Source organism: Nycticebus coucang, chromosome 9, assembly GCF_027406575.1.
Source record: "Nycticebus coucang isolate mNycCou1 chromosome 9, mNycCou1.pri, whole genome shotgun sequence".
Taxonomy (NCBI): Eukaryota; Metazoa; Chordata; class Mammalia; order Primates; family Lorisidae; genus Nycticebus; species Nycticebus coucang.
In genome coordinates this window covers 76,118,486-76,262,664 of record NC_069788.1, presented here as the reverse complement: position 1 = coordinate 76,262,664, position 144,179 = coordinate 76,118,486, and the positions used below count along the sequence as shown (strand labels likewise).

The 144,179-nt window shown below is 42.0% G+C and overlaps 1 long non-coding RNA gene and 1 pseudogene across 1 annotated transcript; both read left to right on the top strand.

Annotated features, from left to right (window-relative positions):
* Positions 1–42,535: 42,535 nt before the first annotated feature.
* Positions 42,536–103,701, top strand: LOC128594900 (uncharacterized). Its single transcript, XR_008382651.1, has 3 exons — positions 42,536–42,592; positions 101,965–102,104; positions 103,347–103,701. It is a non-coding gene; the product is annotated as an uncharacterized LOC128594900 (long non-coding RNA).
* LOC128594899 (homeobox protein NANOGP8-like) lies at positions 51,009–51,926 on the top strand (annotated as a pseudogene).
* Positions 103,702–144,179: the final 40,478 nt, after the last annotated feature.

Genomic DNA, 144,179 nt, shown 5'->3' with positions numbered 1-144,179 from the left:
TTTTTTTAAAAAAGTTATACACTTCATCATTTTTATAATTTTTCCAATATTTTTTAACAGAGTAAATATATCTGTTTAAATGTATACATGCATATACATTTTCAATGATTGAATTCATTAATTTAAAAACCAAAAAGTGCTTAAGTACCAAGAAGAAGTGCCATATACTTTGAAGAATCACTGGACTGGAATCAGATCTAGATTCCAGTCCTGGTTGGACCAAAGCTGTATGCCTCTGAGGATTCCTAGGACCTCCCTGGGCTCAGTCTCAATGTTCTCATAAATGAAGGTAGATTATTCAGACACCTGTTATCCTATCAACATTTTTCTTTTTTTGGCCGGGGCTGGGTTTGAACCTGCCACCTCAGGCATATGGGACCGGCGCCCTACTCCTTGAGCCACAGGCGCCGCCCTTCTATCAAAATTTTTCAATTCTTCATTTAGCAAGAATCAATAGCCAGATATGAAACTAGGCATAAGAGCATAAAAGTAAAATGCTAGGTGAAGAAGAGAAATAAAAAGGAGGAGAAGGGGGAGGAGGAAGAGCAGACAGGGTAGGAAGCGGTGGAGCAGGAGGAAAAATGCCTTAGTATGTTGTCAGTCTGTTGGGAAAGACTACATTAAATAATCTAAATATTTTCAATAATTGTTATATTACAGCAAAGTATATTGCTTAATAAGAGAGGAGAGGAGCGAGGTCTTTACACTTTCTGGAAGTTAGAGAATGTTTTACTGGGGGGGGGGACTCAATATTTGGATTGAAATGATGACCAGAGTTTGTCACAGGGACAAATGAGCAGTCAGGAGAAAGGCACATTGGCTTAAACAACTTTTGTTTCCAGTAGACAAAAATCCAGACGGCACTAAGGGAGGGTGCCAAATAGTGGTATTCCAAGTGGGAGGGACTGTGGGTGTCTGTGTGGGGATGCCACTGCCAGGGAGGACAGGTGGCCAGCAGGGTGAAGGATGGTGGGGATGACAAACCAGGTGGGGTCAGCCAGCCTCAGGTATCCCTGATAAAACAGGAAACCTCCTGATGACGGGAGAAAACAAGTAATTGGTAAAATTCCTGCTTAACAATTCTTCACAAGGGCACCTTCAAAAAAGGTAAAAAGCCCAGTTAATTAAGTTGACCTAATAGCTAGTCTGAGAAGAGCCTCTTCCTTGCTGGCTTTGCTAGCCTGAGTGGCCACCTTGTGCCTTTCCCCAGCCAGGTGCTGGGTACTGCTGCAGACACTTCAGGGAGGTTCACTACCTCGCTGGTCATTGCTTCTGTAAAGGTCTTCCAATCAGTGGCCCTGTAGTTAGAAATTGCCCATTGAAAATGATGGTGCAGCTCCTATAGATCAGAAGTGGCCTTCAGAAGCTAATCTTCCTTTAAGTGTGTTTTTAATTAGTGCAGACAGGAGCAATGTTCCCAAGCAGGGTCAGTTCAGCAGGTCCACTGTCTTTCACAAAGTGTGAACATCCAAGTTGAAGTCACATGCAGACAGGGAGCGCGCAGATATGAAAGCACAGGCTTGTTTAGGGACCACCCATGGCAAGACAGGAGGGAGGACTGTGTCACTTTTGCAGATTGAGGTGCTTTCTCCTTTCTCACAATGTATTGGAATATATTGTGAAAACTGTTGTGAAAAAATAAACGATGCTATTAGATATGTCATCTTGTATGAATCGTTGGACACTATTATAAGGTATACGAATTAACTCTTTCCCATTCTGATTTCTCCATTCTATATTTTGCTGATATGCTTACTTCCTCTTGGCTTCTCAAAATCCTGTAGGGACACTGGGAACAAATGGCTACCACTAGAAACAGCTGCCAAATCAGCACAAACCGCTTCCCATCTTGGGAACTCCCAGGACATCTGTCCACCTCCCACTCTGGGTTTTCTAAGGGGCTGTAGGTGGGAGGACTTCACCAGGGTTAAGTCTATTCCAAAATGGAGTGATAGTAGCTTTTCAAACCAAGGTAAAGAAAGAGTGATTTGGTTTTCTGGAATAATTAGTAATGTAGTTTAGCTAGTTAATGAGCTAGACAATTTTTTCTCTCCAAGTGGACTATCCTGTTTACATAAGTACTGCTTATTACAGTGTTGCAATTCCCTAGTGGCTGAGTCCTAAGGGAAGTATGGAGTTAGGCGCTGGTGGGGATACCCAGGCCATAGGTAAGAGGGACACAGTGATGGACAAATTCTCAGGATTTTATACTTTAAATTTTATACACAGAAAAATTCAATGAGTTTTGACTAATGCCTAGAATCACGTAACTACCACCTTAATCAAGATACAGAACACTTCTATTACACCAAAGTAACTTCCTTGTTTTATCATTTTGTAGTCGAACCAACTCTCGGTCATATTCTCTGACAAATGCTGATCTGTTTTTCATCTCTATAAAAATTTTGCCTTTTCTAGGATGTGCTATAAATGGAATTATAAAGCACGTAACTTGATTTGCTTGGCATTCGACATAGCATAATCATTCGAGATTCATTCATGTTGTGTATATGAATAGTTTATTCGCTTTTATTAATGAGAAATTATCACAGAGGACATCCCAATTTATTCATTCAACAGTTGAAGGAAATTCGAGTTGTTTCCAGTTTTCAGTGATTACGAATAAAGTTACTGTAGATATCTGTATACAGTTTTTAGTGCGAGCAGAGGTTTGTGTTTCTTTTGGGCAAATATTGGGAAACGAGGTTGCTGGTTAATATGGTGAATGTATATTTAATGGCCAAACGCTTTTCCAGAATGGTTGTACCATTCTTTATTTCCAGCAGCAACATATGAGAGTTCCAGTTAGTCCACTTCTTTGCCAACATTTGATGTTGTCATTTTTTTGTTAGCTATTCTAATAGTTGTGTACTGATACCTCATTGTGGTTTAATTTTGCATTTCTTTGATCACTAATTATTAATATTATGAGCATCTTTTCACATGCTTATTTGCTATTCTTATCTTCTTTGGTGAAGTGTTTGTACAAAACCTTTGACTATTTGGAAGAATTAACATCTCAGCGATACTGAGTGTTTATCTTCTTCTATTTTCTGGAAGAAATTGTGTAGAAGTAGTGTGATTTCTTCCTTACATGTAGGGTAGAATTTTCTATTGTAACTGTTGTTATGGTTGGAAGGGTTTTAACTATGAATTCAATTTCTTTAATAAAACATAGGATTATGCAGATTATTTATTTCTTCTTGAGTAAATTTTGGTATTTTATACCTTCAAGGAATTTGTTTATTTCGTCCAAGTTGTCAAATACGTGAGATTTGTTTGCAGTAGTCCCTTATTACCCCTTTCATAACTGTGGCAACTGTAATGATAACTCCACTTCTATTCCTGGTACCAGTAATTTGTGTCTTCTCTCTTTCTTTGTTAGTCTTTATTTATTATTTTTATTGATCTTTTCAAAGAACTAGCTTTTGATTTTATTGATTTTCTCTACTGGGTTTTTGTCTTACATTTCATTGATTTCTGCCCTTACCTTTTATATCCTTGCTTCTGCATGCTTTGGGTGTTACGCTTTTTAAGGAGAAAGCTTTGATTATTAATTTCAGGCCTTTCTATTTTTTCCTCTAATCCTATCTATGCATTTAAAGCTACAAATATCTCCCTAAGCATTGCTTTAATTGTATCCCACAAATTTTGATATGTTGTTTAGACCTAGGATTATTTAGGCATATGTCTTTTTAAATTATACTTTTTATTTTTAAGAATTATTTTAATTAATTATTTAATTTTTGAGACAAGAGTCTCTCTCTGTTGCCCTGGGTGGAGTGTTGCAGCATCATAGTTCACAGCAACCTCAAACTCTTGGACTCAAGAGATCCTCTTGCCTCAGCCTCCCAAGTAGCTGAGACTATAGGTGCCTGCCACAATGCCTAGATAGATTTTCTATTTTTAGTAGAGACAGGGTCTTGCTCTTGCTCAGGCTGGTCTTGAACTCCTGAGCTCAAGTAATCCACCTACCTTAGCCTCCCAAAGTGCTATGATTACAGGTGTGAGCCACCATGCCTGGCCATACACATTTTGTTTTAAGATAATTTTAGATTCTCATGCAATTGTAAGAAATAATACATGTGTACCCTTCACCCGTTTTTCCCAATGGTAACATCTTGCATAATTATGCTATGATATCAAAACCCAGAAGGTCAAAAAGAAAACATTCCAATTAGAAAAAGAGCAAAGAACTTGACTAGCCATTTCTTCAAAAGATATACAAATGGCCAAGTAGCACATAAAGAAATACTTGACATATAAGAGAAAGTCAAAATTGGAATGAGATACCAATTAGGATGGCTGGAATAAAAATGACAAACAATAAATGTTGTCAAAGATACAGAGAAACCAGAACCTTCCCACATTGTGGGTGGGGATGTAAAATGGTGCAGCTGCCTTGGAAAACAGGTTGATAGTTCTTGAAAGTGTTAAATATGGAGTTACCATATGACCCAGAAATTCTACTCCTCAGTATACACCCCAAAAGAATTGAAAACAGGTGTTCAAATAAAAACATATACACTAATGTTTTCTCAATAGTCAACACATAGAAACAACTCAAATGTCCATCAGCAGTTGTATGGATACACAATACGTGCTATATTCATTTAGTAGAATAAAACCATAAAAGGGAATGTTGTATAAATAAATCACATGACATGGATAAATTGCAAAAACAATGTGTAAGTGAAAGAAATTAGACACAAAAGGTCACATATTATATGACCCATTTATATGAAATATTCAGTTTGGGTACATCTATTTAGAGAGAAAGCAGATTGATGGTTTCCATGGTCAGCGGGGCAGGCAGGAATCAGAGTGACTTCTTAATGGGTATAGCATTTCCATTTATAGTAATAAAAATGTTCTGGAACTCGATTGAGGTGATGGTAAATGTACCTAATGTATATGTGAATTCACCTAATACCACTGAATCATACACTTTAGAATAGTTTCTTTTATGAGATGTGAATTACACCTCAAATCACCCTCCCCATCCTGGCAACTCATAATGCCAGTCTAATCATGAAGCAAACATCAGATAAATTCCAGTTTGCAGGAACATTCTGCAAACATTCTACAAAATACCCAATAAACTGGGTCATAAATAACAAGAAAGCATGAGAAACTGTCATAGCCAAGATGAAAAAATGTAATGTGATGTCCTGGATGGGATCCTGAAACAGGAGAAACAGAGAAAAATCAAGAAAAATTGAATAAGGGCGGCGCCTGTGGCTCAGTGAGTAGGGCGCCGGCCCCATATACCGAGGGTGGCAGGTTCAAACCCAGCCCCGGCCAAACTGCAACAACAAAAAAAAATAGCCGGGCGTTGTGGCAGGCCTGTAGTCCCAGCTGCTCGGGAGGCTGAGGCAAGAGAATCACGTAAGCCCAAGAGCTGGAGGTTGCTGTGAGCCGTGTGACGCCACGGCGCTCTACTGAGGGCAGTAAAGTGAGACTTTGTCTCTACAAAAAAAAAAAAAAAGAAAGAAAAATTGAATAAACTATGAACTTTAGTTAATAACAAAGTGCCAATATTGATTTATTAACTGTAACAAATATACCAGAATAATGGTAGAGATTAATAATAGGGAAAATATGTGTGTAATATAGAAGATCTCTGTTCTAAAAAATATAGGGAAAATATGTGTGTAATATAGAAGATCTCTGTTCTAAAAAATAAAGTCTATTGATGAATAAAAATTCTCTTTTTCGTTTTTGTTTTGGGGCCAAGGGGCAAACTGATTGGACTCAGACCTCGACTTCTGTCTTAGCTTATGTGGTGGTGGCTCACAGGTGTCAATTCAGAGTTCACTGCCCTTGCTCTGCTTTGTGGCTGCCACAGGCATGTGCCACTCAGTGGTTCATCTAGAAATTCTAGGGCTGTATTTTAGATTGTAGTTCAGTTTTCAAAACCTTTGCTAAATGCTTCTTTGGGTCTGTTCCATGCAACTCAGGAGGGAGCCCAGGACAGACTGGTCCATTCATGGAATTAGGGGACACCTGTCTCCTGTTCTCTCCACACCAGGATTTCCACCACACTGCATTTACCCAGGTCCCCTTTTTGTGGTTCCTGGGCCAGGGAGACAGATTTCTTCTTGGTGTTTAGGTATCTATGCTGCTTTGGTCCAATTGAAGCTGACCATGGGACAGAGACATAAAAGCAAAATGAGAAAAAAAGAAAGCTCTTAAAGAAGGATTCCTCCCACATTCTCAAGCTCTCGGGGATCCCGTCTCCGGGTTGTCTGGCTGCAAAGAGTTCCACGTGGAGTTTTTACTGTCTCCACCCTCTCTGTAATTCTGAGTCTTTGGCCCATCCTTGTTTTAAAACCAGGGAATACAAAAGGAACAAATGAGTAAATTCGGGACTGTATTCGTCCTTCTTCAAGTTTCAACTTCCTTCCCAAATCACTTGCTTGCATTTAGCTTTCAGAGTCCTCAGGCGGTTCTCCTATTCCATGGGTTTTAGCCAGATTATGATGAGTTTGCCCCATTTATGCTGACACCTGGCATTTAGGATTTTTTTCTCAAATCTGCCTTTCGCTCACTCACACTTTCCAACACACAGCAGCTTTCCTTCCACCTTCCTTTCTTGTTTTAGCTTCCAGTGTAATCAACCAACCCACCCATTAACTCCCAGGTCCTTGACTCGACTGGTTAGTTTCCTGGGTGTTGCTGGCTTTCTTCCTTCTGCTCTGGCAGTTCATCACAATGTTCCCCAATGACACACTCCTCTTGGTTTGTTTCCAGGACTACCCAGGCTGGTGAAAGGGCACAGAGATGCCTGCTAATGGGCATTCCTGGGCTCTGTGGGTGCTGCTATCTTCTGTCCCTGACCATGTCTAGCTGTACTTCACTGTTCTGAACCTTGGTTACCTTGGTTATGTCCCCGCTGTGCCTAGTTTGAGTCACACATAGAAGTCATCAAAGACAAGACAGGACAGGGTCAAAGCTAAGGGCACAGAGATAGAGGTGGTTCTAAAGTGGGCACAAGGCACGAGGCCAACAGCCAATTCTTGGCTTCCAAGGTGATGGAGAGCAGGGGCCTCACAGGGGCAGGCTCTCCCTGGCAGCTCCCTATTGTCTGTAGTCTTGCAGGGGGAGGACGGAAGGGTGACCTAAGCTCAGCTATCCTCGTAGTTTCATTTTAATCATCCCAGTTAAATGGAAAAATCCATGCTTTTGAATAAATATTTTATTTCCTAAAATAGTCAAAAGTTATCTGGAATGGAGCCATTTCTGGTCAATGAGATGAGTTACCAATTGATCACAAATGGGATGGCAATACGGAGGGACTTCGTAAATGATCTCAGAAGACAGTTCAAAGGAAGGTTCAAATATATTTTGAGAAATGGCAAAGCTGCCTCCCAAGGTAACTACTTTGGATGAGACAGCACTGATGCGGGTGGTTAAGGCCTTGCCCATTTTAGATTCCGATGTGTTAAACCAGGCCGTTAACTTCTAGGCACTTGATTTGCTTCTCAGTTTCCTGGACTTGGCCGGAATTTTCCTTCTGTTGTGCCATCTCTTCAAACTAATTACCCAGCATGTCAGGAATATCAGGAAAGGGGTTTGGCCGCAAGTAACCAAGCTCTGAAAAATCATGGTTTAAACCAATCGAGGTTTTATTTATTTATCTTTTACTTACCTGAACATCCCTAAGTGCAAGGGTTGTTAAAAAATGTTTTCCAGCTATGCCCCATTTTCCTTCATTCTAAATAAATTAGAAGTTTTATTTTTTGATTATTGTTTATAATTGTTTGAGATTGTTTTTGTTTGTTGTATAAGAAAAAAGGGTAGAAAGATAATTGGGTTGGCAGATTATTGAAATTTCTGTCATATCTGATAAACAAAATTGGATATAGGGGAAAGATTGAATTGTGCTTTGAGATTAGGGTTGTCATCAGAAAATAATGGAATACTGAAACATTTCTGCTGGTTTATTAATGTTCTTTCTTGGATCCTGGTTACCACTGGACATGGTGCCTACGCAAATTGGACCCAAGGTTTTTTTTGGCTATCAGTGAAATTTAGAAATGCAGCTCCATCAGCTCAGATCATTAAAGTTCACTCAAGTTTGGGCTTTTTGTAGAATTTGGACCACTATCTTCTTCAGGAGACTGCCAGTTATTCAGAATGGATTATTTATAACTATTTCTTTCTCTCTTAGATAATTGTTAGGGCTAAATCATCCATCCATCCATCCATCAATCCACCCATCCTTCCATCTGCTTGTCATCCACTGAATCCCTATTGTGAAGTAGTTTTAGTGTTGGGCACTGGGGACTCACAGGTGAGTAAGAAAAGCATATTCTGCTCTCTCCCCTCCTCTCTCTCTCTCTCTCTCTGTCTCTCCTCTCTCTCCCCGTCTCTCCCCCTACTCTTTCCTCTCCCTCTTTTCTCCTCTCTCTCTTTATTCTTTTCTCTCCTCCTTGGTGCTGCTCTGCAGCATCCCTCCCTCCCCAATAAAAACCTTTCGTACAAGCAAAAAAAAAAAAAAAAAAAAAAAAAAAGGAAAGAAAGAAAAGAAAAGCATGTTCTTTATTTCTGAGGACCTCATAGTCCATGACACAAGAAATTAACTTTGCCTGGTACACAGGGGATCAGTGGACAAGTGTATTTGTGTACAGGTGCCTTTTTCTATAAATCAACTCCGGGTAGATGATTTAGGCTGCATCTGCCCTTCCACTGTCTTCTACTCATTTATTCAGAGAGAGAGAGAGGAGCAGAACTAAGCCTTTATCAGATAAAACCTCTAAATCTTAGGACAGCCGCTGTGGCTCAAAGGAGTAGGGTGCTGGCCCCATATGCCAGAGGGGGTGGGTTCAAACCCGGACCCGGTCAAAAACTGCAAACAAACAAACAAACAAACAAAAAAAAAAACCTTCTAAATCTTAAAATCCAAGCCAAAACTGCTGCTTTCTCACTAAACTGAGAATGATTAGAGAGAAAGAAAACATGAAAAATTCTGTTTTGGTTCAGGCTTGGATTTTATTTTATTTTTTTCATATTTTCCTTCGTTCTTTCCCTAGTTTCTCTGTAGTTATTTTAGGAAGGAGAAATTTCTTTCCCTTTTCAGCTGTGGGCAGTGAAATTTACACCCAAATATCAGCATTGGATTGACAAAGCATCCCGCAGGGACATAATGAAGCTTGTTTAATGCCCGTGAGAGGTGAGAGAGCCCCTGGGAGAGGAGCAGACAGGGCCCCTGAGGCCTGCAGGCAGCTGCAGTAACTTCTGTTGATGTATGCTTTTCCTTTTTATTTTCTTATCTTTTATTTTTTTGAGATGAATTTGCATTTTTGCATTTCTCCCATCCCTTCCTTCTATTTATGAGCTAAAAAGCCACCTCTAGACCCACATGGGCAAAATTCTGTAGTAATCTGAGTGCGAAATAATGACAAAAAATGGTATTAAAATTGTGCTTATCTGCTATCAGGAAAAAACTCTGGTTTACTATTGCTTCTTTCTTTCTATGTTTTCTGTAACTCTAAGAGTGGCACTAATTGGGCTGGAAGAAAAAAAGTCTTCTAGGGGCTCATGAAGACCTAGACCAGAGTAAAGGGTGGAAGCTCTTTGCCTCTTAAACATCAGCAGAAGGATCATGGAGACAGTTTGGTGAGAATAATAATCAAAGCTGATGTGTTCAAGCACTTTGGTGAGGGACAGATGCTGTTTTAAGAGCTTTAAAAATATTTACTTTTCACAACAACTCTGCCAGGTAAGTGTCATTATTGTTCATGTTTTATAGGCAAGAACCATATTTCCCACCCAAAACCCTGAGGTACAGAGAGGGTGGGAAATATGCCTAAAGTCACACAGCTATGAGGGCAATGTGGTCCCAGAACCTACTCTGACTCACAATATTTTAAATAAGACAGTAAGAGGGAAAGGATAAATATTTCTATGTGTGAAACTCTGAAATCTCCAAGACACTTCATTTGGTACATTCATTCAACATGTATTTATTGAGCGCCTACAAAGTGCCAGGTACTGGGTGACTTATAATAATACAATGTATTGATAAGAAATTTGAGGCACAGCAAGGCCAATAGATCCGGAGACAGCTGCCATTGAAAAGAGAGTAAGAGATAGGGCATGCCACACCAGTGGGGTGGATGTGGGAGTCACGTAAGGAGGGACCAGGGTAGGTCAGGAGGCAGAAAGGGGGGCACGGGCAGGAGCCTCTGTAGTGGTTTCTGCAGGAAGGCAAGGCAAGGCAGGGCTTGCAGGTGACTGTCATCTAGTTGGAACAATTTTAGCAAGCTCTGGGGCACAGGGGCTGGGGCTGTCCCTAGCTGTCAGGTACCTAGTCCAGGGGTGATTAGGGCAGGTGGGGAGGGGCCCTGAAAAGGAGGGTCTGCTCAGGGTGTGTGGGCTGTATTGGTTGGTTTGTATTTGAAAAGCACACTTGTGAGCCAGTTGTTTCCTGTCTCTAGAAATTGGCTAACTCTGGGAGGGGAAGTCCCTGCGGGGTCAGCAAGGACCCAGAGCTTGAAATAAGGAAAGTAAAAGACACAGTTAATACATTGTACCAAATGTTTGGATACAGCAGTGAGCAAGGCAAGTAACAGGAGTGTGTGTGTGTGTGTGTGTGTGTGTGTGTGTGTGTGTGTGTGCACGCGCGCGGGGCAGAAGGACATTAAAGAAACACCACATGACTCAGTTAATTATAATCACAGCAAGTGATGTGGCATGAAGTACAGTGTGTTAGAAAAGCCTGTCCTAAGGGAATTACCTTAAATCTGAAGGATGGAGAATTCACAGTAACCTTGTGGGAAGGCAACATAGGAATTATCTACATCTTATAACTCTATTTTAAAAAGTATTTACTGAGGGGCGGTGCCTGTGGCTCAGTGAGCAGGGCGCCGGCCCCATATACCGAGGGCTGTGGGTTCAAATCCAGCCCCAGCCAAACTGCAACAAAAGAAATAGACGGGCGTTGTGGCAGGTACCTGTAGTCCCAGCTAATTGCCTAAACCCAGGAGTTGGAGGTTGCTGTGAACTGTGATGTCATAGCACTCTAAGAGCGTGATAAAATGAGACTCTGTCTCTAAAAAAAAAAAAAAAAGTATTTACTGAGTATCCATTAGGAAGGGGGAGGCCAGCTGACAATTTTCAGTTTTGGGATGACATGAGAAGTGTCCCTGCCTGTTTGAGCCTGGTGAGTGGAGGGCCTCAGAGACAGAGATAGGGGAGGTGCCCAGGACCCTGCCAGTGCAGTGGGGTGTGCAACAGGGCAGGTCCTGCTCGCGCAGGGACACCGAGGGGCCGGAGGCCAGGCAGGGGACCTCCCAGAGCTGCCCGGCTCTTGCCAGCTCTTATGGTTGGTGATGGTGGACAGAGGCCAGAGGACTCTAAGGACCACACATGAAGATCCTGGACAGCCAAGGGTCACAGGTCTGAAGCAAGACAGTGATATGACTGGGTTGGCATTTAGGGACAGCTAGCCACTCGCTTTTACTGTTTACCTGCTTTCCCGGGGTCCCCCCAGTCTTTGGCGGGAATAGCGAAAGGCACCATCAAAAATAGGAGCCCCTAAGGCGGCGCCTGTGGCTCAAGGAGTAGGGCCCCGGTCCCATATGCTGGAGGTGGCGGGTTCAAACCCAGCCCCGGCCAAAAAAAAAACCAAAAACAAAAAAAAAAAAATTGGAGCCCTTGGGGAAAACTGACTCCAACAAGTCCTGCATTGGCTTTCCAGATCCCCGCACTCTGGGTGAAGTGATAGGGCTCACTTCACTCCTGTGAAATCAGACAATCAGACTCGTGTCTTCAGAGAGAGAAAAGGAAAGAGAGGGAGGGGGCGTCTTCCCAGTTAGGTTGGTCTTGCATGTGCAGAGATCTGGGGGCCTGTTTGGGTGAAGGGTGAGCCGCGAGCCACCTCCTTCCCTCTGTCTCATGCCCCACGGATTTTAACCCTAAAGATTTCTCAAGACTGTCCAGAATGAAAGATTCTGAGGGATAACCCCCGTCCCCAAACAGCCTGAAGTGTGGCTGTGCGGAAGAAACCATCCTCTCTTCTCCTTGACTTCTGAGGGTCTCTGGTGACGGCTGGTCCTGGGCTCTGTACAGGGGACTGGGAGGAGCTGGGTCTTCAGGGACAACTCATGCCCTACCTCTGGGTAGAGAGAGGGAGGCTGCATCCTGAAATCCTTCTTAAAAATCAAAGACTTTTCTTCCTTCCAAAAACTTTTGATTTTTTTTTTTCTGGCTGTCTTGAGAGATGACCAAATCCAAAGCTGATTTTTTTTTCTTAAATTGAGACAAAATTTAAACATAATAAGTATCATAGGTATTAAATGTACAACATTTGATGAGTTTTGAGAAATGTATACCAAAGCAACCAGCCAAAATACGAAACATTTCCATGAATATTTGAAAGCCTTTGTACTCAGTAGGTATTGGTTAAAGTGTTCTGTAACTTTCAATCATGTAGTGCTGGGCAACAGTTTTATTCAAATCTGCTATTTCCTTGCTGATTTTCTTTCTAGTCATTTTATCAGTTACTGAGATATGTTGCAGTTCTGAGCTGTAATTATACATTTGTCTATTTTGCTCTTCAATTCTGTTTTTGCTTCATGCATTTTGAAGCTGTCTTATTTGCACGCACATTTACAACTATTGTCTTCCTGATTAATTGATCCTTTTATCATTATATAAAATGCTCCTTTTTATTTTTGTTAATGTTCCTCATCTTAAAGTATACTTTTTGATATTAACATTGCTATGTGCTTCCTGTTTGCGTGGTACATGTTTTCATATCCTTTTACTTTTAACTTCTGTGTCTTTATAATTAAAGCACATGGCGGGTGCTGTTTTATTCAGTCTGTACCTGTAATCTAGGATGCATTGTTTATCTGTGTAGTATATAATTATTACTATGGATGGGTTAAATCTACCATTTTGATTTTTAATTTCTGCTTGTCCCATCTGTGTTTTTTGTTTTTTTTTTTGAGACAGTCTCCCTTTTTTGCCCTTAGCAGAGTGCCATGGAGTCATAGCTCTCAGCAACCTCTTGGGCTCAAGTGATTCTCTTTTTTGTGTGTTTGTGGGACAGAGTTTCACTCTGTTGCTCTGGGTAGAATGCTGTGGCATCACAACTCATAGCAACCTTAAACTCCTGGGCTCAAGCAATTCTCTTCCCTCAGCCTCCTGAGTAGCTAGGAATACAGGCACCCACCACATCGCCCCACTGTTTTTTAGAGACAAAGTCTCACTCTCGCTCAGGATGGTCTCAAACCTGTGAGCTCAGGCAATCCAGGCTCAGGCAATCCACCCACCTCAGCCTCCCAGACATGTGGGATTATAGATGTGAGTCACCATGCCCAGCCCCCTCCCATCTGTGTTTTGTTAACTCAGATTTTCCTTGTCTGCTTCTTTTCGGTTAAATGAATGTTTTTTGTATTCTATTTTTTCTCTCCATTGATCTTTTACCTATAAATCTTCATATTATTTTTAGTTTTAATATAGGGAGTGCAAAGTACATACATTATTCCTTATAGTTACTTAATATTATGCCACTCCATGTAAAATGCAAAAACCTTTGGTTTCATTCCCTTTCCCATCCCCCCATCATTTGTGTGTCTATTACCCCAAACTTACTGACTTAAAAAATAACAATGCACACTTATATCCTCATAATTTCTGTAGATCAGGAGTTTGAAAGTGGTAGGGGTGTGATTCCACCTCGGGGGTTGCATTAAGTTGTTAGCTGAGGCTGAAGGATCAGAAGGATCAGATCACATGGCTGGTGAGTTTGGTGCTGGTTTTTGGTGGGAGGGCTCAGCTTCCTCACAGAGGAAATAAAGACTGTCTTTTGCATTTCCTTGAACGTTTATTTTTAATAGTCTCCATTTCCTCTTATAGGTACAAATTTCCATCTGATATTATCTTCCTTCAGCCTGGAGAGCCTCCTTTAGCATTTTTTTCCCCGTGTAAAGGTCTGCTTGTGATGAATTTTGTGAACTTTTGCTTATCATCCAATCTCAGTTTTGAAGGATAATTTCTCTGGGTATAGAATTATTTATATATACACACATTTTACTTTCATGCACACATTTTACTTTCCGCATTTTAAAGGTATATTTATATTGTCTCCTGATATCCATTATTTCACATGAGAAATTGTGTATCATTTGTGCAATTTGTATTGTTCTCCCAAATGTGCTGTCTTCCCTGCCTCCACCCCCCAACCCCCCACCCCCCCCCGGCCTGGCTGCCTTGAATACTTTATCTTTATCTTTGATTTTCAGCATTTTGCCTGTGATGTGCCTAGTTGTATTTTGTCTCTATTTCTTCCACCTGGTGTTCAATGTGCTTTCTGATTACATGTTGTTTTTTTTTTTTTTTTTTTTTGCAGTTTTTGGCCTGGGCTGGGCTTGAACCCACCACCTCTGGTATATGGGGCCAGCGCCCCACTCCTTTGAGCCACAGGCGCCACACTACATGTTGATGTTTTTAATAAAATTTGAGGAATATCACTTTTCAAATTTGTTCTATCAACATGGTATAATACACTGACTTTCTTTATGTTGAACTACCTTTGCAATCCTGGGATAAAGTTCATTTGATCATATGGTATAATCTTTTTAATATGCTGTTGGATTCAGTTTGTTAGTTTTTTGCTGAGGATTTTTACATGTGTATTCATAAGGAATATTGGTCCATGGCTTACTTTTCTTGTAGTGTCTTTATATGGCTTTGATGTCAAGGTAATTCATAGCATGAATTAGGAAGTATTTCCTTTTTTCTTGAAAGAATTTGAGAAGGCTTAATATTAATTCTTTCTTAAACATTTGGTAGAATTCACCAGTGAAACCATCTTTCCATGGGCTTTCTTTTTTGGCAGTTTTTGATTACTGACTCAGTTACTTTATCTTTTATAGATCTGTTCAGATTTTCTATTTCTTCTATGTCAGCTTTGGTAATTTGTGTTTATGGGACCGTGTTCATTTTATCTAGATTATCTAATTTTTGGCATACAATTATTCATTGTATTCTTTCATAATCCTTTATGTTATTGTAAGGTCATAGTAATGTCAATGAGTTTTAAAAATTTAGGTATTATAATTTTCAGTTCTAGAAATCCCATTCTGTTCTAAACTATGAAAATAGTTTCATTTCACTGGTAAAATACACTATCTGTTTACTAATTATGTTCATGTTTCCTTTTAAGTCTTTAACAATATCATTAATAGCTCTTTGAAATTCCTTGCAGGTGAATTTCAGCATCTAGATAAGCCCATAGTCTATTTATATTGAGTCTTTTTTTTCCCTTTATTGTGGCTTACTTTTTTGCATTTTTGCATATTTGGTAGTTTTAAAATTGTGTGATGGATGATTTATTTTCAAAGGTTGGATCATTTTCTCTTCTTTAATGTGTCATTAATGATGAACTTTGTTTTTGCAGGTAGTAAATTACTCATGAGTTTCTTGATCCTGTTATACTTGGTTCTATTCTTTGCTATGGCTTCTTTATTTCAGCTTTTTCCCCTTTTTTACTCTAGTGAGTTACCCTTGATCCTAAAGCGGTGGCTTTTTGGGATCTTAACTGAGTGTTCAGGTCTTCCCGTGAGACCTCTACACTCTGGCTGAGCTAGAACTTCACCATCTCCCAATTCTTTACAATCTCTGATCTTTTCTTTCATTTCTAAGCCCCACATAAGTCTCTTTTTTCTCAGTCTATGTGGAAACAACCTACCTATTCATCAATAGACGAATGGATACACAAAAGTGTGGTATATCCATACAATGGACTATAATTTTTTTTCAGTTTTTTTTGGCCAGGGCTGGGTTTGAACCCCCCACCTCTGGTATATGGGGCCATTACCCTACTCCTTGAGCCACAGGTACTCCCCACAATGGACTATTATTTAGCCAGAAAAGGAATGAAACATTGACACATGGATGAATCTCAAAAATGTTATTAAGTGAAATAAACTAGACATGAAATATATAAAATAGGCAAATTCATTGAAGTATAAATGGTTGCAAATTATTGGAGAAGAAGGGAGAATAGGTGCTAACTACTTCATGGGTATGGAGTTTTATTTTGGAGAAATGATTCAATCTGATAGGATAGCTTTACAATCTCTGCCCCCATATTTCACTGATAAGTTAGTATGAATTGTGGGTGTATATTAAGTAAATCACTGGAAAATGTGTCATTTTACATTCAATTGTTAGTCTGTTTCATTATTGATTTGTTAAATGGTGAGATTTAAAAAAGTTACTTGCGTTAGTCTAGCAATAATCCAGTAGTTGTGGAATGAAGAGTCTAATATTAAACTCACAAACTTGGGATACCAGAGAGAGCACCTGGAGTCTCTTTTGCAGGAGGATCAGTTAAGCTGACTGACAGCATGGTGAGGAACTTTGGAATGTGAGTTGACAACCAGGACACTGGATCCTTAAAGATGGAGATGGGGATGAGAGCAAGATGGCGGACGAGTAACAGCTTCCTTGCATCTGGGCACCATGAGTCTGGGGAGATAGGACTCCAGGCACCTCTGGCTTGTGGGATCTGCCTATCATCACCCCTGTGAGGATACAGAGAGTCAGCGAGAGACTTCTGGACCCCAAGAGGAGGACTAAAACAGTGGAAAACCGGCAAGTGGTCGTGTGTGTTCAATCGGTCTAAACCTGCCTGCAACTGTAAGTTCAGTAGCAGCGAGACTGCAAACCAGAAAGGCCTTACCTGTGAACTGTTTTGGTGTCTTTAGACTTGGCACTCAGTTGAACTGCCTTGAGGAGAGCCTGAGCGGGAATGTGGAGAACTTTGGCCACTGTCTAGGGCCCCAGTCTGAGCTGCTGAGCCAGACAAAGCTAATAGTGTTTGGCTGTGGGCCACAGGGAGCCATTGTGAGCTATCTGCCGCGGCAAGCTCCGCACTCAGGGTCGCAGAGCTAGAATCAGGTGGGAGCTGGTAACCCAGCGACCGAGTAGCCTAAGGGTGGGGTCTGAGCCGCTTTGCAGCCCAACCCTCAGGGGCAGAGTGAGACCGGTTTTGGCACACTGGGTAAGTGGATAGCCACTTCAGCAGTGATTCCAGCGACAAGCACTTTCCTGGGAAAGCTTCTGCTCAGCAAGTTTACAAGTTTAAAGTGCCTTTTAAGTGGGCTGAAGAGAGATTTAGGGTGTCTACCTGCTAAGGTTTGAGAAATCAGCAGCCTCCAGTCGTATCAGAACTGTGATTAACATCTCATACCCCAGAAGACCACGTGTTGCCCAGGCAATATTCAACAACATATACATACTGCTTTGTTTTTGGTTGTGTTTTGTTTTTTCTGTTTTTTTGTTTTTGTTTTTTTTTTTGGTTTGGTTGTTTTTTTGTTTATTTTGATGTTGTTGTTGTTTTGTTTTTTAATTTCAACGTTTTCCATACAGATCTTTTTTCTTTCTCAATTTTTCTAGTGTAATTATAATTTCCCATTGCTGCCTTTTTTAATAACTAGAGCTTCATTTTTGCTAGTGTTTCTACTGCTATTATTTGGTTTTTTCACACAATTTTATCCTGTAAAGTTTTCTGTTTGCTTGTTTTGGTTTTATTTATAGCATTTTTGTCTTTCCTCTCTAGTTGGTGGAGGTGGGGTTCTGTGTCTGATCAGGTTAGCAAAGAGCTGCTGATGTCAAGGGACCCACCCAACTGGGCACCTCCAGAAGGTGGTTTTTTTTAAAGGTGTGTCAAAGTACCCTACTGTACACCTATATTGCTCTGTCTCCCTCTTTCTGTGCCTCTCTTCTTTTTGTCAATACTCCTTTTACCCACCCCCTCTCCTTTCTCTATTTTTTTTTCTTTTCACTTGGTCCTCCTTTTTTTCATCCCTTTCTTGCTCTTCAACCTTCTCACCCTACTGTTCCTGTACCAAAAGGACTCATCTAACCCTTAGTCCACAGGCACGAGAACTGAAAGAGCAAGAGTAAGTGAAAGGAAAATTAGGGCAAGCAAACAGATAAAAGAAAGCACTCATGAGGAAGAATCAGCAGAAAACTCCAGGCAACATAAAGAACCAGTCCAGAACAACCCCGCCAAGGGACCATGAGGTAGCTACTGCGGAGGATTCCACCTATAAAGAAATGTTAGGAATGACAGAAAGGGAATTTAGAATACAGATGATGAAAACAATGAAGGAAATGATGGAAACAATGAAGGAAACTGCTAATAAAGTGGAAAATAACCAAAAGGAAATCCAAAAACAGAATCAAATCAGAGATGAACGACATGAAGAATATAAAAAGGATATAGCAGAGCTGAAAGAACTGAAACAGTCAATTAGGGAACTTAAAGATGCCATGGAAAGTATCACCAACAGGTTAGACCACACAGAAGAAAGAATTTCAGAGGTAGAAGACAAAGTTCTTGAGATAACTTAGATAGTAAAAGAGGCAGAAAAGAAGAGAGAGAAAGCAGAACGTTCACTGTCAGAATTATGGGACTTTATGAAGCATTCCAACATACGAGTTACAGGAATCCCAGAAGGGGAAGAAGAATGCCCCAGAGGAATGGAAGCCATATTAGAGAATATTATAAAAGAAAATTTCCCAAGTATCACCAAAGATTCTGACACACTGCTTTCAGAGGGCTATCGGACCCCAGGTCGCCTCAACTCTAACTGAGCTTCTCCAAGACACATTGTGATGAACCTGTCCAAAGTCAAGACAAAAGAAAAGATTCTACAAGCTGCCAGGAGTAAACGCCAGTTGCCCTACAGGGGCAAATCCATCAGAATGACCACAGACTTCTCTAATGAAACATTCCAAGCAAGAAGAAAATGGTCATCTACCTTTAATCTACTTAAACAGAACAATTTCCAGCCCAGAATTCTGTACCCTGCTAAGCTAAGCTTCAAAATTGACAGAGAAATGAAATCGTTTACAGATATAAAAACATTGAGGAAATTCGCCACAACAAGACCAGCTCTACAGGAAATACTTCAACCCGTTCTGTACACTGACCACCACAATGGATCAGCAGCAAAGTAAGAACTCAGAAATTAAAGGACAGAACCTAACCTCCACACTGATGCAAAAGATAAAACTAGGCAATGGACTCACAAAATAAGATGAATAAAATACTACCTCACTTATCAATTATCTCAATAAATGTTAATGGCTTGAATTCCCCACTGAAGAGACATAGATTGGCTGACTGGATTAAAAAACACAAGCCATCCATTTGCTGTCTGCAAGAAACACACCTGGCTTCAAAAGACAAATTAAAGCTCCGAGTCAAGGGTTGGAAGACAATTTTTCAGGCAAATGGCATTCAGAAGAAAAGAGGAGTTGCAATCTTATTTTCAGATTCATGTGGATTTAAAGCAACTAAAGTCAAAAAAGACAAAGATGGTCACTTTATATTGGTTAAGGGAAAAATACAACAAGAAGATGTTTCAATTCTAAATATTTATGCACCCAATTTAAATGCTCCCAGATTCTTGAAACAGACCTTACTCAGTCTGAGCAATATGATATCTGATAATACCATAATAACTGGGGATTGTAACACTCCTCTTACAGAGCTGGACAGATACTCTAAACAGAAATTAAGCAAAGATATAAGAGATTTAAATGAAACCCTGGAACAACTGTGCTTGATAGACGCATATAGAACACTCCATCCCAAAGATAAAGAATATACATTCTTCTCATCACCCCATGGAACATTCTCCAAAATTGATCATATCCTGGGACACAAAACAAATATCAACAGAATCAAAAGAATTGAAATTTTACCTTGTATCTTCTCAGACCATAAGGCACTAAAGGTGGAACTCAACTCTAACAAAAATGCTCGACCCCACACAAAGGCATGGAAATTAAACAATCTTCTGTTGAATCACAGATGGGTGCAGGAAGAAATAAAACAGGAAATCATTAACTTCCTTGAGCATAACACCAATGAAGACACAAGCTACCAAAACCTGTGGGATACTGCAAAAGCAGTTTTGAGAGGAAACTTCATTGCTTTAGATGCCTACATTGAAAAACAGAAAGAGAGCACATCAACAATCTCACAAACCATCTTATGGAATTGGAAAAAGAAGAACAATCCAAGCCTAAACTCAGTAGAAGAAAAGAAATATCCAAAATCAAATCAGAGATCAATGAAATTGAAAACAAAAGAATCATTCAGAAAAATAATGAAACAAGGAGTTGGTTTTTTGAAAAAAATAAATAAAATCGATAAACCATTGGCCAGACTAATCAGAAATAGAAAAGTAAAATCTCTAGTAACCTCAATCAGAAATGATAAAGGGGAAATAACATCTGATCCCACAGAGATACAAGAGATCATCTCTGAATACTACCAGAAACTCTATGACCAGAAATTTGACAATGTGAAAGAAATGGATCAATATTTGGAATCACACCCTCTCCCTAGACTGAGCCAGGAAGAAATAGAGCTCCTGAACAGACCAATTTCAAGCACTGAGATCAAAGAAACAATAAAAAATCTTCCAACCAAAAAATGCCCTGGACTAGATAGCTTCACACCAGAATTCTATCAAACCTTTAAGGAAGAGCTTATTCCTGTACTGCAGAAATTATTCCAAAAAATTGAGGAAGAAGGAATCCTCCCTGCCCCGGCCCGTGGGGAATTCAACGGGAACCTGGGAAACAAAAGGGTCAGTCGAATGAGGGGACAAGAGACACGAAAGAATGAGAGCAAGTCAAGAGTCTGATCAAGCTCCATCAAGTTTATTTTTCAGCTGGACTTATAAGCACACAAACAAGGAAGTAACTAAGGGCTATTCCTAACAGGGCAGGGAGGGGGCTAGTTTCTGGAAAATTACTAGGAGAAGGACCCTAAGGCAGGGGGTGCATTTTTGAAGAGATATGCAAGTGGAAAGTACCGTTGCTGTTATGGTTGAATTCCTGAGAGTAGTTTGCTCGTAAAACCGCAAATCAAGCAGGCTTAGCAAGGGGCATATTTGTGAGGTGTTTTGGCTCCCGGCACCTCCCCAACACATTCTATGAAGCAAACATCACCCTGATACCAAAACCAGGAAAAGACCCAAACAAAAAGGAGAATTTCAGACCAATCTCACTCATGAATATAGATGCAAAAATTCTCAGCAAAATCCTAGCCAATAGATTACAGCTTATCATCAAAAAAGTCATTCATCATGATCAAGTAGGCTTCATCCCAGGGATGCAAGGCTGGTTTAACATACGCAAGTCCATAAACGTTATCCACCATATTAAGGGAGGCAAAAATAAAGATCACATGATCCTCTCAATAGATGCAGAAAAAACATTTGATAAAATCCAGCATCCTTTTCTAATTAGAACACTGAAGAGTATAGGCATAGGTGGCACATTTCTAAAACTGATTGAAGCTATCTATGACAAACCCACAGCTAATATTTTACTGAATGGAGTAAAACTGAAAGCTTTTCCTCTTAGAACTGGAACCAGACAAGGTTGTCCTCTGTCACCTTTACTATTCAACATAGTGCTGGAAGTTCTAGCCAATACAATTAGTCAAGACAAGGAAATAAAGGGAATCCAAATGGGAGCAGAGGAGGTCAAACTCTCCCTCTTTGCTGATGACATGATCCTGTACTTGGAGAACCCCAAGGACTCAACCACAAGACTCCTAGAAGTCATCAAAAAATATAGTAATGTTTCGGGATATAAAATCAATGTCCACAAGTCAGTAGCCTTTGTATACACCAATAACAGTCAAGATGAGAAGCTAATTAAGGACACAACTCCCTTCACCATAGTTTCAAAGAAAATGAAATACCTAGGAATATACCTAACGAAGGAGGTGAAGGACCTCTATAAAGAAAATTATGAAATCCTCAGAAAGGAAATAGCAGAGGATATTAACAAATGGAAGAACACACCATGCTCATGGATGGGAAGAATCAACATTGTTAAAATGTCTATACTTCCCAAAGCAATCTACCTATTCAATGCCGTTCCTATCAAAATACCAACATCGTACTTTCAAGATTTGGAGAAAATGATTCTGCGTTTTGTATGGAACCGGCAACTACCTCCTTGGCCAACATTCGACAGGGCCCTGACGAGCCTTATAGTAATTTCATCAGCCGCCTTACCGATGCGGCTGAGAGGCTCGTCAGCCAACAAGAAAATGAAAGCGAGTTCATTAAGCATCTCACATTTGAAAATGCAAACCCTGCATGTCAAGCCGCCATACAGCCTCACCGCAGTGGCAAGACCATTTCTGATTATGTTAAACTTTGTGCAGGTATCAGCACCGCTCACTCCATGGGACTCGCTATTGGAGCCGCCCTTAAAGAATTCGCTCAGGGACACAACCCACAAACTTGTTTTAATTGTAAACAACCAGGACACTTTTCTAGAGACTGCATGGCCCCTAGGGCTGGACGACCCATACCCCCCTCTCTTTGTCCACGATGCAAGCGAGGCAAACACTGGGTGTCCGAATGCCATTCAAAAACAGATGCCCAAGGCAATCCCTTACCTCAGAAGCAGGGAAACTTCCTACGGGGCAAGCCCCTGGCCCCCAAACAGGCACAAACCCCTGGGGCTATCAGGTTTGTCCCCCAAAACCCGCCCCCTCAAGCCCAAGCCTCCTCTCCCTCTCCCGAGCAACTGCTGGCAGCGCAGGACTGGACCTCTGTTCCTCCACCAGTGCAATACTAACACCTGAAATGGGCATCCAGATCCTCCCTACTGGGGTTTATGGCCCCTTGCCCCCCAACACTTTTGAACTTCTTTTTGGCCGTGCCAGTACCACCCTGCAAGGCCTCACTATTCCCCCTGGCATCATTGATAACGATTACGCCGGAGAAATTAAAATACTTGCTTCCACCTCCCTTGGCCCTATCACCATTCACCCAGGCCAAAGAATAGCTCAGCTAATATTACTTCCCGTCTTACCCTCCAACCATCCTTATTCTCTAAAAACCCGGGGTACTCATAACCTCGGTTCCTCTGATGCCTATTGGGTCAGACAAATCACACAAGAAAAACCCCTCCTTAAGCTACAATTAAACGGCAAAACTTTTGAAGGATTACTTGACACTGGGGCAGACGCCACAGTAATTGCCAGTAAATACTGGCCCCCTTCCTGGCCCCTCACTACTTCCCTAACCCATCTCTGGGGTATTGGCCAAACCTCCAACCCCCAACAGAGTGCTGAAATCCTCAAATGGACAGACGAGGAAGGCAACACTGGTACTGTCCAACCTTATGTTGTGCCTGGCCTCCCAGTCAATCTCTGGGGCAGGGACATCCTTGCCCAACTAAGACTAATTATGTGCAGTCCAAACGAAACCATCACCCACCAAATGTTAAAACAAGGGTTTCACGCTGGTCAGGGATTAGGGAAATATTCCCAAGGAATAAAAGAGCCCATTCAAATAACCTCAAATCTTAACTGCGCTGGACTAGGCATAGAAAATTTACCCTGACGGCTATTGACCTTCCTGTACTCCATGCTGATAAGATTACTTGGAAATCCAATGAACCGGTGTAGGTCGATCAATGGTCGTTAACTACAGAAAAATTAACTGCAGCAGCAATGTTAGTATAGGAACAGCTTGCTGCCGGCCATATTGAACCTACTACTTCCCCTTGGAATACTCCTATTTTTGTCATAAAAAAGAAATCTGGCAAATGGAGACTACTGCAAGATTTAAGAGAAATAAATAAAACAATGCTTTCCATGGGGGCTTTACAACCAGGTCTGCCTACTCCCGTGGCAATCCCTGCTGGATTTTATAAGATTATAATTGACCTCAAAGATTGCTTCTTTACCATTCCCTTACATCCCGAAGACAAGGCATGCTTTGCATTTAGCTTACCAGTAACTAATTTCAAAGGACCCATGCCTCGCTTCCATTGGAAAGTTCTACCTCAAGGCATGGCTAACAGCCCAACACTGTACCAAAAGTTTATAGCCCAAATTATTGACCCTTTTCGAACATTATGGCCTACTATCTATATAATTCACTACATGGATGACATCCTTTTAGCAGGAGCAGATGCTTCCCAAGTACTCCTATGTAGTCAACAACTCTCACAGACATTAATAGACAGAGGGCTCCAAATTGCCCCAGATAAAATTCAATTAAAAGACCCCTATTTTTATTTAGGATTTGAGCTCCACCATCAGAAAATCACCACACAAAAACTCCAATTAAAAACCAGCCATTTAAAAACCTTTACATCCTTCGTATTAACCTGTATGGAAGTGGAAGACATTATTCTTAGTAAAGCATCACAAAAATGGAGAAGCATGAATCCTATGTACTCAATCTTGATATGAGGACAATTAATGACAATTAAGGTTATGGGGGGGGAAGCAGAAAGAGGGATGGAGGGAAGAGGGTGGGGCCTTAGTGTGTGTCACACTTTATGGGGGCAAGACATGATTGCAAGAGGGACTTTACCTAACAATTGCAATCAGTGTAACTGGCTTATTGTACCCTCAATGAATCCCCAACAATAAAAAAAAAAACCAAAAAACCTTGAATGATTTTCAAAAACTTTTAGGCGATATTAATTGGATTAGACCTTATCTCAAACTTACCACTGGAGACCTCAAGCCCCTCTTCGACATTCTTAAAGGTGATCCTAACCCCTCCTCCCCCCGCTCCTTAACCTCTGCAGCAATAACAGCCCTAAACACTGTCGAGGTGGCCATCCAGAACCAAGGGGTCACTTTTATCTCTTATGACAAACCCTTCTCATTCATTATCTGTGCCACACCTCATACCCCTACTGGAGTATTTTGGCAACATGGTCCTCTCTTATGGACCCACCTTCCTGCTTCCCCTTCCAAGATTCTCGTCCCTTATGCTACCTTAGTTGCCAACCTTGTCCGTTTAGGACGTGAACAAAGTCGTCAGTTCTTTGGCAAAGATCCTGACAGGTTAATATTACCCTATACAAAAGACCAGCTAAACTGGCTCTTACAAACCACAGATGAGTGGCCAATTACCTGTTTATCTTTTTCCGGTGCGATTGACAATCATTACCCTGCCGACAAATTACTCCAATTCAGCAAAATTCACCCTTTTATTTTTCCAAGAATAACTTCCTCTCAACCACTTCCTGAGGCATGCCTTGTATTTACTGACGGCTCCTCTAATGGTCTTGCTGCCTACACCATAGACGGACAAACCACCACTGTCCAATCTCCTTTTAAATCAGCACAACTTGTAGAACTTTATGCAGTAATTCAAGTTTTCTTAACCTTAACTAATCATCCTTTTAATCTATATACTGATAGCGCTTACATTGCTCATTCAGTTCCTCTCCTTGAGACAATTCCCTATATTAAACCCTCCACCAACGCCACCCCCCTTTTTATCCACCTCCAAAAATTAATCAACTTCAGAAATTACTCCTTCGCGCCCATTCTGATCTCCCCGGTCCTCTCGCCAAAGGAAACGCTTGTGCTGATGCGGCCACACGCCTCACCTTCCCTATTTCTGTAGACCGTATTGCAGAAGCCCAGCGATGCCATGCCCTACATCATTTAAACGCCCAAACCTTACGGCTGGCTTTTAAAATTACCCGGGAACAAGCACGACAAATTGTTAAACAATGCCCAGCCTGTGTCACCCTACTGAAACTGGACCCACACCTTTCCCCATTCACAAAAATTGATTCAAAATGTATAAAGGACTTAAATTTAAGGCATGAAACAATAAAAACTCTCAAAGAAAGCTTGATAACTAGGATCTATAGAGAACTCAAATTAATCCACATGAAAAAAGCCAACAATCCCATATATCAATGGGCAAGAGACATGAATAGAACCTTCTCTAAAGATGACAGACGAATGGCTAACAAACATATGAAAAAATGTTCATCATCTCTTTATATTAGAGAAATGCAAATCAAAACAACCCTGAGATATCATCTAACCCCAGTGAGAATGGCCCACATCACAAAATCTCAAAACTGCAGATGCTGGCGTGGATGTGGAGAGAAGGGAACACTTTTACACTGCTGGTGGGACTGCAAACTAGTACAACCTTTCTGGAAGGAAGTATGGAGAAACCTCAAAGCACTCAAGCTAGACCTCCCATTTGATCCTGCAATCCCATTACTGGGCATCTACCCAGAGGAAAAAAATCCTTTTATCATAAGGACACTTGTACTAGACTGTTTATTGCAGCTCAATTTACAATCGCCAAAATGTGGAAACAGCCTAAATGCCCACCAACCCAGGAATGGATTAACAAGCTGTGGTATATGTACACCATGGAATACTATTCAGCTATTAAAAAAAATGGAGACTTTACATCCTTTGTATTAACCTGGATGGACGTGGAAGACATTATTCTTAGTAAAGCATCACAAGAATGGAGAAGCATGAATCCTATGTACTCAATTTTGATATGAGGACAATTAATGACAATTATGGTTATGGGGGGGAGGAAAAGTAGAAAGAGGGAAGGAGGGAGGGGGGTGGGGCCTTGGTGTGTGTCATACTTTATGGGGGCAAGACATGATTGCAAGAGGGACTTTACCTAACAATTGCAATCAGTGTAACCTGGCTTATTGTACTCTCAATGAATCCTGAACAATAAAAAAAATAAATAAAAAAAAAAAAAGATCAGAACATTTCCATCTCCACAAGCCACTCCTGTGGTCTTTGACAGCCATACTCCCTTCCCTTACAGAATGACAAGACCCACACCCTAATCTGTCCTCTATTTCTACAACATTTTTGTCAACACAAAATTTTTACAATTAAAAAAAAAAAAAAGATGGAGATGAAAGTTGCTCCATTGATGTGGGGTATGTCTGGACAGTCACAACCTTCATCCCAAAGAAGGAAGGCTCTCAGTATTGATGTTTTCTGTTCTCATGGGTGTAGTATAACAGCAGGACGCCCCAGGTACTAGGGCTATGACATCAGATGACAGGCAGGGGCAGCAGTAGGGTCAACCATCTTGACAGAGACAGGGCTTCCATCAGCTGAGTGGTCAGGAAGCTCTTTCTGAGATATAACATGGGGAACAGGGGAGAGGCAAGGTGTTAGCATAAAGAAACAGTAAATGTCTAGGCTTGGAGAACTTTCGCCAGTTTCCTCAGAAGAGGGTATGGTACTCTGAAGAAGCACATGGTCCTTTTGGAAATTAGAAAAGAGAGCTATAACCCTGGAAGGCAGAAAGCCCTCCCCAGCCTGGATAAAGAGTCAGTTATGTTGGGGCATAAGCAATACCTCCAGGCATGCATAAGAGCTACATGGTGGCATATGGATTACAACACAGACCACAGTTGCACACAAAATCACCAGCTAGCTATGTTTTCTGTGTCACTGGAGAATTTTAGCCATTTAAATCCATTTTGGTCAACACACCAAACTTAATGGCTAAATCTCATGATTTAGTGTATTGACTAAGGGGTTTTTCCGCCTTACACCACTGGGACTTTAGATAAGTTCAAAGTCCAAATGTTCTTACTTACATGCTGGCTGTTGGTGCTGCCCACTAGCTGGGAGCTCAACTGAGATCTTAACTGAGTGTTCAGGTCTGGGACTATCAGTGGGGGGTTTGGTTCTCCTTCACATGAGCTTTTTCCATGTGGTTGCTTTGGCTTCTTCACAGCACAGTGACTGGGTTCCAAGAAAGAGGATTTCTCTTTTTTTTTTTTTTGTAGAGACAGAGTCTCACTACTTTATGGCCCTTGGTAGAGTGCCTTGGCATCAAACAGCTCACAGCAACCTCCAACTCCTGGGCTTAAGCGATCCTCCTGCCTCAGCCTCCCGAGTAGCTGGGACTACTGGCGTCCGCCACAACGCCCGGCTATTTTTTGGTTGCAGTTTGGCCGGGGCCGGGTTTGAACCCGCCACCCTCGGTATATGGGGCCGGCACCTTACCGACTGAGCCACAGGCGCCGCCCAAGAAAGAGGATTTCAAAATGCAGAGGTGGAAGTTGCGTATCTTTAAGTCTCAATCTTGGAAGGTACACGGTATCACGTCTATGGCAGTCTGTTGGTTAAAGGAAGCTGCTGAGCTGGTCTAGATGCAAGAGAAAGGGAAATAAACTCTACCTCTTTATGGGAGAGTGGTGAGGTCAGAGTACACGTAGCATTTGGAAGAGGGACATTGTAAGGCCACCTTTGGAAACAAAAGCTGGTGCAGGGCCTTTTGGGGTGGGGAATTCTGATTCTACTAGAGTAGGTGAAACTTAATACTGTGCAAGAAATCAAATTATGTATTCTTTGTAACACTATAACAGTATGGTACTACTTAGTATGCCATTCACAAAAGGGGCAATGTGAATCATGGAGAAATTATGTCAATTTTTAAGGTCACCCAGCTGATAAGTAGTGGGTCAGGATTCCTGCCCTTGTAAGTGCAGCTCTGGAGTCTGAATCTCCACTGCAATCAATACCATCAAGGCCCCTAATTCTTCATAGAGTCCCCCATAGCTATTAGTGGAGTAGAGAAGGTAGCACATGGAAATTTCAAAGCCCAACTCCTCTTGTGCTTTGGGAGAGTGGTAACTGCTTTATTTTTGTGATATCTAATTCCCATGGTGCTAAAATTTGCAGGCTTCTCCTGCTGCTTCTGATGTGAGCTGCTTTATCCTTATCATTTAAAAACACATTGATGCCGAATTCCACAGGCCCTCCATCTGTGACCTTTACCTGGTTGGCAGAGCTCAGGCATTTGCATTAGAAGATACTTTCCAGCCTTAAAGGGTATCTGCTAGAAACACACAGGGCATTTCAAGCCTGCAGGCCCTTAACCTTACTTGCTTCTGGAAAACTAAAGGCTTCTTTTTATGAGAATAAAGCAGGTGATTAATTGTTTTTTGCTTTAATGGTGAGCACAACCGTCTTAGCCCTATTCTGTAATCTGCAAGCTCCAGTGAATCTAGTATTATTTCTTAAATGAAATAAGTTAATAGGCTTAGCTACTGTCGCAGAGGTCCTCAAACTTTTTAAACAGGGGGCCAGTTCACTGTCCCTCAGATCATTGGAGGGCCGGACTATAGTTTAAAAAAAAAAAAAAACTATGAACAAATTCCTATGCACACTGCACATATCTTATTTTGAAGTAAAAAAACAAAACGGGAACAAATACAATCACACCGCCTCATGTGGCCCGCGGGCCGTAGTTTGAGGACCCCTGGGAGATTTGGGAGGTGTGTGTGTATGTGTGTGTGCGTGCACACCTGTGTACTTTACAAAACAAAACCCAAGTCTAGAAGTGAATACTCCCTTATCTATTAAAGAACAACAGTGGAAGCTTGTGTTTCTCTTTCTTTATTCCTTCAGTGGTATTTGTACAAGACCAAGGCACCTGGGACACAGTAAAGTATCCAAGACAGGGACAGGTTAGGTGTGGTTGTGGAGAGCAGAGTCTCTCATCTGCTTTTTTCTGTTGTTGTTTATTTTCCTAAGTCTAATATCAAAGTTCACACAATTTTTGTCATTTTTCTGTTTTGAGGTTCAGTTTCATTGAGTCTCTAATGTCCAAAGATTGGAGCATAGTAGGTGTTTACCAGATACTTGCCAAATAAATTAGCACTAAAGTTTGCTTTTTAATTGAAGAACTTTATCAAATGTAATATCGAGGGAGGCTTCGGTCCTGATTGCTAATGCCAGTAAGCTGTAAGCGCTTCTGTAGCTGGAAGCCTGGGCTCGGCTTTCCATGCAGCACAGGGCAGGTGGACAGGCAAAGTGGAGGAAAGGGTCAGTGCCTAGTGTGCATGGTGCAGAGAGCCTTATTTGTGGTCCCGGGACCTAATGCTGAACATACGGAATGACCCAACTGTGTGAAGGTCGTTTTCAAGGCTACCTCAACACGTTGGAATGTAACTGAGAATCCTGTCCAGAATGCCGAGGAGGCATAATGGAGACCACAGGTCCAAAAGCACCAAAGAATTCCACCCATGGGAGCGTCCCATAGGACCTCACACAGGGCCTGCTTAGCCTTATTTTAGTTATAAGTGTGGGTATTCCATTTCCCAGCCACGGCAGGTTAAAAGTAGCAGAGTAAGAGGGAGTGAGTAGGGGAGAGGCAGGCTGGACGAGGGCGTGCAGGGCTGTCACGACACACCTCGTTGGTGGACATTGCTCATGAGTCACAGCCACATCCTGCTGAACTGGGTGTGTCCTTCACACCCTTCCCAACTAGGAGCTGCAGGTGGCACATGAGAAACCTCTGGTCTCTGGTAAAAAGTACTCCTTGAAATAGTCAAGATGAAATTCTCGGATTGAAAATTGATGGCGCAGTTCAACTTGTACTTCTGGGGAGAGTTTTTTTGTTTTTTTTTAATTAAACATTAAAAAAATTACTTTGTTCAGAGGGTGAGTAGTTTTAGTGATTTAGGATAACATTTGTTCTTTTGTTTTTCTCTGGGTCACTCTTCTCTTGAATGAACATTTTTTCATTTTTCATTCAAGAAAAGAGTGCTGTAGCAATCCTGTGTCCTACCTCACTAACCCCACTGAGGGTAGACAGACAGATGTTGCTTCATTTTTGTGTTGAGTCTACTCACACAGCTATTTTTGAAATAGTTTTTGGATCGTTAGCTACAAGGTTTGAAATTCCTTACCAGCCACCCTACCCTTCTAGTAGGTTAGGCTGGTATGTGGCTCAGAATCTCAACCCTGGATCCCATAATTGTCCTTTCTGGCCTACGCAGCCTCATCCTGAACAAGTGCTTTAGCTTAAACCAGGCGTCCTCAAACTTTTTAAACAGGGGGCCAATTCATTGTCCCTCAGACCGTTGGATGGCCGGACTATAGTTTAAAAAAAAAAAACTATGAACAAATTCCTATGCACACTGCACATATCTTATTTTGAAGTAAAAAACAAAACGGGAACAAATACAATTCATACCGCTTCATGTGGCTCGCGGGCCGCAGTTTGAGGACACCTGGATTAAACTATCTAGTGGCCCATGATTCACCTCATTAGCACAAACTGTCAGGGCCCACCATAAATAACAAAGACATTCCTGTTGCTGGGGAAATTCCAAGGAAATAGATGCTCCTTTTTAGTAACTGAGGTCAAAGGCCATCAAAATGCAATGCACATGAGGGGCTACACCATATTCATTGCTATAGCTCAAAGTTTCTGAAATGCATGTATTGTTGTCACTGAAAATGGGGTATAGTTTATGGCTGATGTTGCCTTTACAGTAAGTAGTGGCATAGATGCCATTCTCTTAACTGTACATCAGAACTTGCAAAATGGGAATCAGACACCTGGAAAAAAACTGGAGACAACAGTGGAGCATCCTTTTAAGAAATAAAATATCACTGGTGGGGTGTGGTGGCTCACACCTGTAATCCTAGCACGTTGGGATGCCAAGGCAGGAGGATCCTTTGAATTCAGGAATTCCAGACCAACCTGAGTAAGAGTGAGAGCCTGTGTCTACTAAAAATAGAAAAAAAAAGCTAGGTGTGGTCGTGGGCATCTGTAGTCCTGCAACTCAGGCAGGAGGATCAATTGAGCCCAGTATTTTGAGGTTGCAGTGAGTTATGATGATGCCACTGCCCTCTCACCCGGGTCACAGAGCAAGATCCCGTCTCAAAAAAAGAAAAAAAAAGAAAGAAAAAGAAAAGAAGTTACAAAAGGGAAAACAATATAACCAAAGCTCTTGCTGGTACAGGAGAACTTACAATGTGGAGAACCATGAACAGCAACATGGCTGAGCCCCCAAATTATTCAGATCCAGTGGACTTTGATGGAAGGTGAAGAAATTTTAGGGGCACTTTGACTGACTTATTTCCCATGTGGCTTCCTTTTTATGTAAGCACAAATCTTTTTTTTTCCCTCCTGAGTGGTACATAATATAATCGTGCATCTTATGTTATAATTGACAGTGTGTTATAGTCAATGAAATAGGTAGTTTCAGAGCTGAGTTTTTTTTGCTGAGTATATCATAGCCATCTTTCCACATCAAAACACTTCATATTTGTCATAATAGGTACATGCATATTTTAGTGCATTGCTATGATTTATTTAACAGATCCCCTATTATAGGACATTTGTGCTTTTTTCATTTTCACTGTTGTAACGAAGGCTGAGGTACACATGGTTGTGCTGTGCATTTGGTACACTTGTCCAGTTGTTCCTTTAAGATAAATTCTGAGAAGTCTAATTAGTGAGTCCCATTGTGTCTGCATTGTAGAAACATGCTACCAGTTTTCTTTTAGAAAAATCACACCCTGGCAGTAGTGTGTGCTGGCTGCCCTCCTCAGGCCCACCTCGCTGTTTTCTGTCTTCATCAGCCTCCTTTCTCCTGCTGATACTAACCCACCTGTTCTACCCCAAGGAGCTTGTTTCAATTTGAATTTCTTTGATTACTAGGGAGGTTGGCTATTTTTAAAATACTCTATTGGCTAATTTGTATTTCTTCTTTTATAAATTTCTTTTTTGAGTCTGTCATACTTTCTTTACTGAGTTGTCTTTTTTATCATATGTCGTAAATATTTTCTCCAGTTTTTGGATCACCTTTTAATTTTGGCTTAACTACCTTTTAATTAACATGTTGTCATGTCACATTCAGACCAAAGACAAAACAGATCAGGTGACATCTCAGAGAGTGCTGCCAGATGGCCACCAGTGCCCCCTCGGGCGAGGCAGGCAGGCTGGGAGGGATGATCCCAAGGCAGTGGGGTGCTGGGCCCGGGTCTGAATTCCCAGGCAGCCTCAGCACCTTGCATGGGGGATCAGCAATCCCACCTTCTGAGTTAAGGAGAATGAGGTTCCCCTACTGCTGAGGACTCCGCAGCATGGCCTTGCTCCACCTGATCCAGGCTCACAGAAGTGGAGGTGCTTTGTACGCCTGAGGGCCTGTGAGACTGTGTAAATGGGGAAGCTCATCCTCAGTAAGGAAACAGGTGCTGACCGTGCCCACTGGGCCAGTCTTTCCCGGAGACCCTGATGAATGCTGAGTCAGATGAGCTGGCTTTCTTTTCACCCCTTTGTTCATAAACACAGTCCCTTCCCCTAAAAGGGAAGCTTTTCTGTCTGAATCTGAGCACATCTAAGCCTCCATAATGGGTATTGTATTAGGAGCAGTGAATAGGTAATAAGCCCTTTGACAAGACAGTTCTTTGTTGCTGAGAAATTGCTCTGGCTACCCATCCAAATCACTGGGGTGCACCTGGGAGGAGCCAGGAGAGGCCCAGGTGTGCTGGACCCAATCCCTGCCACTTCATTACTGAAGTCAGATGCTGGCCATTCCATTCACAGTCAGCACTCCAGAGGAAGCTCTGCTCTGTTTCTGAACATTGATGAGATTCTTGCATTTTGAGACCTCTATGTTCAATGAAACAAAGTCATGATATTTGTCAGGGGGGAAATAAGGAAAAGGAAGCGGATGTTTACTGTAGACCCAGATGTGTTCCAGATACTGCTCAGCACTTTCCAAGATGTAGCTTCAGTTGTGGTGAGAGGTGCATTCATCTGAGACCTGCATTTAGTTAACAAGAGACTATTATAAATATCACGTAGGACAGCATAGACAATTACAAAGGGTTTGTTTTCCTTCAGGCTTTATCCTTAGAAGGAGGGAGAAACTAAAGACACTAAAAACCAAGCTGCTTTCCCGATCATTCAAATCAAATCATACTCTTGCCTCATATATTTTTATACACACACATACTCAGCATCATGTGTCCCGTAACAATGGGAAATGTGCTGAGAGATTCACCACTAGGCAATGTCATGGTTGTGTGACCAGCACAGAGTGCGCTTCCATGAACCTGGATGGCACAGCGGACTGCACATCTAGGCTGTGTGAGATGGCTTCTTTCTCCTAGGCTACCCATCTGTACAGCATATTACCGTACCGAATACCATAGGCCGTTGTAACACAATGGCAAGTATCTGTGTCTCTAAACATATCTGGGCACAGAAAGTACAATGAAAATGTGGTACTATGATCTTGTGGGGCCACGATTGCCTATGTGGTCATCATCATTGACTGAGACATCATGGTATGTGGTTCTTAACTGCATTGCATAGCCTGAGGGTCATGTGGATATGTGACTTGTCATTGATCAAGTCAAATGTATTATATATGCATTTGTTATGTATTTATATTTATAACAGTGTCTTCTACTTATAATTTAGAAATGTAATATCTAGAATTTCTTATATATAGGATTTGATTCCACAAAACGCTAATGCTATCCTTCATTTTGCTAGATCTAGCATTTGGGGGTATTATGGTAGACCACAAATTTTTGAAAGGGTAGAAACGTTTAATTACAGCTCCTTTTAAATTTCATACAACAGCAAAGCAGGAGTGTCACTGGGACAGAAACAATCCCTACTCCCAGAGAGGTGGCACAAAGCTGCAGCAGCAGCTTGTGCTTTGCCCTGGCAGGCAGAAGGGCTTGGGCACTGAGACTAAGGCTGGTGCTGGGGTGGGAGAGGGCAGGATCCTGGACACCGCTGCTAGGGGTGGGAGGGGGGCATTTGAGAGCACAAGCTGTTTGCTAACTATTTCACACTTTTTATAAGCTTTATGAGAACATCTAGGGATACTAGGCCAATAGCAGCCCTGCTGGCAAAGCTCCTGACCGGGATGACTTCTGGGTTTTACAGTAGCACAAATGAGGTTCATTTAATAGATTCTATACAAGGTAAGCTCCTTGATGGGGATAATGGTAGACTTGTCAGCTATGGGTCTCTCTTTCTTTCTTTCTTTCTCTCTCTCTTCTGGCAATTGATACCTGCTGGTCCCTGATACTTGTTTGACTCTTTTTGTGTACATGTATTTTTCTCTAAATGTATGGTCAACTCTCTCGACTAGACCATACCCTTGTGTTAATTATCTATTAATGCACAACAAAATACTCCAAAACTTAGCAACTGAAGACAATAAGCATTTATTATTGCACATAACTCAAGAGGGTCAGGAATCTGAGAACAGAATAGCTGAGTGGGTGGCTTCAAGCATCCAAGGTGTCAGTCATGGTTGCAGGCATCTGAAGGCTCGGCTGGGGCTGGAGAATCTGCTTCCAAGCTCACTCACATCAGGAGACCTCAGTTCCTCAGTTCTTTCCTGTTCCTCACCCTGTGGGCTGATTCTACATGTCTTTTCATGGCCAATATCTGACACAGGTCTGGTTAGGTAGAAGGTTCCTAATGAGGTTTGATGAAAATAAAGATGTGCTGGGAACTCAATACAAAATCAAATTAAACAAAAAATATTCCTGAAGATGAGAACTTGTCAGAAATATAGATACATCAGAATATGGTTTCTTAATCACTGTATTATCCATTATAGTCTACAAAAATATAAATCTTGCTTTAAGAGCAAGTGGCGCTGAATTCCAGAGTTTATTAAAAATTTTTATGAGAAATGACTGGGAGTTATGTTTTTAAGGATAACTTTTGGTAAACTAGGTCTCATTGTTTAATGTTTAGAAACATACATAGTTGGAGTTTCTTCAACTTGATACTCCACAGAACATACTTAAAAAAAAAATCTAGGCAACATGAATTCATATTTAACAACAAATCTGCTTTCCTTTTGATAAGCTTGATACTATTAGGTTGAAATATCTTAAGAAAACTATAAAACCAAAAAGACAATTTGTCACCAGAATTTGGCTTACAAGTAAGATTTTGAGTCAGTCTCAATATATCATTAGTAAACCTTATGAAGAAAGAAAGATAAACAATAAGGAAACAGGTGCACTACTCACCATCTCTATCTCAACTCAGCACTGCTATGTAACAGAGAGTGTCAGAGCTGATCATTTCCACCACGTTACAAATGCCATCAAATCCACTCTTGACGGAGGGACTATGCAGTCTTTCATTCTTTGACAAATGTTATTGGCACTGAAGTGACTTTGCCTAATAGAGACTCTCACCTGTCAGTCCCCCATCAACACTCAGCAAACTGACTATAAACACCCGTTAGAATTGCAGTCTGGCTGTCCTTGTTGGGAAATGCCAGGTCTCATCCTTTGATTTAAGGTTTAAGGAACTTGTGGAAACGTCCAGAAGATGCTGCCCTGACAAGCTAGCATTCTTGCTTGACTGCTGAGTTCCTTCTGTGGTGGTTTTTGAGGGGTAAACCCATTCTTTAGGCTGAGTATAGATTGGAGAAGTCATTGCTGTCACCTGTCCAGACCACAGACCTTACCTGTAAGAGGAAGGGAAGTGGTTAAAGACAGCTAAAACAGCCTCCCAGAAAGGTCATCTCTTCCGCCTGAGAGCGTGTTCTGGGACTGTCTGAAGTTGGGTCTATGGCCATCTCGATTTCTGGACTGGTGGCTCCTGCAAAGTGAGGAGGAAAGAAAGAAATTCTGGATATTTCTGGTCCTTGTTATCTTCTGGCTGTTCTAAGAAGTTCCCTGATTCTATACAATAAACAGAGCTTCCCTGGAGCAAGTTGACATGACAGGAGAGGCAGGGAAGGTGGCGACCCAGGGTGTGGCTCAGGGAGCAGACAATGGAGTCACCACTTACTTAGCGGCTGTGCCCACTCACTCTACTCTGGGCCTCTGTGTCCTCAGCTGCAAAGAAGAAAAGCTGCAGCTATCTGCCTCATCAGGTTATTGAGAGAATTAAATGGGCGGGTACATTTTTAAAAACTTAGAGCAGGGCCTGGTAAATCACAAGAGCTCAACAAATGTTACTGTTATTCATCCACTTGGCTGAGTGCATTTTATTTGAACCTTACAATTCAGTTACTGGTCCAAGGTGACATGGTTAGTTCTGAAAGCTGAGAGATTTAAATCTAAGGCTGTCTGACTCCAGAAGCAAAACTCTTTTGGGGGGGGGGTTGGCCGGGGATGGGTTTGAACCCGCCACCTCCGGCATATGGGACTGGCGCCCTACTCCTTGAGCCACAAGCGCCACCCAGAAGCAAAACTCTTGATGGAAGTGACACCCTGCCTCTCATCCAGGAAATGTAGCAAGGGGAGTGTTCAGGGATGAATGGATGTGTGGAAGAAAGTGTGCATGTCTCACTGAGAGAGCAGATGGGCCTCATTTATTCCTTCCCCTCGCTTGCTCCTACATTCACTCAACACATACTAAGCACCTATTATGGGCCAGGTATTACACTGGACATTGGGAGTGATTCCGGCAGGAACACATTCCTGGCAGAATGGACTTTGACCTCGTGTAAGGAGTTACTCTCCTGAGGACTGGCTTTTAAGCTGAAATCTTAAGGAATAGGACTGAGCAGGAGGCAGGGGACACTAAGAGAGTAGAGGGGCTCAGGGCTTAGAGCTCCTGGGGCAGGAGGCATGTGGGTCACCTGAGCCACTAGGCCAGGCAAGGGAGTGAAGGAGATCGGAGTGGAGGGGAGGCTGGAGAGGAAGGTGATGGTGATGGGCAGATGGGGAGATAGGCTGGCCTGGAGCAGGTGAACAGGAAGGGAGGGTGGAGCCAGAATCAAGGCAGTGCGTAGGAGACACCTGTGAGAAATACCTTGGCGATGAGGGATTGGGGAAGGGAGTTAACATCAGTTAACATCATTGTTCTCTTGTTAAAGGGCACGAGAGCACATAAGAGCATGTGACGAGAACACGGACCTTATTGCAAGCAGTCTCCACACCTGCGGTGTATTACGTCCATAAATAACCTCAGGAGACGCTGTTGCGGCATCTAAACCTGACAGACTGCTGCTGAGATGCTCCCTCATACTAATATTGACTGTGACTTCTAAGTTGCTTCGGTCCCCGAGACCAGAATGAGACCTACCCTGAGTCAGCTGGGCCTGCAGCCGCATCGGGACAGTTTTGTGGGCTGGGGCTGGAGACCTAGCGTCCCAGCTCCGACCAGGCCCTGGATTGAGGCCAAAGACATGGCATCCCCAGGCCCCGACAAGTGGCACCCCAGATGGGACCTGATAGCAGTGCCTTTGAAGTCTTGTCAAGGACAAGGGGACAATGCTAAGGTTTTTATAGGCTCCTTCTGGCTGAAATGTGGAGAGCAGGTTGGAGAGACCTCCAAGTCTTCAGCTTTTTGCTCATCAAATCTTTGTCCTACAAAGCTTTCAGCTTAGAGAAAAAATTCTAGACATGTAGTGCTCAACTTTGGGGTTCCCAAGAATGCTCAAGAATGTGCCCACCCCTTGATTCCCATCATACTCTCTCTTCCCTCTCCCCGTGCTCCGGGAGGGAAGCCCTAGTTCCCCATCTGCCCTTGACACCTCACTCTTCCCTCCCCAGCTCTGCCCATTGCTGCTGCTCTTTCTGTAATGAAAATAATTGTGTAACACAGTCTTCTTGGTGAGTCTCCTCCATTGACATCAAATTAGTTATCCAAATTTGATTTGCTAGGGGGTTCATGTTTCATTTTAACATTTCTTGGATTAGAAGTATTTTAATAAATGATATTTAAAACACTAGCACAAAATAAAAATTATTCAATTCCTTAACAGTCTCTTATTTTCTCATAAAATGAAACAGGAAAGAGCCTTCCCTACGAGAAGCTCCCTGCTGGACCCCTTCTCATTGTCACCTGTAATTGTCTCCCTCACATGGGTTGCATCATGACAGATTTTGTTGTGGAGAAATGACTAAGGAGTGGTCACAAAGAAGGAGCCCAGAGGTACTTTTCAGCACCATCCTCATGCCCAGGTCTGAGAAAGTGTCAGCCAACCTGTGACATGGACAGTTACACCTCCCTCGTCCCCCTTGGCCTGCGGCGTGGACTGTCAGCTGGGTGGTTCTCATGTTATTCTGTCCTCTGGCTGAAGATAAACATCTGTTGGATTCAGACACTCTGTCATTAAATGCATTGTATTGAGAAATAAACGTGCCAATCAATGTGTTTCATTACTTAGTCTGAATATTAATGGCCTCTCTTGATGGTTATTATGGGCTCCCTTATCCCAGAAAGTGGTATCTGCTAAAAGTGACATTTCTGATTATCTGTCATCCCAGTTTGAGGGGTTCTGACAAAGGAGCTCTGGCAGGATGCTCCAAAGCATTCCCCACCTCCAGCCCACCCCAGGAGCCCATTCCCAACTGGAGAATGACCCTGCTTCAGGGAAGGACAGACTCGGTTTTAACTGTAATAGGTGAATAACCAAGGGCAAGAGGCCACCTTTTCCTGCCTTGACATGATTTGGTGAGTTTCCTGCCTTCCCTGGCTGGAGTCACCCAGCTGGCAGGTATTCTGTGGCCACCACGTAGCAGCAGATGCCCAAGGTCAACTGCAGCTGTGCTGGCAACCCTGCTCCATATCTATTATTTGCTCTCTTGGCCCATGGCTCTCACCTTGACCCTTCTCTGGTTTGCTGCATCTGGTGTCTATCCATGAGCTGCCTGTGTGTGAACCTCCCTGGGGACTTTGGCTTACCTTGGCTGGCCTCTGGTGCTTGTGCTAATTCTGGAAGAGGAAACATCTTGTTCTTGCTGGGAATAGATCCTTCTCCTCATCTCCCCCTCCACCCACACCCACATGCCTATCACTCTCCACCAAACGGGTGGAGCACCTTCTTAGGATATAAGGCTACTCGGAACTCAATTCTCCTTGTCCCAACAGCTTAGAGCAGGTGTCCTCAAACTTTCTAAACAGGGAGCCAATTCACTGTCCCTCAGACCATTGGAGGGCCGGACAATAGCTTAAAAAAAAAAACCAAAAAAAGTATGAACAAATTCCTATGCACACTGCACATATCGTATTTCGAAGTAAAAAAACAAAATGGGAACACATACAATCACACCGCCGCATGTGGCCTGCGGGCTGTAGTTTGAGGACCCCTGTCTGAAGTTCACTGCACAAATATTCGTGGAGCACCTTCTCTGTGGCAGATATGGTTCTGGGCACCAACCGTCAGTGAGCGGGACATGGACTCCCGTCTGCCTCAGCAGAGCCATGGGGAGAGAGACGATACCCAGCAGACTTTATAAGTAAGGACATTTTCCAGGTGACGAATGCTAGAGAAAAAGGACAAAGTAAAGCAGGAAGAGGGGGACTGGGAAGGCTGTGGTGTGTGAGTGTGTGTGTGAGAATATGTGGCCGTGTGTGTATGTACATAGATGAGTGGGCGAGTGTGTATGTATGTGGGTGTGTGAGAGTACATGCGTGTGCGGGTGAGTGTATGTGTGAGGGCATGGGTGCGTGTGAGTATGTGGAGGTGTGTCTAAGTACATGGGTGTGTGAGTGTGTGAATATGTGTATGTGTGTGAATATGTGTATGTGTGAGTACATGTGTATGTGGGTGAATATGTGTGTACATGGGAGTGTGTGTGTATGTGTGAGTACATTTGTGTATGGGTGGGTGTGTGGGTGAATGTGTGTGTGAAAGTATAAGTACGTGTGTGTGTGTGTGAATCCATGGTTGTATGTGGGTGAGTGTGTGTGTGAATTCTCACATGGATGAGTGTGTGTGTGTGTGTAAGTGCATGGGTGTGTGTGTGAATATGTGTATGTGTGTGAATACATGGGTGTGTGAGTACATGTGTATGTGGGTGAGTATGTGTGTACATGGGAGTGTGTGTGTGTATGTGTGAGTACATTTGTGTATGGGTGGGTGTGTGGGTGAATGTGTGTGCGAGAGCATAAGTACGTGTGTGTGTGTGTGTGAATCCATGGTTGTGTGTGGGTGTGAATTCGTTGGTGTGGGTGTGAATTCTTGCATGGATGAGTGTGTGTGTGTGTGTGTGTGAGTACATGGGTATGTGGGCAAGTGTGTGTGTGAATACATGGGTGTGTGGGTGAGTATGTGTGTGAGTACATGGGGAGGTGTGTATGAATATGTGGGTGTGTGGGTGAGAGTGTATGTGTATGTGTGGGTGTGTATGTGAGTACGTGGGTGTGTGTGTGTGAATATGTGAGTGTGTGGGTGAGAGTGTGTGTGTGAGAACATGGTATGTGGGTGTGAGTATGTGAGTGTGTGGGTGTGGGAGGAACTTTTAAATAGGGAACTTAGGATAGGCCTCCCTGGGAGAAGGACCTTGAGTGTGGCTGTGAGGAAGCAATGAGGTGCTAGAAGAAATCTCAGATGAAAAGGAGAAAGACTCCTCTGCAGAGATTTCTGGTTCTGATTTCCAAGCAATGAGTCTCTAGTAATGGTGTCTGAATGAAATGTCCATTGCTCGTGGAAACATCTAGAAATCCTCCTATTTTCTTGGTAAGCTTTGCTTAAACACATCAGCTGCTCACATTGAATGGGGTTTAGGTGCACGTCCGTTTATAGGTGACGTGAGCCTTGCTCAGGGCCTGATTTTGGATGCTGCCCAGGGTGGCTGTTGGGTCCCAGTGTTCCTGAGAGCTGAGCTGGCTCCCACACTTGCATTTGCTGGGTTTGCTTTAGTCTGGCTGGGGTCGACTCCCTGGTGGCCCCTTGTTGTCAGTGAGTGCAGGGCTGGGGGGCGAGGGCAGGAAGCAGAACCACTTCGGCTCCACTGTGGTCCAAGATGAATGGAGGAGGAATCAGATGAAGGAAGTAGGTGGGAAAACAAAAAAAGCTCCCACATCCTGATGGACAATATCCCTCCCCACCACATTCCCTGGGAATCTTAGATCTAGAGTTAGGCTTCGTGTGATCTGATCCTGTCCTAGAAAGGCAGGACACAACAGCCAGTGTTCGTTTTTTTGTGGGAGGAAGGCTTTGTGCATTTAATGTTGAAACACCTGCCAATCCTCTGGCCCTGGCTCCTGCTGGCTCCGGCTCCAGGTCAGGCTCTCTCCATCAGAATTAGCCCCCGGGCTGTCCCTCAGGACTCCATGGGGAGGTGGGTGTCCAGCCTTGGGTATGGAAGCAGGGTTTAGCCACTTAGGTTTCATCCATCCACAGCCTCTTTGCCAAATGGCTGGGGAGCACAGCAGGTTCCTCCTCTTGCCTTATTTACAACTGGTGGCACCACCCACAGACTCCAGTGGACACAGAGGGGAATGGTAACTGTATACATAGGGTTGCTAATGTATGTGTCTAGCCTCAGCTCCTGGTTTTCACAGGGCTGTTGTCAAGTTCCAATTACCACGGTCCTTACTGTCACCAAGGGTGGAGAAATGGATCCTCTAGTAGCTTCACTCCCTGCTGTGTCTTACTTGACAGATGTGCTTTAAAAAAATCCCTTTGGTGGCTGAAAACTCCCACAGAGCCAGTTAGTGCCCTACATACCATTAGAATAATCATCCTCAGAGGAATTGCACAGGGAATTCTTTAGAAACATCACAGTGGTGCATGAAACAGGAAGTGTACGTGGTTTACATCAAAGACACTCAAAATGCAGTTCAAGAGTAGTGGAATCCCTTTCTCTTTTGATATTCAATTCCAAGTTTAATTACTGCTCAGAGAGATATTCCTGAAAAGTTGTAAGTATATAGAATTTTCCTACCTCTATCTCTTTTGCTGCCTTGACTTACAACACAGAGTCAGTACCATTCTTTAATCCAGGCATAGGCGATGCTGCCTCTGCCTTACCTCTGGTGTCTGGGAACCTCTGTGTTGTCAGGCCTGGCTTCCGAGCCTGGTCTGAGACCAGGTGGGTGTCCTGATCCTCATCTGTCTCTTTTGAGATAGTCCCTAATGCACCATCTGCATGTGGTAAACAGGATGGCCTTGAACTCTGGGTCTTGGGCAAGGCCTTCCTGGAGAGTTTGCCTGGCTTCTTTTATTAAATCAGGTGGCCAGAACATGATGATACGCTGACACTGAATGACTCAAATTGTTTCTATAGGTAAGAACCCCACAAAAGAAATGGCTTTTCCTCCCCACTTTCCATAGCAGGTGTGCTTAGGGTAAAAGTTTCACTAATTCTGAAATTGTGATAATTTGGTCAAGAGATACTTTGACATTCATCTTACTAAGTGTAAAGTGATTTTTTAAAGCAAATGATATATAAACGTAATGGTAGAGGAAAACAGTTGCAGTAGTTAAAAGAAGAAAATTATTTTGAGAATCTTTGAAGTTCCTCTCTATAAAGATTGATACAAATTTTAACATGTTCTCATCAACTAATCAAAACATACGCTATAAAGACCGCTGTACTTTATTGTATAAACTTAAAAATACTAAACTTACCCCTTTAAAATAATCCCCTTGGACTCTAAGAACTTTGCATTGCCCTTCTCTAAAGATGTTTGTAAAATTGTTTCGTATTTTTAATGAACGTCTTTCTTCAATTCTGATGTATCTCCATGTCGTTACTGACTTTTTGAAAATTGCACATCTACCTATTTGTTTTCTTCCCTTCCCACTCTCCCCAACCTGTACTGAAAGGCAGCACTGGACTGGAGTCAGGATGTGTGAATTCTGCTTGGGACCCGGAGCTGGACTCTCTGCTTCCCTGTTCTTCCCTATGTCCTCATCTGTGTAATGAATGATGTTAGTCTGGGTCCATGGTTGTTGGAAATATTTTAATCATAGTATCCTTTCTCCAAACCAAACCTCATACACAAGGCCCAGTGCAGAGAGTAGGCAGAGGGAAGCTGCTGCTTTGTGGTTTTTGTTGTTTTGTTTTCAGTAGCCATAGGGGTTGAGGACTCAGGACAGTGTACCCTGGACATCTCCACAGAGAACCCCCATCACTGCATGGAATCTAGTTAAAAGACCACTGGGCTAAATGAGGTCCTTCCTCTCTTAATCCCTCTGATGGATTTGAAGCTGCTGATAGAGTGAATTTTATGATAAAGAATTCTCAGGGATGTAAGAAATTGTCTCATGAAGGGTTATTCTAAATTCAGCTTTTTATATTTGAGTTTCTTTAAAATAAAGTACACTTGTATAATTTTTGTTATAACATCTACTCTGCAATCATAAATTGATCATATTTACAGAGTGAAAAAAGGACATTAATACTTGTATTGAGAGTCTCCTTTGCTAAAGGAAACTGGCATATGAAAATCCCCAACTCAAGTGCTGGAGTGAGGACTCAGGGGCCAGAGGCTGCGGGACATCCCCTGCAGCCAGCCCCTTTACCATCAGGCCCTGAGGATGTGGGATGCCCACCTGGTCCCATGTACCCTTAGGAGGATAGGGATGGCAAAGGCCTCAGACCTCCAAGTCACTCCTGAGTGTGTGACAACAGCGTAGAGGTACCCGCAGTAGTAAGTTAACTCATCCAGATACTGAACAGTGAACGAAAGCATCTCAGCACAGTTGCTCTCTGGAAACGATGCCAGTGCTGGTTGTGTATAAATGAAGGCCTGGCTGGGGAAGGCACTGAAGGGCTCTTTGTATTACAAGATTATGGCATAATAGAGGAAAAAAGAGAAATAAAGTAGGCAATAAAAGGAAATTAGAGTCCCTCTCGCTTCCTCTCACAATCCTTTCAAGTATGTACAATTATTTTTTATACTACAAAAAAATGGAAATAAGCTCAGCAGTGTGCTTGGTGTGCAGTCAGAGGCAAGTAGATTTATATTTTTGTTTCATTAGATTAGAGAAAAGAGAGATGCCCATGGGCCACTTGCTCTCCCAGGGCCCTCCCAGCTCCCAGCTCTCCTCCTGTTCTCCTCCCATTCCTGCTCAGCAAGAGGTGAATCTGACAATTCAACCTGTGGCTCTACCAGCCTTACAACTCTCCAGCCCTCACTTCAGAAGGTCTCCCTGTCCTGAGACCAAGTGCGCCAAACTATTACAAGGACAGGTGATCTACTGGGGGTCAACTCTCCCAGCATCTCAGCCAAGATGTCAGCTTATCACTAGAAGAGCTCCTGTCCTCCCTGGGGGCAAGTTTTAAGGCCACCAGGTGCTTAGCTTGGCTTGTCTGAGCTTGCTTTAAAGGAACCAGTATGCAAAATTGTGACTACAGTGGCACACACAGGGTCTTCATGGCAGAGGCCTTGTTTTCTTTCCCATGCATTGTTACAGGTTCAAAATTCATTCAAAGATTGGGTGGGCTCTTAAAAGTCCTAAATATGTGTCTGAGTATTAAAAATTGAATAAAGGGGGCCCACTGGAGGCCACTCTCAGGGGAGAGTCCAGAGGGAAACTAGAAAGTTCCTCCACTACCCAACTGTAAGCAAACCACAACACAGAAGTTCTGGGGAGGAGAAATCGAGGCCCATGAATTTAACAGTAAGCCACTGGGAAAGGAGCAGGTGCTTCTCTCAAACCAGGGGAGACTCTGAGAAAGGCATGCCAGGCCTTACAAGCTTGCATAAGCAGGAAGCCTCGGGGTTAAAATGCTCCCAGGAATTAAAAGCCACATGGATCTGACACTTTCCTCCATCAGATGGACATAGCATCTACTTTTCCTGGCTCCACAGCCAGCGTGTGAGGTTAACAGTGTGAAGGGGCTTGCGCTCCCGCATCCGTATGACAGACAGAGGCTCCGCCCAGCCCAGCCAACTCCTGGGGTGGTTTATATGGTGGCTGTCCGCTGAGAGCTGGTGAGCTCAAGCCTTGATTTGTCCAAGCTGCACTCCTACCCATCCTCATTGCTTACAATGCTATGACATGGGTCCCCATCTCTTGCAGCCAGGGCTGTTCACACTGCCGCATCCTTGGCCTGCCTTTCCCCTCACTACAGGCCAGTTTGGGGTCCACAACTGGGCAAGTCATGCAGGTCTCAAGTTCCTTGTCTAGTACCCCTGAGTCCCCTGTGAAAGTCTCCTTCATAGCACCCAGGTCATTATAATGGGGGTAGCTTAAGGTGATTAGACTGAGTGACAACCCCCTTCTCTATCTGCTTCACAAGAACCACAATGGACATGTGTCCAGGTAGCAGTAGGCAGTTTGCAAAGAGGCTTCACGACCATCTGTTTCCATAATTCTTACAGCTGCTGGGGGGAAGACTGGTTTCCTGCCCGATGCATTCCTTACAGTTCACCTTTTGGTAATGTGCTAGCTTGTGCCATGGAGTAATGTTTTTAGTCTTTTCTTGACTGGACTGTAAATAAGATCCCCAAGGGCAGAAGCCTTATGAATTTTTGCTAATCATGATTGTTACGAGTCCTCAGTAATTCATGAGCCTCCCCCCAAAAGCGTCATTATTAAATGAGGAGAAGGCAGTTAACTCTTTTAGATGAATGCCTAGCTTTAAATCTCTTTCCTAGAATCCTAGCTCTAAATGATGCATCCATATATAATATCGTGTACAAAACATGTTTAATCATAAGAGTGGAAAAATAAATTAGAAGAGAGGTTTTATGCAGAATAATGAGAATTTGCAAATCCTTTAAAAATACAACATCTCTCTCTCTCTCTTTTTGGGTTTCCCGTTCCACACTAACAGTGTTTTTCATGCCAGATTTGCTCAGTCTTAAGTTTATTGTAATTATGTTGGTTGCAAGTTCTCCTGTGAGGATTTTCTTATATTTAAGTTTTAATCATTTTAAAAATTACAAAAATGATGGTGGTTGCCTACAGGGAGAGAATTGATTAGAAGGAGGCACAGGAAGCCTGACTGCAGTGTGGCTTCCCTGGGTGTAGATCAGGGGTAGGAACCTTTGAATGCTGGACGTCTGCATGGATTTAGCTATAATCAAATAAGGCCACATTCAAGAAACTTCAATTAGATTGACTTAAGAACATTATTTTGTAAAATTCTAACTACTATTTACTTAATGAAGTAAGAAAATGGAAACTTTGTTAATTTTAAAGGTAACTAACCTTTTAATGACTTCGTTGCATCTGCTTTTGGTTGGAAAGTATTTGAGTATTTGGTTGCAGCATGGAGGTCTGTCGTTTCAGTTGATCCTCTAAATGGGTATCAGTCATTTGTGACCTTAAGGGCATCTTGATTTGCATTAGGTAGGAAAATGTAGATTCCCAGCAATAAGTGGATGAAAAGCAAGAAAGCATTTTGTGGACATATTGCTGAGATGTGGGTATCCTGCTGCATTTTTCTTTATTTCCATTGGATCTTTCTTAGCATCAAACAATGAATTTAACATGTTGTCTACTGAGAGCTCAATCAATCCCATCTGTAGTTCTTTAGGTGCCTTGATTATATTAACTAGGTGGGGCTGAAATGCTAATTTGAGTGTGACATCATGATTCTCAAAGTTAATGAAGCTTTTATTGTATTCTCCAATTAATAGGTCTTAACAGCTGCGTATTCTTCAGATGATTCACATATATCATCCTTCTCATCAACGACCTTTGCTAACTGGAGAAAATGTTCATCCATAATTTCCTTTTGAAAAAGATGTGGTTTGAGAAAAGATAGCCTTCCCCCCCCCAAAAAAAAAATGCTTGGAGTTTTGGTCATATATCACATAGAGGCTTAGTTTTATCTTGCAAAGAAATATCCAAGTTGTTTTGGTTTAATGTGATATCACACAGAAATGCTGCATTCCTATAGAAAACTTTCAGTGATTCACATTGCTGATTCTGTTCTTAATAAAATGTTACTATTTGTTCTCACAGAGATAAAATGTTGGCTAATACCTGTTTCTGTGATAGCCAAAGCGTTTTAGAATGATACAGCAAATCCATACTGATTACCTCATCATTCCACTTTAGCATGTTACAAACTGAGGATGCTGTGTTACATTTGCATGAATATAGGTAACAATACTTATAACTTGCTGCAAAGTGACACTTCGAATAGCAGCTTTAGCACAGAGATTTTGCTGGTGTAGGATACAGTGAAAAGAGATAAGATCATCTGGATCTGTTAAAACTTTATGTGTGTAATAAACCCTTCATGTTTTCCTGTCATGGAAGGTACGTACATAGTTTGTACGTACCCTCAATTTATCATATTTAATACAACTTCATGACATTGATCTTAAAAGTTGTTGAAGATATGTATTCTCCATGTTATTTTCCTAAAGAGTGCCCAAAGTGAGAACTCTTTATAGCAAAGAAAATCTTCTTTTATGACCGAAATGAAATATAAAACCTGCACAGAGTAAATAGTATCAGTTGATTCATCTAAAGCAATTGAATATGTATACAGTTGACCCTCCATAGTTGACCACTCCCTACATTGACCACCTCCTTAAGTTGACCTAATTTTCGTAGACCAGACGTGTACCACATGTTCATATGTATCAGTGGAGTAGGCTTAGTTCCTTATGTTGACCACCAAGGATTCTTCAACCTTTCTTGAAGGATTGGTCAAGATTCTTGACGATTCAACAATCCTTGGGTGGTCAACATACAGAGACTGTATTGTATTTTACTTTTGAAGTATTACATGAAGTTGTTCTGTTAAGGTGAAGACTAATTCATGCTGCTGATTAGTTATGGTTCTCCTGGAAGAGGCAGCTGTTTCTGTAGTTTGAAACACAATCCAGGTCTAAGCATCCCACAACCTTGACAGTGTATTCCTTTACAATTTCTGCATTGCTGAAGGTCTTTTGTCCTGAGCACATAGGCTACTTTATAAGTTGCTTTGGTGGCATTATTTCCAGCTCTTACTGCTGCTTGAAAGAATTGTCTTTGCTTTTTCTTTTCATCTTTTAGTTTCTGCAATACAACCTTTCATGCCTCTCCCTCTAATTTAAAATATTTGTTGTCCATATGAGGGTTATAATGCCTTTGAGCATTAAATTTCTGTAATGTTGCTATTGCAACATCACAAAGCAAACAAAACATCTTACATTTAACAGAAACTAGATGATATAATACCTAATCTCGTTTAAAAATCTGTTTTTTTCCTTCAGTGTTCTCGTGGTCTTTTATAACATGATGGGCTACTAAGCAGATAGTTAAAAAATACTGTTGAGCTGTGCAAATATTCACAAAGTTCACTTCAAACAGAAATATAGTGTGCCATTGTCAAAAGCTGATAACAGACTGGCATATTCAACCCCTGTAAACTCTCACCAACCAGCCTCGTGTGGTAGTGACACCAGTCAGGTGGGGAAAGTTAGAACTAAAGCATAAGCATAGCAGCCATCAATTTAGCTTTTATGGCTTACTGATGTTCTAAGCGTATTGGTCAATCTGGGAAGTTTATTTCATTGAAACTTATTTTATTCTTTGTTCATTTTAAAAATAAAATAAATATAAAAAACAAACAAAATGTATTGATCAAATTAAAAGGATTTGTTCTGTAAAATTTGAATTCAGTCAAAAGCCTGCACAAAAGGACCCAGAAGGCTACATGTGGCCTCAAGGCTGCAGCTTCCCTGGCTCTAGTGTAGACAATTGTCAAAACTCACTGAATTGTGTACTTAGATCTGTGCATTCCACTCTGTGTAATTTTACTTTGATAAAAAGAAATAATATATATGTAAAAATAAAGTATAACTAAGAAAATGCCATGAAGGCTACGTTGAACAGTTTGATGAGAATATTTCAGATTGTATATGAAACCAGCACATTGTACCCCTTGTTTGCACTAATGTACACAGCTATGATTTAACAATAAAAAAAAAGAAAGTACAGAAACACACAAAGGAAATATTCCTATAGTATTCATATATGTTATGATTTCTAAAGCTGGAATTATAAAGTTTATTTTACTTTAAAAATTTCCTTTATTATGCAAATTATTTTTTTGCTAATTATTTTTTAGGCTGATTTTTTAGAACTGGAATTGATATCTTAAGTAAGGTTTTTTCAGAGGTTATTGATATGTATTGACAAGTGCCTTTAGTTTATTCGACCACCAGCAGATGTGTGGTGGAGTGCCATTGCCCACAAGTAGAGAAAACTGAACCTTGTAATCCTATTCAATATTTCCAAGCTGATATTTCTAGATTACTGATGAAATAGGTCCTTTTTCATCTATTTAATGGCTATTTGGGTTTTTCCCCCAGTAAATTGCCTCTTAAAAATACCTAGACTCTTTATTATAATTCCAATTTTTTTTATTTGTAAGAACTCTTTCTAGAGTAAGGACCTATCTGTTTGTTGCCTGCCATTTTCCTAATTTTGTGAATTCTGAGTGGGTCAGCCACTGTTGGTTAGCTAACCCAACACCACTGCAACCTCTTTTCCATTGTCTACCTTCCTCTTTGGTGATAGCAAAGGGAAATTCTAGTTTTCCTACTTTTTCTTATACTATTATAGGAGAGGTCTTGTGATACAGATCTATTCATTGAAGCGTTAACAGAAGTCAAGGCCAGCAAGTCTTCTAAGAATAGTTTTTCTCCTTATAAAAATAGTTATGGCTTGTGATGTTCCTTCTCACTTATTCCTCTCTGGTATGTGAATTTAATGGCTGGAGCTGTCCAGCCATCTTGCAACATGAGGTGATAAGCAGGAGCATGGAAGGCTCACACATAAAGGATGTTAGAGAGGAACATGGAAAAGAGTGTATGTTCATAACGGTGTCCATGAGTTGTACCAAACCTGGAACCACTTGCCTCCAACTTTTTGTGAAGTGGTATAATAAAATATTTTTACTGCTTAAACCACTGGTTGTCCAGTAAGTATTGTTTTGTAGCCAAGAGTAAGTTTGTTTTTTGTTTCATTGTTATATTTAGGGTGGAGGAGGAATGATTGGCATATACGTATTTGAGGATTTTATGTAACTAATCTGTTAATCTTGTCTCTGTGATTTATAACAGAGAAAGTACTGTTGTAGCTTTTCAGTTTTACACTAACTTTGTTAATCCATTTGGGATTTATTTTGATATATAAGGAAAGAACCTAGCTTTATTTTTTCCTCATGAGTTGATCAGTTATTTCTACCTGAATGAACTGCTAATAGTTTTGTACATTAAACTTATCTAATTACGTGTGATTCTGGATGCCACTCCGTTTCAACACCATGCTATTTTTATTATTATAACTTCATAAGGCAAGGCCATCTCTCATTGCCATTCAAAGAAAAAAAAAGCTAAAACACTAAGCTGTGTGAGGCCATTTAATTTTCAAGACAAACTTCATAATTTATTTAGTTAAATTTCTCCAACTCCCTCTTCTTCTCGTCACCACAAACCAAGATAAAAACTTTGAAAACATCGAGATTTTGATTAGAATTATAGTAAGTTTATAGATTAACTGAGGAGAATTTATATATTTGCAGCTTTTGTTTCTAGGAACATTTTATCATTCAATTTATTTGTCTTTTAAAAAAATCTCTCGATTTCGCTGGATTGAGCTGGTTGCCTCCTGCTGTTGTGGAGGGGACCCTTTTCTTCCTGACTTTTGGATCTTTTTCTGTAGATTCTATTTAGATATTTAATTCCAAGCCTTTTTTTTTTTATAGTCCAGATTTTTAATTTTTTCCTTTCAACAATGTGAGTGTGGATGCTGCGTGCCCGCAAAGCCCGCCTTGCTCTGCAGCATATGATTCTAGTGACCCTCCTCCAGAGCCTGTGACTTGTAGGCCTGAAGAAAATTATCCATCCTTGCAAATGTCTTCCACAGAGGTGCCCCACGCAGAGACTGCCTCCCCTCTTCTTACTTCTATGGATCTGCTGACTTGGGAGAGCCCTGATTCTTCTGCTAGTCTCAAAGTAAAACTACCCCTTCTATAAAGAACAGTGCAGTAAAGAAGGAAGATAAAGTCCAGGTCAAGAAAAAGAAGGCCAGAACTCTGTTCTCTACGACCCAGCTGTGTACTCAATGACAGAGTTCAGAGACAGAAATACCTCAGCTTCTAGCAGATGGAGGAACTTTCCAACATCCTGAACCTCAGCTACAAACAGTTTATGACCTGGATCCAGAACTAGAGGATGAAATCCAAGAGGTGGCAGAAAAACAACTGGCTAAAAAACACCAACAATATGACTCAGGATCAGGCTTCAGCACCCACGGAATGCCCAGGCTCTACTCTTCCTATCACCAGGCGTGCCTGTGAATACATCTGGAAACCTTCCAGTGTGGAGCAACCAGACCTGGAGCAACCCAACCTGGGCGACCAAACCCAGAGCAGCCAGTCTTGGAGCAACCATTCCTGGAGCAGTCAGACCTGGTGCACCCAAGACTGGAACAGGCAGGCCTGGAACAATCCAATCCTTTCCTTAAATGTAGGGAGGAACCTCTACAGTCGGGCCTGCAATTCCAGCAAAATTTTCTTGCCAGTGATTTGGAAATTGCTGTGGAAGCTGCTAGAGAAAGCCATAATGCAACCCAACAAACCACTAAGTAATTTTACCTCCCCACAAACCATGGCTTCATTCCTAAGTTACTCAATGAACATACCACCTGAAGATGTGTGAAGATGGGTGTATTACTCAGTCTCAGTGTGGGCAGTGGCTGAATCCTTTTCCTCTCACGTAGGACTTTTCTTATTTTCTTTCTTTTCTTTTTTTTCCTTTTTTTCTTTCTTTTGGGGGGGGAGGGTAAGACAGAGTATCATTCTGTCACTCTGGCTAGAGTGCCATGGTATTATAACTCACAGCAACCTCAAACTCTTGGGCTCAAGGAATCCTCTTGCCTCAGCCTCCCAAGAAGCTGGGACCACAGGCACCTGCCATACACCTGGCTAGTTTTTCTATTTTCAGTAGAGCTGGGGTCTTGTTTTTGCTCAGGCTTGTGTCAAACCCCTGAACTCAAGCAATCTACCTGCCTCAACCTCCCAAAGTGCTAGGATTACAGGTGTGAGCCACCAGAGCTGGCCGATTTTTTGTATTTTACAACTAAGCATTCTGCTTCTATTCAGGCTCAGTGTGCCTGTGGCAAGATTAGAGTCTAATCAGAGGTTCAAATAACCTTGGCTGCTATGGACAACATAACAGAAGACATTTCTGGCTATAGATAAGTAGTTATAATACTAATTTGGATAGCTTTAGGATTTAGAATCTAACTGCAAGAATAGAAAGTAAAAAATACAAGGATGTGTGAAGGATTTTTTCTACTTTCTGGGATTGGGAGGTTTTATTTTATTTTATTTTTCTCTCACAAATGAATACTTAGAAGGCAAGGATATTTTTGATTTTCATTTCAGATTAACATGAGGGTACAAACCATTAGGTTATATAATTTACACATGAAAGGTTAAATTAAGGGCTGTAGTTGTGTCCTACACCCAGGGAATGTGCCATATATCCACGCATTGTACCTGCTGGGTGCGAAGCTACTGAACCTTTTCCCCTCCCCTTCTTGAATTTAACTGGGATTTTTCTCTCGTTTGGGTCTATGATTGTTAATCTTCTAATTTCAATTTGGTATTGAGTGCATGTGAGGATTGTTTTTCCATTCTTGTGATATTTAGGAGAATAGTCTCCAAATCCATCCAGGAGAATGGATTGTTCTCAGGAGATGAAGAATCTCCATCTGTTTTTATGGCCGAATAGTATTCATAAGATACATAAACCACAGTTTAACAATGCATGTGTTGGAGGGCACATGGGTTGTTTTTTCACATCTTCACTGTTGTGAATTGTTCTACTATAAACATTTATGTATCCTTATGGCAAAGCATCTGTTTTTCATTTGGGTAGATACCTAGTAGTGGGATTGTAGGGGGTCAAATGGTAGATCTGCCTTTACCTTTTCTTTCCTTTTTTTTTTTTTTTAAGGCAAGCATGAAAAGAAGTTTACTGAGGAAGAGACAGGTAGACTTACAGAGTAAAAGCAAGGTATAGGCTTACAGAGGAAGATGCGTTCACCACAGACAGAGAATGGGCCTCCCCTACCAGGGCAAGTAGGTAAAGAGGCAAAGAGGCCTACTTTTACTTCTCTGAGAAATGAAGGCATGATTTGTTAAAAACCTCAGTTATGGGCAGTGCCTGTGCCTCAAAAGAGTAGGGCAACGGCCCCATATGCTGGAGGTGGTGGGTTTATTTATTATTATTATTAAATCATAGCTGTGTACATTAATGCCATCATGCGGCACCATACACTGGTTTCATAGATCATTTGACACATTTTCATCACACTGGTTAACATACCCTTCCTGGCATTTTCTTAGTTATTGTGCTAAGACATTTACATTCTACATTTACTAAGTTTCACATGTACCCTTGTAAGATGCACCACAGATGTAATCCCACCAATCACCCTCCCTCTGCCCATCCTCCCCCATATTCTTAGATTATAACTGGGTTATAGCTTTCATGTGAAAGCCATAAATTAGTTTCATAGTAGGGCTGAGTACATTGGATACTTTTTCTTCCATTCTTGAGATACTTTACTAAGAAGAATATGTTCCAGCTCCATCCATGTAAACATGAAAGAGGTAAAGTCTCCATCTTTTTTAAGGCTGCATAATATTCCATGGTGTACATATACCACAGTTTATTAATCCATTCGTGGATTGATGGGCACTTGGGCTTTTTCCATGACTTAGCAATTATGAATTGGGCTGCAATAAACATTCTGGTACAAATATCTTTGTTATAATGTGATTTTTGGTCTTCTGGGTATATACCTAGTAGAGGAATTATAGGATTGAATGGCAGATCTATTTTTAGATCTCTAAGTGTTCTCCAAACATCTTTCCAAAAGGAATGTATTAATTTGCATTCCCACCAGCAGTGTAAAAGTGTTCCCTTTTCTCCACATCACGCCAACATCTCTGGTTTTGGGATTTTGTGATATGGGCTAATCTTACTGGAGTTAGATGATATCTCAAAGTAGTTTTGATTTGCATTTCTCTGATGATTAAGGATGATGAGCATTTTTTCATATGTCTGAAGGCCACATGCCTGTCTTCTTCAGAGAAGTTTCTCTTCAAGTCCCTTGCCCAGCCTGCGATGGGATCACTTGTTCTTTTCTTGCTAATACATTTGAGTTCTCTGTGGATTCTGGTTATTAAACCTTTGTCGGAGATATAACCTGCAAATATCTTCTCCCATTTTGAGGGCTGTTTCCTTGCTTTACTTACTGTGTTCTTGGCTGTGCAGAAGCTTTTTAGTTTGATCTGGTCCCAGTAGTGTATTTTTGAAGCTGCTTCAATTGCCTGGGGGGTCCTCCTCATAAAATACTTGCCCAGTCCAATTTCTTCAAGAGTTTTCCTGCACTCTCTTCTAGTATTTTTATAGTTTTTTGTCTTAAGTTTAAATCTTTAATCCAGTGAGAGTCTATCTTAGTTAATGGTGAAAGGTGTGGGTCCAGTTTCAGTCTTATACAGGTTGCCAGCCAGTTCACTCACCACCATTTGTTAAATAGGGAATCATTTCCCCACTGAATGTTTTTCATAGGCTTGTCAAAGAACAAATAACGGTAAGTAGCTGGATTCATCTCTTGGTTCTCTATTCTGTTCCAGACATCTACTTCTCTGTTTTTGTGCCAGTACCATGCTGTTTTGATCACTATCGATTTATAGTATAGTCTGAGGTCTGGTAGCATGATTCCTCCTGCTTTGTTTTTATTTCTGAGTAATGTCCTAGCTATTAGAGGTTTTTTCTGATTCCATATAAAACGAAGTATTATTTTTTCAAGATCTTTAAAGTATGACAGAGGAGCTTTAATAGGGATTGCATTAAAATTGTATATTGCTTTGGGTAATATGGACATTTTAACAATGTTGATTCTTCCCAGCCATGAGCATGGTATATTTTTCCATTTGTTAATATTTTCAGCTATGTCTTTTCTTAGAGTTTCATAGTTCTCTTTATAGAGATCTTTCACATCCTTTGTTAGATAAACTCCCAAATATTTCATCTTCTTTGGCACTACTGTGAATGGAGTATAGTCCTTAACTGTTTTTTCAGCTTGACTATTGTTGGTATATATAACAGCTACCGATTTATGAATGTTGATTTTGTAACCTGAGACACTGCTGTATTCCTTGATCACTTCTAAGAGTTTTGTAGTAGAATCCCTGGTGTTTTCCAGATATACAATCATATCATCTGTGAAGAGCAAAAGTTCAATCTCTTCTGACCCTATGTGGATACCCTTGAACACCTTTTCTTCCCTAATTGTGATGGCTAAAACTTCCATTACAGTGTTAAAGAGCAGTGGAGACAATGGGCAGCCTTGTCTGGTTCCTAATCTGAGTGGAAATGATTTCAATTTAACTTCATTTAATATGATATTGGCTGTGGGTTTGCTGTAGATGGCCTCTATCAGTTTAAGAAATGTCCCTTCTATACCAATTTTCTTAAGTGTTCTGATCATGAAGGGCTGCTGTATATTATCAAAAGCTTTTTCTGCATCAATTGAGAGAATCATATGGTCTTTGTTTTTTAATTTGTTTATGTGCTGAATTATATTTATAGATTTACGTATATTGAACCAGCCTTGAGACCCTGGGATAAAACTGACTTGGTCATGATGTATAATTTGTTTGATGTGTTGCTGATTTTGTTTGTTAGGATCTTGTTTAATATTTTTGCATCTATATTCATTAGTGATATCGGTCTATAATTTTCTTTTCTTGTTGGGTCTTTTCCTGGTTTGGGGATCAAAGTAATGTTTACTTCATAGAACATGTTGGGTAGTCTTCCTTCTTTTTCTATATTTTGGAACAGGTTGAGTAATATAGGTACTAGTTCCTCTTTAAAGATTTGGTAGAATTCTGACGTGAAGCTGTCTGGTCCCAGACTTTTCTTTTTAAGAAGATTTTGTATGGTTGATGCTATTTCAGAACTTGATATAGGCCTGTTCAACATTTCCACTTGATTCTGGCTACATCTTGGAAGGTGACGTGCTTCCAAGTATTGGTCAATTTCCTTCAGAATTTCATATTTCTGAGAATAAAGTTTCTTGTAATATTCATTAAGGATTTTTTTAATTTCTGAGGAGTCTGTTGTTATTTTGTCTTTGTCATTTCTGATTGATGAGATTAGAGATTTTACTCTTTTTTCCCTGGTTAGGTTAGCCAAAGGTTTATCTATTTTATTGATCTTTTCAAAAAACCAACTTTTTGATTTATTGATCTGTTGTACAATTCTTTTGTTTTCAATTTCATTTAATTCTGCTCTAATTTTGGTTATTTCTTTTCTTCTACTGGGTTTGGGGTTGGAATGTTCTTCCTTTCCAGTTGTTTGAGATGTCCCAATGAAGTTGTTAACTTCCTCTCTTTCGTTCTTTTGAGGAAGGCTTGCAGTGCTATAAATTTCCCTCTTAGGACTGCCTTTGCAGTATCCCAGAGGTTCTGATAATTCATGTCTTCATTGTCGTTTTGTTCCAAAAATTTGGTGATTTCCTTCTTAATCTCATCTCTGACCCAGCTGTCATTCAGCATAAGGTTATTTAACTTCCATGTTTTTGTATGAGTATGCAGATTCCTGTTGTTACTGAGTTCAACTTTTATTCCATGGTGGTCCGAGAAGATGCAAGAAATAATTTCTATTCCTTTAAATTTACTGAGGTTAGACTTGTGACCTAAGATGTGATGGATTTTGGAGTATGTTCTGTGGGCTGATGAGAAGTGTGTATTCAGTTTTCTGGGGATGAAATGTTCTGTAGATGTCTGCTAAATCCAAATGTTGGATGGTTAGATTTAAATCTAAAATTTCTTTAGAAAAAGAAAGAAGCTCAGCTTCTTATTGGAGGATCAATCTAACACTGCCAAAGGAGTGTTGAAATCTCCAACTATTATGGAGCTGGAGGAAATCAAGTTGCTCATGTCTGTTAGAGTTTCTCTTATAAACTGTGGTGCATTCTGGTTGGGTACATAAATATTAATAATTGAAATCTCATTATATTGAGTATTACCCTTAACAAATATGAAGTGACCATTCTTATCCTTCCTTACTTTTGTTGGTTTAAAGCTTATTGTATCTGCAAATAGAATTGCAACATCTGCTTTTTTCTGATTACCATTTGCCTGAAATATGGACGACCATCCTTTCACCCTGAGTCTATATTTATCTTTTAAGGTAAGATGTGATTCTTGTATGAAGTAAATATCTGGCCTGAGTTTTTGTATCTAGTCAGCCAACCTGTGCCTCTTTAGAAGACAGTTTAAGCCATTCACTGTCTCATTAACGGAGAATATTGATAAGTCTGGTAAAATTTTGGGTATCAAGTTTTTCGAAAGTCCATTGGACATTTTTAATCCTTTTGCCACTGTGGAAGTTGGAGTTTGATCAAAAGATTCTGAGTGAGTCTACTTTTGTGGTAGAGGATTGGGCTGGTCATTCTGGAGGATAGGTCTGAAAATATCCTGAAGAGCTGGTTTTGTTATGGCAAATTTCTTCAACATGTGAAAGTCATTAAAGTATTTAATTTCTCCATCATAAATGAAACTCAGTTTAGCTGGATACAGGATCTGGGGTTGAAAGTTATTTTGCTTTAGGAGATTAAAAGTCAATGACCACCCTCTTCTGGCTTGAAAAGTTTCAGCAGAGAGATCTGCAGTCATTCTTATATTCCTCCCTTTGTAGGTAATGGTTTTCTTACATCTGGCTGCTTTCAGAATTTTCTCCTTCATATTAACTTTAGCAAAGTTAATTATGATGTTCCTCGTGGATGTCTTATTTGGGTTGAGTCATGCTGGGGTTCTGAAACTGTCTGCTATCTGAATTTCAGAATCTCTTGGCATATCTGGAAAATTCTCTTTTATAATTTCATGGAGAATGGCCTCTGTGCCTTGCAAAGCCACTTCATCGCTTTTCAGGGATTCCAATGAGGTGAATATTAGCCTTCTTTGAATTATCCATGAGCTCTCTGAGAGAATGATCCATTTTTACTCTCCATTTGTCTTCCTCTTTGTCTTCAATATCAGAAATCCTTTCTTCTGCTTGCTCTACTCTGTTACTGAGGGATTCTACTGTATTTTTCAGATCTTTGAGGACTGAAAATTCTTGCTTCAGTGCGTCAAAATCTTTGGTGGTTTTGTCTTTATATTTGTTGAATTCTTGAGACAACTTTTGAATTTCTCCTCGAATTTCTAATTCCGACTTTTGAATTGCTCCTCGAATTTCTAATTCCAAATTTTCCTCCATTCTATTAATCTTGTTTGCAATCCAAATTCTGAATTTGATTTCTGACATCTCACCTAGCTGTTTATGAATGGGATCTTCAGTTACATCTTCCATATCTTTCCTTGGGGTGGTTGATCTACTCTGGTTATTCATGTTACCAGAGTTTTTCCACTGATTCCACCCTATGATTATTTTACACTATTTGACTTTTCCCCTGGAGCTTTGTCAGGACCCGTACAGTGCTACGGCCTGAGAAACTGGGGACCTCTTTGGTGTGGTGAGGCTAAGTGGCTCTGTCTTGTTTTCAGCTGGTCTCTGTCCAACTGTAGTGAAACAGTTACTCTGGATTGAAGTCTCAGCTGTGGAGAAATACCAGCAATTAAGCCACCCCGCCCCCCATAGGTAACAATTGGAAAAGGAAAATCAAACCTTCCTACAACCACACACCCAGGGAACCACTTGGATAGTCCTCGGGCAATTGACTCAGTTCAAAAGGTCCACATCAATTGTCTCAGTCAGCATCTGTCTCAGGTGGGAGTGCTTAAAAGGTCTCTGGCAACTAGATCGCAGGGGTCTGCTGACAACTCAAATATGACTTCCTCCGGTGCTCTGTGAAGTCAGGAGGACCCACCCAGCAAATAGATTAGTCTGGGAAGGTTGATGCCTCCTTCCCCACCTTGCACCTCTGTCACATCCAGTCACTGATAACTCTTAGGGCTGTGACTCAATTGCCTCCAATGAGCAGATACTCCAGGGGTTTGCACCTGCCTGAATCACAAGGAGATCTATGTTTGCTCAGCCAGACCGCTGCTCTCTGCCACTATCTGGCAAGGGGCGGTGAGGTCTGACAATCTCGGGAGGCTGGGTCTGTTCCCTCAGTTCCGGCCCTGCCCCTGATTGATGTTACTGACAGAACAACAGAACAACTTTGCAGGAATTTGTTTCTGTCCCTGCTAAATTCCCCTGCAGAAGAGAAGCTGTTTTGAGTTCCCAGAACCTGTACCTCAGGCCCCGTCTGTGCTGCTGTAGTTTGTATTCGCAGCGTGGTTACCTGTCAGTTCTAGCCTCTGCCTGCCCTCCTTTGTTTAGGCTGATGATCCCCTGGTGGCTGGGTGCATCTTAGGCTCAGTAAAGCTGTCCTCTGGGTCAGCCCAGCCCTGGGAATCTCTAGGTTCTGTTCATGTGATTTCTAGTCCCTGCGCTCTTCTGCTGGTGGTTGCCACCTGAGAAGATGCCCGGCCTCCTCTGGTTGCCCAGAGAGACAGGGGGTGTGACCCTGGAATACCCCGGGGTGAGTCCTATTGTTGCCCAAAATGGCCGCTGCTCTGCACTTCAGGGCACCCCTGCTCTGATGTGGTTCCCTCTCAGCCGACCGTCCTCTCCTCACTCCCGTGTTGCAGGATCAGCACTGGCCAGCTGAAGTCCAGGCCCTGTCTAGTCCCCTTGAGAAATCACCCAAGAATCTGGACTCCTGGGGGACAGGCCTCCAGACCTCAGAGTGAGAGTGGAGGGGAGTGCTGGGAACTCAGAATTGCAGGTAGAGAATATATACAGTTTTACACAGTTTTATGCCTGGCAGGAAAGTGCCATGGCACCCTCGTAGGGGAAGTAGGTCCAGTTTTTAGAGGGTCTCTCCCGTGGAGTATAGTGGGAGAACTTTTGAACTATGCTTATTTGTTTATGGGGTACTCTGAGCTGTTCTCATGGGGCAGGGGACTCCTGTGGTGGTGGATTTTGTACCTTTTGCTTGTATCCTTAGGGTTGCAGCTCGCCTCAGTGGGGTTGATGTGCATTCTTCAAACTTCTCTCTTGGTGCAGCTCTAATCCACCAGGTTACTTGCTAAATTTCTGTCCTTTAACTCTCCTCTGGATGGGAGCGTCTGTGGAAAGCTGGCTTCAGTCAACCATCTTGTTTCTGCTCAAGGTGGCGGGTTTAAATACAGCCCTGGCCAAAAACTGCAAAACAAACAAACAACCCCCCAAAACCTCAATTGTTCAGTTGCAGTGTTAGCTAGAATGACCTTCATCGATTTCCTCTGCTCCTTTTGGCTCGTTTTACTACAATCCTTACTTTGTTCATTACTCTAATATTTGCATAGAGTTGTGTTGTATTTGCATCATGATGACATCATTGCTAGTTTGCCTAATCTAAGTACAAATAAATAAGATCCATAAAAAGTTTTTACCCAGAAAAAACTCAGTAAAATTCTGTCATTTTCTTTAAAAAGCTTCTTATTTTTCTGATCACATTTACTCTCATACTTTGTATTTTGGTTGATATTTTGAATCCACTTTCCCCCTTTGTCTTATAACTGATTATTACTGGTCTACGGGAAAAACACCCGGGCCATTTATTTACACATTGTAATGTTTTCTAAGTTTATTTTCTTAGGTTATCTAGGAGATAATCATATCACTTAAAAATAATGATACATTTACCTTTTCTCTTCCACCACTATCTTTTTTTTTTCCCTGTCTTGATGCACTAGTTAGGATTTCTAGAAGGATGCTTAATCATAGCACTGGTAGTAGAAATCTTGTTTGCCTTTAACTTTACAGGGAATGATTCTTATTTCACCAACTTTCATGCTTCCTAATCGTTTCCAGTGAATGTTCTATAGCCTATGGAATAGGTGTTATTTAGGTATTTACTAACATAACTTTGAAATGTTCTGTTAATTATCAGCTATGGTGGCTGAATTTTATCACATCCAGATTATAATTATATACATTATCTTTTTTCTCATATCTTCTCTGTTGAGAATAATTCTTAACTTTTACACCTGGGTTGATTTGACATATTTACATTTGTAACCATTTTTAGGCTTATTTTTATTTTGATTAATTTCAGTGTTCATTGCAAATCTATATAGCTTCATTCTTGAGCTCTTAATTTGACTTCATCTCTTAGTTGGCTGGAATACATAATGATAATATTTTCCAAACTCTTATACATATGAGACTGTTGATTGTCTTCCATGTAATAACAACTTGACCAGATGGGCAGTTCTTGGGGCAAAAATTTATCTTGAGGAACTCCATAGCTGTGGTTTTTCTTGTAGTACATGGTATTTGTAGATTCTGTGTGTAGTCTGATTTTTCTCTGATAGTTAATGATTATGTAGTTGCTTCCTACTGGAAAGGCAATAAAGCTTTTCTTTTTTCTTTATTTTTGTTGTTAAATATTTTCCAGCACATATGTGACTACGTTTAGTCCGCCTTACAACATGATGGCCCTTATTAATCCTTATTAAAGATACTTACTTTAATTTACAGATTTTACTTCAGCTTGGAAGTCTTTCTCTGTCTTTCTCTGGCCTGTTTCACTTGTTCTGGTTTTTCTCTCAAGAATATATAGGCACTGGCTTGTTTTACATCTACTTTTCTCCATGAACATCCTCTGATTTCATGTTTCCTCTCTTTGTCATTTGCCTCTGAAAACAGCTAGAGTTAGTCCACCACATTACTGATTTGTTGGGGACTGTTACTTGTGTTTCCTCCTATCTCAGTAGATTTTCCTTTTGCTAGTGTGTCTCTGGGCTTCCAGGTATCCTCCTCGACCTCATCTCATCCTTTTATCCCTCATTTTGAGTCCCCTCCTACTCCCTTTATCCAACTCTGTGCCACCCTCATGCATTTCTGTTGGTTTTTGTACGCATAATGCCTTCTTGTTTTTGATTTGAGTTTGCTTGGATTTAATCATTCCTCTTATTTTATTACTTGCAGAAAACACTGTGAGATAATTTCTAGCTAGAGGTAAATCAACGCCTGATAATGCTGGAGGCTTTAGATGCTTATCAATTATGGGCTTTAGCTTTCCATAGTGGAGTTTCAGGGACATTTTTCTCTAATATTTATGCAGGTAGTATTGTAGTTCTTTAAGGTTGCAGAATTTCCAGAAGGTGAATTTTATCAGGGATAAAACATCTAGAACCAAAAAGAAATGATTGAATAAAAATGCCAGACTACTTGGGGCTTATCTGAACTATCATAAATACATTTTTTCCCTTAATATGTGTCAGCCAATTATTAATGGATTTATTAGTGGGAAGTTAGTCTCTCTTACCATAGAGAGTCTAATTTTTGTTTTGAAAACCTTGGCAGCATTTAAAAGTTATGGAAAAACCATGAGCTACATTTGTAGAAAATACTGAAGTGTAAAGTCAATTTTCTCTTGAATTTAAATCTTATCATTTATATCATATTAATCTAATTTCTTGATTTTATAAAATGGCATAATGTACCTTTATCTTAATGTGTCATTTAAACTAGAATTTACCTTGTTTTGCTATGAAACATCATTGGCCAGGTGCAGTGGTTCGCGCCTATTATCCCAGCACTTGGGAGGCTGAGGTGGGTGGACTGCCTGAGCTCACAGGTTTGAGACTAGGGGGATTGCCTGAGCTCACAGGTTTGAGACCAGTCTGAGGCAGAATGAGACCTCGTCTCTAAAAATAGCAAGGTATTGTTGTGGGCGCCTATAGTATCAGCTACTCAGGAGGCTGAGGCAAGAGAATTGCTTGAGCCCAGGAGTTTGAGATTTCTGTGAGCTAGGATGCCACAGCCCTCTACTGAGGACGACGAAGTAAGACTCTGTCTTCAAGAAAAAGAAACATCATTATGTAGGGAAAAAAATACTACACAAGAAGCAAAAGACCGTGGATTTGGCTACTTCTGCCAATTAATATGTGCAACTTTGGATCTTGTTCTCCCCACGCCTTGAATCTAGAAAAACTCCACTAAAAATCCTTAGCTGGACTATCTTATAACTTGGTGAGAAAGAAATAAAATGTCTGTGAAAGTTTTTATCAAAATGGCAAACTGCATGCCCATTTAAAAGATTTCCATTCTGTTGCATTGCTTTCATTACACTTTGATAAGGCTTAGTGCCCACTATTATTCAAAAAGTGGCAGTTGGTAGAAATAGTATAGAATTTTGAATTCACTGAAAGAAATGGAACTGTCATCCCAATTTAATTGAATGTTTGCAGTTCTCATTCTTGTTTTGGAGAAGAGCAGATATTTAAGGTCATGAGTCTCTAAATAGAGGAAGAAAGCTATGTATTAATTTAATTGTTTGAGTAATCATAGATATTCCCTTTTTTGCTTTTATTATTCACATGTAGTTATTTTTAAAAATTTTCTCATAATGTTTGCCAGCACGGCACAACACAGAATAGTATAATTTATCTCCACATACCTTTAAGCTTTAATAATGATAAACTCATGAGCAATTTCATTTCATTTTTGCCACCCCTAGGTGTGGATATTAATCTGAAGCAAATCCTGGATACCTCATCATTTAATCTGTAAATATTTCACCCTGTGTCACTGAAAGAATAAGACTCTTCCCTTCCCCCTATAATCACAACAACATATCACACCTTTAAACAATTAAAAATAGTGCCTCAACCTATCATCAGGTGTTGAATCATATTCAAATTTCTAATTGACTCATGAGTACTGCAATTTTATTTCCCATTCTATTTTATTTGCTTCAATTGAGAAATCCCACACCTGTGAGTCATTTCATCCTTTATGTCTCTTTCAATCTAAAGGCCCCTCTTGCATTTTATTTGTGCTGGAAACTGGATTGCTTTGTCCTGCGGAGTCTGCTGACCCAGTCCTGACAGCATCCCCAGGGTGTGGCTTAACATGTGCCTCCGTCCTCAGTTCCACTCCCTGAGTAATTGAAGCCAGAGGCTTGCTCAGATTCAGGTTCTTTTTTTTATTGGATAGTGGGGGGAGGCAACATTTCATAGGTGTTGGTGTGTTCTTCGGCTGGGATGCATAACATTTGATTGCACTGCTCACACTCTCTCTTTTCCCCTCTCTCTCACATATTAGCAGTTGTGGAGCTCAATGGATCTGTCTTTTAGTGATTAGTCCATGAAGAGTTGCAGAATGGTGATTCTTGATCATACCTTCTTCATTGATTACCTAGAATACTCCTAGAAAGAGAAACTTCCCTTCACCTGCTATTTGGTTGCCAACAGCACAGTTTGTGTAGGAAAAATGGATAAGTGTCTGATTACTTCCACTTATTTACCCATATTAAAAAAAAAAGTTTGTTCATCAGCATCTCTTAATAGTGAGCAGTTAGGATTTTTCTTTAAAAAAAAACAAAACAAAAACAGAACAAAACTGTGAACTGAAGAATCTTTTGATTCCTTGAGGCCATTGTGCATGTCAATGCTCAAATTGTCTTATCTTTGCAGCATTTGAAGTCATTGGGAGGCTTTTCAAGTTGGTGTGTGGATCCTGGTGGTCTTTGACAGTGTCATAGCTATCTGGGGTACAAGATAGTCGAGGCTCACCTTTTACATTCTCTGTCACAGATGTAGAGTCATCTATTTTTCTAAGGAAACCCATGGATTTTCCTTTTGTTTGTTTTGTAGGGAATAGTACTTCAAGACCATAATCTCGGTGCTGAGAGTGCTCAATGCTGCTGGGCTGGGTATTGCTTCTAAGACATTTCAGTGGACAGAAATATATATATATATTATATATATAGTAATATATATTATATATATGGTAAATATATACATTATATATAGTAATATATTATATATGGTAAATATATATTAATATAGTAATATATATTATATATGGTAAATATATATTATATATGGTAAATATATATACATAATGTATATATATGGTAAATATATATGGTATCTCAAACTATTTTACATGCATCATTTTCAATTATTAATTAACACACCAAATTAAAAAGGTAAAGATAGAAAGCCATTTTAATTATGGCTAAATAGTTATGTGCTAAATCTTGTGGGGTTTGTTTGCAAAAACAAAAGCAATTATAACTCTATTGGTCCGAAGCAACAAACCTGTGGCATTGTCTTTGTAAATTTTTACAGATATGGTATATAGCTTTGATTTCGCCTCTCCAGAAACAACTCGAGTTTTAGATGTGCTTGTCCCATTTGTCTCCAAGAAAAGAAGGAAATACAGATTTGCATTCTATCTATGTGTTGAAAATTAAATTACTTTGTTTGTTCAAGGTGAGAGCACAGAAAAGTACATAAAAGAAAATGAGCTTTTGCTACTAAAGGGTTTTGCCATGCTAATGAACGACGTGATGAAATAAAAAAGAAATGATCTTGATTTTATTGAAAATAACATGGTCAGGTACTTGGATGTTATATAGCCTTGTATATGCAAATATATTTTTAACTAACTAGTTTTGCTCCATTAAATAATCATTTTTCATTCCCGTTAATGAAGTAAAGACTAGTGATGGCTGCTCACAATCCTTTCTGATGTCCTTCTGTAGCAGGATGGCACAGCCCAAGAGGGAAAAGTTTAGACAAACAACTTGTCATTAGTCATACCAGACATCAAATATTGTACTTAATGGGTTTCCAGAAACATGGGCTCTGATTTGAGTGACCTCCAGGAAATAGATCTCAAAGAATGTTGATAATTTTCCCCTCGTCTGGGAGGGGTATGCATATGTCACTTATGCCACTTATAATATTGTGGTTCTGAACTTTGGTTTTTCCTCTGACTTCAGAGGATTTTCTTCTCTACCAAAATATGAATAAATGAGATGCTGGAAAGATTACTATATTGTTTCCACTGGGGTTAGGGGATTAAAAACTGATGTGTCAGGATACGTATTATGGTTAGAATATCTTATCTCACTTTAGAAAATATAATCAGAGTTAGTTGTCTTAGTTCAAGCTGCCATAACAAAGTACTATGGACGGAGTGACTTATAAACAACAGAAATTTCTTTCTCATGGCTGTGGAGGCTGGAAGTTGAAGCTTAGGGAGCCAGCATGATCAGGTTCTGGTGAGGGCTTTTTTCTGATTGGAGACTGCCCACTTCTCATTGTATCTTCCCATGGTGGAAGGAGGGCCAGTGAGCTCTCTGGGGCTCCTTTAATGAGGACATTAATCCCATTCATGAGGGCTCAACCCACATTACCTTCCAAAGGCTGTACCTCTTAGGAACATCATCTTGGAGGTTAGGATTTCAACATCTAAATTGGGGGGGTGGGGGCACACACATTCAGTTCATTGCAATAACCAAAGTTATGATCAACAAAATTATTAACAAGGTGGAGCTTATAATTATGCTTTTGATGAAATTAGTCCTCTTAGAAAAAATTTACAATTTAAAATTGTGTTTATTATTGTGCTTTGTTCCTTTGGTTTTATTTCTCTTTATAAAAAAAGACAATCCCCAACAGCCGGGCGTTGTGGCGGGCGCCTGTAGTCCCAGCTACTCGGGAGGCTGAGGCAAGAGAATTGCTTAAGCCCAGGAGTTGGAGGTTGCTGTGAGCTGTGTGAGGCCACGGCACTCTACCGAGGGCCATAAAGTGAGACTCTGTCTCTACAAAAAAAAAAAAAAAAAGATAATCCCCAAAGTAGATAATGCAATATATACAAAAATTATTTTCTAATTTATTTGTTCACTGGGGTTTAGGATAACAGAACGCATATGTGGCTGTTAGAAAGCAGCAGTTAGTCCAATGAGATTAGCCCATATCACAAAATCCTGAAACTGCAGATGCCAGTGTGGATGTGGAGAGAAGGGAACACTTTTGCACTGCTGATGGGGTGGCAAACTAATACAACCTCTATGGAAAGAAGAATGGATAATTCTCAAAGAACTAAAAGTGGACCTTCCATTTGATTCCACAATCCCATTACTATGTATCTACCCAGAAGAAAAAAATCATTTTACCACAAGGACATTTGCACCAGAATGTTTACTGCAGCTCAGCTCACAATTGCCAAGATGTGAAACCAACCCAAGTGTCCATCAGCCCAAGAATGGATTAGCAAACTGTGGTATATGAATACCATGGAGTACTATTCAGCCATAAGAAAAGATGGAGACTTTACATCTTTTGCGTTTACCTGGATGAAGTTGAAACACATTCTTCTTAGTAAAGTATCACAGGAATGGGAGAAAAAATTATCCGTATCAATGCTAATATGAAACCAGTTACAAGCCCACACAAAAGAAAAACACAAGTATCGTCCAGTGAGGGGAAGGGGAGAGGAGGGAGGGTGACTGGCGGGATCTCACCTAATGTGCACAGTGTGAGAGTGTTCAGCACACCCCCTTAGTAAAGGGCTCAACTTGAACTTTATCTTAGACATGAAAACAATGTAACCTAAACATTTGTACCTTCATATCAATCTGAAATAAAATAATAAATAAATATCCTCTATTTCTCACTTTATTACTAGTTCTTCTCCTCTAAAGTCTACGTGTCTCTATTTTACCATGGGTTTTAGGTAAAATAATGGACAGCTAAATACTTCCAACAATAACGTGCCTTTCACTTCAGCTGAGAGATGGCACGCCTGGCTACCAGCTTTAGCTGTGGGCCCCTGGGGTGTGTTACTTTGCCTCTCTCTCAGTTCGAGGGTTCCCATCTATGAAATAATAGTCTGGGCCAGGTGGCCAGGAGGCTCCTGCTGTATGTTTTCCAAAAGAGGATCCTTTACAAAAGGGGCTGCATGATTACACAAGCAGATGCCTCACGTCGTATCCTCCATCTGGGAAATTCCCAATGCACGCTTGTAACCCAAGCCTCAGAAAGCACTGCCTAAAAGAAACATGGCTATTTCACCTGGTGTTCTTTGCACTTCTTGGGTCATGGATTCTTTTGTCCAGGTAACATTGCTGAACATCCCACGACACTCGTGTTCTGCAGCAGTGCACTTTGGGGACACTGCCTTCTGCTGCTGGGTGCATAGTAGGGCAACCAGCACAAATATACTTACAGCTTTGGCCTCACGCCTAAGTAGAGCACTGAGGCTCTAGGGCTTTTCTGTACACTTAAATCTACCAATTGATATGTTCTCTTTCCCTAAGTAGGCCCCCAAGTCTAAGGAGGGACAGAAGATACTACTACCAGCCAAGACTGGGATGGTGTGAAGGGGAGCCCAGTGGCTGAGTGCACTCGCAGGAAAGGGGAGCAGAAGCTATGGCAAGTGTGGGGCTATTTACCCAAGACAGTAGTGAGGTCAGGACTCAGGGCCTACTAGGGGCTTATCTCCCTTCCAACTGTACAACTCTCAAGGGGAAATTTGTAGGGTTTACACACACATATGTTTTAGAGTCATGTGTTGAAATTTAGCATAGGTCAAGGAGGAAATCTGTACTGAGGATGAGAAAAGAGAAGTGATTCCACCTGAGCCTTGCTTTCCTGGAAATGGACTTGGAAGCTGCCATGCGATAGATCTAGAGAACACAGAACAAGAAGGAACCTAAGGGCTCCTGTGGTTCAACTCCCTCATTTTGAGGATGGAGCCTGAAGCTGTGAGGTTAAAGGAAGGGCTTGTGAGGATGCTGACCCCACGTCAGGGCCTTTTCATGCAGGGCCAACTGCAGCTGTGCTCACCCAGGAGTGTGTTTGAGGCAAAGGGGAGACAGACATCCACCCATACGAGGTTTGATTTTGTGTCTTGGCTTTTTCTTTTTTATATTCCCACAGTCTTAGATGGTTACTCATTTGTTTTTCCCTAGTCATGCTTCCTTCTTTGAAGGTATTTTTCTTCAGTGAACTGGTATTTTTTAATGCCCAGAAGAACTGAAAAACAAATTTATTTTGCTACTGTTCCCCAGACTTAAATCTAAGACTATTAATTCACATCACTGCTTTCCACAGGAAATGTAGAAATAAATTTCTTTATAGATACTGACAGGAAAACATTCACTCCGTCAACAAATATGTCCCAAGTACTGTGTTGGCCTGTGGGATTCATTATGAATAAAACAGAAAAAAAATCTTTAACCTCATGAAGCTAATGTTCTAGCACCATAAACAATAAACATATTAAGAAGAAAATGGTGGTGTGTGTTAGCACAGTGCTTCTCAGGCCTGAGTGTGCCTGGAGGCAACCTGGGAACATTGGTAAAATGCAATTCCACTTGGAAAGTCTGGGGGGCTGAGGCTCTGTATCCCTATCTCGTAGTTCTCACACCACCCCTTTCCTAACACAGAGCTGGAAGGTGTCTGCTAGAGGTAAGGGGGACTGCAATTGACAAGAAAAGTGGCCTCACTCTGAACAGAGTCCTTTGACCAGAAGCCTCCTAGGTGAGTGGTGAGAAGAGACGTTTAAAGCAAAGAGAAGAAGTGAGGTGTGAGGATATCCTAGACGGGGACAGGGGTTTCCAGGCTGAACGCACAGGTGAGGCAAAGACCCTGAGAGGAGGGTCACATGGGAGAAACAGCAAGGAGGCCGGCAGGTGGCAGTGGAGGGAGCAGGGAGGGGAGGCAGGGGTGGACTCCTGGGACCCATGGAAAAGAGGTACAACGGAACATTTTGGGGTGGTCAAAAGGTTTTAAAACTGGATTGTGGTGATGTTGTATAGCTCTATAAATTTATTAAATATATATATATATACAGTATATAACTTAATAATTATTGTGATAATTTATAAGGGGTGAATTTATGATGTATAAATAATAGCTCAATAAATTTTTTTTAAGAAAAAGTCTTTTAAAAATGTGAGCAGAGGAACACATGACCAATTTCCAACTTCTCTGTTAAAAATAAACTATTTGTGGGCAAGGGTAGAAGGAAGCCAGGTAGCAGGCTGACCTCTACATGGTGGGATTGTATTTCTTGTGTTTATCCTTGCATAATAATTCACGTAGGTGTAGAATTCTGGGTTGAGAGTTACTTTCTCTCGAGTACTTTAAAAATATTTCTTCCTTACCTTCTAGCACCTATTGTTTCTAATGAGAAAATCAGATGAAATAATTTGAAAGTATTTGCCGGAAGAAAACTGCTACTAATGTCTACCAATATAGTGTTTCTAGTTAATAAAGTAGCTATTAAAGTGATTCAGCAAATTGCCCTGTGTAAAGAGTATTCTTTATTATAGAACAGAAAGATTTATTAACATATAGATCTTAGCATTTTATATGGCACTTAAAACTTCTCAGACTATTTTTAATTACAGTAGAACCTTTGCTAATTGGCCACCCAAGGGACTATAACAAACTGGTCAGCATACGGACATGGTCAATGTCAGGAATTAGGCCCACTGTACTGATATGTACATGTGGTACATGTCTAGTCTATGAAAGCTGGTCAACAAAAGCAGGTGGTCAATGTAGGGAGGTGGTCAACTATGGAGGACCTACTGTATATGTATTTTACTCTTCTTTAATATTACAAAACCTTCTTGGATAGATAGCATTTGTTTCATTATCCAATTAAACCATGATGAAATTAATGGACTCATCTAAGATTGTGCATCTAGCTGGTGGCAGAGCCCATACAAATTGTCAAGTCTCATGGCTCCTATTCTGGTCATCTTTCTCCAAAACTCAAGTTACCCAAGACCAGGTGTTGTCCTACTTGTTTCAATGTTCTGCCTCTGATGTTGACACCCCCCCCATAAAAAGTGTTGTGTTTGTGTCATTAACCATGAGCACCAGCTTGATACCGGGATTATGATTTTATAACAAAATATTTTGACCTCCCCTTCACCTTCTTGAATTGCTCATTTACTCTCCTAAATATTTTCTGAATATCTACTGGCATGAGCAATGTGTTTTTGCATTAGATCATTTTAAGTAGCTCCTAAAAGTCTTTCTTCCAGTAAATAAGTTGAATTTCCTATTGACGTGAAGAATTTTAGACTATTAGTTTGAATGACAGAATAGACTGTGGGGGAATTATCTTGCCTTTCCCCCAATATTTCTTTTAAAAATGTTCAAATCTAGGGTGGTGCCTGTGGCTCAAGGAGTAGGGCACCAGTCCCATATGTCGGAGGTGGCGGATTCAAACCCAGCCCCGGCCAAAAGAAAAAAAAAAAGTTCAAATCTAAAGGGAAGGTGAAAGAGGTGTACAGTGCTCATATACCCTTTAATGTTTTACTACATTTACTTTATCTTTCTATATCCAGGAGTTCTGTTGTTCTTGTTTTGGCTGAAACATTTGTCAGTAGATTGCAGATAGGACATTCTACCCCTAAACAACTCAGCATGCACCTCTAAGAATGAGGACATTCTCCTACACAAGTACATCATCTCTGTTTTCAAAACAAAAGTTAGAAGGATTTAGCCCTGCAGAGAAAATCTTTTTTTTTTTTTTTTATTATTGGGGATTCATTGAGGGTACAATAAGCCAGGTTACACTGATTGTAATTGTTAGGTAAAGTCTCTCTTGCAATCATGTCTTAAAAATCTTTCTTGCAGAGAGACAGTTAAACCAGGCAGATCAACTCTTCCCTCCAAATTTTCCCACTGTGCACGCACACGTACACACACACACACACACACACACACACACACACGCATGCACAGAAACCCCACAGAATTAGCCCTGCTTCTTCTTTATGGATTTCTCTCTTTTTGAATCTGATTATGTAATCTTATTTCAGAGCTTACTTGAAAACAAACATGGAAAGAAGTAGCAGACAGAACACAAGAGTTTATGTTTATAAACACAAGCAGTTTTAAGTCACTGAAAATGATGAACGAATCTATTATGATTTCTCAGCCTAAGTGTTTGTGTTAAACAAGACTGCAATGCTTGCCTGGGCTGGGAGTATCTGATGCTTTTCTCCTAATACTATGGCCAAGAGAACAATCCTACCGTGAGTGTGTTTCGAGACTTGGCTAGGGTGAAGGCAGTGGAAGCGATCAGAGTAGGTTCTCTGGGCCTCCCATATCATTTTACTGAACTTGGCTGCTGTGTGGTGTGAACTTGCACAGAGGATCTCAACATTGGGGAGAGAGGATGGCAGGGGCCAGCATTTGCACTTGCATTTCTCCTGAGTACCCAATGGCCCGTACCATTCTGGGAATGAAACAGGACAAGGTTCCTATTTGATATCCCAAACATATGAATAGCTTTCTCTACAGAGAATTTAAATTTTACAAGCACCATTTTTTTCTGCACTGCCCTCTAGCCCTGAATTTGAAATCATGCCCTGGTACCTTCAAAGAGGTCGGTTGGCCTTCCTCTTCATCAATTAAAGATTTGTTTATTTATTAATTGATTGATTGAGACAGAGCTTCACTTTGTTACCCTTGGTAGAATGCCATGGCATCATAGCTTACAGCAACCTCAAACTCTTGGGCTCAAGCAATTATCTTGCTTCAGCCTCCTGAGTAGCTGGGATTATAGGCACCCGCCACAACGCCCAGCTGTTTTCAGAGTTGAGGTCTCGCTCTGACTCAGGCTGGTCTCGAACCTGTGAGCTCAGGCAATCCACCTGCCTCAGCCTCCCAAGTGGTGGGATTATAGGCATGAGCCACCATGCTAGGCTCATTTAAACATTTATTTGAATTTTTATTTATGAGACTAACACATGACTCATATTTTAAGATGGTGGGTCATGTGGGAAGCCAGAGGCATTAAGAAAATTAAAGTGGTCCCAGGAATCTCTGGAAAACTCACAAATGTTTTATGAGACCAAAAATATCTAAGTTATATTGATAAAACTATAGGACAGGGTTAAGTGTGGTCTGACACATTTCTTGCCAGGGCCTTTTACTTTTCCTTAGTAGTTGTATTGAGGCATAGTTCACATACAATAAACTACATGTATTTAATGTGTACAATTTGGGAAGTTTTGACCCTTGAGTGTACCCATGAAACCATCACAATTGCAATAATGAACATATTCATCATCCCCAAAGCTTTTCTCATTTCTTGTTCTATAAATGAAATCATGCAGTATAAAATATTTGGGGGGGGGCTGGCATCTTTTATTGAGCATAATTCTTTTGAATTCATCCACATTGCTATCTCAGTCATTCATTCCTTTTCATGGCTAAGTAATATTCCATTGCACACCATAACTTGGTCATACATTCAAGTGTTGATGTGCAGTGAGGTTGTTTTCAGTTTGTGGCTATTACAAACAAAGCTGCTATGAACATTCATGTACAGATCTTTGTTTAGACACATGCTTTCGTTACTCTGAGGAAAATGCCTAGCAGTAGATGGCTAGTCATACGGTAAGAAGGTGTATGTTTATGTTTAGCTTTTTTAATTAACTGACAAACTGTTTTCTAAATTGGTTGCAGCATTTTACATTCCCATTGGCAGAATATGAGCATTCCAGTTTCTCCATCTTTGACAACATCAGTCTCTTTAATTCTGTCCATTCTAATGATTGTAACAGTATCTACACAATGGCTGTATTTTACATATAGGGCTGTATTTTAAAATATAATTTAGAATGTACATTCTAGGATTATCATTTATATTGTAATATGCATATATACCCAAGTAAGTCATCTAAAGTTCTGCAATTCTGTTGCCCCCAAAGATTTAAAAATCTGAATACCCTACCTCTTCTATGAACAATGGAATTACTATAAGTGCAAAACAGTTGGCAGTCACCTATGAGCATGCATAGACTATTGCTTTTCTGGCCATCACCCATCCCACCCTAGATAACAGCAATTTCTGAGGGTAAATCTCATGTCTGATCCTGCAACTGTTGCTGGGTTTCTGGGTCCCTGGGTCCTCTGCCTCACCACGTGCAGAATACCCTTTCTGTGCTCTGCTGGGTACCAGTAGGGCACCTCTTACACTGGCCAATTGGTCGACTTGGCCTTATTATTTCTCTTGACCTTGATGAGCCACTGTGGCTCCTTACTGATGCCCCACTACTGGTGTCCTGCTCCCTCAAAACTGCAGGAAGTCATGGGAGTTGTGGCAGGGAAAACTGGCTCTCACAGTTAATCACACCTTGTTAGGAGGATCTCTAGTAGTTTTATTGAGGCATAGTTTTTCTTACTTTGCTGCTGCTGAAAACTGAGTTTCAGATTGCTAAGATTTACCCTAGATTACCTCTTAAGAGGATAGTAGAGACAGGAAATATATCCAGTTTGAAACTCATGCCACTCATCACCCCTGCTTCTATGTGTGTGTATGATACAAATGTATTCCTATCTTAATTGAACACTTGCATGAAAGTGAAGGAATATTACCTGTAGCAGTTGGTATTCTTGTAACACATTAAAACACAGGCAGCCAAAATGATTTTAATGCCACTTGATTCAAAACAAAACTGGCTAATAGGTCATTCACTTTTATCATGCTGATTAGTAATAATTTGTACAAACTGCTGAAGACAAGTCATGGGAAATAAAATGAAAATTTAATTAGCAACACTATCAAAGGTAAAAGAGCAATTCATAGTAAGCACAAGTGTTGGGGATATTGTTCTTTTGTTTTTATCATTAGATACTACCCAAAGAAGGTCTTGACTATCTTTTTTCTTTTATTTAATAATATTACACTTAATATTAGCTATGCTTAGTATAAATGATAAAAATAAGAACCCTTATTATTATTGTTAGGAAATGTAATAGTACTGCTGAGAGCTCATGTAGCAATTTCCAATTTTCAATATATTTTGGCAGCAAAAATTACCTGAAACCTTAAATAAAATAATAGTATGTCTGGAAGAGCTCTGAGACTTCTGAGTTTAACAAAAGCGGCAATTGAACAGTTCATTATCCAGGACTGTGAGGACAGTTTTATTGGAACCTGGGCTTTTAAATCTCAGACATCTCCTCACATAGTAGAATTTAAAGAACGTATGCAGCCTAGAGATTAAAAAATAGAATCAAGAAACCTGTCTCATGTGTATATCCCTTGTAGCACTTACCGAACAGACTTTCTCAATGTATGACCCACGGGCCGTCTAAATCAGAACCTCTAAGACAGGTTGAAAATTCAAATTCTTGGCCCACGGAGCCCCTGATAGGACCACAAAATACACATTTTAAAGGTCAGTCGCGGTACTTCTTATCCATTCTGGAGTGTAAGAACCGTCATCGCAGAAGGCATTCTTGCTCAAAATGTCACAGGACACCCGTAGTGAGACATAGCAATGGCTGGAGGAGACAGGGTTATTATGGCTTTGGGCAGACATTGCAGAATGGCTGCTGTATATTCTAGATAAACCTGATGCTGAGTTTTGGGTGTGGGTACAGTTTATCAGTTTGCAATATTGGGTCATCACTTTTAAACAATTATCTACAGAGCAATTTCTCCACCTGGAAACCAAAGCCGTGCATGCAAGTAGGATGACCAGATGTCCAGATCAACAGTTTGGTGACTAGGTCCTGTGGAGGTTCAGAGAGATACGCATGTATCAGCTGGAAATATTCATTCTCCTTATTTACCTAAATTTAACTTAATATTTACTAAGAACTTAGCAGTTCATTTTCATTTATTTTATTTAGGAAATGGTAGCCTCTAATAATAATAATGACAGAATGCCAACAGACTTGCATACTGGGCTAAGTATTTTACTCGCTTTGTCTTTATAGTCTTCCAACCCCATGGGGAAGACACCATAATTAACCTCACTTTACAGACAAGGAAGCAGATCTTGTAAATCACAGAACCATGTCGGGACCCCACTCCTGCTGGACTTTAAAGCTCATCCTCATTGTGAAATAATCTGAAACAAGCTAAGAATGAGGTAGCTCACATGTTCTTCTGTGGGATTCTATTTGTAAAAGTATGTTTGTTTGTTTTTTTCAAGTCTAAACATAAAATTCATTTATGTTTCTTATATATAACATATGCATAGCCTGAAGATATTTTTTAAAGTATGTTTTCATTCAACACACATTTTCTGACAATCTACTATGGGCATGTGGGACATATTGTTATTATTCTGGATGAGACTGAATTGCATACAATTCAAAGATCCAGAAGTCAGCAGGGCACGAAGCTCTGACCTCCTGGCATAGTCCCTGCCTCCAGCAGGGGTACAGAGGGGAAATATGACTGTTCATGAGGGACTCACCTCTGAAGCTGGGGCATACTACAAAAATGACACATACACAAGCTACTAGAGCAGTGGTTCTCAACCTGTGGGTGGCAACCCCTTTTTAACCATGAAAATACACTGTGGCATGAGGAAGGTTGAAAACCATTGTATTAGAGTCTGGTCAAGTGAGAAAATAAGTCTGACCACAGACTATGCTCAGGACAATGACATGCCCAAGATGTTCTGTTGAAAATGTTGCCATAAACTATGTAAATGTCTAACAATAGGAGAAATTACAAATACATACACTGTAAATATTAGCTATTAAAAACAATGCTGTGACAGATAAAGGTCTGTTGGTGTGGAAATATGTATACCATGTGAAAATGCAAAACAAAACTAAAAATATAATAAAAATCAGGTTACATTGGAGTAGGTTATACATTATCTTATTTTTGAAAACACCATAGCTATACACAAATAAAAAGCACATAGGATAGAAACACATGTTTATATGTGTATAAAAGACATACGAAGAACATATGTATTTGTAGACTTGAAAGACACATACCAGGTACCTGTTTGTGTGACTGTGAAAAAGACACGTGCTATACATGTGTGATTATGAGCATAAGATACATATTATGTCCCTTTATTTTTGTGTACACACGAGAGACACATGATGTGCATGTGTGTTTGTATGCATATGAAAAGCACATATAACATACGTGAATGTGTGCTGTAAAAGATACATCTGTATACATGCACAGATAGATAATTAAGTTTGCAAACTCCTCCTGGAAAAAGTGCTACAGACCTCATTGCTAAATGTCACTCTGGTCACCTTCAAAGTACTCCCCTTGTCCATCTGGTGACTGTAGTGATAGTCAGCACTGAGGTATGCGGCACTTATTCCAGGAGGAGTTCGTTAATTGTCACACATGGGAGCATGATGTGTTTCTATATTTTTTATGGAGGACACATGAGATGCGTATGTTTGTACGCTCATAGGGGACACATGGCACACTTATGCATTTGTGTGCATACGGAAGACACGCAGGCATGCGTGTGAGTTTGTCTGCAGAGGTCGCCACTTAGCACAAATACAGCAAGAGGCTCTCATGTCCCTTTCTGGGTGACTGGAATTATAGCTGCTTGATACGGTCTGTCTGTTCATCTCTATTTTCTGATGTCACTATAATGTGCATGTCATTTCTTTTGCAGTAAGAAGTAACAATATACAAAAATTCATTTTCAAAAACACTCAACATTTCATGGGCTCAATGTCTTCCTCAGTCAGGGACATGCATTTTGTTTTAAAAGAGAATTAGGCATGCTGTTACAGTCCAATGGCCACAACCTTGAAGAGCTGGCCACAGACTTCTTTTTATTAAGTGCTCTTCTAAAAAATAATTTGCTTGATTGTGAACAAATGCAAGTCTTTTTTAGGGGATATTGGATTTAAAAGTTCAAAAGAATTTTAAATATGACTTTAGAAAGAGTGTTTCTGGCTGTCAGAACAGTTTATCAATTTCCACAGACGCCTTTTAGGAGGGTCTATAACAACAAAGTCTCGGTTCTCAAGGTGGGCTGAGGGCCCTTGCAGATGATGTATTTTCTGGTTGATAACAGGTTTCTGTTTTAATTCATCTGTTCAGCATTTCACTTGTCTGTCTGTTTAACTGTGGCTCTTATTTTGTCAGGATTTTATGCCTGTGTCTCTCTCAAAGAAAGTTACCTAACTTTAACAAAACTTGCTTTATTGCCAAATGGTACCCAGGAGCATCTTGAAGTGAACTGAGGTGAATCTTAAAACAACAGACTGGCTGATACCAGTGTTCACAGGCATCTACCTTCCATCATTTTTAACAGAATGCAGTGGTACTTAGGACATGCAGAAGTTATAAAAATGAGTAATTTTGCTGAGAGTTTTACAGTTTCCAGGAGAGATGACTACATATAATTAGAAAGAAAAGAGGAGGAGGAGGATGCCCGACAGAGGGTGGCGGTAAGATTCCCTGATACCTTCTCATCTGCTTGTGCTCCTTTGATGGAGAATCCTGGTGGACACATTCCTCCTGTTGGAACTCCACGTCAGCATCGCAGGACATGGATTTGCTGAGGACAGATGATGCTATAATGGCTTCAGGGATCGAAGGCAGCCTGAATGCAATCATGCCAATAACAGCATCTGTCATGTGAAATTTACATTACATTTCAGATTTTAGGGAGAGAAATAACTACACGGTGTAATTGATCCTCTGGAAACAGCAAGGTGCTTAATAACAGGATTTTCTTATCTGTAACTTCTGTGTTCTGGTTGTCAGATAAATGGGAGAATCTCAAGGATAGGGAACCTCAACATCACTGACACCTTCAAGATAAGCATTGGAGAGACTTGCTGTCCTGATAAAAGGAAAGTGTGACCTAATATAAAAATGGCCTTTTATAGCAACCACTTTTCCAGAAATTGTCCTTACCATCTGAGACCAGGAAAAGACATAGCTTTGGTGTCAACAAACTACTAACCCTGTCTTCTTCTGAGACAGGGACTTTCCTAAAGCAGCTAAATAGCATAATTGAATCTCAGGTTCAGTGAAGCCATCAACTGAAGAACCTAAACTTTCTATTTTCTAAAGTTTCTAAACTGGCCATTGCCCTGGCATGAAGGTAAGGTAGACAGCATGGGGTGGATCAGTTAAGGCTTCCAAGATCCAGCAAGGGCGACCTTCCATTCCCCGTGGAGACTTAAGGAGAAAAGACAGAAAGTTGGCTGAGTCAACTTGAACTATGAACTCAGTTTCAAAGACCAGTGGGATAAGATACAAGTGGCTTCTGTGAAGATCCAAGAAAAGGGGTGCATTTTATAGCTCTTGGTAATTCTACAGGAAGCTACTATTTATTGAGTATTTAATGTCAGGTTAAATTAAATTAAATACATCTCCCTATAGGATTTGTTATTATCCCTATCTTACAAATGTTAGAAAGATCTAACAGGCAGACATAAAGGATCTAAGGAGACAGACATAAAATCCTGACAAAATAAGAGCGACAGTTAAACAGAGTTTAACTACTTATAATTCTCTGTCTAAGGCTCAGAGGAACCACCTAATTTGTCCCAATCACCCAACTAGCAAATGATTAAAGCCAGGATTCAACTCAGTCTGTTTGATTTAAAAGTTCATGTTTGTAAACATGGTGTTATAAGACTTAAATATTTGTTATTGATACATAATAACATTTATACATATTTGTGGGGCACATGTGATATTTTGTCACAGGCACAGAATGTGCAATGATCAAGTCAGGATGTTACATTGAGCTGTTTCTTTTTTTTTTTTTTTTGTGGATTTTTTTGGCCGGGGCTGGGTTTGAACCTGCCACCTCCGGCATGTGGGACTGGCGCCCTACTCCTTGAGCCACAGGCACTGCCCAACATTGAGCTGTTTCTTCTATGGCTAGTTCATTGAGAATTTTTAGCATGAACAGATGTTGTAATTTTATCAAATGCTTTTTCTGCATCTAATGAGATAACCCCATGTTTTTTGTCCTTCATTCTGTTGATGTCAAGTATCACATGTATTGATTTGCATATATGGAACTATCTTTGCATACCTGAGACAAATTCCAGAGATGCTCTGTTGCAGTCAGCTTACTAGTATTTTATTGAGGTTTTTGTGTTTATGTTCATCAAGGATACTAAGTATTAGCCTGTAGTTCAGATAGTTTGACTATGTGTCAGAAAGACCTTTTTGGACCGTATTTATTTTGAGATCTAAATTTCTTGTAAGCTTGGAAGGTTTTCAGCTATTATTCCACTAAATAGGTTTTCTAGCCCTTTGGTTTTCTCTTCACCTTCTGAAACACTGAAAATTCAAATATTTGGTCCATTTATGGTGTCCCATATATTGCATAGACTTTGTTCATTCCTTTTTCTTTTTTCTTTATTTTTGTCTGACTGAGTTATTTCAAAGGCCTGTCTTCAAGTTCTAAAATTCTTTCTTGCAGCCTCTTAACGGAATCCAAACTTCACAGAATAATCCCTTTATTAAAAGGATTTGTTCTGTAAAAATTGGATTCAGTCAAAAGGTTGCACTCAAGGATTCAGAAGGCTAAATGTGGCCTCAAGTCTGTAGGTCTCCCATCCCCCCTGCCTGAGAATGAAGCTTTTGTTTTTTTTTTTTTGAGAATGAAGCTTTTGAATAAACTTTATAGTTTGTTCAATGCATTCTTTAGTTCCAGAATATCTCTTGAATTCTTTTTTATAATACCCATCTCTTTGGTAAATTTCCTGTTCACATCCTGAACAGGATTTCTTTGTATTGTTTATCTGTGTTCTCCTGTAGCTAACTAACTTTCTTTAATAGGATTATTTTGCATTCCTTTTCTAGCATTTCATGAATTTCTTATTCATCAGAATCTGTTGCTTGAGAGGTATTGTGAGGTATTGTGCTTGAGAGGTGCCATAGTATCTTGCTTTTTTGTTTCTTGTGTACTTACATTGACATCTGCACACCTGGTGTAAGAGTCATTTCTTCTAATTTTTTGGATTTGCTTTTGTAGAAGAGGACTTTTTCCTAAAGACGCACTTATGATGCCAGTTGGGAAGGACCCCTTGGCTTTGAACCTGAGTGTATGAGTAGTGTAGTCCCTATAACTTCTTCGGCTGTAAACAGCCTCAGTGCTGTCTGATTTCTTCAGTGACTTAAAGTGTGGTTGTTAGTAGAGGCTCTGGTAAAGTTTTGCTGGGGATAGGGACACCAAGTTGGCCAGTTCTGAGGTCCCAGTGGTGGCAGCAGTGGGCTGAGATTGCTTGCCTGTCCTGGGGCCTCAGGGCAATGTATGCTGGCACCTGTGTAATCGTGTCAAAGTGGGCTGATGCTTGGACCTCCAGGTGAAGTACTCCTGGGAAAAGTACTCAGGTGCCAATGGTAATGGGTAGGGCAGAGTAATCTCCATGCCCCCAAACATCATGCTCAGGCATTGGGGGTGGGGGTGGAGCTAAGATGGGTGGGATATTCTCCAGACCCCTATTGGCATGTGGGTGCTGGCTGTGGTAGGCAGGGTTAGGATGATCTCCAGGCTCCCAGTAGAGTCCTTGGAGTGGGGCAGCTGTGGCTTCAAGTGTGGCCCTGCTGCTGGAAAAGGTGGGATTGCTTTCAGTGGCAGCAGCCACAGGCAGGCAGCTGGGGAGCACAGGCTTTGGCCCCAGGTGGTGGCTGCTCAGGGAGGAGCCTGACCTTACAGCAGCTGTAAATGCACAACCTCTCTGGGCTCCCAGCTGACCCCACTAAGTGGCTGTCTGAATCCCATGTCTCTTTCTGTGCCTTAGGTATTTCCTGTCACTTCTCTGTTGAATTTCAGTGTTCTCTCTTTGAATATCTATCTGAAGTGTGATTATCTACTTGCTATTTTGGTTCTTCTTTGTGGAGGAGGTGAGCACCAGATGCCTCTAGTCAGCTACCTTGAAGCATTTTTGAAGTCAAGTGCCATGAATGTGATTGAAAGAAAACCCTGAAAGCAGAGACACCCTCTGGGCCCACGAGGAGCCTGCTTCTCAGGCTGAGCTCCTGGCATTTCATCCCAGGAGTGTGGCTCGGCTTTAACTCCCTATTTCTACTGAAGTTTGCAAAGTTGTTGTGATGGTTAATATTATGTGTCAACTTGTCGAGTCTATGATGAAACACCAGTCTAGCTATAGTTGTGAACATATTCTTAAGATGTGACGAACCTGTGATTCAGTAGATTTTGAGTAAAGCAGAGTCCACACCATGTCTCAGGCAGGCCTTATATGATCAATTGGAGTCCATAATAGCAAAGAAAAAGGTTTCCCAAAGTGGGTATTTGACTTTAAGACTGCAATATAAAAACCCTGCCTGGGTTTCTCAGCCTGCCTGGTCTGCCTCATGGAATTCAGACTTAGGACTGCTGCATTCACTCTTACCGCAATTTGGAACTTACCAGTCCCCACAGTTGTGTGAGCCAATTACCGAAAGTAAATCTATACACTAAACCTAACTCTGTCTATAAATGTGTCTCCTGCTTATTCTATTTCCCTGGAGAATCCTGACTAATACAGCAGCAAAGAAGATACAAAGTGACTCTCTTTAAAATGATAGTTCTTTAGCAATGAGGAAAAGCACATAAGGAGAAAATTAGATACATCTAACCAGTGGGTTTTACCTCTGGGCATTATCTCATGTGGAATCATAGCTCCCTCTGACCAGTTGTCCTCATCATTTTCTCTGTCCCGACACACTTACGAGATACACCCCACCTTCCAGCAGCTACATCCCACTGTGCGGGCATTCTCCTTGTGCCAGGATATTTTGTACATATTCATGTATGTGGTGTTGCTATCTTTGGCCTCTTCTTCCCCTTCCAAGCTGGAAGCCAAGTCTTTAATAGTCCCCTGCCTGAAAGCAGAAATCTCTTTGTTATCTGGGTTTTTTGAAAAAAACTTTTTAGTTTTTGGAAGGATGAGCCTGGGGACATGGAGTCTTCGGGAGTACAAAGGACAAGAGGGTGTCCCCCTGTTGTGGGGGGAAAGAAACACAGGTGAAATACAAAGAAACACAGGTGTGCTGGTCCTGCAAGCAGTGTGGCTAGTACCTGCTTACCTGCTTTCTGTTTTTTTTTTTTCTTTTGCAGTTTTTGGCCGGCGCTGGGTTTGAACTCACCACCTCCAGCATATGGGGCCGGTGCCCTACTCCTTTGAGCCACAGGCGCCGCCCCCTGCTTTCTGCTTTTTCACCATCCATGCCAGAAGGCTGGACTCTAGCACCTAGTCTTGCATCTCGGTGAGGAGTCCCGCACATGAAGGTGGGGAAAGCAGAGGCCCGGAGTGTGTGGAAACAAGGATGGGAGACTGTGGGCATGCCAGGTAGCCAGAAAGGATGGGATGGAAGGTGGGAGCCTTCTGATTCTTGTTACTGTAGAAGCCCCCAAGACTTCTCATAATCCTCAATGTAACAAGGTGAATATCTAGATAAATGGAATTGGCTTTGGAGTTGGATTGGAGTCAATTAAAAATATATGTATACCCACACATATAGGCATGTATACACACATATATATAATATTACGTATGCATACACATATATATGTAATATATAATAATATATCTGGCATAGACTAAGGTTTATACCTATTATACCAGCAAGGATGATAATGGAGGAACAGAAGGTTGTAGGAGTGTAACTGGTGTGCTTTTAACTTGATTTGCATTTTATCTGTCTATATTTAATTTTTTTTTATTTTCCTAAAATAAATACATTTTAGTTTTACTGTATAACTAATATTTTAAATGTTGTGTTTTTAAGTGTTATTATAATGTATTATAATATTCTTATAGTATAAATTTAGAGAAAGAAACAGAATTCAAAGTGTAAGAATTTTTGTTTGAAAAGCAAAATAAGAATACCTCCATTTAAAACAGTCAGACAAAAACGCCCATCTAACCATTTATAGAGAAAAGATTGGAAGGAAAGAGATGAAAATGATGTTAGTAGCGATCATCTTTAGAACTATTTTTCACTTTTCTCTATCTTTCTGAAATTAAAAAAATTCAATGAGCATGCATTTTTTATTTTATTTTTTTTTTAGAGGCAGAACTTTGCAGGGAATATAACCATTTTAAAAGATCCTGGATATAAATACTGATCCACAGATAAATGTTTTAAAATCTTGCTTCTCTGGCTAATTGTTTTCTGTTTGGATTATAAGTTCTTGGAAAGTATAGACTTTGCACTTTCCACCTGGTGGTTCCTAAATAAAAATTTATTGAGTAGAAATTCTTTTTAAGGGCTTTCCTCCTCCTCTGACAACCCCTCCCCAAGACACACACAAACTCTTTCACACTTCCACACACCCACCACCACCTCCACATATACCCATCCCACACTCACAACCTACCCCAAATAAACGGGGTGGAGTGCTGAGGGCAGGGGGATTCCTGTGACCTCTGTATGCAGGGCTAAGCCCCTAGGATTACTGAACAGAAAGGTAATTCAGAGAAGAAGCAGCCTAGCTCATGAATGACCACATGTGGGTTCTGCAGTTCAGAACTTTCTAGAGCCAGTGATCCTGAAAGAGGTCCCAGATGGACAGGCATAGATTCTAAGGGCCCCAGAGCTGCCCGGTGAGCTTTGTCATGGATGGCCTCCCCCACTCCCCGGTCTGCATTACACACCAGTTTCTAGGCATGCTGTGACTGGACGAGGTAGAGATTCACTTTTGTCACCTTGTCCTCCTCTTATCTCCCTGCTGGTCTGTCCAGCACTGGCTTCAGTTCAGTGAGGAAGCTGTGCCGCTTCCCCTGACTGTTGTGGCCAGCATGGCCCTGGCCACCTGAGGTTTTTCTATCATAGCCCCTGGTGGCATGAATACCTCACCTTGGCTTTGTCCTGGAAAAGCCAGGTGAGGCTGAGGAGGGGCTGTGACTGTTTTTGGCTTTCTTCCCATTGAAAGCCAACATTCTTTTCTGGTGCTCTTCATTTCCTCCTCCAGAGTCAGGAAAATCTGCCGGAGACAAATTCTCAACTTTTGTCTATCTAAAAATGTCTTTGTTTTGCTTTCAGTTTTAAAAGACAGCCTCTTTAGAAATAAAATTCTAGGTCTCTTGGCATCGTAAAGATGTTATTCTTTTCTCTGGGGCCTCCATGGTTTTTATGAAGTTAATTAACATCTTTATTATTGTTTTCCTGCACAAAAGAATGTCCTTTTCCCCCTCCTTTGGCTGCTTTGAAGAGTTTCTCTTCAGTTTTGGTATTCATCAGTTTTACCCGATATGCCTAGAATTTGTTTTAATCCTGACTTTGATTCACTAAGCCCAGATTTGTTGGTCGATACTCTCTGAATTTTGGAAAATTCTCACTTGTTATCCCTTCAAATATTGATTGTGTATCATTTCTATATCCCCTCTCCTTCAGAGAACTTCAAAGACCTATAACTTAGTTCATTTGATATTATCTCACAAATCTTATCATTCTGTTTGTTTTTCTTCCTATTGTTTTCAGTTTGGGTAATTTCTATTAATCAGTCTTATTATATCAGTTTGTTGCAAACCCCATAGATCAAATTCTTCATTTGTCCTACTATATTTTGTATAGCTTACATACCTTACATTTGCACTTGTGTTTTCTTTTTATAGTTTCCATCTTTGCTGAGATCCCCCTCTGTTCACACCTATTCCCCACTTTTTCCATCAAATCCTTCAGCATACTTCAGCACAGTTAAAGTTTCTCTTATTTTAATTAAGGTATGAAATTATTTTAAAACTCAACATCTTGAATAAGTCTAGGTACCCACGTATAATTATATTTACTGTTTTATCTCTTGACCAAAGTTCACATTTTCTTCCTTTGTTGCGTGTATTGTAATTCTTTATTGTGTACTAGACTTTGTGTGTAAAAGCATAGTAGAGGCAGAAGTCAATGACTTCTCTTCCACGCCTTCCTCTGTCAGGTTGAACTGTGGCGTGCTGAATCAGTCTAACCCCTAGTTGAGCCTGGTTTGGGCTTTGTGGAAGCTTTAGTTACATTGGGTTCACCACTAGTTTTAAATGTTTTTGAGGAGGGCGTCATGCCTTTCCACCAATCACGACTCAGTAGCCAAGTACCAGCAAGACTCTGAGGTCTCTTTATGCTACACAGCTCAACCACCATTCATGTTGAAGCTGGGGGAGACTTCTCTCTGCCAGATCTTTAGACCACTGGGAATTTCTCTTTGGGCTCCAGTTCCACCCTCCCCTTTCTGTTCCTTAGCCTATTTCTTTCCAGCCTGCTGCCTTGGCCTCAGCCTTTAGAGTGTCACTGCAGGGTGAAGTCTTAGAGGATCTTGGAGGGATTTCTCAGCTCTCCCGCTCTGCCTCTAGCATTCAGTAGGCTGTCATCTTGTAATTGGGGCTGGCTTCATTGGTGTGTGACTTGCAGGGATACACAGGGTTCCACTTTCAGAAGAACTTGGTGCTTAGTTTAATGCCATGCTGGAGCTGTCTTGTAATTCTTAATATTTTTTATCCTTGAACTTTTGTTTTGCAAATGGCGTCTGATGGGTGGGCTGTAGGAGAACCTGCCCTCCGGCAGTGAAGGTGTGCTGGGCAGTGGGTGCAGGCAGTGAGCTCAGGCTTGCAGGCTGGGTCGAGGCACCATAGGTACTGTGCTATTGCCCTGGTGGCCTGGCCAGGTGTGCAGGTGCTTGCCTTGGGGTATGCTGGGGCATTGCAGGGCCCCAGAACGGCAATGGCAGTGGTAGCAATAACAGCAGAAGCTGCAGTGGACATAGTTGTGGGGAAAAAGAGGGGCTTTACATGGAGGCAACACAGAGACCTGAGGTGGGAGGCTGCTTGTCTATTTACACCCAGTCCCATCGGTGCTCAGTATGCACAGATATGACTCTCCTGTCTGAAAGCTGGCACACACAGTGCCAGCACTGAGGCAGTGAACTACACAGAATGAAGGTAGATTTATGGACCTTGCAGGCAAGCATGTCAAGGGGTTAGTTTGGTGACTTGACAGGAATATGTAGAAGGTTAGTAGAAGGTCAGTTTGGTGACTTCTAGAGGAATATGTAGAAGGAATATGTAGAAGAACCAGCTGGGCAATCTGGTTATAAATCAAACACTAAAGCAGACCCTTAGCACATTCCCCCTATGGCTTAAATACACAGCTGAAAGCCTCCCACGGGGTCTGCCCTTATCTGCTCTTGCTCCCGTTCCCTCCCGTCTCCCTCCCGTGATTTTCCGCTACAGGGCACACTGCAGTTTTTTGAAAGTCATTGACCACGCAGGCTTGCAATTTTTTGATTCCCACTTAGCATCACCCTGGAGCACAAGGAATTAGGAAAATTTGGCCTCAGCCCTTCACATTGAGATCCCACCTGTGTGGTGTGCTGTGGGCTATGGGAGGGACTCAGACCAGAGTAAGGGAAGGAGGTTGCTGGATGAAAAGAACCTTAAAGAGATCAGAAGTTCATGTGCCCAGATCTAGCCCGGTTACCCCTCTACCCCACCATTCCACCTCTACCTCCCCACCCTCTTGTTTTCTGCCTTAAAATTACCTCTCATGTTTATTTCAGCCTATTGCAAGTGTTGGTGACTAGGAGAGGTGGGAAAGGCAGAGATATCTGTCCTTCAGGACCCAGCTGGGTCACCACCCTTCTTGATTCTGAGCCCAACTAAACATCCCTGTACTGTGATCCCACAGCATGCAGTGCCTTCCTTGGTTCCGGGCCTGAGAAGCTGACTGCATGTGGGCATCCCTCTCCTTCCTACCTGAGGAAGGTTGGACATGGACACCTCCAGTCTTCAGAGGGACCAGTTTTCAGTCTGATGTTTCCTTATTCCTGTGAAAGAACAGGAGGAGAGAAGGAAGACTTTACTCAGTAACATCTCCAAGTTGAAGTAGGAATGGATTTTTTTAAAGCAGTGAGTTTGGTATACAATGAAGACAAAGGTGAGAGGATGGTAGTGGAAGCCCGAGGATAGAGGAACTGGCCCAATGATACCATCTTTCTGAATGGGCAGCAAGTCCCACCACCTGCAGGGCCTGGTCCACCCAGCCTGGCCCCAGGCCTGGGCTCCTCCTAGAGGGGGACCCGGAAAACTTCTCTAGGAGATTCTCTTGCCTAAGCCTGGCACTAGAGCAGCGAATCCCCTGTGGGAGGCACAACACCAAGGGCTGCCTGCTGGGTACAGGGAATAGGGGAGAGTGGTTAATCCATCAGACAACTGATTCTCCAGCTTCCACCCAAGAGCCTCTATTCCTATTCATGCCTTGAAACAGTGCCTGGTCCCTACTGATTAATCACAAGCATACACACACACACCCCCCCCCCCCGTAGTGCTCAGTAACATCTCCAAACCCCTCCAAAGGTCAGGTCTTGGGGTCACGATGGTGACAGGTTATGACTGAACTAGTAAGATGGGTGGCTGTACTGTAACTACCCGTGGTTCAAGGACAGGGGTTTTGTCTTTAGATCTCCAGCACCCTAGCCGGTGTTCAATAATGAGGACAGGAGAGAGGGAAGAAGCAAAGGATCAGAAGGGAAAAGGAAAAGCATTGTTCTGGGCTCGAGGCCCAAAGGGATGGCTGTGTTCTGGCTTCTTTCTAATGAGTAGCTCTTCCTTTCGAACACAAAGAGTCGGAAACAGGGAGCCTGTGTGCTGGCTCCCAGGGCCCCTCTTCCCCCTGGTCTCTTCCAGCAAAGACCAGGGCAGACATCGTCCTCTCCCCTGGGCCTGTCTGGAGGGTATGCTGACCCCATGTGGGCATTAAGTTCAGGTTCTAATATCATTTCATTCCACTTCCCTTTCAAGTGCTCCCGGCTCCCTCTTGCCCTTGTCCCTGGAGGCAGCAAGACAAGTCATAAAGAATCACAGCAATAATGCCATGTAAACACTTTCCCTGGGAAGATGGAGCCGCTGGCTTTGAATCTCCAGGATGCAGGAGATTATAGGCAGGTGGTGATTCACACTGCACAACAGCCCCAACAGGAGAAACTGCTTTGTCTCCCTCCCACCGCCAGGCCTGGGGCTGGGAGAGCCAGTTTTCCAAATGCTGTCTTAAAGAGAGAGAGTCCATTTAGTTCCTAAAGTTGAAGCAATTCTCTGGGAAACTATTGGATTCGGTCTTGATTAAGCCTTTCTCTTGATTGTGAGATGCCTTAGAATCTTACTGTTGGATGATTCATTATGTGAGGGCAGCGATTGCAGCAGTCTTGTTCAATGTTAAATCCTGAATATCAGCTGTGCAGTAGATACTCAGGGTCAGAGAAATCTTGAATATTATAAAAAAGTTCCAACTCTCATGAAAAAGCCAAAACAAAGGGCACAGATTGACTGAGGGATTCAGCGAATGGGGCTGTGCCTCTAACTCATGGGCCTTCGCACACCTCTTAGTTCAGGCCACCTCCCTGCAGGAGCCCAGCCTCATCTTACATTCGCAACGCTTGTTTTTCTTCATGCCTAAAATGTGCTAAGACAGGCCTCAGAGGCTATTAAAATTATTATAAGACATGGAGAGAGTTCTCTTCATCATGAAAGGCCCTGAGGACGGTACGTGGAATACACTACAGTCACAAGCCTTTGTGTCTCCGCACCTTCCAGCTAAGGTTTTCAAAGGGTTTCTTTAATTTTAATCACATTTTCATGATGAGACTTACTACAGATGGAGAACAAGAACTTTGCATCTGGTGACCCCACAGGCACCTCACACTTAACATATGCCTGACAGAAGTCACCTTCTTTCCCCCAAATCTCTTCCTTTCTTTAAATTCCCCCTCGCCAATGGCACCTTCATGTGCCTGGTGCCTGAGCCTGAGGCCTGGACATCATTCATGGTTCTTCCCTTCTGACTCCCCTTGGTGTTGCTTACTGATCCCACCTTCCAGATGCCTCCCAGGCCTGGAAGCCAACCGTCCTGGAGCCTGTCCTCTTCCCTGGTCCTCAGGTATCTTCCTAAAAGGCAAATCTGATCCTGGTGATTGCTCTGCTTAAAATCCTTCAAAATTCCTCCATTCTCATGTGAATACATTCAAACTCCTTATCACACCACGTAAGTCCTTCTGTGATCTGTCTCTGCCTGCCTCGTCTTCCTGGGCTGCCACATGTTCCCTTAGTGTCTTCCCGCAGCACACAGGTGGCCGTGTGATCACATGCACACATGCACACACACACTCTCTCACATACCACAGGTGCAGACCTGCAACTCCCTAAGGCTGTTTCAAACTTCCATGACTTTGTACCCATTATTTCTCGCTCTCTCTTTCCCCATGGAAAGCTGCTTCCCATCTGCAGGACGCAGCTCAAGTGAGACTTCCTAAAGCCTGCTGTCTTGCTAGGGAAAATGAATCATTTTCTTTTGTAGCACCCATATAACATGAGCTTGTTCCATTTCTACTGCTTACCATACTGGGCGGCTGTGGTGGGTTAGAGCCGTATTAGACTGCGATGGCTTTTGAGAGCAAGGCCTGTGTTGGGTTCATCTTTATATCCTCAGTACCTAGTGCAATTCCTGGCGTAGAGCAGGGGCTCTGCAGATGTCTGATGAATGGGTTGACAAATGAGTCCTTTCCAAAACTGAACCAAAGGGAGATGAAATGCCTCGCTCCAGAGACAAAAGGGATGGATTGCAGCCAGGAGTAATAATTTACAGCCTGAGTTTAGCCTATTTGGCAAATTACTGAAAGATGGAAATCTTATCTTTATGTAACTACTTCCAAACAACTCCTGCAGGAATCATGGCTGAAAAGATTAAGCCAAATCCCATAAGGAGGTCTGGGAATGGGGCTGGGAGGAAGGTATCAGGACAACCCCGAATCTCTGGGCCTCTGATATATCTTTTGACAATGGAAGGTGCCAAGATATTTATAAACATGTAGGGTGTGATCTACTCTCGCAACCAGTAACTTGTGAAAAAGATGACCCCTCTATGAGGAAGCTTAATGGCATGGACTAAATTCATCAACCGCTGGGCCAGGGTGATGAGCAGTAATAGCATATTTTATGAAGAGGTGGTTTGGAAGGCGAGTGGCCTACTGGTTAGTAAGTAGAGTTGAAAATCAGGAAATAAGGACATTGATTACTGAATTGGCTGACAGGCAAACTGGAGACAGAATAGGAATCTTCGTTCACTTGAGAGTTTCAGAGCCAAAGGAAATAGTAACAAATACATTTCTCCATAGTTCTCCCCGCAGGGTATCAGCATACACTGTGATTCTTGATACAGAAAGGGCCATCTTCCACGGCGAACTCAGAACATTGAATGATCAATGCTGTCAATGGAAGTGTCTCCAGTGTTAACGTGGGTCCATAGCAGAAGAAACATGAAAAACCACAGACTTAGTCCAATTGCTTCATTGTTAAGAAGGAAGAAATTAAGGGCCAAATCTAAAATGACATTTCTCCTTAGGTACTGGCTGAGACTGGGACCCAGTCTCTCCATGTGCGGCCCAATACTCTCTTTGCTTCTCTGAGCTGATCTTTGTGTTACTTTCACCACCATTCCACAGCTAAAATATGAAGTCCCTTCTTCATTTGAACAACGTTCCAAAGGTTTTGGGGGTGGGAGGGTGGGAGTTGGATCTTGAAGTTTCTTTAAATCCCAGCTATTTTCTGTGTTAATTTTATAACACTTATTATTGGTTTTGTATAACTTATTATTGTTAGGATATAAATTTTAATCTCCAGGTATAAAACATCTAAAACAGTGCTTTCCAACTGGTGGTGATTTTGCCACCTTGCCCCTAGGAACATTCGTTAATGTCCAGAGATATTTGTGGGTGCCACAGCTTGAGGGAGAAGTAAAGTGCTGCTGGCAACTGACAGGAAGAAATGGGGGAGCTAGACATCTTACAGTGCTCAGGACAGCCTCACATCCAAGAAAGATCTAGCCCTAATGTCAGTAGTGCCAAGATTGAAAAACCCTCATCCAGGCTGGGCATGGTGGCTCACGCCTGTAATCCTAATACTCTGGGAGGCTGAGGTGGTGGATGGCTTGAGCTCAGGAATTCAAGACCAGCTTGAGAAAAAGTGAGACTCCTGTCTCTACTAAAAATAGAAAAATTAGTTGGGTGTTGTATAGCTGTCTATAGTCCCAGCTACTAGGGAAGCTGAGTCAGAAGGATCACTTGAGCCCAAGAATTTAAGGTTGCAGTGAGCTAGGCTGATACCACAGCACTCTAGCCTGGGTAACAGAGCAGAAAGGAAGGAAGGGAGGAAGGAAGGAAGGAAAAGGAAAACTCTCTTCTAAAACAAAAATTCTCTATTAAAACAGAAGTCTCCTGGGGTGGTCAAATTGGTTTAAGTACGTACTCCATCTCTAAATAGACCCAACCTTTTGAGTCATGTTGGCCAGAGAATTTCAGAGCATTTCAGAGGACATTTCGTTTGGCCAAAATTCCTCAGAACTGTAGGCTTATTCCACGGTATACAAGTAGGAGTGAAACCAATGGGAGTGCCTGACTTCAGCGACACTTCCCCAAACCACAGACTAACCCAGACCAGAGGGAGAAATATGTACAATGGTAGAAGCCAGGCCTGTGCGGACTGAAGGAGAGAACCCAGAGCCCCCGGCCTCAGAGGGCCTCCATGAGGAACCCTGGCCCACTCTGGGCCACGGCCTGCAAGGGAAGCTGTGGATGGAAAAGGACTGAGTTTGAGAAATTTCCTGGAAGCAAGCTTTGGTTCAGTGAGAAACATTACTTTGATCATATCTCCTCACTGTTGTCCCTCCAGACACTGAAGGGACCACAGGACCCTGAAATTCTTTATAGGAGGTAAGATTGTGCTAACATAGAAGCCCCTAATAGAACATGGGTGACACCATACACATTTATGGCACAGCTAACAATATCCATCCTATGACTTCCCCTTTGCCTTTCAGTATTATTCCCTTTAGGTTTGCAAGGGAATTCCCTCTAGGGAAGGTTTAGTCCTTCCCTAAACCAAGGACTGTGGTAATTTGTCTTTTGACAGAACCTATAGCAGAGCTCACACACACATATGAAATGTGTGATAATAATGGCAATGATATTGATAATGATGGTGATGATGATGAAGAGTAATGTACCTAGTTAAAGTGCTTCTTTCCCACCTGAACAGTTACTGTATTTGCTAAGTTCATTATAATAGCAAGTTCCCTATTAGTCCCTGCTTGCTAAGGGAGAACAGAAGCGAAACATTGCTTGTTGCTCCTTGTCATTTTAACAAGACAGAGTTCCAGGCTTCTTGCCCTTAAACAACCAAAAAATTACATGAGTCTTTTCCTTCAAATGTCAGAATGCCATTTAGCCTGACAGCTTTCTCATTACTATGCACCAAGAGTTTCTCTAACCCAACCTGTCAAAAGTCTCTAATGGGCAGGAGCCTTGACAGCTTGGAGCCAATGTCTAAGCCTTGTGTCATGGCTTTGAAGCTTTCAGGGAGTTAGAGGGAGAGAAGCCTGCTTGGGTGTTCTCTGATACCAGGAAGTCCTGAGGGAATTCCTCCTCATCACATCCTAGAAGAGGAAGGAGCAAGGCTGACATGGGGTGCTTAGAGAGACACCTTCAAGAGATAGCTTTGGAGATGACCCCAGATCCTTCTTCTGCAGTTGAGCTGGAGACAAGATAAGGGCAGTCCAGAGAGACAGTTTCCAGAAGGAGCACTCCATAAGCAATACTGAGACCTCACTGGGATAATAAATGGGAATTCTGGGGCCAGGTAACTTTCCATGTTGACTGTTCTATAGCCCATGTGGTGTACAGCAAGTCCTCTCCCTGAGAAGGAGATGTTGTCACAGGCAAAGGATACTATTCTTGTTCGTGTTGAAGGAGTGCACACCTTTTCTATCTACTGACAGCTCCACAGAACAGGTACCCTTGACTAGAGACCAAGTCTCCTTGGGCCTCTGACTTCCACAGAGGCCCCCAAGCTGCCCTCGGTCCCAATGGGGCAGGGAAGAGTTCACCTAGTCAATCAAAAACTTGCTTTTGCCACTTTCCCAGGAGTTATAGACCTCTCTACAACTGCCACCCCTTGTAGAGTTCCAGGCTATGTGCCCACTTGCTAGCCAGCTGCAGGTAACCAGTGACAACCTTGGCACTAGCTGAAGTTCACTGTGAGCCAGAGGAACTCCACACAGGTGGCACACTTCGTGAAGTCTCTGTTGCAGTAGCAACTGGGGCAGGACGGCTCTCTACTGAGTAATCACAGTGAAACTGCTAGCCCCGCCAGGTGAGAGCCTCCTGAAACCAACAGTCCCAGTCAGCGAAAACTCTGAAAATGATGAAGGTACAGCCCAGTGCTGTTCATTGGAAATGTGATAACAAAAATGAATTTATTTATTATCCATATTTTAAACCGTTCATCATGTTTATGGCTGCCAATAAATTTCGTGATTTAGAAAATGTCACCTAATGAATGAATGTTATAAATCCCCTGGTTTAGACATCCATAAAAGACATATCATATTTATTTTTTCTAAGTTGCCACCTCTGTTAAGTAAATATTGGATTATTGTTGAAAGAATATTGGTTCAAAAGGGACTTACATTATTCTCAGAGTGCCCGTACAGCTTGGTCCTGCCCCAGATGCAGGGATAGTTTGAGGTTCCTCATCATTTGGGAAAAGGTGGTTTTAAGCCTCAGTGCCTCTTAGGAAATAATGCACCTCCCCTGTCAGCTAGTTGCAGGGTGGGAGTAGGGGGAGACTGGGAAGGGAGAGAGGGGAGGGAGGCAGAAGCCCTGGGGCTGGGGTCCCGCCTTCCGGGCAAGGCCGGCAGCTCTCGCCGTAAGTCGGCTTGTTACCCTTGCCTTGACATCTGTCTTAGAGCAGACAGCACTGGAATAGACTTTCCACTTTGGAGCATACCTAGGAGTACATGCTTGTTTCTGGGAGAGGCCTCAGATTCCAAAGGTGATATGCCAGGTCTCAGGACTCATTCCCTCACACTCGCTTGGGTTACTCAGGAGGAGGGAATAACGCCTAAGGCACACGTCACATTGGGCTGTGTGGGCTGGGCCAAACTATCTCCATCCTGTTGGAAGGAAGCTGAGATTGGCCTTAGGAACTCGACCTCAACTTCCTTGGTGCCAAGCGTGATTCCCTGGAGGGGCCCAGTGCATGTCCCTGAGGAGCACCTTCTCCTCAGGGTCATTGCCGTCCCCATCATCTGTCATAGGAGGCTGCCTAGTGTGCTGGCTTGCACTGCACTCGGTGACCTAGCAGGGCTGTGTTGAGAAGGGTTACAGCCCAAGGCCTGAGCCCAACAGGAGAGAGGCCATGATCAGCTAGTGATGTCTGCACAGTGGAGGCGGTGGCTGGAGCGAGGTTTGTATACCACTTACCATCCCCAGCCTAAAGACAGGTTTTTTTTGTTTGTTTGTTTTTTAACAACTTCATCCAACTAATTCAAGACTAGGAAACATAACATTTTAATTTTATTGAAAACTTGGGAATAGCAAAAGGGAAGCAATTCAATTGTGTATACTGGAAAGCCTGGCTTAACAGGTCAGAGAGGTCAGAGCATGGTCTTCTCAGCCTGTCCGCGGGAGCTTCCAGGGGGTGGTGTCAGGGTGACAATCTAAGCTGGGGTGACACTGGGACAAATTGCTCCCCCTAAATTCTGGTTTCTGGAACTAGGTGAAAAGATGCTTCTGATGTAGATTATTCACTGGGGTAATGTCTAAAACCTTTTGAGCAGACCATATTTATATATAGAGGAATGGAGAATCATTATGCCAAAATACCACCCGGAGGGGTGGGAGTGGCCAGTGGAGACTGGGAGTGGAGTCTGTGTTATTTGCCATCAATGGGCTGCATGGGATCCTGGTTCTCTCATAGACTCTCTAGCTTGGCTCACAAGCAGACACATTTTTAACAGAGCAAACATCTCCAGCTGCCTGCAGCAGGCATAGACAGCATTCTCGAAGGAAGAAAAGAGTCATAAAACATGAAGTCTGTGTACTCAAGCAGTATTTAAGAGTTGAAAGAAATATTTCCCCTTCTAAAAACAGCGTAAATGTTGCATCATTTCACTCTTAAATAGGTCTATTTTTCTGCCATCACAGAACAGAGGCGAGGCTTCCTCTGGGAAGAGGTTTCAAAATCAAAAGGCTAGTTCTCTCAATGAAGCAAAAGCTCGTGTGGGTGACCAGCAAAAAACCTGTAGGACCAAAAAGAAGCCCTTTCCTTGTTGGGGCCATTACTGCCTGTGGATGGAAGTGACCGAGTCTCTAGCTGTGTTTCATAGTCTGCCACCCAGGTGAACAGGGACGAATGAAGCACTCCCTAGTCCAGCCACATTCCATGTCTTCTGGTCTTGTTGCTTTTGTCTGTTTCCAAAGATAATTAAGTGCATGAGCAAATCCAAGCAACGTGACCATTGTGAAAGAAATCTATACCAGGAGGCAAAGGTCTGCATGCTGTCTCCTCCTGCCACTGGCTCCTGCCCTGGACCAAACAGAGCCTCAGAGAATCTGGTGCTCTCAGGCTCAAGGTCATGGCTTTCCCACTTTCTGGATCCCCAACCATTGTAAGGAAGATGTTTATATTTGCAATACAGTATACACACACACACACACATACACATCACACATACATATACTACACACACATCCACACACACACCAGCTACACACATGCATATACATTACATATACACACCACACACATGTGCATACGAGCACACGCACATCACATGCACACATACACATACAGCACACACAAACACACATACAGCATACATACACACCACACACAAACTCAGGTACACAACAATCAACGGTACAGTGGGACCTGTTATTTCCGATTCTATTTTATCCACCTCCCAGCCTTTACTTAAGTGCTGGTCACAACCCATGAGGTTGATTTCATAAGCCACTAAAAGGGTCACAGCCCAGCTTACAATTTGAGAAACATGACTCTAAATCCTACCTGGGTCATCAGGAAAAATTCAGCCTGAGCCATGTCCTAAAACCAAGAGCCCCAGGACGTCAGGTCTTCACATGTAGAAATGTCCCTGAGGCCGGACAGGGCTCAGCCTGTGGTCCTGGGCAGGGCCTCGCCACTCCTCTGCTCCTTACAGATGTGCCCTCCATGGGCTCCCTGGGTCTCGCTGCTCCCTCACATACCACCTGCCCTCCCTGCACCTGCTCTGACAGCCTCCTCTCTTTCCTTAGCTGCTGTGGGTCACACAGTGCTCCCTTAAAACTTGGATTCCTAGAAGCCATATTTGGATTGAGAATTCTGCCTTTGCCACAGGCAGAAGCTTTAAGAAATGGAAGTCTTTTCTCCACATGACCATAGGATTTATTCAAATCATGCATAAAAACTAAAAATAGGAATATGTAGGCCTTGCTCTACTCTTGAACAGCTGACAAGAGCTGTGATGGAGGTTTTTCCTAAATGGATGTTCCTATTGCCTTGATCCCATGCTTTGAAATCCAGATTCTCCTGTGAGCACTCAAAGCATCCTGCATAAAGTGGCCAGTTGCTTTGAACAAAAGACTTTGAAGTCACTTATTCTACCCAGAAATTCATGTAAGTTTTTCTTTCTTCTCCGTAAAGCATTTGGTGGTGACACTACAATATTTTATTTATTTATTTCACCAGCTATTCACATAGAAATGGTACCCAGTTGGATGTACCTAGCCTAATAACCTCGAACCATAGGGGCATCTTAATGCTTCACACACAGCAGCAGTTCTGGAACTCCCAGGCTTGGCCCTTTCAGCAATTCAATGCTTTCATCCCAGCCTCCTCTGGGGACAGTTGTGTTCTCTAGTGGGTACCCTCAGGGTTGCAAGATGGTGGCTGCAGTCTCAGGCATCCTAAGCATAGCTTATACATGTCCCTTAGTGATACATGACCTTCTTTGTTACTTGAGTTCTTTCTTTAAGAGCTGAGAAACTTTTCCAGAAGCCACTGACCAGTCCTCCCCTCTGTTTTTATCCACCAAAATGAAGGGTAATGGCCTAGAAGGATTGGCTTCTTCCAACCAGAAACCCCAAGTGCCACCCCCACCCACCATGACTGCAGCTTATTCTATCAGGACTCTCCCTATCCCCATCACTACCATGACTGGCTTATTCTATTCCACATTAGCCTGCCATCATAATCAGTTTTATTTTAAACTTGGCTCACACAACACCATGACCAGCTTAACCTGGTCAGGGTCTTCCTTCCAACAGACTTGGGGTGGGGTTGGTGGGGGGGTTGGTGGTGGAGGAGAGTGGATCCCTGAACCAGGTGGAGACTTGTTAAAACAAAGAAAGGCCGTGGGGATTTCAAGAGGGAACAAAAGACTTCAGCTTCAAAATCCCAAATTGCTAGATGCTTTGAGGCTTAATTTTTATATAATCTTCTCTCTTAAGTTTTTCAGCTATAAAAGGAGGATGATGCTGTCTCAACAGTGTGCCTCACAGGTCGTAGTTTGGCATCAGCTGAAGTCGGGAACGTAACCACGTAACCCCAGGTGTTGGTTAGGATTCTTCTCACAGCAACAGAAATCAGATGTTCTTGTCTGTGTGGCAGTTCATCAACTTCAGATTCATCTAGGATAATTGTTTAAAATGCAGATTCGGCATCTCACTCCCAGAGTCTGACAAAATAGTCCTTACTTCAACTGTTTAACTCTTTAAAGTTCTCCCAGTGGAGATGGCCGAGCCACAGCGCAGCTTACCTTGAAACGAGGGTCATGAGGGAGCCACTCCGGTTTGAGTCCACTTTCAAAAAAAAAATAAAATGCAACGAAAAATGAAATTGTTTTCATACTAGAGCAAGTGCCAGAAGAAAAACATGTCTTATAAGGGATTGAAGAAGAGATTGGAGCTGGCGACTGGTGAAGTTGAAGGAACTGTGGTGATATTTTACAATATTGCTGTGGAGAGGCTGTTCATTGCAGACAGAATGCCTTTCCCAATTCTGACTCTTCTGGTCTGTTTTGGACAGAAAATGAATATATTTTCTGCCTTGAACACAGCTGTGATCTAAAACCCCATAATATGGGTAATTTCCTCCACTGGTAGATCAATGTCTTCATTCCCTTTGAGATCCTCATACTGTCAGTGCTGAGACTTGTTCTTCAAAGCTGTGTGAGTTTTCAAGGCTGAAGGACGTGCTTGACACACTGCAGACAAGGGTCCCCTTCGTCCCCATCTCCTGCTCACCTGCATACCTCTGTCCCACTTTCCCTCTCCCCACTGGCACATCTCATGCAGATTTTTAATAGAAAATTGGTTCTCAAAATCCCAAAAGATGCAGGAAGCCTGGGGCTAAACAGGAGTCTGTATTTGTTATATTTTAGGATTATTTTGTTATTTTTTAATTTTTAAAATTGTGATGAGATATGTAAAACATAACATTACCACTGTAAAAGGCACAGTTAGTTCAGTGACATTAATTTCATTGACAGTGTTGTACAGCCATTGCTCTGTTCATCCATGTAACTCATTTCATCTTCCCAAAAGGAAACTCTGTATCCATTAGACAACAGCTCTCCACCCACCTCCCCACAGTCCCTGGAACCCCCATTCTACTTCTTATATCCCTGAATTTGGATGTTCTAGGCATCTCAGATGAGTGGAATCATACAGCATTCATCCCTTGGTGAGTGACTTATTTCACTGAGTGCGATGTCCTCCAGGGCCATCCATGTTGTAGCACGTGTCAGGATTTCCTTCCTTTTCAAGGCAGCATAGTACTCCGATAGATATGCCACATTTTGTTCATCCATTTTTCATCAATAGAGGCTTGTGTTGCTCCCGCCTCTTTGCTGTTGACAAGAAGCAAAAAAAGAATTTCACAGGAAAATTTTAAAAAGGTCTAAATGTTTGGAGAGCTACTTACTGTGTAGTGGAATAATGCTTAGTAATGTGAAAAATTCTGTTTTCCTTCATCAATGTCTTCCCCGCTGCCTTTTCCTCTTCGTTTAGGCATCCCAGGGCTCTCTGATTCCCACTGCACTTATCCTAGGCTCACTCAGACAGGATTGCACCAGGGAAAAAGGGGTAAAAATTCAGCATCTGAATTTCAGAAGAGACTTAAAAAACCTATGATAGAGAAAATAGCATCATGACAAAAAAAGGCTTTTTGAGTTTTAAGAGTCTGGGCTCCTTTCGTTTCAAAAGCCCAAACTCATCAAGTCCCTTGCCCAGCCCTACTATGAAACTAATTTATGGCTTTCACATGAAAGCTATAACCCAGTTATAATCTAAGAATATGGGGAAGGGAGAGTGGGGGGGAGGGAGGCAGGAGGATGGGCGGAGGGAGGGTGATTGGTGGGATTGAAGCTACAGTGCATCTTACAAGGATACATGTGAAACTTAGTAAATGTAGAATATAAATGTCGTAACACAATAACTAAGAAAATGCCAGGAAGGCTATGTTAACCAGTGTGATGAAAATGTGTCAAACAGTCTATAAAACCAGTGAATGGTGCCCCAGGATCGCATTAATGTACACAGCTATGATTTATAAAAACAAACAAACAAACACAAAAAACAAAAGCCCAAACTCAGATGGTTCAAGGGCTTTATGAAGCCCTTGGTGATTTGGAAAACTTAAGTGTAGAGACAGAGGCCTCAAAGCCCATGCTCCCCGGGACAGAATAGAGGACCATGGCTGGCTGGGTGGGGTGGAGGCCAGGGAGCCCTGAGCATCCAGATGAGAATGGACTCAGTCAGCATGGGCTGAGCTACCGACAGGGTTTTGGTCCTGGTTTCCCTATGCCACTCTCCTCAGCCCCAGAGTGGGGCAATTAAGAAAGCCCAAAGAAGCTGGGGATTTCAGGCAGAGAACATTATGCCTCACTTTCTGAGTGTGGCCTGGAGAGGCTGCAAGCTCAGAGAGGCCCCCAAACCAGCCTGGCGGGGCATCAGAATGAAAGCAGTGTCATGACCGCCTTACGCGGGAGGGCCCTAGACAGACCAGGTTACCCTGTGGTCTCGGAGAGAACAGGAAAGATGTCCAGTGGCTCCGGAGGAGTGAGGGTGGGGTGGGCCAGGGGCCTGGAGGAGCCTCCAGGTGTGAGGAAGAGGAAGGGCAGAATCCTGCAAGGGCTAAATGACTGGACCCCAGGTGTGGCACCTGCTTGCTCAGAAATCCTGCAGGACAGGTTGCTGTGGTGAGGCCTCCTTGGGAGGCGGTGGTAGCTCAGCAACACCAGCCACCCCCACTGATGCCTCAGGGTTCTGTGAAGCCCCTGAGATGTCACTCAGCCCCAGTGGGAAGGGAAAGGGCAAGCCCCGACCGTCTCAGAAAAGGATTTGTTTGAATTTACCCTGAATTGACAAACTCATTTTTGAAAGGTAAAAATTAAGTCTTTAGAGAAAAATTTAATTCCTTTCTCCCCCTTTCTTCTTTGCCATAATCTGTGGCCTGTGAAGACAAGGTGCCCATGTCGGACTCAGTTTATTCATCTGAATTATGGGAATTAAAACATGTGACCTAATGACTTTTTCTTCTAGGCAGTTGTTCTCAACTTTCCTAATGCTGCGGCCCTTTAATACAGTTCCCGCGGGTCACGACCCACAGGTTAAGAACCATTGTTCTAGGGGGTTGTGAAGATTACATGAGATGAGAAAGGGTAAAGAAAGGTGAAAAGTCCATTTCTCCCGGTATTTATATTCTGGGATCCCAGTTAAACCTTCTCAGAGGATGGCTGCTCTGCTTGGTTGTTAGTGACATGTGACAGAGTCCCTGTGAGGTCTTTTTTCCTTTATTCTCAAGGTGTGAGGGGTGACCCAGCCCCTGATTTCACAAGAGCCCTCATGACCCTGCCCATGACTTCACCTCGACCCTGTGCAAGGGTCACCACCCGAAGTAGTATAGACTGGGGAGCTTAAGCAACAGGGGTTTATTCCTCACAGCTCTGGGTTGGTTTCCTCTGCGGCCTCTCTCCGTGGTACACAGATGGTGTCTTCCTCGGGTGTATTCACATGGTCTTCCTGTGTGTGTGTCTCTGAAGTCTACTAGGACGTCAACAGATGATTTTGGGGGTAGGGGTGGGGAGGAGACATGATTCAGCCTACAGCTGGGGCTCCCTGTGATGTGAGGGTGTTTGGGCTGAGGCCCTGTCCTGCTGCAGGTCTAACTCTATCTGGCCGCACTGAGGTTAGAAATACAGAAGCTCAGGACTTACCCAGTAGCGTTCAGGGAACACCTGCACAACTATCTCTCCCAGGAAGGAGCTCAAAGGCATTTCACAATTCCAGGCTAGTGTGGCAGCTTTTGAATCACCTCTCACTGAGAACCAGCCTGGGTGGAGTTGCCCCTGACCGGTCCCGATGCAGTGGAGATGTGTCTGCTGTGAGAACTGCTGCAGGCCCCAGGCTCTTGGAGTGGATCAGCCAAGGTACGGCCACAACGGGGGGCTATGAGAAAGGGAGTGACTATCTTGACAAGAGTGGAAGAAGCTTAGTGATGACACAGTAGGCTCCCCTGAGTTAGTGTATAATAATACAGGAGGGCCTGGTCAGCTCACTGGCTCACACCTATAATCCTAGCACTCCGGGAGGCCCAGGTAAGAGGATTGCTTCAGCCCCCAAATTTGAGGTTGCAGTGAACTATGATGATGCCACTGCACTCTAGCAGGAGCAACAGTGTAAGATCCTGTCTCAAAAAGAAAGAAAAAAAAAAAAGAATACAGGTAATATTTGGGACATACTGATACCGAAACCTTATTGGCAGTTTATCTGAAATTTGGGTTTAATGGGGCCTCCTGCATTTCGTCTAGCAGCCCGGCTGCCAAAGCCTGTGTCCTGCGTGCACAGTTGAATCTTTTTTCATTTTTCTGTCCTTATCCTGCCACCCACCATGGAAATGGATGAAGCAGGAGCCTGCCAGTCCTGGAAAGCACAGACCCAGGGCCCCAGGGACACTGGGAAGCCTGTGCTTTCTGTCTGTCTTGCTGGGACAGACCCCACCGGCAGTGGGCAGGAGTGGAGTTGCTGCCTCCAGCCACCCAGCTTCTCCCCAGCCCCCTCCCCCACCTGCTGGCACCATCCAGTCTTCACAGGTGGCCCCGCTTACTGCCCTCGGTGCACCTGGGCCACACAAGGGCGGGAGCCCCACCTGGACCCTGGATGCAATTCTTCAAAATTGCCTTTGGCCTTGTCTTCAGCAGACATGTCCCACAGTGACTAAAATGATGCTAGTCCCACCAAGGGAAAGCGTGGTTGATCAGGGGAGGCTCACCGTTTGCTAGTGAGCGCAATCTGGCGCGGGTGCGGGGAGTGAACAAGGGCACTTTGGAGGCTGGAGGAAAGTGGTCATCCACACAGGGGAGGCCAGGGAGAGGGGGCCAAAAGCCACACTATGGTGTTGTGGGGGACTGTGGTCCTCCCAGCTACCCAGCATGGCAGGCCTTCCCCTCCCTGTGCTGCTCCGTGGGCCCTGGAAGCCGGGCTGCTGAGAAACCCAGACAAGTGCCTTGAGAACTGGCAAGTGAGGAGGCCTGGAATATTTGACAGAAGAGGCAAAGTAGGTATCAGACAAGCCATTTTAGATACTTATACATGCAACCTTATTCTGGGTGCTGCAGAGTACATAGAATGGTGTGTGTGTGGTTTTTAAAAAATAGTCCCTTCTCCTGCAGGAGGGAGACAGCCTGTCTACTTACATTGCTAACCCAGAACAGAACACCAACTGTAAGGAGGCAATCCTGCCCCAGCGGCCAGACGCGGGAGATTCGGGTGGCTCCCTGGCATGTTGGAAGTGCGCCTATGACGGGCACTGCCCCAGCTGGCTGCAGTCCCCTAACCGGACATCCACGGATTCCTGCGGTCACAGACGGATTTCCTTTTCCTCTGAATAAGGGCATGCTCAGTTCACAATAATGCTGACCCCCCCCCCCCCATCCATATGCCATGAGCTTTTAGCATGGATTATATTTTATGCCACCTGAAAATTTTGTCAAATACAACTATGCCCTTCTATATACATTCTGCAAAGTAAAAGTAAAAATTAAATAAGAATAAATGCGTCCTTCCACTGTGCACCCACACCATCGCGCGCGCACACACACACACACACATTGCATTCATTCTTCTAGGTGGGACGTGTAGAAGAGAAAAGGGCCCATGATGGGTCCCTGAGGGACATGAATGAATCCTTCAGGGCTGAGTGAAAGAAATCAGTGAAGAAAACCCCAGAGGAGGGTGGTGACAGCGTTGCCCATCCCAGAGAGAGCTTTGTTGTTGTTGGCTGTTTGTTTTTTCTATAAGGAGGAGACATTATCACAAGATGGTCACACACTGGAGAGTCAGACTGCCTGGGTTCTCATCCCCAGTATGTGTGACCTGGTACATATCACTTAGTCCCCATCAGCCTATGTTCTCAGGAGAGAAGGACAGGACAGTACCCTTCATCCCAAAAGGCTGTGGAGAAGACTCAAGGAGCTGTTAACTGGGAGCTGTTTGGTACCCGGCACATGGGAGGTACCCCTGAGGTTCCCTCCTCTTGTGAAGGGTGTTCTCAACAACTTCAGCTAAGCAGTAGGTGACAGGGACGCCCACACTGTAACCTAGCTGTTTCTTCACAAGACATTCTCCATAATTAGAACATGAGTTCCAGGAGGACACAGACAACACAATCAGGCAAGGACGATACCTTATTCATACCTAATTGGCACTTAATAAACGTTCTTTGAACACATAGCAGAACAGAAGAATGAATGAATAATTAATAACAAGGACTACTGCAACCGAGGGTGGACGTTTGTTCACAAATTGGAAGCACATGGAAATGAAAGGCAATCTTTATTCTTTGGTGATTACCTAAATATTTGTCTTTTCCCCAGAGAGCTCCAGGAAGCAGGTTTCAAAGGGCAATAGGAACAATACCACACCTGTATTCCATGGAGGAGGGATAGTCAGGTGTTAGAAAAGGAACCTCAGGAACAGGGCAGGCATCCAAAACCAGGAAAAGAGCAGGGCTCGCAATGCAAGCAATGTCTTTTTAATCCAGAAATATTTAGAGAAGGATTCCCACTTGTTATTTGTGAATACGGAAGTAAAAACACCCACTGGGACACCTGCCCAGACTCCGAAAGACAGGGCTAAGAAGACAAGGTGAGGGGGGGTTGACTGTGGTCAGGTGAGTCACCATTATGCTGGACCCTCGGTTACCCACCAGCTGAGGCGCCCCCAGCTTAACAACACAGGGAAACTGGTCCAGGTGCTCCTTTCCAAAGAGACCTGGGCAGCATCCTGCCTCTTATTTGGAATTTAATTTCCTTTGTGAAAAGACAGTACATAAGCCAAGAATGCTTACAATGTATCTTTATTTTCAAATCTTGAACATTGCAAGCAGCAGGTGAAAGAGGACGATCAGAAACAAGGTGAGCCTAAGAGGTGAGAAGCACTGAATCACTGATGGTGCCCCCTTGCCAGCATTGGAAGGGCCCTGCAATGGCGGCCTCGCTGGTGTCTGAGCGTGGAGCCAGGCTGTCTTCCTCCTCCAGCTAGTGCGGTAGGGTTCCTGGCACTCCACTTGCAGTCCCCACACAGATCTCATTTCCAAGCATCGGCAGCAGACAGGAGATGAGCTCCCGTTAATACCCTTTTCTCCGAGAGGTGGGCAGGGATAAGATATGCCATCTCTTGGAGAATGACTTGCCTAATTGCCCATAATGTCATTTTCTTGGAACCTATTTCCGACTGCCAAGGACTTTGGCAGACTGTGGGGCCCGTTGGTGCCCTCTCACACTGGAGACTGGTTGAGGATCAGTGCTCCATCTGCCCCCATCTGTAAGGTCAATGCAGCTTCTTAAAATAGAGATGATTAAGCCCACGGAATCTGCCCGTTTTTATTTTGCCTTCAAAGTACAGTCACTCTTAATTTTCATCTGGGCATCTCTGAGTGAGTGAGTCATTAAATTTTTGAAATGCCACCCTGTGTGAGAGAAGCTTCTTAGGTAGTCAAGCCCCCCTTCAAAACTGTCATGGAACCTTCCAAGAATATATTAACACACACATATATTTTCCCTCCAGTAAAGATAGAATGTAAATGAAGAAAGTCCAATTCAAACTAATTTAGGCAAAAGAGCAAATTAATGACTCTTGCTATCAAGGACAGAGATAGAGTTGGCTTCAGGGATGACTGGATCTGGGATTCAAATGCCCCAGGTTCCCCTCCCCACCTCTCCTCTGCTTCTCTCTATGGCTACCCTGTTCTCTCTTATCCCTGGTTCCACATAATGGACCTTGGCCAGCTGCCATCAGCTCATCACTGAAACTGTGGAGACAATTGTGTGACAAGATGGCACCTGCTGCCCCTATCATAGCATAGGATGCTCCAAGGGAAGAAGAGTGTGGAGCCACACAGAGCAGTAATCATCTGTAGTGACCCTGCCTCTTTATTCTGTACTTTTTCTGCTTTGACATCTTGGAGTTTTGCTGGCCCTAGAGGAAGTGCCCCTCCCAGGACTAACAATCTTAGACACGGTATGGCATTTCCCTGCAGACACACCTTTGCCATACCAACCTACCAATCCAGGCCCACAGCTCAGCCACCTCTCTGCAAGTAAAGGGCACTTGGCTAGCAATTAGCTCACACTAATTTGTGTTTGCGTTTTTTTCACATACCAGAAAATCTGCACAGGCAGGTGGGAGCCCTCCTGGCCCTGGTTTAGCATTTAAAAGCACCAATCAGGGAATAAAGCTCTTTCTATGAGTTGCTTCTTCATTTTACTTATTACAACATGTAATATGCCTCCCTATGTTACAACCGAGTTCAAGACAAAGAAGAGGGGTTGGTTTGGGGCTAAGGAGGTGGGAACAAAACACAAGACTTTTTTTTTTTTTATTACAAACTCAGCAAAGTCCAACTTAGGTCTCACTGACTAGAACTGTGTTTCATGACCACTTCTAGCTGCAAGAGATGGGGAGCAATTCAGGATAGACATATAATGAAGATTTTGACTGGTCTTTGTCCTTAAGTCCCCAGGGGTATCGCTAAGCCCTTGGAATTTCCCGAGTGACTAGAGTGTGGACCCCTCAGACCACATGTGATAGTTGGGCTTGCCATTCTCGAAAGACCATACTTTGAGCCATGTGATATTGGTCCAGTACAAACTCTGCACACCAAAGCACTGATGTGCCAGGAAGCTAAAACATACATAGTGACTATGGTATCCTCATGTCTGGAGCTCCCCCATCCCAAGCCTTTGCCCAAGGTGCGTTTTCTTTGGACCAGTTCTGATCTGTATCCCTTGTAATAATAACTTCACAGGGACGGTGCTTTCAGTGAGTTCTGGATCTGAAGGCAGACATGAGGTCCCCTAAATTTGTAGCCAGCTGGTCAGAAGTAAAGGTAGTCTTGTGGAGGGCTGTGCCCTTAACTTTGAATTTGGCTAAACCCTAGGTGATTGGTTTCCTATACTTCTCTATAGCACACTTTCTGCATCTGGAGATGGAATACACTTTGTTGGGAGAATTGTTCCACAAATCATGGGGCATTCATTAGTCCTGAGCCACAGATACAAAATGCCAGGACCCATTTCCTATCACTGTGGCTCCTCAACTTTCCCACCTTCCCATGAAAATCCTCCAGCTTAGACTAGCCATGGTTGATTATCTAGGACTAGGCATCCTGGCCTTCCAAACAAAACCAGGGTTTTGTTAACAAAATAAAAGAAGGAATGAATATTAGGTAGGCAACTAAGCATGTTACCTAGATGCCCAACCTCCTTCTAACTTAAAAAATAAAATCTTCCAGAATAATGCCATTTTTTTTTCACCAACCAGACTGGCCAATATCAATGGGTTGATAAAACCCAGTGCTGGCAGCATGGTGAGAAGACCTGAATCCTATCCCACTTTTGGAAGGGGTGCACAACGGAACAATTTTTTTCACTAGATTTTTGACAATGTCATCAAAATTTTAACCACAATGATCCAGTGATTCAATGCCCAGGTATATGCCCAAAGGAACCGAAAACAGACACAATCCTCATAGCAGCACTGTGCACAGTAGCCAAAAGGGAGATGGAAATAACCCCAAATGTTCAGCAGCAGATGAAAGGATAAATTGAGGCATATTTCTGTGATGAAACACTATCCAGCCTTAAAGAGGAATGAAGTACTGTTACATGCTACAGTCGGGATGAGGCTCAGAGACGCGATACTCAGTGTGAGAAGCCAGACACAAAAGGTCACATATTGTATAATTCCATTTATATTAAATATGCACAACAGGCAAGTTTACAGAGAGAGAAAATAGTTTGGGGTTGTCAGGGGCTGGGAGGAGGAGGGAAAGGGGAGTGATTGCTTAATGGATATGTGGTTTTATTTTAGGATGATGAAAATATTTAAAACCAGATAGAAGCGATGTTTGCACCACTAAAAGCCATTGAATGGCACACTCTAAAATGTTTAATTTTATGTTATGTGAATTGCACTTCAATTAAAAAAATAATAACCACAGATAATGATTTACCTAGCATTTCAGTTTGAGGACTATGAACCCTATACATCACACACGTATGTGCAAAGATATACATCCAAAAATACCCATTATAGCAGTGTTTGCAATACTGAGAAACTGAAATACCTAATACATAATTATGGTATATCCATATAATGATGTACACAGCCACTGATAGGCGTGCCATGGATTTGTGTACACTGATACAGAAAAGAAGTCTCTATGAACTTTAAAAAGCAATTAACAGAGGAGACAGATCAGAGTTTGGCTCTAATTTTGTTATTTTTCAGTAACTTGGGAAAGTTATATAACCTCTTGTTATGTAACTTGTTCCTCTTGTCCTTAAATTATAATAATAGCCCCATTTATACATTGTGCCCTAAAAGGATGTAGCCCAGTGCCTAGCACCTCGTGGGAGCTTCAGGTTGATGGTTGTCGGTATTTCTCACTAAGAGCCATTTGAGCTGTACTTTCTTTGGAGGAGACTCCTATAATGAGCACTATCTCTTCTGCATCCCTGACCAGCCCCTGCCCCAGCACAGCCCCCTGCTCCGGGTGTAGAGAGCCAGGGCTGTGGTCTGCGTTGCCTCCCTCGCCCAGCTGGAGAGCAGCCAGAGACAGCCTGCCTTGACCAGAGGACCGGGCTCTGCCGCTGATTATGCTCGCTGCCCTCTCCCTTTCTCTCTCAGACGCACATGACACTCAGCCACTCTTGGTTTGTAGCGACAGCTCCAGCTTACTGGGTACTAGGTTTGTAGTGACAGCTCCAGCTTACTGGGTACTGGTTATTCTCTATGACTGCTCTGGGTAAAGAATCTTCCCAGGTGCAGCCGGCTACACCCAGGTCAGTGATGGGGTTGTGGGCACAATGGTCTCTCAGATTCTCTCCTTCTCCACCACAGCCAGGCAGTGTGCTAAGTGCTGGATATGGTCCCAGAAAAAGAATATCCTTTTCCATTGTTGCAACAACTTTCGATATCTGAGAAGTGCCCTTGGCAGCCACACGTTCCATGACATAGAGCAGGGGTTTCAGAGAGGCAGGCCAGGTGCTCAATTATTCACTCTCCCTGGTGGGAAAGGAGATACAGTGGCTCTTTTTCAACTGCATGGAATGTTCCAGCTTCCAGTATGGTTTTGTGTAACATGTTAAATTACTGGTTAGTATCTTAGCAGTGATCAGTAGATCTGAGCTCGAAAGGGAGGAAGGGAAGGAGGCACCTGGCTGAGGGGAGGTTGGAGTGTGACTCCAGGAAGCCCCAGGCTCACTCTTGGAGGACTCTTCCCTACTCTCAGCTCAGCCTCCAATGCAAGCTGCAGCCCCAGCCCAGGAACATCTGGTGGCACCTACCCACCTCACAGGACAAGGGAGGGGATGGAATGACACATTGGCGGTGAATATTTTTTAGCAGATACAAGGTAACCAATGTCACTGTTGTTCATTATGTGTCATCTTTAACACCAGTATTACTAGTTCTCATTCTGCCTGAGACTAGCCCCAAGCAGGCCAATCAAAATGATTTCCCATGCATCCCAGGAATCAGTGTCATCAGCTCTTTTGAGGGGTGAGGGTAGGGAACACAGTATGTGTGAGATTACAGGCCAGGGCCAACCTTGTCTCTTGTTATCCATGAGCCCCTGTATTCTGTGAAGTGAGAACACTCCTGGCCTACGTCCTGCGCTTTTCCTCAGGCTTGTTCTGAGTCCCTGGGTGCCTGTTTCACTGCACATTTGCACCACCAAAGCCAGTGGGCCTCAATTCTTTTTAGGAAAGGCGGTTTAGCCTCTTGCAGACTAACACGAGTCCCATGCATTGTGGTCCAAGACAAGGTCTGATCTACAACCCAGCCTTCTCCTTTGACAACTTTGCTCCAGGATTCTTCCAAAACGATGTTAGGAAGGGGCGCAAAGTGCAGGTCTCTTCCCTCTCCTAGCTGACCATGGGTTCATTAAGGGAACAAGGCTGACAGAGCCCTCTGCTCCATGTGAAACACAGGGTCATAGAACTTCTCAACCACACAGGTGCATTGCTGGGATCAGGCAGCCTCTGCAGAGTTCAGGAACCTGCAGGTGGGTGATGGAGAGGACTCCCAGGCTTTCAAAGGTCATCCTTCCCACTAGCAGTTAATTAAGTGAGTTTGCCAAGCAAGGAGTTTTACATTCCAAAAGGCCATCACCTGCTGCATTCTCTGTTAGGTATTCATAGGATTTTGCATTTTAGTTAAAACATTCTCTTTGGAGCATGAACCTAGGGGAAGATGGGAACTTAAAACCAGGCGTAATGGTCATGTCAGTGACTTCTGGATAGTGTTCAAAACAATTGCAACTGGGTGCTTACGAAACAGACAATCATCTCACTGTAAGAGTCCTTAATATTATATCTCACAAGAAGACTATTCGTGCAAAGGCGTATCATTAAAAAACCAAACATCATTTGGTCCATTCCCTCTATGTTTTGAGTTATATTTAACATATTTAGCAGCTTCTTAAGAGAAATAATGTATGAGCTCTGACATTTTTATTGTTCTTTGTAAATTTTCCTGTACTTTCCAAGCTTTCTTCTTTAAATTTTGTAGGAAACGACCCTCTCTGCTACATAAACATTGATATTTCAAGGCTTGTGATTGGGTAGCAAGTTCAGACCCCAGAGAAGTGGCTATTAGCTGTGAAACAGGTGAGATTCTCAGGGTTTCAATTTCCTCCTCTGGCATATGGGAACAACCAACCAACAGAGCTGTTGTGATAATTAAGTAATATGTCTGTGAAGGATGTTAGAAAATTGAAACGATTAACAATGTTGGTAGTTAGAAGTAAGAATAAATGATGAGGCCAGGGGAGGGGGAAATGGGGAGTGACTGCCTAATAGGTATGGGTGTTTCTACTTAGGGTGATAAAATATTCTGAAACTAGATAGTGGATGGTTGCACAACATCATGAATATATTTGCAATTTATTTGAAGGGGACTAAATTGTCCCCTTCAAAATGGCTAAAATGATAAAATTTTGTGTTATGTGTATTTTGCCACAATAAAAATATTTTTGAAGAATTAAAGGTTGGGAGGCTGAGGTGGGTGGATGGCCTGAGCTCACAGGTTCAAGATCCCCATCTCTAAAAAATAGAAAGTGTTGTGGTAGGTACCTGTAGTCCCAGCTACTTGGGAGGCTAAGGCAAAAGGATCACTTGAACCCAGGAGTCTGAGCTTGCTGTGAGCTAAGACGCCAAAGGGTGACCATTGAGAGTCTGTCTCAAGAAAAAGAAAAAGAAAGAAAGAAAGAAATAAAAGAATTAAAGGTTGAACACCTTGAATCAGACCAACTCTGATGCTGAGAAAAACTATAAAAATTAGATACAACTTTTTAGAAAATAGTTATGTCAAGGCATCAAAAGAGTAACCAATACAGTCAGGGGTGATGGCCATGACCCCAGGGGAAAAGTAAATGCATTAAGACCAGCCTGACACTCTGGTACTTTTCATCCTGAAGGATGAAGATGAAAGTCTTATAGTCTCATGTATCAAGGTTGATTATAAAGTTCTAATAATAACGTTAGGGTAGCACAGCATAGGAAAGACAAATAGACTAGCAGAAGAAAATAGAAAGTACAGAAATAACCATATACATAAATATAGTGGATTTAGATAGAGGCCACATTGCAGAACCATGGGGAAAGATAGCTGGGTCAAATAGGTAAACATACGGAGAAAAGGTAAAGTAAAACTCATATTCTCCTCCCTGCCTCACACCATATACACATATCAATTCCAGATGGACTAAAGGGTTAAACGATGCAAAGGAAAAACAATAGAGCTTCAGGAAGGTAGCAGAGGAGAGTATCTTCATGATCTTGAAATAGGAAAAATTTCTTAAACAGCATACATAAAGGAAAAGATCACTTGGACTGCATTAAAATTAACTTCTGGTCATCAAAGGAAACCATTTAAGAGAGTGAATAGGCAAGTCATAGAATAAGAGAATGTATTTAAAACATATATAACAAATGACTCATAAGCAGGATACATTTTTACACTTATGCTTAGATTTTTTAAAAAAGACAATCTAATATTTTAAAAGATGGGCAAGAGATTCCAATAGATACGTCACAAAAGAGACTATCCAAATGATCAATAACATGAAAAGGTAAAAATTCAAGTTAAAACCATAAAGAAATACTCCTATATACCTGCCAGAATGGTTAAACAACAAAATTGACAATACTATGTAAGAACATGGAACAATTGAATTCTCAAGTGCTGCTGCTAGGAGTAGTTTGGTCAACTATGTTAGAAGCCTCTAAGGCAGTGATTCTCAACCTTCCTAATTCCTAGGAATTCCTTCCTAATTCTCAACCTTCCTAATGTGACTCTTTAATACAGTTCCTCATGTTGTGGTGACCCCCAACCATAAAATTATTTTCATTGCTACTTCATAATTGTAATTTTGCTACTGTTAATGTAAATATCTGATATGCGGGGGATGGTCTTAGGTGACCCCTGTGGAAGGGTCGTTCGACCCCCACAAAGGGTCACAACCCACAGGTTGAGAACCACTACTCTCAGGCAACTAATAAAGCTGAGTATTCTAAGTACACCATTAGCCAGGCATGGTGGTGCACACCTATAGTCCCAGCTACTTGGGAGGCTGAGGCAGAAGGATCACTTGAACTCAGGAGTTTGAGGCCATATGCACTATATGCATTCTGGCTTGGACAACACAGCAGGACCACATTTCTAATAAATAAATAAGTAAAAAATATATATCCACAAAAATGATGACTTACATAAACATATATACAAGAATGATTAGGGTCATGCTATTTGTAATAGCCCCAAACTGGAAACAACTCAAATGTCCATCGAGAATAAAATGCACAAATAAATTGCGAATATATTCCAATAATAGAATACTATGCAATAATAAAAATGAATAAGCTTCTACAAGCACCAAATGGCTGAATCTCAACCAGTATGAGGTTGAGCTAAAGAAGCCAGACACCAAAGACCATAGATGGTCTGATTCTATTTAACATAAAATTCATACTGAAGTGAAGCAATTCTGTGATGACAGGAGTCAGAGTGATGTTATCTTTGTCAAGGGTGGTGAGCAGGGGCAAGCAGAGTGTTCCTGGGAGTAGCTCATGTTCTCTTTCTCAGTGGACGGGATAATATTGCTGTGTCCACTTTGTGAAAATTCATGGGGGTGTATACTCAACATGTGTGTACTCTCCTGTGTGTCTGTTATGTTTCAATAAAAACAGTTCAACTTAAACAAGAACAAATGGCTGTTGAAGTACACGTGAGGTCGCCACGGAAAGAAGTTATCAGTGATTTTTAAAAAAAAAACTTACTACTTTTTCATAGCAGTGAATCCTGGGTTCTCAAGATTGCATTTAGATCAATAATGACATGGAGACATGTAGAGGACGCATTAAGTTGGGGAAGTCAATTAAAAACATTAGGCTCAACTATCTCAGCAGAATAAAAACCATGTGTGAGAAGCTCTCAGCCAATATCATACTCAAGGGTGAAAAACTGAGATCAGGGAAAAGGCAAGGATGCTTACATGTGCCACTGTTACTTAGCATAGTGCTGGAATTCCTAGCTAGAGAAATTGTGAAAGAAAAAGAAATAAAAGTCATAGCAACTGGAAATGGAGAAATAAAATTATTTCAGTTTGCAGATGACATGATTTTATATGCGGAAAACTCTAAAGATTCATTAAAAAAAGAACCTATTAGAATAAATGAATTCACCGAAGTGCAGGATACAAAAGCAACACATAAAAATCAATTGCATTTCCATACACAAAAACTAAACACTCCAAAAAGGAAGTTCTTTTGGAAAAAGAACCTGAATAGACAATTTTCAATGAAGACATTCAAATGGTCAGCAGGTATATAAAATAAATGCTCAACATTACTAATCATCAGGGAAATTAAAATCAAAATCACATGGAAATATCTCCCCATATCCATTAGAATGGCTACCATCAAAAAGATAAGTGATAACAAGTATTGGCAAGGATGTAGAGCAAAGGAAACCCTGGTATACTATATATATTATAGAAAACAGTTTGGAACTTCTTAAAAAATTTAAAAATAACTTCCATATGACCTGGCAATCCCTCTGCTGGTTATACACCCAAAGGAAATGAAATTGGCCTTTTGTAGAAATATCTGTACTCTTTGTATTTACCTGGATGGAGTTGAAACACATTCTTCTTAGTAAAGTATCACAAGAATGGAAAACCAAGTATCCAATGTACTCAATACTAATAGGAAACCAATAGATAAACAACTACATGCCCACATCAGAGAAAAACACAATTAAATTCAAGTGTGGGGAGGAGGAGGGGAAAGGGGACTGGTAAGCTCTCACCTAATGTGCACAACGTAAGGGTATACAGCAAAACCCTGGGTGAAGGGCTCAACCACAACTTGAACTATACCTAAGAAATGCAAGGAATGTGAGATAATCATTTTTACCCTCATATCAATCTGAGATATTTTAAAGAAGCTATCACCATCAAAAATGAAATAAGGAAAATATGAATAATAAGTGTTAGAGTAAAATGATAACAGTAAATATTTGTAGGTCATGAGATTATATGTACTCAGGGGTGGGGGGGCTTTGTGTGTGTGTGTTTGTTCATTTCTATAATCTGCAAACTTTTACTTGAATGTTTTATTACTAGTCTTAATCAAAAGAAAGATTTTTCAGAAAAATTGGTCATTTGTGTCCTGGCCCTATTTCTTTTCCGCTTTAGGGTAGAATCTCATTTCCTCAGTTATAATGAAAATTGAAGGTCTCTAAGCATGAATTGCATTCATAGTCCTCACCCTGCCTAGGGTATAACCTCAGCATGTTCCATTGGCTGGGAGAGTTAGTTTGTTAGTAATGACAGTAATTAACGATAGTAATTATGGAAAACTACTCAGCCATAAAAAAAAGGTGGTCTAATATCCACCTGGATGGAACTGGAGGTCATCCTTCTATGTCAAGAGTCACAGAATGAAAAAACAAACACCACACGTACTCATACTAAATTGGATCTAATTGATCAACACTAGGGGCACATAGGGAAGTAAAGCTCCATGAAAATAAAGCAGGTAGGACCGGGGAAGAAGAGATGGGTAAATTCACACCTAAATTTGTATCTGAATATGCTTTTTTGAGACAGAAAGGGATGCTGGTATAGGTAGGATATGAAAATTTGCATACAATCATGGGACACACCTGTTCCCTGGTGGCAGATAATATGTGAATCAGAAGTCCCCGTGGTTAAAGCTTTGACACTATCCAGTGGCAACAAGATTAAAATGGTAGAAGCAGCAAAGGTCACCTTTTCAAAACGTGGCACCATGGGTGCTTGTTTTTTTTTTTTGCAACCCCCCCCTTGGCTATGCTCCTGAAATCTCCTACATTTGAGAGCAGAAATCTGGCTTTCAGGATGTGCTTGAGTCCATGTGTCCATTGGGTTCAGCTTCCTCATATCAACATCCATCAACTGAGAGAATGAATTGCCTTTCTTTTCACCACTCTCCTTCCCACACCCCCCCTTCCCTGCCCACCTGGGGACTGTGACCTTAGCATTTTGCTGGCTAAGCAGACAAAACAGTGGTTTAATTAGTGCAGTTAGAAAGCCCAGGGCTAACAGGAGCTGAGGGATATGTAGTGAAAATTCTGCATGCTCTGGATGATCTTTTCTTGCCAAAAAGCTGTCCCTTTCCCACCTAGCCAAAGGGAGCGGCTGGCTGCTCAATCCCCGGAGTGTGTATAGTTAATTACGGCAGTGGCTCAGGCGCTAGACAGACCCATGGCTTCTGAGAAGGAAGGCACAGCCCTGTGGGCTTTGGGAAGGACAAGCAGGTGTTTGAAGCAGAAAGTACCAGATCTAAATCCGAAACCTGCAATGGAAAACGGAATGAGCTCTACAAAACAAAGCCTTGACACTGAAAAAACAACCACACATTTGACTGCTCTCTCTTTGCTGGGTAATGTGTCACCTCAGTGTTCCTATTTGGGCTGGGAGAGTTAGTTTGTTAGTAATGACAGTAACTAACAATAGCAATTACTACCAAAATGTTATTTTAAAAATAATAAATTAGAGCAGTTCCCAAGGTCATTCCTTGGAGTTCAGAAAATATGGACACAATTGGGTTAGAAGCACGCCTGCCTCCCTTCCCAGGAGCTCCATCTTGTAATAGTTCTTTTATGGTGGTGGTTTTGGAGAAAGCAATGCTTTTCTCTCTTGCCTGTTCTGTTCTTTACAGATGTCCTCAGACAATTAACCTTAGATTTTATACCACCTTGGATTTGTCTAGTCTGTGTGTAAATCTAGCTTCTCCAGTCATGTTAAAAATTCCTTGGCAACAGGGATTCTTTTCTTTCTTTCTTTCTTTTCTTTTTCTTTCTTTCTTTTTTTTTTTTTTGAGATAGAATTTCATTCTGTCACCCTGGGTAGAGTGCTGTGGTGTCATCACAGCTCACAGCAACCTTGGGCTCAAGTGATCCTCTTGCCTCAGCCTCCTGAGACGATAGGGATTCTGATCTAAATTTTCCTTAAAATTGTATTGCCTCAGCACCCAAATAGACACGAGTAACCTAAACAGTTCCTGTTGACTGAATCAAAAAGAAGATATGGGCAAGCCATATAATTTCTTGAGTCTGGTATGAATTAAAATTGTGAGGCCTTGTGTTCAAAAAGGAATTTTTAAAAGTTCCCTTAAAAACACTAAAATATAAACTATATTATACTTCTCCTCTGTGGTCTCTCTTGGACTAACACAGTGGTTTTTATTTATTTATTTATTTATTGGTCTTTAAGATCAATCTAAGTAAAGAAAAATTAAAATTTTAAATAATTAGCATAACTTTTTTCTGATTGAATTTATACCATACCATGGCAGTTTTAAACACAAATATGAAAGCAGTTCTATTTGAGGGGTTACTGAGATGACACACTTCCTAATCCCGAGCTAACATGTGTGTGTGCTCCTTTCTGAGCAGAGCAGTGCACTCAACACTGCACTCAACTGTTTTTACTTCACTGCTTGCTGCCTGAATTCTGCCAACATCCTCTGCCTTGGGCCTACTGATGACTAGGGAACACGAAAAGGAAAATGAACCGTGCTTGTCTGGTTTTTCCCTTTCCTTCTGTGGCCCCCTTTTAGCATAAGCAGTTGAAGCAACACAAGCAAGAAAGGAGACGGCAGGGTTTCCTGGTTGTTCCTGTTTCTCAGAGCATCATCACCTTTCCACATGTCAGGCCAGTCTTACATTAAAGGGAAAGTCATGTCTCAAGTTTCAGGGCTTCCAGTGCCCCCAGTTGCCGAGTCATGGGTGACCATGTTTTTGCCTTGTCCTTGCTTTGAGCTTCCTGCAGTCCCGTGCAGGGTGGGACGGCTGGAATTCTGTGCCTGTGGGGCATCTGGGAGGCCATGTGCAAATGGGGTGGCAAGAAGCAGGGACACTCATACTGCTCAAGTGCTGCACAGATTCAGAGAGAAAATGGTGAAGAGTCCAAGACAGTAACAAGGGAACACTAAACTGAGCACAGGGCCCTATGTGACTGTGTAGGTCATACTTTCAAGAATCTGGACACTGCAATAACTGAAAGATCCAAGAGAAGCTGTTATTGGAGAGATGGATACCCTAAAAGCCCTGACTTCACCATGCTGAATGCCATCTATCCATGTAACAAAATTTTACTGGTATCCCATAAATGTATACAGTTCTGCTCTGAATACCCACAGGGCAAGTGATGCTTCCCCACAGAAATTTACCAACAGTGCGTGGGGTACCCCTGAGGAAAGCCTGCAAAACTACTTTTACATATCATTTGTATTAGTTCAGAGACCAAGAGTTACAAACCCAGAGCAGTCTGTCCCTATTTCCCTGTCCCCAAGCCTGGTATCTCCACCTGCCTAAAGCCATCCCAGCCTTCAGTGAATAAAGCCTGTGGCCCATCTGCAGGGCTGGTGGCCTGCAGGAGTACATGCTTCAAAAGAAACACCAAAAGGTTATATGTAAAAAAGGAATAAAATCAAGCATCTCAAATATTTTCTGAATAAAGGAATAAGCAAATTAATGAGCAAAAGAACGCACCATCTGATGGAATGGAGCTCTTGTATTAACACAAAAATCAGAATTCAGGTAGCAACAGATAGATATCTGTTGGCTCTTATGGAGCTGTTTGAAAACTCTGAGAATAGTCTCATAGAAAGCAACCCAAGTGGAGGAAAAAAAAAGACTCTAGAAAAATCAAAGTTGTACCCCCAAAGGGAATATCACCTTAACATGATATTTGCCTCAGTAGCAAACTACGTACCCAAAAGATCATAGATTTTGATTGTTGATTTTAAAACATGGTGATCTCACTATTGGAAGAGCTTCAGAAAGGTAGAAATAAGAGATTCGAATATCCGCCTGCCATAACACAAAGCTAGTAGAATCTGTTTAATATTGCTGAATCTACAAATAAAAGAAAAAACATATTCTTTAGAAACATGAATGTATGATTTTAACAAAGGAGTTAAAATAGTGTTTGAGCAGGTTTAGAAAGTGGGGATGGGTGGAGCAGAAATATAAACTGATGGGCACTACTTTTGAGTAATGTTGTATTACTTTGATAAACGTTTTAATAATCATAAAAATTTAAAATAATAGAAAAGAATAATAAGGACTTATGTAGAGAGCTATTGAAAGCTTTATAACATGTTACTAAGTAAAAAGGCAAGTATGACTCCATGTTATGATTATTTCTTTTATCTTCAAAAGGAAAACTCTGGCCTAACATCCATCCCACCTGTAATCCTAGGCGGGTGAATTGTCTGAGCTCACGTGTTCAAGACCAGCCTGAGCAAGAGCAAGACCCCTGTCTCTAAAAATAGCCCGGCGCTGTGGTGGGTGCCTGTAGACTACTCAGGAGGCTGAGGCAAGACTATCACTCAAACCCCAAGAATTTGAGGTTACTGTGAGCTATGATACCATGGCACTTTAACCGAGATGACAGAGAAAAAAAAAAAAATCTACCCTGTGCTCACTGGTGACTGGTATTTCTAGAAGATACAATCATAAGAACTCTCTTCTTCCTGGGTTACTTGAACTACAGTGTTTAAAACTTGTTTGCAATGACTTCTTATATATTTGGTCTATAAGAATAAAATAACCTTTAAAAATATTGGGCGGCACCTGTGGCTCAGTGAGTAGGGCGCCAGCCCCATATTCCGAGGGTGGCGGGTTCAAACCCAGCCCCGGCCAAACTGCAACCAAAAAATAGCTGGGCGTTGTGGCGGGCGCCTGTAGTCCCAGCTGCTCGGGAGGCTGAGGCAAGAGAATCGCGTAAGCCCAAGAGTTAAGAGGTTGCTGTGAGCCGTGTGACCCCACGGCACTCTACCTGAGGGCGGTACAGTGAGACTCTGTCTCTACAAAAAAAAAAAAAAATATTTTAAAGAACACACAAAACAGGTAATATGTACTTGGCTCAGGTATGTACTATTATATTTTATAATCCACCACAATCGGTGGGTTTCTCCATCCCCAGCACTAGCAAGTGTTTTGCAAAATGAGCCTCTGATGTTCTGAGAGCTGAGAATAGCGGTTTGAGAGGTAACTTTCATTAATATTCAACAAACACAAACAAGCTCCATTTCTGGCCAAGTGATATACCAGGTATAGTGGAAATACTAAGATAGATCCGGAATGATCCCCATCAGTATTGAATGGGGCATGGTATCATGGAAGAAGCTCCCCTTTCTTCTTAGTATCAGAACACACATTTAATTCAGGATGGCAGCACACCTAGTTAAAAGACCCCATTTTCCAGGCTTTCTTGCAGTAGGCAATGAAAAATTGCTGGAAGAGAGCTGATTTAGCCTAGGGAAAAAATTTTTTCCCTCTCTTGCTTCTCCTTTGCCGGTCTGGGACATGGATGTGATGGCTGGTGCTGCAGAAGCCATTTTGGGCCATGAGAAAATGTTGTGTCCAGAGCAGACAGAGACAAAGAAAAATGATAGGACCATGGGTCCCTGATCACACCATGAACCTACTTTTAACTGGTGACTGGAACTTTTTTTGTTTGTGAGGAAAATTCATTTCTATCCTGCTTATGCTATTCTCACTTTGTACAAGTTTTCTGCTATACACAGCTAGGTCTCTGCCTAAGTAATACTGTGCCTTCAGCTGCTAACTCTCTCATTTTCTAAATCAGTCCTCTGAGGGTAGAGAGACATATAGACCAAAAATTGAATTGTCTGAGGAAGAGATTTAAATTGGGATAAGCATAAAATTATATTATACCTCAAGTTCCAGAGTGGCAATAGAATAAATTCCTCCTTTATTTTCCAGTGGTAGATTGTTCTGGCAAGTGTTTATTCCCGCAGGTTCCGCCTTCTGTATAGCTTATCTGCAGCCTACCCACACTGGATTAAGACAGAGATGTATGTGCAGGAAATCTTAACTCAGAGAGCATCATAGGCAACAGAAAGAAAAGACAATCTCTTACAAATGCACCTCATGACATCTGTGGAGTTCTCCATGATCCAGTGTAATTGAGCCCCAGAACCATCTTCAGGTGTATCGTCTAGTCTAATGTAATGTCCTTGGGCCCATGGTGGAAATGAAGTCCATTCACATCCACAGTTGTCTGGAGCCCATTCTTCCTACCTGGGTAGGGGCCCAATGTCTCTCCACCTTGCTCCTGTTTCCCAAGTGGGCTCAGGAGCACAGCCAACCCCGGGCACAGCTCAGCTCAGCTCAGCTCAGCATGGCCACTGACCTTCAGGAGACCTCTGCTCCCCCAAGAGCACACAGTCTTGGGTGGTGCTTCCTCACAGGGTCTAAGGCAGAATGGGGGGTGAATGGAATGCAAAGAGGGTGCCAGGTTGAGGGCTGGGGGCCTCCTCCACTGTTGCTGAGTGTCCTGAACTGTCAGTTGGGCCTGAACATGCCACTGCACCCCTCCCAATCTGCCCATACCTCTGTCTCTGTGGAGATCACACCAAGCACCTGGAACCGATTCAGGTGATGGACTGAAAGCAGGCCCCCCTTTCCCTGCCCATCTGTGCTCTCTCCTGGACTTTGTCTTACATCTTCTTCTTTCCTTTTTCCGGCAGCAAACAGAGCCCTCCTTATCAGCCACCCGCATCATGACTGGGGGAACCTGGAGCAACAGTGACTGGAGAACACCTTCCACTGAGGCCCGCCCTCACTGGCTGCAGCACATGAAAGAGCTTCTGCTTCTGTCCCCTGGCCCAGAGCAACCGCTCCACGTCAGCGGGGACAGCAGGTCTTATTCTTCTTGGTGTACTTTGTGTCTAACAGATGCCTGCTTCCTGGAAGAAGAGGGAGGGAGGGAGGAAGAAAAACGGAAGGACGGAAGGAAGGAAGGAAGGGAGGATGGGAGGGAGGGAGGAAGGAAGGAGAGGTCTGAATGTTCTTATGATCTCCACTGGGTAGAACTCTATAAGGTCATATGCAATGCTGCGGGAAGCAAGAGAACATCAAAGTCAACTCAGGTTCATCCCCTCAATTATTAAACCGTGATCTATTACTACTGAGTGGGCCAGTGAGGCACCTCTTTTGCTTTATTGCTAGATTTTAAATACTCTTTCTTGACCTGGGATAAAATGACTTTTTCTTACTTTCTCAGACCACTTTTTTAGCAGGTTCCTCTTCCACATTGCTCTAAATGTTGGTGTAACTGCTTTATGGAATGAGCTAGTCTTGGCAGGGTACAAGCAGAGGCGATTTTATTTCATTCCCCATTAGATTTGTCAAATAGATCTTTCCTGTCTTTGGTTGAAATATGACAGACCCTGCAGTTTTTCCAGGCACACATGTAGATAATAAAAAGTTCAGTACATTCTAGTATCAAACTTCAAACTCTCGTCTAATTTAAAATTTCTTGCTTCTCCCAGCTGGTTTCTGCCTCAGGCTTGAAATCTCACAGTGGGGGAGAGGGTTCTGAATAAATGCATCCTGTTTTCTCACTCACTAGCTCTTCTACTGTCTGTTTCGGGCCTTTCTGGGGACAGGCACAGAGGGGAAGGAGTGAAGGAGGACCAGAGACCCTTGCTCCCTGTCTGGCATAGCGGTAGGTACTGAGAGCACACGTAGTGAAAATACGGGGGAGGTAGTCAGGCCGGGGCCGAGAAGACACCGCTGGGCTGGCTGGTTTAGGTCCTACGTGACCTTTACCCTGTATCTCCCATCCTTGCTGTTTTATAATTTCAGCTTTAACCTTAAAGTGTGTATCTTGTGCCAAAAATCTAAAAAAAAAAAAAAAAAGTGTGTATCTTGAGTAGTTTAGTACAATTGATTTAGGAGATTAACTTTAACTTTTGCATTAAAAATGTTGTTTTGAATCACGGGTAATGCCAATTATTGTTTATTATGGGTCATGGGTTCTGCTGATTATTACTGTTTAAGATGCTGTTTAAGATAAGGGTTAACATGGTTTTTGGTTTGAACTTCGATGTTTAAAACTGTGGTTTTGGACGGGGAAAGGCAGAACGTCTTGGAGAGACTGCACTCCACTGTTTCCCCCAATTTCTGGCTTTCTGATAACAAAGCTAGTTGAACCTAATTCTCATCTCTGCATTTGGTTGACAGTGGCAAGTGGCCAGACTCTCTTCGTCTGGTATCAGTATCTCCCCATGCTTTCCCTACACATGGCAGAGGATCAGGGTGACTGTCTCTGATAGAATGGCCTGTGCACCCTTGGCCTCCCCCTTTTTTTGGGCTAGTCCTGCAAAGTCCAGTACAATCGTGGTCAGCCACAGGTTGCTATTCAAATTAAATAATATGAAATGAAACATAAAAGCACATTGCCACAAACACGTTACTGAAACATTATTTTGTCTTCTCCTTCTAGACCTGTACAAGCTTCCCTCTTCATTGTCACCTCAGGGAGGAAGAGCCCGTAGTGGAACTTGGGGAAAGGCAGAAGCCCAGGGCAGGGTGTGCACCCGACACTGAGCATGTGCCATCACAGAAAGTCCTCTCGACAGTACTGCTGTGGGCTGGGGGTTCTCAACCTCAGCACTGCCGACAGCAGGGGCGCTAGTCGTGAGGCCTGTCCTGTACACTCTGGGATGTTTAACAGCATTCGTGTTCTCTACAATTCTGTGATTGTCCCCTCTCTCGATTGTGACAGACAGCCATGTCTCGGGGATTGCCAAAGACAAAGAAAAATGGAGGACCATTTGCCCTGGATCCCCTCCCACGTGATGCCATCAGCTCTCATGGTTCCCAGCTCTGTGCCTCCTGATCTGCTCTCTTGCTTGACCCTCAGCCCCATATATGCAACAGGCAGCTGCATTATAAGTCCTGTGAACTGAAAAACCCTGAGATCTATATATTTAAAGAAGAGAGCTTTATTTGTCATTAAGGGTTACAGTCTGCAGGTGGCCTCTGATGGGAAGGGGGGAGCACAGCCTCCAGCAGAAACCCTTACAGGGGTTCTCAACCTGTGGGTTGCTACCCCTTTGGGGGTCGAACGACCCTTTCACAGGGGTCGCCCAAGACCACCCTGCATATCAGATATTTACATTGCAATTCATAACAGTGGCACAATTACAGTTATGAAGTAGCAATGAAAATAATTTTATGGCTGGGGTTCATCGCAACATGAGGAACTGTATTAAAGGGTCGAGGCATTAGGAAGGTTCAGAACCACTGCAGCAGGTACTTCAGGGAGGGGAGAGGGAAAAGGAATTTATACTAAATGGGTAGCTGAGTATATATATTCAACAAATTATGGGAGGAGCACTGAATATTCATGAAGGGGGAATGTGTGCATCTGTGATAAGCAAACATGCATGTTACAGGTGTCCTATGTGAAGTTTCCTAACATTTAAATGAATTACGGTCAAGTCTTACACATCAAAAGGTGTTTTCAGGACATAAGGAAAGTCCATACACAGCCTCTGTAAACCAGACAGAAGTTGTAGTTACGGTGGACCATAGGTCAATTATTTCAATATTGCTTACCTTAATACCATTTCTTGCTTAGCTTCTAGAGACAAAGAAAAATCTTACAGCAATTAGAATCCAGTTTATTCTTTAAGCGCAGAAGAATAGCTTGGTCCATACGATTTGGTATCTTACTGCCACAAAGAGTCTGTTTTATTAGTCTTATGATCTTTATTTTAACATCAATGCCACTCAACTGTTGTATCTAAACTGTAAGAGGGATGGGTGTAATGAAACATGTCCACCCTCCTGTCCTGTCATGACCAGGAACTCTGTTTTTAACGTATTTCTGGGATCCCTGGCCAAGAGAGGTCGGTTCTATTGGTTAGAGGGCTTTAGTTCCCAGTATTCACCCTATCTCACCACACAAACATTCTATTTTGTTTACAAGAACATTTACTTTCTTATAGATATTTTTGTATTATTCATGATCATGCAGAAACATTTTAAGGAATCATCCTTTATTTCTGCCATCCTCCTTTTAAATTGTTTTTCAAATTTTTAAGCATTTAATGAATTTATTCTTTAAATCGTGGGAAAATACACATAGGATAAACTTTATGATCTTACACATTTTTAAATTTATAGTCTAGTCATGTAGGTACTCCTTAACCATTTGTAAACTTACTGTCTAATAGTGTTGCACTGCTCTGCAACTCATGTCCAGAAAGCTAAACATCTTGCAAAACTGAAACTCTGTTGCATTCTCTCTGGTCCCTGGAACCACCATTTTGCTTTCCATCTCTTTGATTTTGGCCACTCTAGGAACCTCATCTAAATGGAATCATACAATATTTGTCTTTTTGTGTCTGTAGTATTTCACTGAGCACATCTCCAAGGTTCATCCATCTGGTAGCATATGCCAGAATTTCTCTCCTTTTTAAGGCTAAATAATATTCCCTTGTATTTACATACCACATTTTGTTTATCCATTCATCTGTCAATAGATACTTGGGTTGCTTCCATCTTTTAGATGTTTGAATAATGCTGCTATTAGGGGTGTGCAAATATATGTCCACATCCCTGCTTTCACTTCTGGTGGTGTATACTAGAAGCAGAATTACTGGATCATGAGGTATTTCCATGTTTAATTTTTTTGAGAAACTGTCATACTGTTTTCTACAGAGAGTGCATCATTTTATCTTCCCACCGATAGTACAGAAGGATCCTAATTTCTCCATACCCTCTCCAACATTTGTTATTTTCTGTTTTTTCAAAAGTAGCTGTCTTATCGTGTTCAGGCTGCTATAACAAAATGCCATAAACGAATCTGGTGTTTCCAGGATATTTGATTAGAGAAAAAACCTAACAACGAAACTTAGAATTATCCTCCATAAGCCACTGCAGATAAAAGACAAGGTGTCCGGTCCTGTCTGACAACTAGAATCAGATGTCTGATGAGTCATATGGGTATCTGTTTTGTTCCTATGGAGAGAATAAAAGGAAGATGCTATCACACATCAAGAACTCCAGACATGAAAGTTCTGGAGCTGGCTGACTCAGCTGGTGACAAATTCAGATCCCCAGGTTCAAGTCTCAGCTTTGCTTGGTTTCCCTTTTGGAGCTTCAGTTTCTGTTGGCTGTCTCTGCCCTGTTGGTAAAGTTCAAATCAGACATATCAGCACACCAAAATGATGAGTATCTAAATAAAGGGGTTAAAATTTCAGAATATCCCACAACCAGCCTGAAAAAAGTTTAGAGGAACACCTGACTTTGGTTCCCACCTCTCCTGACCAGGGCTTCACTGTCCCTGGGAGTTTGGCCTGAGTCAGGCTCCCCATGGACTCTCAGCCCCTATTCATCAGATACAAGATGTTCCTTGACTGTGAAATCTCAACTGCATTGTAGGAACTTGTGAGCAGATTTGGAGAAAAGACAATGATTCTTTCCACAAATGATTGTTGAGTATCTATTCTGGACAATTCTGTGCTTGGTACTATACATACAGGGATGCAGAAGAGGCTACTGTCGCCCTAAGTCAGAGAGTACAGTCAACACATTCTAGCTCCCTCACTAGCCAGCTCCCCTGTCTGGATAGTCTGGGGAATAGAAACTTACCTTTGCCTCATACCGAATTAACAATAAATTACTGGTCTGGGAGAAGGTGAGAAGAAAGTGACATCTCTGCAGTTTTGAGATTTTGTGATGTGGGCCATTCTCATTGGGGTTAGATGATATCTCAGGGTTGTTTTGATTTGCATTTCTCTAATATATAGAGATGATGAACATTTTTTCATGTGTTTGTTAGCCATTCGTCTGTCATCTTTAGAGAAAGTTTCATTCATGTCTCTTGCCCATTGATATATGGGATTGTTGGCTTTTTTCATGTGGATTAATTTGAGTTCTCTATAGATCCTAGTTATCAAGCTTTTGTCTGATTGAAAATATGCAAATATCCTTTCCCATTGTGTAGGTTGTCTCTTTGCTTTGGTTATTGTCTCCTTACACACATCACAAAATCTCAAAACTGCAGATGCTGGCGTGGATGTGGAGAGAAGGGAACACTTTTACACTGCTGGTGGGACTGCAAATTAGTACAACCTTTCTGGAAGGAAGTATGGAGAAACCTCAAAGCACTCAAGCTAGACCTCCCATTCGATCCTGCAATCCCATTACTGGGCATCTACCCAGAAAGAAAAAAATCCTTTTATCATAAGGACACTTGTACTAGACTGTTTATTGCAGCTCAATTTACAATCGCCAAAATGTGGAAACAGCCTAAATGCCCACCAACCCAGGAATGGATTAACAAGCTGTGGTATATGTATACCATGGAATGCTATTGAGCCATTAAAAAAAATGGAGACTTTACATCCTTCGTATTAACCTGGATGGACGTGGAAGACATTATTCTTAGTAAAGCATCACAAGAATGGAGAAGCATGAATCCTATGTACTCAATCTTGATATGAGGACAATTAATGACAATTAAGGTTATGGGGGGGAGCAGAAAGAGGGATGGAGGGAGGGGGGTGGGGCCTTAGTGTATGTCACACTTTATGGGGGCAAGACATGATTGCAAGAGGGACTTTACCTACAATTGCAATCAGTGTAACTGGCTTATTGTACCCTCAATGAATCCCCAACAATAAAAAAAGAAAAAAATAATAATAATTGCTCTTCAAGAATGTTGTTAAAATTAAAATAATATGTTTTAATTGCCAAAAAAAAAAAAGAAAGTGACATCTCTTCAATTTTTAATGCAAATTTTACAAACACATTGAAGATAATTTTTCCCCTTTGCATACCAGCAGTCAAGCAGATGGCTCAATGGGCCACCAGGACCTTCCTGGGACTGCATCTGGCCAAAGCCCCTGGAAGCCACCGCTGCACAGAGCCAGCCCCATCCTCAAATTTCTCTCGCTGTCGTCTTGTGTCAGCTGCAGTCAATCTTGTAAGTTTTGCCAAGAAGTAGTTGCAAAACATGAGGCATGTTTATCTTACCCCTGGGTAGAAAAATCAATTCAATGCTTGTTGGAGAAACCTCATCTGGGATGAGATGGGGGAGGCAGGCATTTCAGTCCTTATCATTATGGTGCCTTCTTATTTTTTCTACCAACACACACGCAGGGAGGCATTTGTGTCAGTACCTATAGCCGACAGCCTCTTTCCATGTCTGGAGTTCATGGATAGAGGGAGGGAGTTGGCGAACTTTGTATTAGATAAAGAATGAAAGAAGGAAGTTCCTTCAAGAGCCTTGCCATCCTTCCAGAGCATCACTCTCCTGTCCTAGGTGCAGACAGAACATCTGTGTGGCACAGAGGACCCCTTGTTCTGGCCTGACTCAGTATGGTGTGGTGTAGTCAGGCCAGAACAAGGGGGTCCTCTTTCCTAGCAGAGATCTAAAAATGTGTGCGAATTCCTGATAATATATGTAGATCTTGCAGATGTCCAAAACAAGTGTGATACAGGTTTTTAAAATTTTTGTTTTGTTTTACTTTCTACAAACTGTTTTCACCTTTAGCTGATATGATGATTGAGTGACAGAATTTGGGATTCTTATGCCCTCCATCAGAAACCTGAGTGGCAATAACTGATCTAGGCAGCTCTCTTTGGAGAAGTGGCCTGCAGGGAGGAAGAGGTATGCCTCCTTCACTGGACCACACAACCCAATAATGCAAATGTCAACTCAGAGGCAGTTTACTCCCATCCAAGTGCTAACCAGGCCCGACCCTGCTTAGCTTCCGAGATCAGACGAGATCGGGCGCGTTCAGGGTGGTATGGCCATAGACAGAGGCAGTTTACTCACTTCCCTAACAAAGGGACCAATGTTAAGAAGTTTTGGGGTTTTTTTTGCAGTTTTTGGCCAGGGCTGGGTTTGAATCCACCACCTCCGGCACATGGGGCTGGCACCCTACCCCTTTGAGCCACAGGCGCCGCCCTGTTATGAAGTATTTTAAAGTCAACCTTCCTTGCGTCGGGCTATTCTTGCAATGGGTTGAATTTACTGTGGTTCTCATTCATTAACTGCTGAGCAGGTTCTCAGCACAGTGTGTCAGACATTACATGTTCAAAGCTGGCCACTTGAAGGGCTGGTGGGGTTTTACAGACATGACACATAAACATGTAAAAAACATGGGGGTTGCGGGTAAGATAAGGTGTGAGGAGGCTCCGACTCCCCCATCCCAGTCTGGGCCAGATGAGCGAGGCTTGAGCAAGAACGTTATTAACGGACTGAGCTGAGGAGAGTATTTGGGACATCACTATAACCCCCAGGGCCTTTCTTCTTCTGCAAGTTAAGACCTCTTAAATCTTTACACCAAAAGAGATCTCCAATTCAGATTACAATGGTGACGTCCAATTAGTATAATTAGTATTCCCAGCTCTTATTCTCACTCACATTGTACACATTCTTGTTTATACCATGGACACTATTCCTCAGAGAACCCTTGGAGACTGTGCAATTCCTGGTAGTTCTTACTGCCAAAGAGTTTCCAATAGTTATTTTAATGTATTTCACTGCACTTCTGCCCTTCTTCCATTTCCTCTGGCAAGGGTCATAGGGCCCCAGCAATATGCCTCCTGCTGCTGCACCCCTGACCTGCCACTCCCCCACTTTCCTGGCCAGGGGGCTGTCCTCACATCTGTAAGTTTCACAGGTGTGACTCAGGGACTCTGAATGTGGGATCTCTGGAAGTTCAAAAGAATACTGCCCCTACCCCCAGGCCTTTTCAATCCTTTAGGTAACTGTTAAGATTCTGAGTCACATAATTCTTAAGACCCTCAATTCCCAAAGAGCCACAAATCTCACATATCTGCCCCTTTAGATCCCTTTCACTGAGCCTGTGTTTCTCCTCAGAGTCTCCAGGCAAACTTTCTTTCTGGACTCAGCACACTGATGTAAATCTGAGACCACCAATACCTTTTTCAGAGAATCCTCCAGCTGTGCCTGGACCTCCATCTTTGTTTGTTTTCTTATGTTTTAACAGAATACCACAGATTAGGTAATTTATAAAGAAATGTGTTTCTTACAGCTCTGAGGCTGGAAAGTCCAATATCCAGGTGCTGGCATCTGCTGAGGGACTTCCTACTGTGTCATAATCTGGAAAGAGAGCAAGAGCCAGCTTAGATCTCTCTTCCTCTGCTTATAGAGCCACCAGTTCCATCATGCGAGCCCTACCCTGATGACCTCATTGAATTCTAATCACCTCCCAAAGGCCCCATCTCCAAATACCATCAACATTTAAATTTGGGGATTAAGTTTCCAACATATGAAATTTGGGGGACACGAACCATAGAAACCCCAAAGAATTTTAGGTATTGATTTGGTTAGAAGGCATCTGGTTGGAACCAACAGAAAACTCATCTCATCCAGCAGTGGCCTAAAACACAAGGATATTTCCTTTTATTAACAAAAAGCCCCAGAGTGGGTAGGCCCAGGCTTAGCTCACTGGCTGTATCATGACATCAAAGACGTGGGTTCAGTCTTCCCACTTTGCCAGCCTCAGGGTGTTGGGTCTGTTCCCCACCTTGATCACAGAATCACTGTAGGAGCTCTGAGCAACGGTTCTTCACATAACAGCACCCAAAGTTCAAGCACCCTCTTTCCTCAACATGTAGGCAAAAATTGTTGACCAAAGCCCCTTCCCTGCCAGCATACTTCACGTACTAGAATGATCACTGGCAGGCAGTGGTTACCATAACTGACTTAGAAAAATTAGTTCCAATCCTACAGGCTGGTCACATTGCCAAGTCTTATCCCTGAGATTCCATGAGCAAACTACAAAGGAGAATAGCAGTTGGGAGGCAACCAGTAGTGTTTGCTACAGTTGCTTTCTCAAGAAGTTATCTAAATACAGCATCATCTAGCATGAATCTAATATTCTACTGAGAGGCTTCATGCCCACGGCTTGCCATAGCTTCTCTGTGGGTGACTAGGGCAGTTACCATGTCCCTCAACTCCCTCCACTGCTTTCCTAGAATATTTATACCCCTTTAAGTGAAATTTTCTTTAAAAATAGTATTTTCTTTACTATTTAAAAAAAATGATGAGAATAAGAAAATACCGTTTGGAATTTATTCAATAAAATTAAGGAAGAAGATTAGTAGCATTGGTATACTTCTAACTTAACATGATCCTGATGGAGGATCATTTTGCTTGGTCATGCAAACTTAGATATAATAGATCCTCTAATGTGAGCACAGTATCTCTGTACCTATGCAAGCCAAGTGCGTTAGTGAGCTAACAGAGGATGGCAAAGTCTCTCTCTTCAGACACGTTGACTGCCATCTCTGCCATCTCCTAGGATACTTCCAAGGAGGCAGTGTTACTCCAGATCCCTAATCACTAGGAAAGAAATAACTAACTGTGCCCAGGGTGGATCAGGGGAGGCTTCAGATAGAAGATATGATTCTATTCATTTTAAAGGATGAACTGGAATTCACTGAAGGTGAGGAAGAAGGGCATTCCAGGCCAGGGAATAAGGCACAGGGCACCAAAGCATGAAGAGCATGGCAGAGGCCAAGAAGGTAGATGAGGGGCAGATTCTGATGGGTTTTGGCTTGCAATCTGAGTCCATTTGTGCTGCTGTAACAAAATACCTGAAATTGGGTTATTTATAAAGAACAGAAACTTATTTGTCATAGTTCTAGAGACTGGAAAGTCCAAGATCAACCTTGATCTTGTGCAAGCTCTAGTGAAGGCCTTCTTCCTGCATCCTCGCATGGCAGCAGACAGAAGGCAAAAGGACTAACTGTGACCCCATATGGAGAAGAGCAGAAGGGCGAATGCACTCTAGCAAGCTCTTCTATAACAGCGTCAATTCATTCATGAAGATAGAACCCTCATGGGCTAAATACCTCCTAATAGGCCCCCCTCCCAACACTGTTGCACTAGGAATTAAGTTCCCAACACCTAAATTTTTGAAGGGGAAAAAACCTTTCAAACCATAGCATATGTCAAACTGTAAGTTAAAATTACAAAGAACAGGAGCAATGACATATTATTGAGAAAGGAAGAGACAGTCAGACTCAATTATGCTTGTTCTTGAATGTGACCAATCTGTTGCAGGTACGAAGATCAAGATAAATTACAAGTCTCCCAGGTCTAACGTGTATATGACCTTCTGAGATCTGAAGAATTTATAGCCCTCTGTCTACGCTGCTCAATAAAGACTGCTCAACTAACCATGTCATGATAATTATTTATGGCTGTTTACTGGATGAAACCAGTCTAAATTCCTTGTATCTGAGAAATCATTGGCCATCCTGTTTTAACTTAGAAACAAAACAAAGAAAACTTAACAGAGCTATTAAATAACAGGAGCAGCCAAGTTTAGATAGAGTCATGTATAAAATCAATACACTCTAATCCTTTATAAATAACATATGCCTTCTGAATCCTGGGTTAAAGAAGAGTTGGTGAGAGGCTTTGGGCAATAATACAGAAACAGGTAGGGGAAGTGGTTATCCCTGCAAAAATAGTTATAGAAACACAAATGTCTACTGATATGCAACAAGTAATTTCATTTACAATTTCCCATGAAATTATCACATCTTTTTTAGAGTGCAGGACTCTGTGAAGCTGCCCTTTAAAACTTCTTATTATTTTAAAAATGAAAAAGATCCAACAGATGTCTTGCCACTGAAATTGTCTAGGTTAGAGGTGGCAGAGATACTTTCAGTGCTCATGCAAGACCAGTCAATGAACTGCATGGGGAAGAATTCCAGGATCACGCTGGGGTCAGTAGGGGGGAGCTGGGGTGAAGTAGAGGTGCTGCCACAGGGGAAGAGCACTAAGTGTCATTGTCGTCACCACTGTTGTCATGCCTGGCTGAAGTTGTATTCTGGATGGCAGGCTTAATCATTACCTGATGAGTCAATGTAGCTCCTCAAGTCCAGATTGTACCCTATCTTTGAAAAAGAAAATCTCTCAGCTCTCCAGATTGGCCAACATCATTCATCTAATGGATATTTCTTTAAAGCTCTGACACTCATTTCAAATCAGCAGAAAAAATAGGTCTATCAAATAGTGAAACAATCAGCATGATCATTTATTGTACATCTACTGATGCCAACTCTCAGGCTGAGCTCTATGCTGCATTGGCCCATTCTAGTCTTACAACAATCCTATGAATGAAGTGGCATAAGCCCAAATTTGCAGGTGACAAAACATACCACAGAGCACTTAAATAAGTTGCCTAAGTCACACAGCTAAACAGCCAGCATTTGAACCCAGGTCTCTCCACCTGCAAAGCCTGACCCTTAACTGCTTCAATACATTTCTTGAATGGGACAAGAATAGCTATTTAACTCACCGGAGAAAACACATTAAAAAGAAACAAAGTTGGATGTCCTACCTTATATCTAAAGTACCTTTCATGATGGTATCACATCTTCTAGAATGTAAGGCAGGGCCTTTGTGTGCCTAGCTCCAAGGTATCCCAGCCCCCAGGAGAATGTCTGACACAGTCTACCATGAGCAAGGGACTCTTAGACTAAACCACCCTAGGGTGTAATTTAATTCCTTTTGCTGAGAACATTAAAGGACCACCTGACATGTGGCCATTTTTATCCTTTGTCAGTTTTTGATTCAATTACCCAAAAGTGTGAAGCCCAAGATCCTTAGAGAATTTTCTGGCTTACAAGCAAAACAACAGCAAAACAAAAGTATAGCTTAATCCAGCCAGAATCGGAGTGGGCAGTAACTGTCAGAACAGACCGTACTCACCTTCCTCTGAAAACATGTATCACTGAACCAACTCAGAACAGAGGCTAACCCCCTCCTATGGGGGTTTCATACACTTAGCAAGGAAGAAGTCAGAGCTTCTAGTGTCCTTTGCTGGCATGTTTCATCACAAGCCAGGAGTGGTCAAAAGACACAGGGCAGCTCAACCTGTTGGTGATTATTATCTGGTTTAACAGCTGTAATCAAACAAAACTTACAAAAGTCAGCAAACATTCCCATGGCAGACCTCAACATCTCTACCTCAGGACACTGGGCCTAGGGAGTGTGTGAGTGGGGGGGGGGAGGGGCAGGGAGGACTGAGCCTGCATGGCCAGGAGAGTGCTTGTTAGGGCTAGATTCAGTCTGATGTCCTTACCTGAGATGACTCTTGAATACGATTTCAACATTTTAAGCCCAACTCCCAGCCCCAGACCCTTGTCCCTTTAGTGTCCCCCAAGCAGATCAAAGACTGGTTTGGAATGGGACAACTGCTGCTTGTCATGCAAGAGGCAGTGGGCTGGAGCACCATGAGCAGGGTGTAGAAAGGACAGTGAACACTGGCACCAGGAAGGCCAGGGCCTGCCGTGTCCCTCGGTGCAGAGTGTGCTGCTCACTGGGAGCCCAAGGGAGAACATGAAATCCCAAGTCCCTGTTTATTCACTGTGGGCATCAGCTTCTTCCTCTGTAAAATGAGTTGTTTTGAGAACTAACAGAGAATGAGAAGATCACCGTTAACTGGCCGTGTGATTTGGGAGAAGTAGGGGAAAGGAAGGACACAGGGAGCTCCTGGCCGATGCGGGCTGGGTCGGGATGTGTGCCCTCTGAGGTCATGCTGTGCCTGGCTGGGGGGTCATGAGGAAGAGCTCGGGGCTCAGCGGCAACCATGGCATCTGTCGATCCCATGCTGCTGGTATCGATGGATCCCAGAGAGCTAATGAACAAAGAGAAAAACTCATTAGGCTTAGCATAAAAATATCAATAAAAAACTGCCGCTGATGAAGTTTGTTCACCAATGCTGGTGTACAAACATGCATTACTGAACGTCGTCTAATTCACCTCAGCATTAACTATGCTCCACAGTTGTTCTGCCTGCTGCTGCTCGTACACAAGCATCACCTGTTTATCACTTAAAACACATGAAAGGCGCAGGTGACCTCTAATGAATAAACCGATCCAGCCCAGTGCTTCTCCGCTTCTTAGATGTTGTATTCTTAATTACCCACACCATGAAATTTTAATACCACAGATAAACTGCACATCTGTACTGGGTACATATATTCTTGTATATATAATTCATACATTAAAAGATTAAAGTTTTTTTGCCCTCTAAAAGCCAGTGTTCTCTCTCTTGCGGGGTGGGAGTGATATTGTCCTCGCTGAGACTGCACCATCTATACAACACCCACTACTGGCTGTTAACTTCTCAAAAAAAGAGACAACCAGACAGCGGGTGATCCCTTTTGAAAATCTAACCAAACAACAACAGCAATACTCCACAATTAATTGAATCTGATCAAGATTCTAGATCTAGGCTGGGCACAGTGGCTCATGCCTGAGGAGGTAGGAGGGGCAAGTGAGGCCAGTAGTTTGAGACAAGCTTGAGGAACACAGTGAGACCCCATCTCCTCAAAAAACAGAAATATTAGCTAGATGTGGTCACACAGCCTGTAATCCCAGCCACTGGGGAGGCTGAGGCCTGTGGATCACTTGAGCCTAGGAGTTTCAGGTTGCACTGAGCTATGATGACATAGCTCTCTAGCTTGGGCAACAGAGCAAGATCCTGTCTCAAAAAAAAAAAAAAAAAATTCTAGATCTAGTTACTAGTTCATAGGAAAAATGTAACACTGAGATTCAATGACACCTCAAAAACTCTATCAAGCAAACAACCCCATTTTTCAACAATTGAATTGTAAGAGAAAAACGAAAACATGGAGGGGAACCTATGGACTGAAAGGCTTCAGAGACAAGATGTATCCACCAGCGTCTATTGGCAGGCAACTGCGCGTGGTGCTACCTACTGGGCTCTGGTTCAGTCAGACTTTGAAAACACTCATGCAACAAACAGACAAAATGATTTGAACACAGACTAAATGTTTGATGCTATTATAAAATTATTCTTAATTTTTAGGTGCAATGATATTGTCTTTTAGACACCTGAGGGCTATCCAGCCATGTACTATGAAAAACAGATACTTTCCAGGCAAGCCTCCCACATATAGAAATATTAATATTAATATTAATAAATAAAATGATTATATCTAGGATTTCTTCCAAAATAATCTAGAATGAGGGGGATAGAGATATAACAAGATTGGCCATAGTTGATCATTGTTGAAGCTGAGTAATGGACACATGGACGTTCATTGCACTATTTTCTTTACTTTTGTGTATGTTTGAAATGTTCTATAATTAGAAATAAAGAAACATAATTAGGTTGCCACCCAGAAGTGTTATCTGGGGGAGCCAACCCAGTTCACAGACTCTACGTGGACTCACAGACTCACTGGAGAAGACACTTGCCGTGAGCTGTTTTCTTCTCCTGAGCTGTCCTCACCTTGGTGTTTAATGCGTGTGAGGAACTGCTGAACTAACACAGCCCCTGTGAAGGTTAAGCAGCCTTGCCACATAGGATTTCTTCTGCTGGCCACATCTGAACAAAGACCAAGGTGTTCATTTCTTTCCCTTCCCAGAGATCCTCAAACTGACTTTTCCTATTTCTCCTGCCCCTTGTTACAGTGGGACAAGCTTGGGCTTTGGAGCCAGACAAGCTTGCATCATGCCAAGCTTTGCAAGTAGGGGTCTTGGGACCTTGTTTTGTAACTGCTCGAGCCTGGCTTCACTGCCTCTAGGAGGTGGACAGCGGGTGAGACAGAGCTCTTAATTGGTACCGATAGCACCCAGTCTGTCTGGCTTACGCAGAACAGGACCTTATGAAAAGATGATAGGAAGCTCTGGGAATTGTCCTAGGCATGTGCAAAAGGATAAGGCTTAGAGGATCTGCAGAGAACAACGGTACCCAAATCACATGGCCAGGCCAGCCCAGCAAGGCCATGCTGCCACACTGCGGGCACCTGCATCCTCCCCCACACCAGGGTTGATTCTGCATGCCCCTCCTTCTCCACGGCACCAACAGCTAAGAGAAAGTCTCACGAGGTGTCACAGGTCTGAGCCCAGGCCTCATGTCAGCATGTTGCTGCCTGAGAGAAGTCCTGGGAAGTGAGCCCGACCCTCCAGCATGAGGTGGGTGGACTCCTAAGGTGGGGGGGGACTCAAGCACAGAAAGGATGCTCAGAAATGGCAGGTGACCATAAACAGTAGTAAATATCTACCCTAGACACAGACCCAGAGCCTTTGCAGTGCCTTCATGACCTCAGGGAACTGAGTGAATTTGGTCCAAATGCACTTTCCAAACCCCGTGGTTTCTGCGGCACCTTGATCATTGTTGAAGCTGAGGCGGAGCTCTGTCTCCACCTCCCAGGGCTCTCTCGGCTCCCTCACTCCCACATCCTCCAATATTGTCTCTATTTGTATCACAAGACTCTGTGATTACAGAACCCAGCCCCTTCACAGTTTTGAAACATAAAGAAAAAGAGAAATCTACTCACATTTAGTATTTCAGGATTTATGTAGAATTTGCTAAAGATTTGGGGTGGTGAGGAGGAGACTTCTGTGCTCCTATGTTCTCTCTCTCTCTCATCTCTCCTTTCTCCAGTTTCATACAGAGAAGTTCTGCCCCTCTCCCTCCTCACTCCCAGGGAGTCCAGAGTTCTCCCTTCTATCCCAAGCACTCTTCAAGGCTTAATTTCTAAGTAAATGCAATTCTTTTCCTAGGTGGAAATTTAGTAAATGCAGTTTTCTTCATCTCATTACAGAGGACAACTGTGAGGATGAAATTAGATGATTATTAAGTACTTAGCACATTGCATGTTCTCAGCAAATTATTAAGAGAAAGCATCTCATTTCCACTCAGTATGTGGGCAAAGCACAGTATAGTCTTGAGAACGGCTTTGTGGGGAGTCTTGGTTGGAAACAGTTGGTGAGGAGCTCCAGGTTCCTGACAGCAAGGCTCCGCTTTCCCCAGCCTCGTGGGATTTATGCAGCATTTAACAACTGAGCGGCAGCCCCTTCCAACTGAGCAAGACAGAGACTCTTTGCTTAGGGTGAAAGCAAACAGAGCTTCTTGTTTTAAAATCAATGAAGATGGAACGTTTCTAATGTCATCTTCGGTCACCTTGCCCCGTGAGTGAACGGGAAAGTACATGTAGCTCGTGAGCGCCTATACAAACTGCTTGTGTCATCTCCAGCTTGGCTGTGGGACCGCGCAGGATTTACAGGGCTGGCCACACTCAGGTTCCAGGCTTGTTTTGCCAGACCTGCTTCCCTTTGACCCTTTTCTTCAAGATGATTCACTTCCCCACTGACAAACCTCTAGCCCAGTTTCAGCTCTCTCAAAAGCAATTTCTCTTTGGAATCCTCTCTTCAAAGCCACCATCCAGTCACAATGAAGCTCATGGTAGGAGGAAGTTTTGCTTCTAATCTTAAGAAGGACTTTACCACACAGCCCTCCCTCCTCCTCTGGCCCGGTTCCCACCTCACTCCCTTATCCTAACACGTGCTTTGATTCCCATAGAGAAGTTGCCAACATTGCCCCATGTTGGCCAACTAGCAGAGCCACCCGTCAGCCAGAGCTAGGCCCGCTGCCAAGGAGGGCTGAGGCTAGGCAGCAGTTGTCAACCTGTGGGTTGCGACCCTTTTGTAACAATGAAAATACAACATGGCATTAGGAAGGTTGAGAACCACGGGGCTAGAGCATCAGAAGTGACATTAGATCCCTGCCACTTTGCAATCCATTTCTCTCACAAGAATGCAAAGCGATTATTTAAAAAGTACTCTTATTGCTTTTGTCATGATCAGGGATTTTTAAAAACTAGAACACTCAGTATCTAAAATGATCACATTCCTATATTCCCTTCCTCATGACCCTGCTTGCAACCTGGCATCTTCCCTGTTTAAACCGGGAAAAATAAAAGAAGGGAATGGTCTACTATGTTCTGATAGCAGTTCTTGGCCAGCCACAGCCTTGCTGTTCTGCCTGCTCTCGTGCAGACCAGCACCTACCCCAGGGCTCAAGGAGACGGCTTCAGAGCCGATTATCAACTTGTACCAGCCGCTGCAGATGGCATTAGCTGACTCTAAGCTGGGAGAAGAATTCAAAGAAGCCTTTATTTCTGCCTGCTTGTGCTAACTGCAGGCACTGTGCTCTCCAGGGGAAGACTACCTCAGAATCAGGCTCTTGGGGGAGTGAGATCAGGTGTGCATGCATTTATTGAACAGCATCTCTTATGTATTAGCCACTGTTCTCTATAGAATACACAAAATCCCTGTCCTCATGAAGGGATTCATGTTCCTCATGTTCAAACAGGAATAAAAAAGAAAATTCATCAGGAAGCGTGGCTGCCTTTAGTAACTGAATGTTAAAATACATACAGCAAAAATTGACAGAAATTAAAAATTCACAGTTGTGCTATGAAATTTGAGCACACTCTTCTAGTAATTGATAGAACAAACAGACTTTTTTTCTTTTGAGACAGAGTCTTACTCCATCACCCTGGCTAGAGTGCAATGGAGTCATAGCTCACAGCAACCTCAAACTCCTGGGCTCAACCAATCCTCTTGCCTCAGGGACCTGCCACAATGCCTGGCTATTTTCTCTTTTTAGTAGAGGAGGGGTCTCTGTCTTGCTCAGGCTGGTCTCAAACTCCTGAGCTCAGGTGATCCACATGCTTCAGCCTCCCAGGGTATTAGGATCGCAGGTATGAGCCACTGTGCTCAGCCAAATAGACTTTAAAAAAGCAAAAAAACAAGGAAATAGATTTTTAACTATTAAAAAAAATAGACTTTAAAAAAAACAAAAACAAGGAAATAGATTTTTAAACATATTATCAACCTATCTAACCTAATCAATATTTCTAAAACACCCTCTACAGAATATATACTCTTTTCTTTCAAATGCATATAATGTTCTATGAAATCTTACAAGACATGGTCTCTGACTATTATTTAATTTAATTAAGAATGAAGAATACTAAAATGTCCATATTATCTCCTAAACATTTGAAAAATAAAAACATATCTAAATACCCATCAGTCAAAGAAGAAATCACAAATGAAAGTAGAAGATAGTGTCTAATTGGATGATATGAAAACATGACACGTCAAAATTCCTGGGTGCAGCTAAAATGATATGAAGAGGGAATTTTACAGCTTTAAAACCTATATTAGAAAAGAAGAAAGGTTAAAAAATCATGATCTAAGTTTCCACATAAGGAAATTAGAACAAGAAGAGCAAGTTAACTTGCTCAAAGTTAACCAATGAAATAGAAAACAACCAATAGAGAAAATTAGCAAAACCAAAAGTGATTCTTTGAAAAGACTTATGAAATGGTAAGGTCCTAGGAATACTAATCAAGAAGGAAACCCATAAATGATCAATATATAAAAAAAATGAAACAGTGACTAGCACTACCAGAGCTATTGACACTAAAATGACATAAGGTAATGTAATGAACACCTTTATGCTAATGAAGTACACATCTGTGATAGAATGCAATAATTTCTTGGAAAAAAACTGTCTCAGGAAGAAATTGCATCTATCAATACCCTATAGTTATTTAAGAAATTTAATTTACAATCTAAAACCTCCCCCCAAAGAAAATTCTAAGCTCAAATAGCAAATTATGTTAAATTTTAAAGGATAAAAAATACTCATCTGACACTATCTCTTTGAAAAAACAAAAAGGAAAATTGTATCCCATCATGTTTTATGAGGCTGAAAGAACCCTGAAACCAAATACAGACAAAAGCATTACAAGCAAACACACATGCAAATATCCATAATAAAATATTAGCAGATTGAATCTGCCAAAGTATACAAAAAGATAATGCAATATGACCAACTGAGTTTTATCTGGAAATACAGGTTGTTGCAAAAGAAAATCAAATCATGTAATTGACTACTTTAACAGCACAAATGATAAAAATTATGTATCACCTCAACATATTGCAAAATTTATGGTGAATAACTTTTGTTCCTAAGATTAGGAACAAGGTAAAGATGTCCACTTCTACTTCCATTCAACACTGTACTGAATGAAGATCCTAGCAATGAAATAAGACAAGAAAAAGAAATAAAATCATGGAGTACAGAAGAAGTAAACTACCATTTTTCTGGAGATGACATATTTGTGTCTAAGTCAATATATAAAAAATCAGTTATATTTCTATATGCTAGCAATAAATATTGAAAAACAACTTTAAAATATAATTTATAATATTTTGTAATAGCATCAAAACATAATATGAGTATAAATTTAACAATATACGTATAAGACCTCAATATAGAAAATGATAAAATATTGCCAAGAAAGCTAAAAAGATTGAAATAATTGGAGAGATGTATATCATATTCATGGATTGCTTGGATATGGACTTTAAACTTTGTAGATTAACTTGATCCTAGTTGGCTTTTTTCCCCATAGAAAGTGACAAGCAGAGTCTAAAACTTATTTTAAAATACAAAGGATCTAGAACAGTGAGGACAACTTTGAAAATTGTTAACAAAGTTGAAGGGCTTGCACGTCCTGATTTTAAGACTCACTGTACAGTTACCAATATGGTATGGTATTGGTTTAAGAAGAGATAAATCAATAGAACTGAATAGAATCTAGAAATCAACTCACACATCTATGGTCAATTAATTTGTGATAAAGATGCCAAGGTAATTCAATGGGGAAAGAATAGTCCTTTCAAGAACTGTTGCTGAGAAAATTAAATATTCGTATTTAAAAAATTGAACTACAATCCTATCCTTACTCCCCACAAAAGGTGAATTATAGGCATAAAAGTAAAAGATAAAACTACAAAACATTTAGAATAAAATATAAAGCAACATTTTTGACACTTGGGCATAGGCAAAAATTTCTTAACACAGGACGCAAAAAGCATCAATCATATAAGGAAAAAACTGATAAATTGGGCTTTATCAAAATCAAAATTTTCTGCTCTTTTCCAGATAACATTACAAAAATAAAAAGCCAAATCACAAAGTGGGAGAAAATATCCAAAATGAAGGGCTAGACATTTCAGCTTGAACTCATCCTAGAGAAAGTGCTACCTACCTCAATGCTGAATATCAGTACAATCATCAGATGGCAAAGAGAAGTGCTTTGTTATTCAGTAATGAAGTATGAAGTGTGTAGCACTTTTTTTTAGAGTGAGTTTGTGAACTTAATTGTCCTACCTAGTGTATGTAAATATATACATATATATCCAAGAAAGGACTTACGTTCAGAATGTGTAAAAAACTCTTAAAATTCAATAAAAAGAAAACTTAGTTTTTTTAAATGGGCAAAAGACCATAGAGACACTTTGCAAAAGGAGACAAATGACCAATATGAACATGAAAATGTGCTCAAGAAACTAGCCATCCAGAAAATGAAAATTTAAACCACAATGAGATAGTACTTTACTCCAATTGGTATGAATAAAACTGAAAAAAGACAAAAGCAAGTGTTGATGGGCTGTGGAGCAACTGGAACCCCCATGGGAGATGCAGACTTTAGGTAGAGTTAGAAGGTGTTTGAAGCACTTCCAGAGCCATGGAGATGAGCTCACCCTGAATGATGAAGTTCTGTAAGTGTTTATTTTGCCTCACAGCAACCATCATAGATAAGTTAGTGTTATTATTCCTTTTCTCTCAGATTAAGACATTAATGGACAGGAAGCTTATGGAATTGCCAGATGATAACTGACAGAGCAGCCCAGTGTTCCCAGTAAGTCTATTGCTCCCAACTCTACTGGTAACACCAATGCTATAATCCCTTGGGCTAGATTTGTTCCCCTGAGGTTCCCTTCATAACTGAGTGCTATAGAGGGAATGTCCTAGCCAGTCAGTGGTGCTCATCCTCTGCTGACATGGAAATCACCTGGAGAGTTTTAAACAATAATACTGCCTGGGTTCCACTCCCAGAGGTTTTAAACTAATTGAATTTTTCTGGGTCCAACTTGGGAATCTGGACTTTTAAAAGCTGCTCCGGAAATTCTAATGTGCAACCAAGGCTGAAAATCTCTGGACCAGGAGAAAAGAACATGATGTTGAATTGAGCAATTAAGACTTCATTGGTGACCCCTGCAAGACCTGTTCCAGTGAAGCATTTCAAATACTAGCCATGTTTCATAAGCCAGGGTACACAAATGTGCAAGTACGGGGAGAAAGAGGAGGTGATGAATAAAAGACTCTTCTGTGAAAAATTCAGCAGGAAAGAATGAGTTTGATTAGGAAAATGTGGGGCCTTCATTTGTGGGTAATATAAAAACTTCCCCCATAGAGATTTTCAATGAAATCTAAAAATGACAATTGTTGTTTGGGCTCTGCTAGTGACTGGTGCAGGACCCAGGACACAGTATGCTGCGGTCTGGGCAGCAGGGAAGGGTGTGGGCTTTGTAGCTGTGTCCATTCCCCTCTGCCTCCACTGGCCAGCAGCAGAACAGTTAGGGGAACTGACTCCAAGGATAGGGAGACTCTGAATAACCCAGGATAGTTTTGTTTAACTCATCTCCCTTTCTAGTTTTGGGTTCAGAAATCCAGACCCAAGCTGGTTCACACAAAGCATTCTCATTGCAATAGCTGCTGGTCAGAAGTGAGAAGTGACCGAGTTGTCCTAGGTAGACTCAAGGGAAGATTCTCATTCTGTGGTTGAAGGTAAGATGCTTTTCCACTGACTGTGAGCCAACATGCAGCTGGGATGGCCACCAGTTGCCAATTAGTACCTTTGAGGGGACAGACCAGCCTAAGTTTCAGACTGAGAGTGGGAGAGATGTGGAGAAACACAGTCTTGGTGACATCATGGACTCACTGGATCAGCTGACCCGGAAATCTGCGAACCTGCGCCACTTCTGGATTTTTGTTTACATGAGCTAAGGAAGTAACTTTGTGTTGGCTGTTCTATTACTTATAGCTGAAGGCATCCACATTGACACACGGAGTCAGCAGGTGCTGGGGAAAGCAGCTCAGATAGAGCTCTCTGAGGGAAGCCAGGCCTTCCACATCACAGTGCACAATCTAAGGCCTGCTCATAAGTGAACCAGGAAGGTCTCAAGGTTGATGCCAAAAAGACTAATCTTGTAAAACAGAGAACAGCAGGATATCCAGATTGAAGTGAAATATTCAGGAGTCAGGTGCATCCTATGTGCCCCAGATCTACACAGCAGGTACAGCTGTAGAGTGACACAATATAGCCCCGAGGTGAGGGAAGACGGTGGGGATACTTGCAAGAACTACCCTGTTTCCCAGAAAATAAGACATCCTCCGAAAATAAGACCTACTTACAGGAACCATAAGACGTCCCCTGAAAATAAGACCTAGCGCATCTTTGGGAGCACACCTTAAAATAAGACACTGACACTGTCTTATTTTTGGAGAAACAGGGTAGTAATTCAATGACGAGATCTACTATAATTTATTATGGGGTTACCATGCACCAGATGCTGTGCTGAATGATTTACATACATTATATCACCTTAAATATTCAGGAAAAATAAAACAAAAAAACCTTGCCCTTGCTTTCAGATGAAGAAGATGTTTAGAGTTTGACTGGAGTTAGTGAAATATTCAAAAATTAGTCCATGTCATTCACTATGTCAATACACTTAAGAATATGACCATCTCAATAGATGTGGAAAAAGCATTTAAGAAAATTTAACCACCATTCATGATAAAAATCTCTCAGCAACTAGGAATTAAAAGTAATTTCATCAAACTAATAAAGGATACCTATGAAAACCTATTACAGCTGATGTCAACTTAATGATC